Source organism: Dromiciops gliroides, chromosome 1 (genome assembly GCF_019393635.1).
Source record: "Dromiciops gliroides isolate mDroGli1 chromosome 1, mDroGli1.pri, whole genome shotgun sequence".
NCBI classification, from domain to species: domain Eukaryota; kingdom Metazoa; phylum Chordata; class Mammalia; order Microbiotheria; family Microbiotheriidae; genus Dromiciops; species Dromiciops gliroides.
This window is the reverse complement of record NC_057861.1, coordinates 626,319,934-626,464,112: the sequence shown is the minus strand read 5'-3', so window position 1 is coordinate 626,464,112 and position 144,179 is coordinate 626,319,934. Positions and strand designations below refer to the sequence as shown.

At 42.2% G+C, this 144,179-nt stretch overlaps 3 protein-coding genes and 1 non-coding gene across 9 annotated transcripts; 3 read left to right on the top strand and 1 right to left on the bottom strand.

Annotated features, from left to right (window-relative positions):
* Nucleotides 1–20,426: 20,426 nt before the first annotated feature.
* LOC122741600 (mesothelin-like protein) lies at nt 20,427–56,081 on the top strand. The gene is made up of 19 exons (XM_043985247.1): nt 20,427–20,463; nt 25,071–25,192; nt 25,825–26,031; nt 29,051–29,221; nt 30,165–30,299; nt 32,923–32,972; nt 34,425–34,545; nt 36,106–36,191; nt 37,168–37,297; nt 37,449–37,630; nt 38,110–38,200; nt 41,488–41,605; nt 42,799–42,989; nt 43,743–43,895; nt 46,026–46,159; nt 46,494–46,630; nt 48,735–48,829; nt 49,799–49,988; nt 55,969–56,081. Exons 1-19 carry the CDS (start codon nt 20,427–20,429, stop codon nt 56,079–56,081), a joined length of 2,463 nt encoding a protein of 820 aa, XP_043841182.1.
* An 11,316-nt stretch (nt 56,082–67,397) lies between these two features.
* CIAO3 (cytosolic iron-sulfur assembly component 3) lies at nt 67,398–97,969 on the top strand. The gene is made up of 11 exons (XM_044003150.1): nt 67,398–67,598; nt 70,264–70,359; nt 78,177–78,320; nt 78,784–78,916; nt 80,608–80,742; nt 81,275–81,393; nt 83,141–83,270; nt 84,660–84,732; nt 94,079–94,216; nt 96,102–96,259; nt 96,798–97,969. Exons 1-11 carry the CDS (start codon nt 67,533–67,535, stop codon nt 97,034–97,036), a joined length of 1,431 nt encoding a protein of 476 aa, XP_043859085.1. The 5' UTR covers nt 67,398–67,532; the 3' UTR covers nt 97,037–97,969.
* On the bottom strand, nt 91,114–133,025 carry HAGHL (hydroxyacylglutathione hydrolase like). 6 transcript variants are annotated; one of them, XM_044003181.1, is made up of 9 exons: nt 132,834–133,025; nt 124,773–124,897; nt 122,408–122,472; nt 112,966–113,083; nt 111,535–111,643; nt 111,138–111,241; nt 109,390–109,491; nt 106,844–106,923; nt 91,114–92,002 (listed from the first exon to the last, which is right to left on the bottom strand). In XM_044003181.1, the coding sequence occupies exons 2-9, from the start codon at nt 124,875–124,877 to the stop codon at nt 91,996–91,998; spliced, it is 690 nt and encodes a 229-aa protein (XP_043859116.1). In that variant the 5' UTR covers nt 124,878–124,897; nt 132,834–133,025; the 3' UTR covers nt 91,114–91,995. The 6 variants fall into 6 exon arrangements, with proteins under 6 accessions (XP_043859116.1, XP_043859110.1, XP_043859094.1 ...); XM_044003175.1 differs by lacking the exon at nt 91,114–92,002 and adding an exon at nt 92,120–92,299; XM_044003159.1 differs by lacking the exon at nt 91,114–92,002 and adding an exon at nt 98,927–99,502.
* Nucleotides 93,282–93,385, top strand: LOC122737658. Its single transcript, XR_006354467.1, has one exon. It is a non-coding gene; the product is annotated as a U6 spliceosomal RNA (small nuclear RNA).
* Nucleotides 133,026–144,179: the final 11,154 nt, after the last annotated feature.

The window sequence follows — 144,179 nt, the reverse complement described above, 5'->3', positions numbered from 1 at the left end:
GAAGGCACATATCCATCTTGTTGATTTTGTGAAATTAGGGGGATAATTAATGTGTTAGATGACAGTATTAGTAAAAATAAAGCATGAGGAAGACCTATTGATATAATGGTTGCCAGGGACCCTTGCCCAGATGCCTTTGTTCATATGTAGTCACTCATATATTTTTGGGACACATAGAAATGGATGCACTACTAACATCGCATGCACCTAGTCATTTATACAAACATGCTCATATACAATATGACAAACATTTGTATGTATTTGTTGTGTGTTCACCTATACACAACCACGTTCTAGCACCCTCACACTCGCAGGCATAAATCCATGAATGCTTGTTCTCAAGGGGTGACCCTCTTCTTGTCTATCCTGACAAATTCCCAACTTTCAGCTGGACTCCCTGGAGCTTGTCTCAGACAGTGTCCTAGCCCAGATCACCGTCCACAGTGGCATCATCTATAGTCCCTCTGAAGTTGGTTCTGTTCTTGAGGTCATCAGCACCCGGAAGGACCCATTGAGCCACCTCTCCTCCTACCTGGAAGACTTTAACACCTTCATTTTGAAGGTAAGCCCTGGGTTACCCTCAGCTGCAATCTTCCTTTCAGGGGACAAGTAAAGCTCCCACCTCTCCTTCCTGCCCTCCTGATTTCTTCTTCTTTCTTCCTTCTTCTTCCTTCTTCTTCCTCCTCCTTTGTCTTCCTTTGTCCTCCTTCTTCTTCTCCTTCTTCTCCTCCTCCTCCTCCTCCTCCTCCTTCTTCTTCTTCTTCTTCTTCTTCTTCTCCCCCTCCCTCCCCCTCCCTCCCCCTCCCTCCCCCTCCCTCCCCCTCCCTCCCCCTCCCTCCCCCTCCCTTGGGGTTAGTTATCAAGTGCCCATCTTCTCAAATCAGTCAGTCAGTCAACAAACATTTATTAAGTGCCTACTATGTACCAGGTCTTGTGTTGAGTACTGAGGATACAAAGAAAGGCAAAAGATAGTCCCTGTACCCCAGGAGTTCACATTCTAATGGGGGAAGACAAAGAAAAAAAACTGGAAAAGGAGATGGGGAAGGGTAACCCACATGGAAGCATGATGAAGTTCTAATGGGTGTAACAAAGTGGGAAATGAAGAGATGGCTGGCCTGGGAAACCCCCTTAAATGGAGGATCTGGGAGGAGCTCTCTCTCCACCCTCTACCCTTCACTCTCTCTGATCAGAGGGAGGGAGGGGCCCCCAGGGTAGAGGGTACTGATGAGCTGATGTGACCTTGCAGGAAGATGAGGTTTGGGGGAGAGGGATTCAACCCTCTGGGGGCTTTCATACAATGAACAAACTTTGATCTAAGCCCTCACCTTCTAACAGCCATTATCAAGTCATTAATGGTGGAGAATATATATTGATGTCCTACAAGAGATCAGGGCCTCCACAGAGCCTAGGTTCTTGGCACCTGCCCTGTTCTAGTCACTCCTCTTCCTGTCTTTTTCCTCCACCCCCTTCTTCATTCACTATCTACACCAGGGATTCTCAACCTGTTTTATGTCATAGACCCCTTTGGGAATCTGGTGAAACCTATGGACCCCTTCTCAGAGTAATGTTTTTAAATGCATAAAATGGAATACTCAGGATTGCAAAGGAAACCAATTCTATTGAAATGCAATTATCAAAATATTTTTTAAAATCCAAGTTCAGGGGCTGCTAGGTGGTGCAGTGGATAGAGCACCAGCCCTGGAGTCAGGAGTACCTGAGTTCAAATCCAGCCTCAGACACTTGACACTTACTAGCTGTGTGACCCTAGACAAGTCACTTAACCCCAATTGCCTCACCAAAAAAAAAACCCAAGTTCAGGTGAAGAACCCCAGGTCTACGCTGTGTCTAACAGAATGGGGTGAGAAAGGGAACCACATTCTGTTCTAATTAGTCCTTGTCAGTCCCTGCAGCCAGAGATCTACCACACCTGCTCTCTAACTAGCATTTCCCCTCTGCCAACTCTCCTAATTTGGCTTCCCCTTTCCCCTCTTGCCCTTGTGATGAGCATATCCCAGATCAGGAAAGTGGGTTTCCTAGGGTTTAATTAAAAGGGAAAAAAAGAAGATACTAACTCAGAAATAAGACTCCAGGGTAAGGCAATTAGAAGTATATATAAAAGAAAAACACATTACCCTAAACAGAATGCTCCCCAAACTTTCTAAGCTACTCTAGCCCATTACACTTTCCTGGCTTGGCCCTTAATGATTGCTATAAATGGAGCGTGTCATGTTCCCTTCTGGTTCCTCCACGCCCCCAAAATGAATAGTGACTTTCATCCTCAGAGGCCATGACCTGGTTGGTGATTCATCCATGAGTCTTCTGAAAAAAGTTCCATAGGGGAAAAATACTAAATTTGGAATAATCTAAGTTCAAATTTTACCTCTGATTAGCTACTATATGAACGGTGTCAATTCATTTAACCACTCTGAGACTCAGTTTCCTCTCCTATTAAACAGGGAGAATAATGCCTGTAGTATGTCTGCCAAAGGCTTGTTGTGAGGTACAAGTCTATACAGGCTTAGTGCACTAAGCCTTTTAGGACAACCTATATAAAGCATTTTGCAAACTTTAAAGCCTTATGCAAATTGGAGATATATTATTACTACCCCTGGACCAAAGGGGGTTGCCAAAGTCACATAGCCAATCAGTTGCAGAGACTGGATTCTTTTCTGTCTGTGCAGCTTCCCAGCTGTATGAATGAACCTGGGCTTCAAGGGTAGGAAAGATTTGAATGGGCAGAGAGTAAGGGAGAGTATTCTAGGAAGTGGAGAAAATAGCATGATCCAAGGTCCAGAAACAAGAAGGAACTCAGCATGGCTGCAAAGGTAAGCTGAGGCTAGAACATATGCAAGTAACCAGAATATGTCACAGAGCTTAGCCATTCTGCAATATATGTTCTTATCGCCTGGATAAGTGTATTTATACAAGACCGTTTAACCAATGCTCCCCAAAGCACAGCTATACCAACATCTGACCCAGCTAAAGTAAGCATGGGCTTTCTCTCTCTCTCTCTCTCTCTCTCTCTCTCTCTCTCTCTCTCTCTCTCTCTCCTTTCTGGATGCAATCCCAGAGCCCTGACTTGTTAGCTAACTCCAAAGTACGGAACGTCATGATGTTCAAGGCAGCAGATATGATCTTCCCAAAAGTCTCTACCATGTCCTCAGAAGAAGCCAACGCGTGGTTTGCCCGCCTGAAGGTCCTGCTCCCTGGAGTGAATGTCACCAGCCTAGAGATGTTGCCACTCTCTGTGACATGTTCACATTACCAGGCCTTGTAAGTACTTATACTGGCCCTTACAGCTGGGAATATTCATTGCTACTATGGAGATCCAGTGGATAGAGTGTCACACCTAGAGTCATTCTCCCCACTCCCTATGCCCTAAATCTTCTATTCAGGCTAAAAATAAAATACCTCAGTTCTTTCCATCAGTCCTTGTATGACATTGAGTCAGATCTCCACATTATCTTAATCCTAAAATGTGATACCCAGGGGTGGCTACAATACGTCAGGTGAAGAGGGAACTTCATTCCTTTCTTTTAGTTTTTTTTTTTAATTTTATTTATTTTATTCTGAACTTAAGAAATAAAAGAAGCATTTCCATAACATAGAATAGGAAAAAAATGATTGCATATGAAACTACAAATCTATTATGTACAACTTATTCCTTTTAAATATATAATTTGCCATTTCTCTCCTATTAAGGAAGCCTGAGATCATGAGATTTTTTGGGGGGGCCACATCACACTGTCTTATATCGATGGTTCATATTGAGCATCTGGTCAACTAAGACCTCTGAATATATGTGTTGATGACAATGAGCCTGAAGTAGTCATGGTAATAGTAATCATAGCTGCATTTATTTATATACATTTTAAGTTTGCTGTGGTTTCCTGTGGCAGCTACTGTACATGCCTAAGATTCCATCCCTGCTCTACAGGAATATCCAGGACGTTGCACTATTCACACACATACAAATAGCTTCACTCTATAGAATGGCTACCATCTAGTCAAAAGAACCATAAGATTTGGAGACAGAAGACTGGGGTTCATGTCCTGGCTCTACTACTTACTAACAATATGACTATAGTCAATCCGATTAACCTCCCGGGGCCCTAATTTCTTTGACCTGTAAAGTGAGGGGGCACTAAATTAGATGATCTCTTAAGTCCCTTCCTCTTATGAATCCTATGATTTAAGAAATGAGTATAAAGGGAATCTTACTTTCACACTGACTTTAATTATAAAATTTAAGGCATATTCCCACTGGGGAGAGAAAAATACCCCCTAAAACTGATTTGAAAACTTTTGACAAAGAAGTTAAGACAGTATCCCACACTGAGCACTATAAGATATCCATAAGCCAGGCCTGATAGTTTAATTTTATTTTTGTTTGTTTGTTTGTTTGGTTTTTTTTTTTAGTGAGGCAGTTGGGGTTAAGTGACTTGCCCAGAGTCACACAGCTAGTAAGTGTTAAGTGTCTGAGGCCGGATTTGAACTCAGGTACTCCTGACTCCAGGGCCGGTGCTCTATCCACTGCGCCATCTAGCTGCCCCTGTTTTATTTTATTTTATAATACTCTGAGAATTTTTTAGTTCTTTCCTCAGCTCTGCAGCCCCTCTCCCACTAATATTTTTTTCTTCTTTAATTATATATCATCAATTCCAAACAATTTCTCTCATTCCTAGAGATCCTCTAACTCAGAACTTCTAAGACAACGCCTTTCCTCCTTTTGTTGAGATCTTTGCAATGGTCAATAGAGCTGGGCTGCAATATCACTGTTAGCCAGTAGGTGCCACCATCCAACACACATTGACTACTCCTTGAAAAAATTCATCCTTTTGGGGCAGCTAGGTGGCACAGTGGATAGAGCACTGGTCCTGGATTCAGGAGGACCTGAGTTCAAATCCGACCTCAGACACTTAACACTTACTAGCTGTGTGACTCTGGGCAAGTCACTTAACCCCAATTGCCTCACACACACAAAGATTCTGGTGTCTGCTGAGGTAGAAATGAGCTGGGAGAATCTTATGAGAGGAAAACCTTGGTAAGGTGCTTAGATCTGACCAACGATCTGGTGGTTTGTTTTCTAGCATAAAAACCATTGGGGAAGTGTTCCAGGAATTGTCACCTCAGCAAAAACAAGCTGTATTTGGATTTCAGAAGAAGTACTTGGCTGCACAATTTGCTGATACAGGTAGGACCTAAAATCTCTAACCAATGACTCAGTGACTTATGCCCACAATGATGATGAAAGTAATAATAAACAATAGGGTTTTTTAAACAGAGCTTGTTTCAAAAGCTACATTCTCCAAAATGCTTTTAAGTTTATAGATTTTGACCATTTATAAAGTACTTTCTTTCTTCCCTTTTCCCTCTCTCCCTCCCCTTTCTCTACCATCTTTCTCTCTCCTCTTTCCCCCTCTTTTATTCTTAACTTCCCTCCCCTCATCCCTCTCCTTTTTCTCTCTTTTCCTTTTCTCTTCTCTTCTCTCTTTTTCTCTCCCTCCCCTTTTTTCCTTTTTTTTTTTTTTTAAAGATTGACCCTCCTTATCTCATCCAACCTCATAGGTCCAGTCCCACTATTAATTAGCATAGGAACTTTGACCTCCCTTTTTGACCTGGGCCAATTCACTTCTCCCTAGGCAACCTGATTGCTCACCACATTAATGCCAAACTTAGTGAGGACACTCTATCAGCATAGCCCACTGCAGTTCCAAGCAATCTACCAACCTCTGCCTCCCTGCTGGCTGAGATGATGCAGGGGGGGGGGGGTGTCAGCACACCCAGCATTTTATACATTTTCAAAGCACTTTCCCCCATACCATCTCATTGTACCTCTTGACACTCATTTTATAGATGATGCTAATGAGGTAACATCCTAGATCATACAGAGAGTTAGTGAAAAAGCTAAAACCAAAACCCAGGTTCTTCCCCAAAAAGGGAAACCAGCCAGCATTTCGGTAGGGTGTGCTAGGCGCGCTCACACGCACACACACACAAGTTGTTTGTACTGGAATCTCTTTAACTTCCCATCTCTGGTTTTACAGGCTCGGCATGTAACAGACAAGGGTCTGACACCAGGGACTGGTTAAAGATAAACCTGGGCCCGTTCTGCTCACAGGCCCTGCTCAGTGACCTGCAGGCTCTTTACCCAAACTTCGATGGAGTAAGTTTTTCCAGTCGCTGCCTCACCAACAACACCAGTCCCAGCACTTAGCATCAAGGGTTTCTGCTCCTGGCAGAGCCCAGAGAACCCCACCTCTCCCTTCTTCCTAGTATTACTCTTCCTCTCACCTCAGCAAGACTATCTCCAAACAGACCAGTCCTGAGGGCAAGAATCAGGCTGGACTAAGGTGGCAAAGGAAATAGGGGTTGCCCCATATAAAACAAGAGTTATTACTTTGCTTTGAGCCATCCAAAAAATTCTTCTTTGTCTCATTTCTGGGACAGTCTCTTGATTATGTGCTTATCTCCCAGTACTCTGAGCCTGGGACAGACTTCAGGACATGGTCTAATGGAGACCATTTTTCCACAGACCATCTCTAAGGCTTGAGGCATGTGCCCAAGCTATAGATCCTATCTGGGAATGCTTTCTGTCATTCCAGGATTAAATTCATGGTTTAATTTTCATAGAATATGTCAGACTTTGAGGACCTCTTTTAGCTAGCATGGACATCAGTTTCTCCATCTGTAAAATGAAAGTCTTAGACTAGAGGTACATTAAGGTACCTTTCACTTCTGACATTCTGCATTTCTCTGATTTTTCATTTTCAACTCGCTCATCTTTCAAACCTCCCAGCAGCATCTCCCTAAGTTTTAGTGAAATCAGTAGCAATGAATTTGGTTAGTCCAACATTGTGGTGAGACCAAATCACTTCAGTTGAAATGCCATTCAATTCAAAAAGTCTCTACAGAACCTTGCTTTGTACTCAACCTTGTGCTGGGTGTTTTTAGAGAGAGAAGGAGAAGTGATCTTGGTCCTAAATAACAAGGATTCTAATTGGGGAAGACTGAGACATTTCACTTCTGGGAATTGATTTTGTTGGTAGCTCAAATCTATTTTTCCTAACACTCCATGACTAAGGATAACCTTGAAATTGAGACCAACGATGGTAGGAAGGAGGCTGGGGGCCCCCCAGACAGGGCAGTATAGAATGTTATGTAGGGACCCTCCCTCATTAGGTGCCTGGATTTCTATGGGCAACAATGAGGATTTCAGAGGGAAAAGCTAAGATCAGTGGGCAGGAATTATAAGAAGATAGCTTTTGGTCCAATATGGAAAAGAACTCAGTAATTCAGGGATACCTCAGAAAATAGGGAACTGGTTGCCTTCAATCGGAAGCTGACTGGCTCCCTGTTGGAGGAAGCTATGGAGAAAATTCCTGTTCAGCTCTGAGTTGGACTAGGTGACGACCTCTAAGGTCCTTTCCAACTTGGAGATGCTAAGATTCTATGTCTATAGTTGAGTGTATATCATACATCTGGCCAACTGTGTGGCCTGAGTTACCTCCCAGATGTTCCTTGTACCACACAGAGCTGCCATCTACTCTGTAACTGTTTCTTTACTCGCCAATAAAGCTGCTTCCACAATCTGACTGGCTAAGTTTATAATGGTATTTATTTAAGGGATTGGGTGAGGTTTTTAGTTTTATTCAAATAAATACCAATAGCAGCCACCTAGGGCAACTTCTCAATGTTTCCAGTGAATTTCATCTGAGGGTGGAACCCCAGCCCCTAATTTTCCTCCATCTGTCCCCTCAGGAACCTTCCTGAGTCAAGTACAAATTTAGTTCCACCCTAGAGCCTCCTAAGCTGCTCTCCCAGGGCTCATAACCTCCCCAGAGGTTGTATCACTCCTAGAACCATTTGAACCATCATCACCAGCTTAACCAGACCACATGCTACTGGTTGAACTAAAATGACTTACAAGGTATCAGAGACTTGGGGGAGGTTTGGAGAAGAGAAAGTAGAATGGACCAGGAGATGCTGGGAGTCACTTGGGTAAGGGGAACAAGCTACACAAAGCTATGTAAAGTCAAACTATATTTTTGCAGTATTCTGAGAACCACATTAGGGGAGGAGCATTATTAACAAACTTGATTTTCTAGGGAAAAAAAGGTGATCAAAAGGGTGAAAGGACTCAAAACTATGCCATATGAGGATCAAAGAAATAGACTAAGGAGATTTAGTATGGAGAAAGGAAGCCTCATAGGGAAGGGGAAGGGGAAGTCAGTCATCAGATAGCTATATGGGAAGATAGTTATATGGAAGAAAAATTAGACTTATTATGCTCCATAGATAGTGCTGGTAAACATTTGGTAAATGCTGGGGTGCAGCTGGGTGGTGCAGTGGATAGAACAATGGGCTTGTAATCAGGAAGACTTGTCTTAGACACACTCCTTAGTTATGTGACCTTGGGCAAGCCACTTAACCCTGTTTGCCTCAGTTTCCTCATCTGTAAAATGAGCTGGAGAAGGAAATGGCAAAGCACTCCAGTGTCTTTGCCAAGAAAACTCCAAAACGGGGTTATGAAGGGTCAGACATGACTGAAATGACCAAACAACAACAATAAATGTTGGCAGAATTTTACTGAATTAGGGGTTATGGAGAAAAGTTAAAGAGGCAATTTTCCACTGTTTTGAAAAAAAATAATAGCTAAAAATGTATATGATGCTTCAAGGTTTGCAAGGCACAAACCTCTGTTAATTTCATTTGAGCCTCACAACAACCCAGTGAGGTAGGTGCTATTATCATTCCCATTATCCAGATGAGGGGACTGAGGCTGAGAGGTTAGGTGAGAATTTCCCAAAAGAGCTATCCAAAAGTAGAAGAATGTGGCTCACGAGGTATTGAGTTCACCACCACAGGAAGTATTCTGTAGAGGATCGATGACTATCTATGAGAGACACATTGTTGAGGGACTTCCTACATGGGGGTAGGGATAAAGGGTGAAAGGAAGGAAGGAGATTGAATTGGATGAACTCTATAGTCCCAGAGAGTCTATGATCTGTCCCTAAAATCCAGACTTTTCAGCATGGAAGGATAGGATGAAATGCAAAACAACTCTAGAATCTCACAAGGGAATTGGAGGGAGGTCTGAGGCAAGCCCTCTCTCTATCCACTATACCATACTGCTTCCCTGATTTAATACTGTCTTCTTTATAATCATGCCTTCTTGTTCACCAAGTCCCAGACACTAGACCCAGTGCCTCCCTTGAAGATGGAAGGAGATGATTCAGGTGAATCATGGGCTAGCCACACTGTTTCCCATAGAGGAAGTAAAGACCATGGCCTCCTTCCCCTGTTAGATGGCAGAGGTTGGAGATATTGACAGGGTCCAAAGGCATCTTAGGATCATAGATCTAGAACTGAAAGGCACCTCAGAGATATTCTGATCCAACTCCCTCACTTTGCAGATCAGAAAACTGAGGCCCAGAGAGTTGAAGTAACTAGCCCAATATCACACATCAGAAGTGGGATGGGGGGGGGGGCAGCAGCTATGTGGAGCACTGTCCCTGGATTCTGGAGGACCTGAGTTCAAATTTAGCCTCAGACACTTGACATTTACTACCTGTGTGACCCTGGGCAAGTCACTTAACCCTCATTGCCCACACACACACACAAAAAGTGGGATTAGGACCTAGATCCTTTTGTTCCAGAGCCAATGTTCTCTCCACTTACTACTTACCATGAAATCCCTCCACAAGCCATCCATAGCAGCTGACCAATTGAGAAATGTTTTGCGGTGTTTAAGATGCAGCCCTAATCTGTTAGGATAAATACCATGAGAACAACCATGCTCTCCTATAACCTGTCCTCATCAAGGCCCCTCATCAGAGATAGAACCCAGGGACAGAAATGCTGTCAGACTACCCTAGGAGCACTACTGTTTGCCATAGGAGGCAATGCCAAGATGGAAATTCAACAAACTCAAATCCAACAAATACTTACTAAGTACCTCCTATGATACTGGTCCCTGAGCTAGGTGCTGTGGAAACAAAGATGGAATAAAAAAATGATCCCTGCCTTCAAGGGACTTATAATCTAATAGAAAACATGACAATTTTACAGATGATCTGCCTTCCACATGGGGCAATAGTTTCTTTTCTTTTCTTTTTTGCAATAGTTTCTTAAAGACACAGAGAATAGGGGGTGGAGCCAAGATGATAGAGGAAAGACATTAAACACACAGAGCTCCTCACACACACACACACACACACACACACACACACACACAAAACAACACAGAGAATAGTCTTCCTTGAATTTGTTTGTGGTCAGGACCTGATTTCATTCACATAGTAAACTCCCTATGCTGATCAGCAACTATTATTCAATTTATAGTCTTAGAGAGTCACCTAAGATACTGAAAGGTTAAATAACTTGCCCAGGGTCAGAGTATGTGTCAGAGGTGGATCTAGAACCCAGGTCTTCCCAATTCTGAGGCAAGCCTTCTATCCACTACACTATACTGCTTCCCTGGTTTAATAACATCCCCTTTATAATCATTGGTAAAGAGTGAATGAAGGAGGGGGCAGCTAGGTGGCATAGTGGATAAAGCACCGGCCCTGAATTCAGGAGGACCTGAGTTCAAATCCAGTCTCAGTTCTTACTAGCTATGTGACCCTGGGCAAGTCACAACCCCCATTGCCCTGCCCCAAAAAAAAAAAAAGTGAATGAAGGAAAAGGGAACTATCAAGTAGAACTACCTGAAGGACCCAGTACCATAGCCTTTCACTTCCACCAATCAGTGGAAAGTATCCCATAATTTCTTGAGAATATATTAACTCTCTTAGGGCAACCTACCCTGGGCAGCAAGCATTGCCCTCTATCATCCTGATGATAGAGAATCCTGAGCCCAGAGAATAATACAGAGTAAGTATTATAGTGAGTATCATGTCAAAGGGCATGGGTTCAAATCTTAGTTCTATGTCCTTATCCATGATACTTAATTTCTCTTGGCTTCAATTTCTTTATATCTAAAATGAAGAGCTTGAACTAGTTGATCTCTGAGATTCTTTCTAATTCAGGTCAACAAACTCCATAAGTCACCCATGTATCAGATCAAAGTGAAAGGCAAAGTTTAGATAAGGCAAGGTCCCTAACCTCAAGGAGCTGCCAGTCTACTGAGAACATAACAATCTCTAATACACAATATTATGTAAGCATATTATACAGACAGATGAAAAACAAAGTGCTAATAAAAAGGGATCTTTTTGCAGATATTAGAGTAAGGTTCTAGCTGTTTGACCATGAATAAGTCACATCACTGTGCTTCTCTGGACCCTGTCTGGCAAGGATATGCTAGTAAATATTTAACAACCAACTTTCTGGGGGGAGAAGATGCATGCACAACACACACTCAAGGTTAATCGACATTATTAAGATTGTCTCCACTAGTTTTTGATGTCTAGATGACCAACCCCTGATTTTGTAGCATTTTCCAGTTTCCAAAGTGTAAACGCTTACACTGAAAATTTAAAAACTGGCTCTTGGGAACTGTTACCCAGCACATCTGGGCCAGAGAAAGCAGGTGTACTTTGTGACTTGCCTATAATTCGATCAAGGTCTTGGAGCAGAGATGGGAAATTGGATCGGCCTCTCCCCAGAGCCCTCCCTGCCTCTGGCTAATCCCTATGGTATGCCAGGCACATAGCAAGATAAAACCTGCAGAGGAAGCCAGGGAAGAGGCCAGTGTATGTTATCCAAGCTCTGCAGTTGACAGGACAACCTTTGCCAATACATCAGACAGGGTCCTAAGCAGGCTCCTCCTCTCTCAAGCAGCAATACTTCCCACTCTCCCTTTCGGAGCAACAAAAAATTCTCCTTGGCTGGCAGTCAAAGAGCCCAGCCAGGTTCTAGAACCACAGAACCACAGTGGGGAAACTGAGATCCATTGAGGGGAAGAGATTTGTCTAAGGTCAGATTAGAGGCACAGATCAAGACTAGACCCCCAGATCCCCTGACTCCAAAACTATGACCACCTAATGATGTGATTATAGCTTTAAAACTAGGTGTGAGGGGCAGCTAGGTGGCACAGTGGATAGAGCACTGGCCCTGGAGTCAGGAGTACCTGAGTTCTAATCCGGTCTCAGACACTTAACACTTACTAGCTGTGTGACCCTGGGCAAGTCACTTAACCCCAATTGCCTCACTAAAAAAAAAAAAAAACTAGGTGTGATATCCTATCAGAGGAGGTAAAAGTCATTAACCCATTACCAAGCTTTTCCTGCTTTCCATTGTGAACTTAGCCCTATGCTTAACCAAAAGGGATAAGAAATATAGAGATAGAGATAGAGAAATATAGGAACATAGAATATAGAAATATAGGATATAGAGATATAGGAAGCAACATGGTACTTAACCTGTCTTCTCTGGGACTAAGCAGCATGAATCTATTTCTTCTTTCATGTGGTATCCTTTCAAATATTTGAAGATTCAGACTGGGTTATACAGAATAGTTAGAGAATAAGACAAAGTAGCAAGAATAGGATAAAGTGCTACATTGTATGTTTTCAGCTAAGTGATCCAAGTGTTATAGAGATCACAGCAGAAGCAGCTAGGTGGTGCAGTGGATAGAGCACCGGCCCTGGAGTCAGGAGGACCTGAGTTCAAATGTGGCCTCAGACACTTAACACTTACTAACTGTGTGACCCTGGGCAAGTCACTTAACCCCAATTGCCTCACTAAAAATAAAAAATTAAAATAGAGAGATCAATACCAGACAGGGAAGGCTGCCTGAAGGAAGTGAGCCTGGAAGGATAGGAGAATTTAGATGGGATGAAGGGATTCTGCTCTCATGCTTGGATCTGTCCCCTTAGGTTCAAGGCCTGGATGTCAAGACTCCCAAGCAGATGGCATATCTGATTGTGACCTCAAACCTGAACAGTCTGGAGGGCTCCCATGATATCTTGGAAGTGCTAAGCAGAGATCTGTGCATAGATGTCTTTACCTTTATGACCCAGTTTAATGAGTATGCCCAGCAGGTGAGTGTCCACAGGATTCTTGGTGTTTACTCTGAAATTCATCTATGGACAGAGAGGCAGTATCTTCACCGTTATAGCAACTACAGCGATGCTGATGTTATTCTTAACTCCTAGTGTAAACTGGCTGCCCACTCTGTTCTTCAATGGCCTAGCCCAGCTGCACAAGGATCTGCTGTCTTGGAATCAAGGCCTCTCTGATCCTCTACCCCTCTCTTCATGACAAGGGCAGATTTCTTAAGGGCATTAGCACTTTATCAGAGAGTGGGGCTCCCATGGGCATCACTATTTACATGTCAGGCTGTGCAAATAACAATAGCAGAAGTTCGCATTTCTAGAGTGCTTTACTATTCACAAAGAACTTTCCATTGCTGTGGTATAGTATAGGATAATGGATTTGGACCTGGGCTCATATCCCATCTCTTTTACCTCTACCTTGGGAAAATCCTGCTCCCTCTCTGGGCCTGAGTTTACCCATCTATAAAAACAAAGAGATTGAACTAGATTGTATGGGTTCAAATCCTACCTCTGAAGCTTACTACCCATGAGATGTTGGGCAAGTTACCCTCCCTGGGCCTCAGTTTCCTCATATGTAAAATGGGGGGTTAAATTCAATGGCCTCTGAAGTCCTTTGCAGTTATCAATATATATATTCTTCTTTGATTGATAGGGAACCCCCCCCCTCCTCAGATTCCCATAGGGCCGTAAAGTTTATAAAGCACAACCATGAGAGATAGGAAGCACAAATATTGTCCCCATTATATTAACAAGAAAACTGAGGCCCAAAGTCACACTGCTAGGAAGTGGTAAAACTGAGACTCACATCCAGACTCCAAAGGCTTTTTTCTTTTTTTTTTTTTTTAGTGAGGCAATTGGGGTTAAGTGACTTGCCCAGGGTCACACAGCTAGTAAGTGTTAAGTGTCTGAGACCGGATTTGAACTCAGGTACTCCTGACTCCAGGGCCAGTGCTCTATCCACTGTGCCACCTAGCTGCCCCTGTCCAAAGGCTTTTTTCAAAGTGTACTGAATAAATTCCAACTCCAGTCTTGGATACATTGTGTTACCAGCCTTCTCATTGGTCTACAATTTTCTTCTGATGTCTCCTTTCCCCTAACAAAGGCCATCTTGCTCATCTTAATCTACCTATTATATGGAGCATCCCCTATCCACCGACATCCTTTCTTGGAAGGAAAAGACTTTTCAGTGATAATAGTTATAGGTTGTTATCATTGTTGGGAACTATGAGTTCATTTGTGTGGTAAAACTCCCTGTGTGGAAATTCCCTTCATCAATAGAAATTGGCAACTTGTCTATAAATTAAAGCAGGGGCACTTAACCTAGGGTCCATGAAGTTGGATGGGGAAAAATACATCTTTATTTTAACCAACCTTTTCCTGAAATTTAGTGTTTCCTTCAATTATTTAAAAAAGCATCATTCTGAGAAGACTTCAATAAGTCTTACCAGACTTAAAAAGGGGTCCATGAAACAAAAAGGATTAAGAATCCTCAACTTAGGGGCAGCTAGGTGGTGCAGTGGATAGAGCACTGGCCCTGGAGTAAGGAGGACCTGAGTTCAAAGCCTCAGACACTTAACACTTACTAGCTGTGTGACCTTGGGCAAGTCACTTAACCCCAATTGCCTCACCAAAAAAAAAAAAGACTCCTCAAGTTAGAGTCATCTGGACTTAGGGCAGTGAGAGGGCAAGGATTTTCTCTCATGATTCCCATTCACATTTATATAGTGTGTTAAGGTTTGCAATGTGTTTTCTTCACAGTAGCCCTATAAAGTATCCAGTGCAACTAATATTCCCACTTTACAGGCAAGAAAACTGAGGTCAAAGAGGTTAAATGACTTGCCCAAAATTATACAGATAGCATGTATTTGAAGTGGGACTAGACCCAGGTTTCTTTTCTTTCTTTTTTTTTTTAGACCTAGGTTTCTTGACTTTGGGTCCTTTATTCTTTCCACTATACCACCACTTCTCATAGCTGCATATTACTTTAAAGTTTACAAAGTACTCTGTAGCTATTATCTCACTTAATCCTCACAACAGGTTTAGGTAATACAATCTCATTATCCCCATTTTATTGTCATTCAGTCATTTCAGTTATGTCCAACTTTTCAGGACCCCATTTGGGGGTTTCTTGGCAAAGACAATGGAGTGGTTTGCCATTTCTTTTTCAGCTCATTTTATAGATGAAGAAACTGAGGCAAACCAGGTTAAGTGACTTGCCCAGGATCACATAGCTAGTAAATATCTGAAGCCAGATTTGAACTCAGAAAGATGATTCTTTCTGACTCCAGGCCTAACACTCTATCCACTGTGCCACCTAGCTGCCTATCTATATTTTGCAGATACAGAAATGGAAATGCATAGATTTAATTGACAGAGTTAGGATTTGAAAGGTGGTTTTCAGATGCCAAGGACAAGGCTCATTCCCATATCATTATAGTGCCTCCATCTTCTATTCTATTGAATAGTAACATATTCAAATAATTATGGTAGATTTTAGTTTACACTCAGATTAAAACAGATGGAATAAAGAGGGCAAGATTATCCTAATGGCTTGGGGAATAGAACAAGTTGATGAACTGAACCTTGAGACCAAACTCACTGAAGTTTTCCATTTTAAGATTAAATCGGGGCAGCTAGGTGGCACAGTGGATAGAGCACTGACCCTGGAGTCAGGAGGACCTGAGTTCAAATCCAGTCTCAGACACTTGACACTTACTAGCTGTGTGACCCTGGACAAGTCACTTAACCTTCATTACCCCAACCAAGAAAAATTTTTTTTAATTCAAGATTAAATCGTGGGCAGCCAGGTGGTACAGTGGATAAAGCACTGGCCCTTGAGTCAGGAGGACCTGAGTTCAAATTCGACCTCAAACACTTGACACTTACCAGCTGTGTGACCCTGGGCAAGTCACTTAACCCTCATTGCCCCGCAAAAAAAAAAAGGAAAAAAAAAGATTAAACCGTGTCTCTCAGAGAGGAACTAAGGCAATTAGGCCCCCAGGATCTAACAGAAATTGGGCATAGGAACATATACATCCAGTCAGAGCTGTAACTAGTCAAGATGATCAGGGCGTTGCTCTAGGTCACCAAAATTTAAAGCGGCCTTGACAGAACTTTAAGTTCTTTAGCAATTTAGGAATGACTGATCTTGGCTGATCTTAGTAAGAATTATTAGCTAAAATAGAAAGCTAACATATGATTGCTTCTTCCCTCCAGTAGTTAAAACCCAGGCAAGCTTCTTTCCAATCTTCCTCAACCTAAATCCTGGCCCCAGCAGTGGCTTCTCCAGCTGTGGTCTCTAGCACAAACGCCTCCTAAACCAAATTGAGACAACATTCTATGCTACTTGCCCTAGGCACAAAATTTTCTGTTTATGGCTCTGTATTTGTTCTCTTCCTCCCCCTTGAGGTTGGTTTCCTATATCCAGAGAACAGAAATAATAAAACTAATTGTGTTTTGTTGTACAAAATGGCAGGATCTTCATAAACCAGAAGCATGGAAAACAATCAAAATAAAGGAGGATGGGAAAGGGAAGGGAAGGGTTTTGTTAAATAAGACTAAGAATGATATACATTGGGGCAGCTAGGTGGTGCAGTGGATAAAGCACTGGCCTTGGATTCAGGAGCACCTGAGTTCAAATCCAGCCTCAGACACTTGACGTTAGCTGTGTGACCCTGGGCAAGTCACTTAACCCTCACTGCCCTGCAAAAAAAAAAAAAAGAATGATATACATTTCTCAAAATAATGTAATGGAGAAAGTACACATTGTACTGATTCAGCAAATTGCTTCTCCCACTTGGGACGTCCAATTACTCATCTATACAAATGAGAGTGTTGGCTTATGTATTCTGTAAGCCCTTCTGTGATTTCGTAAGAAAATCTGGAGGGAGATTGCTTTCCCAGTATTCTCTTAGTATTCTTCCTTGATATGGGCTTGAGGCACAGGAAGAGGTCTGAGTTAGTCTTAACAAGAACTTAATGTGCCTCATCTGGAATCAATTATTCCTAGTGGCCACTTCTCCCTCACAACTGGACCTACTCAGGGCCATCTCCCAATCCTGGCTTCCCTCTGAGACGGGCTAACAGGAATCTCTTCCAGGGGTCCTCACTCTCCTAGGAATATCAGAGCTCCTTTGTGCCAGTGTCAAAAGTTCTGATCCAGAGAGAGAAACACAAATTCATGCAAGAGTCAGTTGAAGTGATTTCTGAACATATAATTAAAGCAAAGGTGCTGCCAAGCTCCTACCTAGAACATACTGGGAAAAGGTAGGGAATGGTACTTTTTATCAGTGTTGAGCCTTTCCATAGTATGAATTTTTTTTTAATTATTAAATTAAGACCCTGTTATGTAGTACCAGCAAGCTAGGTGACTCAGCAGATGGAGCACTAGGCTTGGAATCAGGGAGACTCCTCTTCCTGAGTTCAAATCTGGCCTCAGACACTTACAAGCTGTATGATCCTGGACAAGTCACTTCATCTTGTTTGCCTCAGTTTCTGGTCTGTAAAAATGAGCTGGAGAAGGAAATGGCAAAACCACTCCAGTAGCTTTGCCAAGAAAACCCCAAATAGGGTCATGAAGAGTTGGACACAACTGAAACAAGTGAACAACAGCAATTATGTAGTGTATAGTAGGTGCTGCAGGAGATGGGAAGTTTAAAAATAGTATAGTAGGGGGAAGCTAGGTGGTGCAGTGGATAGAGCACCGGCCCTAGAGTCAGGAGGACCTGAGTTCAAATCCAGACTCAGACACTTACTAGCTGTGTGACCCTGGGCAAGTCACTTAACCCCAATTGCCTCACCAAAAAAAAAAAAATAGTGTAGTAGATAGAGTACTTGACCTGGAATCAGGAAGACTTGAATTCAAATCCAATCTCAGACATTTACCAGCTGTCTGACTCTGGACAAAGCACTTAACTTCTGCCTGCCTTGGTTTTCTCATCTGTAAAATAGTGCCTAACTCCCAGGTTTGTTGTGAGGGTTAAAATGAAATAATTATTGTAAAGTACTTAGTGAGCTTTAAAATGTTATATAAATGAAACTATTATTATGAAATAAGAGATAGTCTCTGTCCTCAAGGAGAAGCAGAATGATCTAGTAATATGGCCAGCTTTGAAGTCAGGAAGACCTGAAAGAAGGAAGGAAGGGAGGGAGGGAGGGAGGGAGGGAGGGGGAGAGGGAGAAAGGGGGGAGGAGAGAGGGAGGGGCAAGCCCAGCTTACCTGCTCCAGAAGAGAAAGGGGCAGCAGGGTTCTAGCAGCACTGTATTGGAGAGCTGCATTCAATCTACTCCCTGGCAGCACCCTTGATGACTACAAAGACTCAACTTCTGACTAAAAGGCAGGTTAGGAACCCCAAATAAACTCCCCTGACTTTCTCCATTGCACCATGGATTGGCTTGGCTCCACCCAGATCCCACCTTTGCACTCCTACCCATCCCTCTTCACCTTGCCCCCATCTTGTTCTGCAGGCTCACCTGAATGCCCTGCCCAATGCTACAGTTGGGGCCGCCATCCTGAGGGCTGTTCTGGACAGGCTGAGTCCCAGCTTGCACCTCTTCCCGGCCTCTGTGTGGGCAGAGTGGTTCCAGCACCAGCTCCCCCTGCTCCTCCCATTTGTGACAACAACCACCCTTGCCAGCCTCAGCACCAATGTCTCCTGTGACTCCTACCAGGCTGTGTGAGTGCCAGAACTCCCCTGCTGCCCAGCAGAGGGGTTCAGGGGAATATAGGGGTTTTCCAGAATGTCTAAGGGTATCTGCCCGTGATGATCACACTATTGGTCCCATGTTCCTATTGTGCTTTTGTGTATGTGTGAGGCAATTGGGGTTAAGTGACTTGCCCAGGGTCACATAGCTAGTGAGTGTCAAGTGTCTGAGGCCGGGTTTGAACTCAGGTCCTCCTGAATCCAGGGCCAGTGCTTTATCCACTGCACCACCTAGCTTCCCCCCTATTGTGCTTTAGAATTTATTAAGTACCTACCTCTCCCAGAGGTACTAAGGGCCCCATTTTATAGATGAAGAAACCAAGGCTTGGAGAAGTCATTTGACTTGCCCCAAGAGCAGAGATTCTCTCCTTTTTTGTTTTTGAATACCCAGTGCCTACCATAGTGCCCGGCACATAGTAGGTGCTTCATAAATGCTTGTTGATTGATTGCCCATGGGCACATGGCTAATAAGTATCAGAACCAGGTCTAACTTTAAGCCCAGTGTTTGCATACAATTGCACAAAATATCCAAGGGCTTTCTTTAATCTCAAAAGGAAAAAACTGGGGAGGACACGATAGAGGAGCCAGCAGACATTTTCTGTATTCAAATGTATCCTATTGCACACAGCAGACTTGGAGATCATCTTCTAGTCCAACCTTCCATTACTTTCTTTTCCCTGGACAGTGCTCACTGCCCTACTCAAATAGTCATTCCCACTGTGTGACCCTGGGCAAGTCACTTAACCCTCATTGCCCTGTAAAAAAATTGGCCATTCCCCACACTTACCTTGGGCAGCACTGACCTTCTATCCCTGGATACTGGCCTATCCAAATAGGCATTTCCTCCCCACCTTTCCTTGAGAAAGCTGTCTTTCCTGGCAACCACCCTGGATATTTAGTGCCTAGAAGCCCTCTGGGACCTGTAGGTAGGGTCAGGCAGCTTCCCAGAATCTTCAGATACAAGGGCAGAGAGAAACACCACCAGCACCCTGGACTTACAGCAAGGCCTCTTTAGCTGCCTGAGAGGCAGCCCAATATATCAGAAAGGGCCTGGCAGTAGGCAATGACCTGGTCAGCTGCTTATACAAATGAGATGTGAAGTGGTAAGCCTCAGTCTTGTCTATAAAGTAAAAACATTAGACTACTAGGTGAGCCCTTTAGTTCTATATCAGCCTAACATTCTAGTTTCTTGGTTCTTTTCCACCGATCCTCTACCATGTTTCTATGATTTTATAATGCTGCATAGGATGGACACCAGACCTATTGTTTCAATGGTATAAGGAAATTCTGGATGAGGAAATTCCCTCTACGAATGCGGAGTAGAGTCCTAGGGAGTTCCCTGAGGTGTTTGAGAAGGGAAGTGATTTCTCCTTCTTTAAGCCCTGTTCTCTTTTCACTGTGCTGCGGTGCCTCTTTGTCCGCAGAGTCCTGACAAAGTCCAGGAACATGGCGACATTTTCTTGAGCACCCAGATTAGTTGGATGCTCAGTGACCTGTAGTTTCATTGCAATCATGAAAAGACAGAGGGGAGAACCTGTTACTGAGATTTGAAGAACTCTTTGAAGATCCCACTGAGCTTCCAACACTTATTAAGTTTCCATTGTGTAAAACCCTGGGCAATGACACGCTTTTGTGTTCGTTTTTTTTTTCCAGAGTAAAGGGATTCAGTGCAGTTTACAAATCTCTCTCAGCCACAGCAAGAAGTGATGTCTACAATGAGTACATGAGGAAATACTTATTACGGCAAACTGGCTCAACAGGTGTGTCATTGTTTGATTCCTAGGAGCTTTGGGCTGTTTTCTGAGGTTGGTGGCCTGGGGAGGGGAAGAGGGATGCTTCTTACTGGCCCACCACTTTTGAGTAAGTAGTAACATACTCATCATAATTATCATCATTATTATCTGGAATTCAGATAGAAATGATCTTCAGACAATTTGCAACCCTACTATTAATCTTTATGGAGCAAGGGCAAAATGATAGCTTTTAAAAAAATGAATAAAAATATTGGCATGTCAGCTCATCTTCTACAGGCTTCCTGAAAAGCAGCTTTGGGACAACTTGAAGAACAGACAGGATGAAGGAGATTATACAGAGTGTTCTAAAAGTCTTAGTGCATTTTTAATCTCTTAAAGCTATTACAAAATACAACTTCACTAACACTTTTGGGCAACCTTATAGGTACTTCCTCCTTTTTTCACATACTTTTAATCTCTTCTACTAGGTGTCTATATTTTGAAAGATTTTTATTCCACATAGTTTAGATATGAATGTTGGGGGTTTTAAATTTTAAAATAGCATTTTATTCTAATTGGATTTGTGTGTGAGAGGGTGTAATTCTTTGGGGGGGGGGAGCAATGAGGGTTAAGTGACTTGCCCAGGGTCAGACAGCTAGTAAGTGTCAAGTGTCTGAGGCCGGATTTGAACTCAGGTACTCCTGACTCCAGGGCTGGTGCTCTATCCACTGCGCCATCTAGCTGCCCCAGTATAATTACTTTTAACAATATTCATCTGTAGGGGGCAGCTAGATGGCGCAGTGGATAGAGCACCAGCCCTGGAGTCAGGAGTACCTGAGTTCAAATCCGGCCTCAGACACTTGACACTTACTAGCTGTCTGACCCTGGGCAAGTCACTTAACCCCAATTGCCTCACTTAAAAAAAAAAGTAATTATACTTCAATATGTTAAAAGATTCATTATTTCATCAGTGTAGAGACTCTCTCTCTGCCAATCACCAAGACAGATAAAATCTTGTCTAGGCCTTGATACTTGAATTGCAGTGACCAAGAAAATAAAATTAATCAATCCCCTGGCAACCATTCTCCTGGGGATAAGCCTCACTCACCCTGCCTAGCTAAGCTGGTCCTCTGAGGACAGAGTCTGTAGTTAATCCCTTTCCAATATCATAGAACTATCTGGAGTTTACATTCCACCAGCATAGCCTCTGAGAATCCTGGATCTCTTTGATACCACAATGAGTTAACAAAGAAGGAATTCAGTGGAGGAATAATAACAAGTTACAACAACAATTGATACTTATGCAGCAATTTACCATCTAGAATTGGGAAGGGTTCGGAAAGTATCTCATTTGAAACACATAATATAGTATTTTACATATGGTAGGTAGTTAATGAATGAATGTTGAATGAACAGTACCATTAGGTATTAATGGATTATTATTCCCATTTAACACATGAGGAAAGTAGAGCTCAGACATGTGAAGTGATTTGTCTGAGTTCACACAATTAGTGGCAGAGCTAGGGCTAGAATCCTGGTCAATCAGCAAGCCTTTGATAAGTGCCTACTATGTGCCAGGCACAATGCTAAACACTGAGAATACAAAGGAAGGTAAAAGACAGTCCCTGCTCACAAGGAGGGAACAGAACTCTCAGTCACAATCTAATGGGGAAGACAACATGCAAACATCTATGTACAAACAAGGTATGAACAGCAGAAAGTAAATTGGAGATCGCCAATAGATAGAAGATGCTAGAATTGAGAGGGATCAAGAAAAGCTTCCTGTAGAAGGTGATATTTTTACTGGGACTTTAAGCAAGACAGGGGCAGCAGGAGATGGAAATGAGGATGGAAAACATTCAAGGCATGGGGGGACAGCTGGTGAAAATGCCAGAACTCAGGAGGTAGAATGTGTCTTGTGAGGAACAATCAGGAGGCCAGTGTCACTGGAATAAAGAGGACATGAATGGGGAGTAAGGTGTAAGACCAGAAAAGTAAAGGGGCCAGATTACGAAGGGGGGTTTTTTGTTGTTTGTTTGTTTGTTTGTTTGTTGTGGGCAATGGGGGTTAAGTGACTTGCCCAGGGTCACACAGCTAGTAAGTGTCAAGTGTCTGAGGCCGGATTTGAACCCAGGTACTCCTGAATCCAGGGCCGGTGTTCTATCCATTGCGCCACCTAGCTGCCCCCTATGAAGGGTTTTTGAAGGAAAACAGGATTTTATACTATCCAGGAGGTGGTAGAGAGCCACTGACATCTGTTGAATAGGAGGGTGACATGGTCAGACTTAGGAACTTCACTTTGACAGCTGTGTGGAGGATGGATTGAAGTGGAGAGATAGATACTTGAGGTAGGAAGAAAAATCAACAGCTATTGAGATAATACGGGAGAGAGGTGATGAAGACCTGGAATCCCCTCAGACATATTGGTTTATCTCCTCTGAACTTGTTTCACATTGTTGATGTCTTTCCTGAAATGTGATGCCCAGAACTGAATATAGTCCTCCATGTATGATCTGATGAGGGCTAGAGTACAGGGAAACTACTACCTCCCTGGCTCTGGACACCACATTTCTGGACACTATACAGACTAAGATCACATTCAGCTTTTGGTTGCTAACTTTTTTTCTAATCTTTGATACACTGTTGACGTATATTATGCTGGAAATCCAAAAAAACCTCCATATCTATATTACATGAAATTAAATAGATAGATTGACAGACAGACAGATGGATAGATAGATCATATATATATGTATATATTTCATACACATATAGATATATGTAGATATAGAGATAGGTATAGAGTAGATAGATGGATAGATAGATAGATAGACATAGGTATAGATATAGATATAGATATATCATATGATCTAGTAATACCTGGCCCAACCTGTACTTGTATGGTTATACCTGATTTTAAAACAAGTATAGGAATGTACATTTATCCCATTAAATGACATCTTATTAGATTTAACCCATCATTCTTTCATTCAATCAGCCATCCAATCAATAAGCATTTATCAAATGCCTAGTATATTATATACCAACCACCAGAAGTACAAAGGTAAAAATGAAATGATCCCTGCCCTCAAAGAGCTCACATGCTATCAGGGAAGACTCTGTGTGTGTGTGTGTGTGTGTGTGTGTGTGTGTGTGTGCAGAATAAATACAAAATCAATGCAAGATTGTTTCAAAAGGGACAATGCTAGCATTTAAGGGGATAAAGAAAGGCTTCATCTTGGATTGTCTTGAATCATTGTCCTGCTGAGAATAGTCAAGTCATTCACAGTTCTTCATCCAAAAATATTGCTGTCACTGTGTACAGTGTTCTTGGTTCTGCTCACTTCACAATATATCGTTACATACATGTCTTTTCCAGGTTTTTTTGAAGCATTTATTTTTTCAAATAATTTGTATAGTATTGGGATTAATTGTTCTTTAAAAGTTTGTCTTCTCCTTCAAAAATTTAGATGCTATACCATTTGGTGCATATATGTTAAGAACTGATATGGCTTCATTGTCCATGGTACCTTTCAGCAAAATATAGTTTCCTTCTTTATCTCTTTTAACTAGATCTATTTTTGCTTTTGCTTTGTCTGAAATCATAATTGCTACCCCTGCTTTCTTTGCTTCAGCTGAAGCATAATAGATTTTGTTCCAACTCTTTACATTTACTCCGTGTATCTCACTCTGTTTTAAATGTGTTTACATTTATAGTTATGATAGGTATGTATGTGTATGTTATATCTACATTTGATATATGTATAAAATATAATTCTATATCATAAATAAAATAAATTTGTTTAAAAAAGAAAGACTTCATGTAGGAGATGGATCTTGAGCCTAGAGCGTTAACAGAAATAAGGGATTCTACTTTGTGGAGGTCAAAGAAAGTACTTTCCAGGAATGGGAAACATCCATTGCAAAAGCTTTGAGATGAGAGATTCTGGTTTGTACATATCTTTTCAGATCTTGATTCTGGTTGTCCAGCATGTTAATGATCCCACCCAGTTTCATGTTAATCTTCTTGCTTGTGGTCAGTTGGTCATACCATCACAAGCTACACATCCCAACCCCTGCCTAAGCTCTAGCCACACTCCCTTGGTCATCTTAGTGGGGCCGGACAGTGGCAGACAGGAAGGAGACGGCCTATAGAGGCATGTGCCATCTCAAAAGCAGGACATGTGAAGTAAAGCCCTCCAAATGGGAAGTGGAGCTCCTTTCTGGGTTCTTGCAACTTTAAGTCATGACTTCTAGGAAAATCCCACTCCTTGGACACTGGTACAGAGATGTATCATTCGAGGTAATATGGGAAGCCTGTCAAACAGAAGTTTATAATGGGACTCTTCTGTGTACTCTGAAACGTACTTCAATTTAGTTAAGCAGATCTTCATAAATTCCCCTTATATGTCACACACACACACACACACACATACACACACACACACAAATATACACATGGGAAAGGCAGATGAAAATGGTTAAAGAAAAATCTGAGATCAAATGAATGAAAAATAATTTGGGCAGTTTGCAGAGAGGGCTTCACAAAGGAGAGGCTATTTCAAATGGATTTGAATGTATTTTCCTGAACTACATGTGAGGATACCAACCTTTGATTCTGAAATTCTGTAAAGGAGGACCAGCCTGCCCCGGGAATTCCGTAAGGTCAGATGACTGGCTGGTCAGGAATCTGGGCAAGTTTTCATCTGATGCTCCCTTCAGTGATCTGGACACATTCTACCCCAATATTACTTCAGTAAGTATCTAAAGCTCAGTCTGTTCAGTGCCCCAAACAGCTGTAATAATGACAGGGCATGCATCAACCTTGGGGTAATATGTCCAGAGGGGCACATTCCCCTGCCCAGTGAATATGTCAATATCTTTTTGAGCTCTAATGTTTGAGATTAGCCCCAATTCCCCTTGATCTACCAAAGCTTTAGCTTGCAGGCTGCTCCTTACTACTATTGGAAATGGGCCAAGAATTAAATGTAGCCAATCAATAAATTAAGCAACAAATAGCTACTATGTTCCAGACACTATGCTAGGTATTGGGGATGCAAAAAGACAAATGAAACAGTCTCTGTCCTCGATGCTTAGATTAGTCACCTTCACTTTGACAAAGGGAGGGGATGGGGGGGGGACCTAAGCACCAGTTCTCAGGGCTAATACATCTCTGACTTGGGTGAGCTACGGAGGAAAAGGCAAGAGACTGAAAATATTACTTCATGTATTAATATCCCCAGGATATTAAGGAAATGAGGGTCCTACCATAGAACTCTCTACAAATCCTAGCCTTTCAAAAAACTTCCTACTGTGCTGAGGAGAGAGCTTCATGAATCATGGGGCCTTCCAAGAACATTCACTTCCCTCTGCCTCTGTCTTCCTTAGGAGATTGAAGTCTTCACAGGCCACCTTTCAGAGGAAACCTTTCAGACACTAGGGGCCTTGGCTGTGGGGTTAACACCATCTGTGATCCTGAGTAAGGCAGATGGACAGATGCTGAACAGGACACTCCCAGTTCTGTCCACTATCAGAGGCTGGAGCCCTGCCCAGGCTTCTATCATTATGAAGAAACTTCTTCAAAATGGACTTCAGGTAAATAAAATTGAAAAATGATACCATCTTAAGAAATACTTTTAAAAGAAAGGACAGGGGGCAGCTAGATGGTGCAGTGGATAGAGCACCGGCCCTGGAGTCAGGAGTACCTGAGTTCAAATCCGGCCTCAGACACTTAACACTTACTAGCTGTGTGACCCTGGGCAAGTCACTTAACCCCAATTGCCTCACTAAAAAAAAAAAAAAAAAAAAAAGACTAAGGGTTGGAGACTCCAATGGGAGGAGCCAAACAAAGCCACACTGCCATCTCAATTTCTATCCTACTCCTTGCCTGTGCTTGCATGTGTCAGGTATCACCCAGGTAATTCCAAAAGAATCAAAGAAACTCTGAATTCGTGAACCTGGTTAATTGGGTGGATGATGGAAAGTTCACAGGAGTTTTGGAGATGGGCATATTTTGTTTTAGTGAGGCAATTGGGGTTAAGTGACTTGCCCAGGGTCACACAGCTAGTAAGTGTCAAGTGTCTGAACTCAGGTCCTCCTGATTCCAGGGCCAGTGCTCTATCCACTGCGCCACCTAGCTGCCCCTGGAGATGGGCATATTTAAGGGGGATTTGATTGAGGAATAAATCACAGCAGTTGTATTAATGTGATAGTAACTGAATTTCATTTAATTCAGACTAGTGTTGAGTTGGACACCTGGTTTGTCCCTTGAATAAACTCTGAGGATTCCCAATGTGGCATATGTACCATGGGTCACAGATATCGTCTTGGAGTCTCAGAAGTTCCATTTTTTCATAAATGGCCTTCTCAAAGTGGGAGTCAAAGGACATATGTTCAAACCCAGCTCTGCCATTTTACCACCTGTGTGATCTAGGACAAGTCACTTGAAGTAAAATGGGCTTCAGCTTCCTGATCTGCAAAATGAGGGAACAGAAGTAATAAAATGCAGTGCCCCCAAATAATAATAATAATAATAATAATAATAAAGGAAATAAAATACAGTAACCTATAATAATAATATCAGTAACAATAATAATAGCTAGTTTTTTTGTTTTGTTTTTTTAATGAGGCAATTGGGGTTAAGTGACTTGCCCAGGGTCACACAGCTAGTAAGTGTTAAGTGTCTAAGGTCAGATTTGAACTCGGGTCCTCCTGACTCCAGGGCCGGTGCTCTATCCACTGCACCACCTAGCCGCCCCTAATAATAGCTAGTTTTTATATAGCAAATATGGTATGTAAACTAAATACCATGTGCCAGGCACTGTGCTAAATGCTTTACAATAATTATTTCATTTGATCCTCACAAAAACCCTGGGAAGTAGGTGTTATTATTCCTATTTTATAGATGAAGAAACTGAAGCAAACAGAGGAGAAGTGATTTGCTTAGGGTTACCTAGCTAGGAAGTGTCAGAGGCTGAATTTGAACTCAGGTCTTCCTGACTCCAGGCCCAGTATGCTATCCAGTGCACCACCTAGCTGCCTCAGTAATATTTATAGTTCCTCTTTATATTCTTCAACCCTTAGTGTTAAACCCAGTAGCCTATATGATTTCTTCTCTCTCCTGTAAGACCCTGGCAAACTTTTTATTCAACAGGCATTTATTAAGCACCTACTATGTGACATCCACTAGGCACTGGAGATACAGTAACAAAAACAAAACCATCCCTGCCCTCAAAGAGCTTTTATTTTATTGGAACATGACTTGTTTATTTGGGTTCATTTACTAGGCAAACCTTTTTTTTTTTAACAACTATGCACAGATAACTTCTACTTAAGTCTGTGTCTGAGCTATACAAACTTCATATGAGGGTCCAAACTACTGAAGTTTTGCTGTAATAGGAATAATCAATTTATTTGCCTAATATCCTAGGGCAAGGGTTGTTAATCTTTTTCATGTCAATGAACCACATTAGCAGTCCAAAACCTATGGACCCTTTCTCAGAATAATATTTTTAGAGGAAGGTGGAACCAAGATTGTGGAGTAGAAGAAGCACTACGGCCAAGTTCTCTCACCATTCCCCTCCAAAGAACTTTTTATTATTTTTTTTGGGGGGGGGGGCTGGGCAATGGGGGTTAAGTGACTTGCCCAGGGTCACACAGCTGGTGTCAAGCATCTGAGGCCGGATTTGAACTCAGGTACTCCTGAATCCAGAGCCGGTGCTTCATCCACTGCGCCACCCAGCCGCCCCACCTCCAAAGAACTTTAAAATATCACCTCAAATTAAATTCTGGGGCAGCAGAGCCAACAAAAGGTTGGGGTTAGACATTTTTTCCAGGCCAAGTTGCAAAAACCCCTAAAACAAAAAGGTCATTGGACACAAGCCCAACAAGAATTCCTAAAGGAGTTAAAGAGATAAGTGCTGGAGGAAATGTTGGGGGAAAGATATTAGAGGAACACAAGAAAATTATGAAAAGAAAAATAACAGCTTGGTAAAAGATGCACAAAAAATATTGAAGAAAATATCACCTTAAATAAGAGCCACAAAAATTCACTGAAGAAAAGAACTCCTTTAAAATCAGAATAAGCCAAGGAGAAAAGAAGGTACAAAAATTCACTGAGGAAAAAAAAATCCTAAAAGGCAGAATTGTCCAAATGGAAAAAGAGGCACAAAAGCTCACTGAAGAAAATAATTCCTTAAAAATTAAAGTTGGGCAAATGGAACCTAATAACTCCAAGAGGCATCAAGAAACAATAAAACAAAGTAAAAAAGAGAATATGTTTAAGGCATAAAATAAAATATATAGGATATACAGGAAACTGCTTATATTGAAAGTTTCCAGGGGGCAGCTAGGTGGAGCAGTGCATAAAGCACCAGCCCTGGATTCAGAAGGACCTGAGTTCAAATCCAGCCTCAGACACTTGACACTTACTAGCTGTGTGACCCTGGGCAAGTCACTTAACCCCCATTGCCCTGCAAAAAAAAAAAAAAAAGAAAGTTATCAAATATATTTGTATGAACCTCAGTTTAAGAACCTTGGGGGTATTGATCCATAAAGTAGTAAAAATATTAATCTATAATATGGCATCTATGTACCCCTGACTTTCCATCTATAGCTCACACAAGCTAGAGATGTACTAGCCCTGGGAACCCTGGTGCCTGGACTCCCCTTGAGTGAAATGAGCCGGCTAAATGATGATGCCGTCCTTCAGCTTGCAGCAGATGAAAATTTCATCAACATTCTCCAAGAGGCCCCAGAGTTCCTACAACAGGCATTTGTACATAGGGTGAGTATGGGCTCCCTTAAACACACCTGGACACCATCACATACATCCCAGGCTCTGCCTGAGCACAAGTTGATGTTCACAGCTGCTCTTTCCCTGAAAGCACCAGTCCCACCCCAAGGATAGATTTCTGAATGTAGGGGATTTCCTGTCAGTCCAAATAATAGATGTGCTCTTTGGCTTCGTTAATAAAAGCCTGGTAACCATAGTGAAGGAGATGGTGCTTCTGCTGTACTCTGACTTGGCCAGATGATCTCTGGAGCACTGTGCCCAGCTCTGGGTTGTGTATTTTAGAGAAGACATTGTGCCACACAAGGATCTGTTCAAGGAAACTTTGGCTAGAAAAGAGAAGCCTGAAAGGAGGGAATTATTTCTGACTTTTAATGTCTGAAGGGATGTCATAGGGAGGCTAGACTTGTTCTGTGGGTCTCCACACAGCACCAGGACTAATGTGCAGACATCAGAAGAAGACATCAGATATTTTTGGGTTTTTCTCTCCTAAAATTCTAGCACAGTACTTGACATAACACTAGGCTCTTAGTAGAGGATACTGACTGACTGGAAGCTCCACATTTCTGCTGAGTTTTGGAGGAAGCAGGAAGCTGAAGAGAGACTAGATATGGAGCCAGTGAGTCAGACTCAGCTCTGGAAATTCACACGGGGTAGGAATCACAGCCTCTTAATTGTGATCACCATGTTGTTACCATGTTACAGGATACAGTAAGCTCCTTGAAGACAGGAATTGGTTCTTTTGGTTTTGCATCCCCATTGCCAAGCACAGCACCTGGCATGTGGTAGGTGCTTAATAGATATCTTTTAAATGATTCATTGTTATGTGGTCCCAGTGAATTCCAGATGGGGGAGAGTTCAGAAACTGCAGAAACCAATTGTTCTTCTAAGGAAATAGATGGATTTTCCTGAGAAAGTGTGGGGCTCTGTGTTTCAGATCTTACAAAGCAATGAAGGAAAGGTTTTTCCCAGAGTTCCAGCTGGTCTGGCCTCCCAGATACCCCTGTCTCAGCTGCTTTCTTCCCAGATGGACTTTGATGAGATCAACAAAATGCTGTGGACACCTGCCCAGGTAGTTTCCATCACTGTAACTATCCTATGAGAGGTAACAGTGGGAAGGAATTTGATCTTTGGTACAAAAGATCTGAGTTAGAATTCCAATTCTGCCACTAGCCATCTACATGACCCTGGGCAAATCACCCTGCCTCAGTTTCCTCATTTGTAAAATAAGCATAATGACACTCTCCCTGCCTTATGAGAAAAGCATGTTGTTGTAAAGCTTAAAGCATTATATGAGTACAAATTATTATTTATTATTGTTATTATTATTACATTACATCCACAAAGAGTATTTTGACTGTGACATGCCATAGAAACATCAACTATGCTATAATTTATGGAGATTGGTTGTCATGAGGGTGGAGACCTGGGAGATTTCCTTCAAAACAAGAGGAATAATGGCTAGTTTTCAAAAACCACTTTAAGGTTTACGAAGGTTTTATTTTTTTTCTCATTGGATTCTCAATGCAGCCCTGGGAAGAAATTTGAAAGACTCAAATGCTAAAACCTTCCCAGTGGGCTGGTACATTGTAATTTACAATCCAGAGTTGCCTTCAAGGGTCATTTCACATGCCACCTCCTACTGGAACCCCTTCCTCATCCCCTGGTTGTTAGTTCTTAGTGTCATCTCTTTTCTCAATAATTGTATGTAGGGGGCAGCTAGGTGGCACAGTGGATAGAGCACTGGCCCTGGATTCAGAAGGTTTTGAGTTCAAATCCGGCCTCAGACACTTGACACTTATTAGCTGTGTGACCCTGGGCAAGTCACTTAACCCTCATTGCCCCACAAAAAAAAGGAAAAAATAATTGTATGTATATGTATACACACATATATAATATATATATTATATGTGTGTCTACATATATATGTATGAATATATGTATATATATATATGTTCCAGTTAGTGGTCACATTATTTGAATCTTTCCATTGAGCTGAAACCAAAGACCATATTTTACATAATTACAACTTCAAATAGTAAACAATTCAACTATATGTGACCACTTCAGGGAAGTTCATTATTCACACTGAAACCTGTCTATCCCCACTAGAATGTAAACTCCCTGAAGGCATAAACTTTTCCATGTTTGTAGATCCTGTTAGCCCTTTGCATACAGTAGGTGCTTAATAAATGCGTATTGGGTTAAATTGGTGCAATGGGGGAAAAAGACAGATTTGGAGTAAGAGTACATGCATTTAAATCACAGGCTCTACTTTTTACTCCCCATGTTACCTTGGGCACATAACTTAATCACTCTGGATCTCAGTGTCCTCATCTGTAAAATGAGGAGGTTGGGCCTCTCTACCTTGCATTTCCTTTAATACAGACTGTCCCAAAAGTCACAGTGCAGTTTTAAGCTTTAATAATTACTAAAAGTTGCTATGATTAGTTTTAAACAAACTACACTAAGCTTTGGGGGACACCCTGTATTTCAAAGATCTGTTTACGTAAGTATAATACTCACTGCATGAGTATAATAGTCCCACACAGCAGTGGATAGAGTGCTAGGCCTAGAATCAGGAAGATTCATCTTCCTGGGTTCATATCCAGCCTCAGACACTAGCTGTGTGACCCTGAGCAAGTCACTCAACCCTGTTTACCTCAGTTTCTTTATCTATAAAGTGAGCTGGAGAAGGAAATAGCAAACCATTCCAGTATCTTTGCCAAGAAAATCCCAACTGGGGTCATGAAGACTCGGACACAACTGAAAAACTACTAAACAAACACAACCACCACCAACAAAGCAGATCACCACAACTCCCCATCTTAGTGGGTGATCTTCGGAAGTTGGGGTACCCCAAAACATTTATCACTTGGTAGCCAATCCTCAGATGATGTGCCTCTTAGCCCTTAGGATGACAAGCGCACAATCTGTTACTGAACCTGTACTCAAAGCCTTTTCAGATTGCTAGGAACTTACCACAGTTTGTGCTACTGTGTGCCCAAGGTCATCTTCATACTGTTCATTACAGAGCAGGCCCTCACTGGTAATGATAATCTCTAGCAGTATTTTGCAGCTAACAAAGTGCTTTCCTCACAGTGACCCTAAAATGTTTGCAGTGTGAAAACTATTATCCCCATTTTACAGGTGAGATAACTGATGTTCAGAGAGGGTAAGTGACTTGACCGCTTGAACTTGCATTTAGGTCTTCTGACTCCAAGGCCATGATGCCTCTTCTCACAGGCTACAAGATCGAGTTCACACTAACATACAATTTGTCCTCTTTCTTTTTTTTAATATAGTATTTTATTATTTTCCAGTTACATGTAGAGATAGTTTTCAACATTAGTTTCTATAAGATTTCTAGTTTCAAATCTTTCTCCCTCCCTCCCCCCTCTCCGAGACAGCAAGCAATCTGATGTAGGTTCTATATGTACAATCACATTAAACATGTTTCTGTATTAATCATGCTGTGAAAGAAGAATCAGAGCAAAAGGGAAAAACTTCATAAAAGGAAAACAAAAAAAGTAGAAATAGTATGGTTCATTCTGCATCTAGATTCCACAGTTCTTTTTTTATTGATTGGAAGAGCATTTTCCTTCATGAGTCCTTTGGAACTATCTTAGACCATCGTGTTGCTGAGAAGAATCAAGTCTATCACAGTTGAAATTTGTCCTCTTTCTTTCCCATAGGCCCAAGTGCTTTTCCAGGCTGTGCTCAAGTCTCCTCTGAAGTATTCACAGTAAGCTGACTAGTTCCCAGGCCCCACATTGGGGGGCTATCTCTGAACTTCTACTTACATGTGCTCCTCTTAACTGGCACTGGCACTGAGTCCCATCCCTGAACTGACAAAGAGAAGTTTGTAGTGCCCATAATCACTGGGCCCTTTAAGAGCCAGCTCAAAAGGTCATCTCTATTATGTCTTTCCCAATTTTCATCAGCCAGAAATATTCTCTTTCTTATATAATTTCATAGCATTATGAAGTTCTCTTCTGCACTTTTAAGCTAATTCGAATTACATTTATGTCTTATCTCCGCTATTAAACTACAGGTTCCTGAGTTCAAATCCAGCCTCAGCAATTTACTAGCACTTTGACCTTGGGTAGGTCACGTAATCTCTGTTTGCCTCAGTTTTCTCAACTGTTAAATGAGTATAATAACAGCCCCTATCTCCCAGGATTACTATGAAGATCAAACGAAATATTTGTAAAGTGCTTAGCACAGTGCTTGGCACATACGAGGTGCTTAATAAAATTATTGTTTCCTTCCTTCCTTGAAGATAAACAAAATTCTTGTTTAGTTTTTATCTCCCAGTGCCTGACTCGAAGATCTGCACAAAGTAGATGCTTAACAGATATATGTTGAGTGAGTGGATGACTGACTGTCTGGGACTCCAGGGACAGCTATAAAGCAGTGTGTGGCAGCTTTGTTTATGCCCAAACACTCCTCTCTCCTGTGACTATCTTTGGTCCTGAAGCCCAGAAGCTGGGAAATTCCAAGAAGACTTTGAGTTAGGATGTGCAGATTGGATAAAGAAGCCCCCTGCGATCACTGATAAGAGGACCAGAGGGCTCTTCCCTAGATTCACCATGAAAAGCCTTTGAAATTGGGACCAAAGAGAAGACGAAAAATAACAACAATAACGTCTCACGTTTCTTATGGCTTACCAAGCACTTTCCATACAAATGTCCTTTGAAAAAAAAAAGGGCAAAGATTATGACTTTCCTCTCATTTTACAGATGAGGTAACTGGGGCTCAGAGAGATGGAATAATTGACCAGAGTCACACAGGCTGACTAGTGATGTCAGAGTTGGAACTGAAACCCAGGTGTCCACTCCAAGGCCAGGGCTCTTTCTTCTATGACCACACTGCCTTCCATAAGAGTTTTCCCAAGCATTACCCTCTCATTCAAAATATACTCCTAAATTGGGCAGCTAGTTGGCACAGTGGATAGAGCGCTGGCCCTGGAGTCAGGAGTACCTGAGTTCAAATCCGGCCTCAGACACTTAACACTTACTAGGTGTGTGATCCTGGGCAAGTCACTTAACCCCAATTGACTCACTTAAAAAAAAAAAAAATATATATATATATATATATACATACATACATACTCCTAAATTTACTGAGCCATTACCCTCAAGTAGAAGGGCAGAGAATTCTGGGTCCTGTACAAATGGTACAATTTTTGTTTTAGGCTGTCCTCAAGTCTGCTACAGGGCTTCAGCTGTGGAGCAGCCAACTTCCTGAACCAGAGTCAATTTGCTGAGCTTATCAGGGTCTTGGCCAGTAAACATATCAGGATAGACAAAAGCCAGGTGAGTACTTGGGTTCAGGTATCTTCCCTCATCCCCAGTATACACACATAGACAGACAGACAGACACACACACACACACACACACACACTTCTTACCCAACTTTAGGCATCTAATTCCCTGGAACCCATCTCAAATAATAGTCAGCATGATGAAATTATGGATGGATCCTGATGGACATACTCTCTCTTTAATCATTTGTGGATGCTGGCCTCTAACCCCTCTCCTAACATCTTTTTTTTTTTTTTTTTGCGGGGGCAAGGGGGGTTAAGTGACTTGCCCAGGGTCACACAGCTAGTAAGTATCAAGTGTCTGAGGCCGGATTTGAACTCAGGTACTCCTGAATCCAGGGCCGGTGCTTTATCCACTGTGCTATCTAGCCGCCCCCTCCTAACAGCTTTTTGCAAATATTCTGAAAGTCCACTTAGTCATTGTACACAAGATTTGAGCGAGCTTAGAATCAGGGCTCAGGTTAGACTGACAGGCAGAAAAGAATAGGCTTTGTTTTCCATACATCAGGTGAGAAAGGAGGGAATTAAAGTCCTCTCGGGTCCCTTCCAGTTCTAATATCACACAATTTTATGATTCTGTAGTTCTCATATGAATGAATCACTGCAGATGTTTTAAAGTAGTTTGTCCTCTTACCATTTCTCATGTGACCAAATAAGAAAACCATTGCAAAGAGGTTTAATTTGGGAAATGACTCAAACTTTGCTGTCAGCTATGGAAAAAAACCTTCCATAAAAAGGCAAAAACCAAATAAATCAAAAACAAATACTGTGCAACTATAATGACCAAGCGTAGGAAGAGATAAGAGAATGTACCTCCCTCCCTTCTTTGCAGAGGTGGAGGACTATGCATATGGAACACTGAATATACTTTTTTTATATAATAAACCTTTCTGTTTAAAGTTTTGAGTTCCAAATTCTATCCCTCCCTCCCCTCCCTTCTCCCTAAGGCAATAAGCAGATATGTTATACGTGTGCAGTTATGTAAAACACTGCCATATTAGCCATTTTGTGTAAGAAAACTTGAATAAAAGAAAAAATGAGAGAAAGTGAAAATAGCATGCTTCAGTCTGTATTCAATCAATATCAGTTCTTCCTCTGGAGGTGCATAGTATGCTTCATCATTAGTCCTTTGGGATTGTCTTGAATCACTGTGTTGCTGAGAATCGGTAAATCATTCAGAGTTTTTCATAGAACAATACTGCTGTCACTGTGTACAACATTCTCCCGGTTCTGATCACTTCATTATGCATAAGTTCATATAAGTCTTTCCAGGACTTTCTGAAATCATCCTGCTTGTCATTTCTTATAGCACAATAATTAAATATACTCTTAGCCTTGGATGTTGTTTGTTAGCTTTTCTGAACTATTTTGTTTTCTCTTTTTCTTCTTTGTTATAAGGGATTGTGCTCTGGGTACACAAAGGAGGAATCTATTGGGAAATGAAGGAAACACATGCAAAAAAATTATATCAATATAATTTTAAAAGAAAAGCCTTCCAATTAGCTAGGATTAATTGCATGGTGCCATCGAATTCTCCAATTTTCTTTATAGCTCAGCTGTACAGCCAAGAGACTGAAAGGGTTCATCACACCATCAGATTTTGAAGAATATCCTGCTGATATCCTGCTTTATATGGGGTAAGAGTGTCTCCTACAAATCTTGCTCTTCTTCCTATATTGTTACCCCACTAGGGAAGCCAGAGCAGCTGAGCCCTCAGGCTGCCTGAAAAATAATTGGAATGGGACAAATGAGGCTCTAGGTGCCAACACCTTGTAGTCTTCCACCAGCCCAGGTCAGCATGAGGTACAACTGTCCTCCATGATTCCCCCCCCAGGATCTCTTTTCCCAAGGGGTCCTCTTGGAGATAGGCTACCCCTCCAGAGCCCCTTCACCCACAGTCAGGCTATCTTCTGCCCCACTATTATCCCCTACCACTCCCTCCCATCTGCTTGTCAGATGATCCCTTACACTGCTCTTACCCTGCCCTACTCCAAAGAAATTCACCCCAGGTATAAGAATTCCTAGTTTGTGGCTCTGGAGACTGACAAGCAGCAGCTAGGTGCAGTAGCCCTGAGGAATACATTGGCTGTAGTTACTTGCAGAGCAATAGATGAAATCAGAAAGAATCAGGACATCTGACCTGGTGTTTTAGGCATTCCCATAATACTGTGGTTTTAAAGTTCTTTGTCATAAAGGCAAATACCAGAGAGGAGAGACTTCTACATGATAAAGAAATATGGTTCTGGAGTTTGTTGCTCCTAACTGACTTTCCCTGGGTGTCTCTCCGTTCCCTGCTGCATTCTATGTTCTTCTGGAGAAGTCTTGTTTGCCAGATGGTGCTACTAGCAGCCAGAAATCTTGGACAGAGACCACCAAAGGGTCTGGGCAATGATGGCTCTGTGTCACTAGGTTGTTTAGAATTGTGGTCTCCACAACACCTTCTGAGCCCTTTCCTAGTTTCTTGGGCTTTCCTGTATTAGATGCTGTTAGATCCTGGCAGTTAGAAGCCACAGGACCCTGATGCATGCTGCCATTTGGCCCTATATATCACCCATCTTGAGACCTAGATTTCAACTCTTGGTTGAAATCCTTGTTATTTACTATCATTTCCAGGATGGAAAAAGATCTAGGCCCAGACAACTGTGAAAAATATTTTAGGCAAATGGGACGGGTTCATTTTGACATCTTGAAGAAGGAGGCTTCTAAATGGAAAACCCTCCTGGGCCAGGCTGAGCACTGCCTGGTAAGTGATTTTTTTGTCTCTGTCTAGAAATTTATAAAATCTGAGGTTCTAAAAAAAGACTTTGGGGGAAATGCCCTACAACCCCACCCCACCAACTGCATTTTTATCTATTCTGTGTTTCTGTTTGTCTCCATTCCCCATTCCCTTCCAGGGAATTTCAAATGCCTCTCTTTCCAAGAAAAACCTACAAATTTTGGGTACTTTGTCCTGTACCCTGAATGACTCACAAATTATAAAATCTGACCCTTACATTCTCCAAGTGCTGCAGCACTGTTCATCATTCACTGCATCTCAAGTCACAGCCATTCAGCATAGGATGGAAGACATCTTTGGGTATGTATGTACTTAGAAGAATCTGATCCTATTTCAATAACAGTAGCAGCAATGGCTATTCACATTTATTGACCAGTAGCATGGATATACCCTTGAGGAATACAAAGCAACAAATTTGACCCTCAAAAAGCACTAGACTTAGCCCTTCTTCAGGGGTTTGCTTGCCATTCCTATTCAACTAAAATAATTGTGCATTTACGAGAATAGATGGGTCCCACATTCACAGCCTATTCACAGAATGTGTAAGATACCTCAGAAAATATAACATGATATGTCAGAAGGACCTTGGAGTATTAAGGGGCCTTAGAAATCATTGGCTAAAAACTTTACCACCATTGTGCAGACAAGAAAATTGAGAATATGAGAGAAGTGAATAGCTTGAGGTCACACACAGAGCTAGTAGAAGATCCAAGACCAACACAAGAACTCTTTAAGCCAGTTGCTGTGATTTTATGTTCCTATTTCTCTTTCCCCCAAAGGTCCCCAACAACATGGACAGTTGGCACCCTGCAGGAGATGGGTAATCTTACCAGCACCTTAGACAGCAACATCCTTCAGAGAATCCCTGAGGTACCTTGCAATGGTCTTCAGAGAATGGTTCTCCTATGGGCTTTGCACCAAGGTGGGCTGGAGGAGAGATGTTGTCAGGATATGGGACTTCTGGCCAATGAAAGCCTCCAGGAACACTTCTTGCTCCCAAATCTGCCCTTCCATCAACCCTTTAATCTCTTTCATCGACTTCCCATGTGCTTCCTTTAGTTCCCACCTGGATTTCTCCCCCCACACTAAGGGAATTTACAGAACAAGATGAGATCTCTCCCTATCTCCTCTGCTATTTCTAGCAAACACAATCCTGTAGAGGTTGACAGCAGGGAATAGGCAGAGGGGTTGGATTGGGGCAGGAAATGCACACATGGGAAAATTAGAAGACGTCTTAAAAGGAGAGGGAATGACATACCATAGAATTTATATAGAAGTATATAATATATATATAACCTTTATTGGATTGCCTGCTGTCTAGGGGAGGGGGGAGGGGGGAGGGAGGAAGAAAAATTTGAAATTGGAAATCTTATATAAACAAATACTGAAAACTATCACTACATATAACTGGAAAATAATAAAATACTTTTATTTTTTAAAAAAGAAGTATATCTATAGAATTTACATAGAAGTGCTGATTTAGAATCAGAGCACTTGGGTTTGAATCTCAGCTCTGCCACTAAATAACTGTGTGATGTTGTGCAAGTTACAACCTCTCTGGACCTCAACTGTGTTACAAGTCTCTTTCCATCTCTGAATATCTATGATCCTCTGATCTTACAATGAAAGTTCTCTTTGGTGCTTAGTGATTCATCCAAGAGACTTGGCTTGATCTCTCTCAGCTCCTTATAACTAACTCATTTTTTTTGTTTTTGACTTAAAATCCAGTCACAATCTGTCCCTTTATCCCTCTTTTTGTTCCTGGATCCCCATGGATCACCTTCCCCTATTCTGCCCCACGTTTCTCCTACAATAAAACCTGTGAGGGAAAGATAATCAATAAGCATTTATTAAGCGCCTACTATGTGCCAGGCATTATGCTAAGTGCTAGGGATACAAAGATAAATGAAAAAATCTCTACTCGTGGGGGGTTTACATTCAAAGCTAACATAGATGTTAATGGTTGTTCTGGTGGCATCCAATTACATTCACTCAATAAACACCTGTTATGCACCTGCTCTGAACCCTGTAAAAGAGGCAGAGAGAAAGGAGGCTCAGTGACTGCCCTCAGGGAGCTCACAACCTAGAAGAAGAGAATAAGACAAAGAAACAGATATCTATAATAAATGGCAGAAGGGAATGAGGTCATTAAGAGAGATGTAGATAGGGGCAGCTAGGTGGCGCAGTGGATGGAGCACCAGCCCTGGAGTCAGGAGTACCTGAGTTCAAATCCGGCCTCAGACATTTGACACTTACTAGCTGTGTGACCCTGAGCAAGTCACTTAACCCCAACTGCCTCACCAAAAAAACAAAACAAAAAACAAAAACAAGAGAGATGTAGATAAACTGTTATGAAAAGGAAGACCTCACTTCTAGCTGGGGCAGAAGGCAGGAAAAAAGCTTTGTAGAGCAGGTGGCATTTGGACTGGGCCTTGGAAAATGGATCAGATTTGGAAATGTGGATCTGCAGAGAAGGACCTTCTGAGGAAAAGGAGCAGTTAAAGCAAAGGAATATTTGGGTAAGGAGCCCAACTAGTTGAGCATTGAGAATATAAGGAAGGCTAACAGAAGTGAAGCCTAGGTTGGTGACAGCTCATAGAAAGCCTAGAATATCAAACTAAGAGGGGCAGTTAGGTGGTGCAGTGGATACTCTATCCAGGGCACCAGCCCTGGAGTCAGGAGGACCTGAGTTCAAATCCGCCCTCAGACACTTGACACTTACTAGCTGTATGACCCTGAGCCAGTCACTTAACTCCAATTGCCTCACAAAAAAAAAAAAAAAAAAACGAAAAAAAACTACCTTAATCAAACAAAGGACTTTATTAGACTTTATCAGTATTGATAACTCAAAAGATATCCCAGACTTTATCTACCTTGAAAAAGAATTAAGAACTTAAAGGGATCTTTAAAAATCATCTAGTCTCACTCTATTTTACATATGGGGAAGCTGAGACCCAGAGAGGAAAATGATTAGCCCAAGGTCATATAGCAACAATGTAGCAGAACTGAGACTTGAACCCAGATCTCCAGACTCCAAAGCCAACACTCATTCCACTTTGCTATACTCATTAGGAAATCATCTCAAGTCATTTCCAGACAGAGATAAATACCCAACAGACTACCTCAGCATTTCCCCTCTATCTAGCAACAAGCACAAGCCTGATTGGAGGGGGAATCCAGGGGGTAATCATTGACAACAGGCAACTGCTTTGACAACAGGAAAAACTTCATCATCACAAAAAACATAGAATTTCCATTTTACTTATAGAATATCTCCATCTACCTGTGCATAGGGAGATTACATTGGGGCAGCTAGGTGGCACAGTGGATAAAGCACTGGCCCTGAATTCAGGAAGAACTGAGTTCAAATCTGACCTCAGACACTTGACACTTACTATGTGACCTTAGGCAAGTCACTTTACCCTCATTGCCCTGCAAAAAAAAAATAAATATATATATATATATAGGTCAATCATTATAAATTTTAATATTATTTAGTTTGTGGGTCCATGAGAGCTTGTATCAAGCAGGTTTGACTTGGGTGAAGGGTCAGGAAAAGGTCAATGAAGCTGGAAAGGGAGATGTGAAGGAAGTAGATAAACCCTCCAACTCCACACACAAAATTCCTGCTTCTCTGCATCTCTTCACAGGGCTAATTTGTACTTCTAATTTCCCTAATCAGTGCTTAATGTCAGGTGACTTGTGTTTCAATCCTGGCTCTTTCTCTTACTTTGGACAAGACAGTTTCCCTGTCTGTAAAATGGCTATAATCACCCCCTTACTATCTGTTTCAAGGAACTGTTGTGAAGATTAGGTGATTAGTAAAAAGCTTACTGTTAAAAACCAGTCTTGCCCCGGGGCAGCTGAGTAACACAGTGGACAGAGTCAGGCCCAAAGTCAGGAAGATTAATCTTCCTGAATTCAAATCCAGCCTCAGACACTTATTAGCTATGTGACCCTGGCCTTAACTCTGTTTGCTTCAGTTTCCTCATCTATAAAATGAGCTGGAGAAGGAAGTGAAAAACCACTCCAGTATCTTTGCCAAGAGAACCCCAAATAGGGTCATGAAGAGTTGGACATGGCTGAAAAATGACTAGGAAAAAAATTCTTGCCCCAAAGTGCCCACCTCTCCCTAAAGCCCTCCCTTTGTCCCACAGACCTTGAAGACACTGTTCTTTCCAAATTTCTTGAGTCGGCTAAAGATCTACAACAAAGAACAATTCATGTACAGTTTGAAACAACTCAGAGGACCCCAGAGGAACAAACGGGACACAAGTAGGTAGCCTACATGCTGAAATTCTGACCTCCCTGTCTCTCTCAATCTCTTCCTATTTATTCTACTTACAAGTTGTTGCTTCTCCAAATGTCACAGACATAGACTATCAAAATCAAAAAAGGCTTCAGAGATACCCTAGCCTAACCATCCCCATTTTGCAGATGAGGAAAACTCCATCCCAGAGAGAAGAAGCTTGTCCAAGGTCACCCAGCAAGCTATCAGCACAATCCCAGAGTCTAGATTTCCTAATTCTAGCATTTTTCTCTACTGTATCAAAAGATGGTATAATGTAAAACACCTGAGAGTCAACATCAGGGGACCTGGATTCAAATCCCAGCTATACTATTTATGATCTTTCTGTGTGACCTTGGCCAAGTCACTAGACCACAATTTCCTCATCTGTAAAGTTGAAGGAATTGAACCAGATGACTTGTAGGATCCCTTCTAGCTCTAAATCTTTGACTATAACCTTGATCCTCCCTCACTAAGACAACAGGGAACCAATTTTTCAGGAAGGTCTTTTAAGTTTCCCTCTTATTGCCTAAAAAAGATAAAATCACTCTTTTACCATGTCTCAGGAAGCATTTTGCATTTTTCCTTCATCTATCTGTTCCAAATGATCTTTTGTTTTTGCTTGGTTTTTGTTGGTTTTTTATTTTGTTGGGTTTTTGCGGGGCAATGAGGGTTAAGTGACTTGCCCAGGGTCACACAGCTAGTGTTAAGTGTCTAAGGCCACAGCTCATTCTTTATCCACTGTGCCACCTAGCTGCCCCTGTTCCAAATTATCTTTTAAAAGTGTTGACTAGGGGGCAGTTAGATGGCCCAGTAGATAAAGCACTGGCCCTGGATTCAGGAGCACCTGAGTTCAAATCCAGCCTCAGACACTTGACACTTACTCCCTGTGTGACCCTGGGCAAGTCATTTAAACCCCCTTGCCCCACAAAAAGGGGAGTCATTGGGTGAAAAGGAAAGGAAGGGGGGCAGCTAGATGGCGCAGTGGTTAAAGCGCTGGCCCTGGATTCAGGAGTACCTGAGTTCAAATCCAGCCTCAGACACTTAACACTTACTAGCTGTATGACCCTGGGCAAGTCACGTAAACCCCGTTGCCCCGCAAAAAAAAAAAAAAAAGGAAAGGAAGGCTTTGCATTTCTGGAAAGTCACCCCTGGCTGATTTTGCTTTGTACCTCAGCAGCCTGTCATGGAGTCCCACTAACAGCAGATAGAGTGAGGAAGGAGAAAGACATGGTAGCTGCCCTATACACTTCGAGTAGTGATCTGGAAACCTGCTTGCCAGACAGCGTCCTGAAAAACAACTTGGAGCTCTTTGGGAACATGGAGTTTGAGGATGCCCTGCTCCAGGTTCTGAAAATGAAACTGGATAAGGTAGAGTTGGACTGGTGATGGGAAAGGGAGGGGAAAGTCACGTGTAAGACATAGCTGAGCCCTCAACCTATGAGAGGTCAGCAGGCCTAACTGCCTAAGCAAAGGCATGCGGGTGCGAACTGGAATGTCACCCTGTTTATTTGATCCTAGTAAGGCAAAGCACAAATCCAAAAAGCTTCATATCCATGTCAAGCCCATTCATTTTCTCATATGAACAGGAGGTGATGTGCTATAGTGAATAGAGACCTGGATTCTGGTCCCAATTCTTCTGCTAATTTACTCCATGACTTGGCTGATCCTTTCTCTGTATCTGAGAGGCCTCCTCTATAAAACAAATTGAGTATATGCATCTAATGGGATACCATTATGCACAAGAAATGGCAAATGTGAAGAATATCGAAAAATACGGGAAAAGATAAGAAATGCTGCAGAACAAAGACAGCATGAGAACAATAATATATACACTGATTATATATAAAAAATAAAAACAGCAAAATTGGAACATGTAATGAAGAGTATAATGTAAAAAATAGTATATATAGCATAAAAGACATAACAATAGAATTGTTTTGTTAATATTAATATATACATTTAAAAAGCAAATTGTAAATAATCTAGTTTGTGGATCTATAAACAATCATTTAAACATTTTGTTTTGTGAAAGGTTATTGAATTTAGATTTTTTTTAAACTAAGTGGTCCCCAAGGCCATGTTTAGCTCTGACACACTGTGACATGTGATGTCTTCAAACAGATGTTGGGAGTGCTTCCTGAAGACTACCTCCCACTCCTGGGCAACATAGGCAAAACATACCAACCTGCAGAGATGGCCCAGTGGAACATCACTGCTAGCGACACTTTAGTTGGCCTCTTGAGAGGAACTTCTTGGTTAAATCATGATGAAAAGGTAAGGGGAGAGAAAGAGACACAGACACAGAGAGAGAAGCAGCATGGTATAGTGAAGAGAGCTGGCTTGAGAGACATGAAGTCCTGGGTTCAAGTCCTACTTCTGGCATATACTGCCTCAATGACCCTAGAGGCAAATCATTTAACCTATTGGAGCCCCCAGGATATTCTCTAAAATTATAAGTTACAGAGCAAGTGCTAAATTGCATTGACAGAGGAAGTTCTCTATACCGTTGAAATCATAGGTATAATACTTAAAAAAAAAAAAAGTAGGGGAAAAAACAGAAAAATTCTTCTCTTAGTTGGTCTACAAATCAACTTATATAGTTTCTGTTGTTCAGCCGTGTCTGACTCTTCGTGACCCCATGTGAGGTTTTCTTGGCAAAGATACTGGAGTGGTTTGCCATTTCCTTCTCCTGCTCATTTTACAGATGAGAAAATTGAGGCAAACAGGGTTAAGTGACTTGCCCGGGGTCACACAGCTAATAAGTGTCTGAGGACAGATTTGAACTCAGAAAGATGAGTCTCCCTGACTCCAGGCCCAGCACTCTATCTACTGTGCCACCTAACTGTCATATAAAATAGTAGTAATAGGGGCAGCTAGGTGGCGCAGTGGATAGAGCACCGGCCCTGGATTCAGGAGGACCTGAGTTCAAATCCAGCCTCAGTCACTTGACACATTACTAGCTGTGTGACTCTGGGCAAGTCACTTAACCCCAATTGCCTCACAAAAAACCCCACAAAAAATAAATAAACAAAAGAACAATTTGGAACTATGCCCAAAGGACTATAAAACAAAATAGTAGTAATAGCTAGCATTTATATGATGCTTTAAGGCATGTAAAGTACTTTACAAATATTATCTTATTTGATCCTTATAACAACCCTGGAAAAGAAGTGTTATTATTATCTCAATTTTACAGATGAAGAAATTGAGGCAGCCGTTAAGTGACTTGCCCAGGGTCACACAGTGAGTAAGTGTCTGAAGCCAGATTTGAACTCAGGAAAATGAGTCTTCCTGATTCCAAACCCAGTGCGCTATCTACTGTGCTACCTAACTGACTTCCTGATTTCAGGCCTAGTGCTCTCTCCACTGCCTCTAAAGCACAGAGTACTATGGGACATCTCAAAAGGAGAAGTATCCAAAACACTACAGTTCAAAAAGCTTCTCATTTACAAAGTACTAATACTACTTATTATAAAATACTATTAGTACAGGGCAGCTAGATGGCGCAGTGGCTCTGGAGTCAGGAGTACCTGAGTTCAAATCCTACCTCAGACACTTAACACGTACTAGCTGTGTGACCCTGGGCAAGTCACTTAACCCCAATTGCCTCGCTAAAAAAACAAAAACAAAAAAAAATACTATTAGTACTACAAAGTACACAGTTATAATTCCTTTTTAGAGGTTTTTTTTAGTTTACAGAATCCTCTATTACTTGAAAAGTGCTTTGTGATTTGCAGACCCTTTACAGTTTACAAATGTTTTCATATTTGTTTGCTTATCTGCGTCTCACAACAGCCCCATGAGTTCTTGATCCCATTTTTTTTATAAAGTATTTTATTTATTTTTTTTCCCGTTACATGTGATCCCATTTTTGAGAGAAGTAAACTGAGGCCCCGGGAGGGGCAATAAGTAGTCCATGGCCACACATGCCGTGCTAAGACTGGAACCCAAAGCCCGCAAGTACCAATCCAAGACCCATTCCACTATATTCCATTCACCAAAGAGAGAAGACTGAAGATATGGGAAGAATTCCTTTCTCATCCTTCCTCTCTTCCTTTCCTCCCTTTGGCATTTATGGAGCACTTACTAGGTGCCTAGGCCTGTGCTATGTTAGGCTGTGAAGGATACAAAAGAAGCCAGTCTTGCTTATAATCTGAATGTAGAGAGGAGACACTTCCAGGAAGCAATGAGAGAACAATAATGGGACATTGAACTACTCAGCCACGTTGCCTTTCCTTCTTCCTACAAAGACCATGCATTTTCAGCTCCAAAACAGCCACCTCACCCCCTCCCCCAACAGTCCTGAGTCCCTGCAGAGAAGGGAGAAGGGAGAAGGCATTGGATGTTAGCTGGGGAAGGGAAATCTGACATCTAAGAAAGTTACATAACATAATTCGTTCTCAGGTCAATGCAATGGTCAAGCAGTACCTTAAAGGGAACCGCACCGGGCTAGGAGGGATCGTCCTCACTGCCCTGGACCCTCACGTCTGCGCTTTGGATGACAATCTGCTGCAGCATCTCAGTCCCAAGGACATTCGGTATAATTCCAGTCATTTCTCCCTGTTGTAAATAGTAATCATAGCTCACGCTGATATAGTGCTTTAACATTTACAAAGCACTTTTAAAATAATCATTTATATAGCATTTGTGGTGTGCTAAACACTTTACAATTATTAGCTCATTTGATCCTCACAACAACCCTGGGAAGTAGGGGCCATTATTATCCTCATTTTACATATGAGGAAACTGAGGCCAACAGAGTTTAAGTGACTTGCCCAGAGTCACACAGCTAGAAAGCATCTGAGGCTGAATTGGAATTCAGGTATGTATTCCTGACTCCTGGAATGAGATGGGTGCTATTATTATCCACAGGGAGCTGACTACACCCTTGGATATTTCTCGGTGTTCTCAAAGAAAGAAGAACCTCATCTACCACCAGGTGAAAGCCACAGTCCAGGAGCACCAGAATACACAGAATGCTTATTATCAGATGCTGAAGTCCTTGCTTGGTGAGTTCAGATGCCAACAAGCCCACAAAGTAGATCTTGGTCTTCCAGCTCACAGGTCTTAGCTTTATAAAAACAAATAAGAAAACAAGGTCCTTTCCAGCTCTATGAGGGAAGTAGAACCAGTGCTTGTCAAAGGATGATTCGTCCCTATAAATCTCTCTCTCTCTCTCTCTCTCTCTCTCTCTCTCTCTCTCTCTCTCTCTCTCTCTCTCTCTCTCTCTCTCTCTCTCTCTCTCCCTCCCTCCCTTCCTCCCTCCCTCCCTCCCCCTGGTCTGTGAAGTCCAAAGGCTCCATTGAGAGAACTATAGTTGCTGCAGGAAGCACCAACACATTGTTCAGTGGGACATTTCAATTTGTGAGGGGCTGGAGTATAAACTATCAAGGTGTGAAGGACTGTTACGGGGTCCCCTGAAATTGTCATTTTTAGCCGCCATATTTCACAGGACCAATAGAAATAGACTGAATTTTTACATTCCTTGTGGAGAAAAGCCACCTATCAATGCAGATCAATAACTGTTGGCCAATTTATAATCTGAGAGTTGCCTGCAGCATTGAGAAGTTAAATAATAATAATGCGGGCAGCTAGGTGGCACAGTAGATAGAGCACCAGCCCTGGATTCAGGAGGACCTGAGTTCAAATCTGGCCTCAGACACTTGACACTTATTAGCTGTATGATCCTGGGCAAGTCACTTAACCCCAGTTGCCTCATCCAAAAAATAATATTAATAAAAATGATAAATAGCCAGTGTTTATGTAGCACTTTAATATTTGTAAAGCTCTTTACAAATATTAACTCATTTGTTCCTCACAACAACTCTGGGAAGCAGGTACTATTTTTTTTTGATGAGGCAATTGGGGTTAAGTGACTTGCCCAGGGTCACACAGCTAGTAAGTGTTAAGTGTCTGAGGTCAGATTTGAACTCAGGTCCTCCTGACTCCAGGGCCAGTGCTCTATCCACTGCACCACCTAGCTGCCCCTGGTAGCAGGTACTATTATTGTTCCCATTTACAGATGAGGAAATTGAGGCAGGAAGCTACATAGTACAGTGGATAGATTGCCAGGCCTGGGGTTACAAAGACTAACCTTCTGGAGTTCAAATCTGGCCTCAGACACTAACTGTGTGACCCTGGGAAGTCACTTAATCCTGTGTTTGCCTCAGTTTTCTTATCTGTAAAATAAGATGGAGAAGGAAATGGCAAATCATTCCAGTATCTCTGCCAAGAAAACCCCAAAATGGGGTCACAAAAGAGTCAGACACAACTAAACAACAACAACAAAAACTGAGGCAAACAGAGCTTTTGATAAGGGTCACACAGCTTGTAACTTCTGAGGCTGGATTTGAACTCAGGTCTTTCATTCTCCAGGCCCAGCATTCTATCCACCAGTCACCTAGCTGCCTCTAAGGTTAAGTGAACTTCCCAAGACCACACAGTCAGTATCTGTGAAAGGTTAGATGTGAACCCAGTCCTTCTTAACTTCAAGGCCAGCTCTTATTACCATATTGTCTCTCTGTAATGTTTTAGTGCAGAAAAAAAAAGTCTAGACAGACTTTTCCTAAAAATAGATTATCTAGCCCAACCCCATCATTTTACTAAAGAGACAACTTGTGCCCAGAGAGGGGAAGTCAAGACCAATGTCACCCCTACCTGTGGCCTTCTGAATTGAAGTCCAAAGCTTATTCTACTCTACTGTGCCTCTCTGGAAACTTTTGAACCCTCCCCCTAGGCCAACCAAGTTACTTTAACATTTCTCCAAACTATAGTGTCCTAAAAATTAAGTATTTCCTAACAACATCTCGGTTAAAATAATGTACAAAGATTATTATTTTGGACCATGATGGCTATAGTCCATGGTGGATTAGAGCACTGGGCCTGGGAAGAAATGGGAAGAAAGCCTTCCAGGCAGCAGAGGTCAGGGGAGAGCCTAAGCATAGGTTGTACAGGGGACAGTAAGGACATCTTCTTAGTTGGATCAGTGTATATACTGGGGAGGTCAAGTGTGCAAGGGACCCAGAAAACCAGGTAAAAATGGTTGGACTAAATTGAGTGCTAGTCTTGGCTAATGGCCCAAGTTGGGAATTCACCTCTGCTTCCTCTTGGTAGGAGGAGCCCCATCTGAAGATCTCATCCAATATGCAGCTGGCTCCCCCGTGATGGACTTGGACACCTTTACAGCCCTCAATCCCAAGGAGGTTAAGGTGGGAAATATTGGGGGGCCAAGCTTCCCCCTGGAACTGTCAGCTATTGTATCGTCCCATACTGATCATTCATGGGCTCACAGATATTGAACAAGCAATTGCCTCTTAAAAGCTCACTCCCTAAGTCTCCAAGATGAGCTGATGTACCCAAGGTACATCAAGATAACATAGCTAGGGGCAGGTAGGTGACGCAGTCGATAGAGCACTGGCCCTGGAGTCAGGAGTACCTGAGTTCAAATCCAGCCTCAGACACTTCACACTTACTAGTTGTGTGACCCTGGGCAAGTCACTTAACCCCAATTGCCTCACTAAAAAAATTTTTTTAATTTTTTAAAATAAAAAGATAACATAGCTACAGAGCAGTTAGGTGGTGCAGTGGATAAAACACCAGTCCTGGATTCAGGGGGACCTGAGTTCAGATCTGGCCTCAGACACTTGACACTTACTAGCTGTGTGACCTTGGGCAAGTCACTTAACCCTCATTGCCCCACAAAAAAAAAAAAAGAGAGATAACACATCTACAAAGGCAAAAACCAGGTTTGGGGGCTCAAAGGCCAGTGATCTTTCCATTAAACCAACACTTCCCTCCATGCCTCATAATGACACACAAAGAGTATAACTGACCTGCAGGAAACTCAAACGCATGGCCTTGGTTTTCTTAATACTGTGTCTTGGGGGCAGCTAGGTGGTGCAGTGGATAAAGCAGTGGCCCTGATTCAGGAGGACCTGAATTCAAATCTGGCCTTAGACACTTGACATTTATTAGCTGTGTGACCCTGGGCAAGTTACTTAACCCTCACTGCCCCGCCAAAAACAAAAAACCAAAAAAACACTGTGTGTTAATCCACTGAGCTGACCAGCCCTAAACCTTTGGTACCATCTTGTCAGTCAGTGTTACTCCTGAGATGAACATTGTAGGACCCAAGGCAACAGTCTAAGGTACTCTCTCTTTTCATTTTGGATCCACAGAAATTAAGCACTCAAAATCTGAAAGACTTACTTGATGTGAATCTCTCTGAACTGAACACTATCACTGAGCATCCTACAGTACAGGCTTGGGTGAAGGCTCATACCCAGTCAGAAGTAAATGCCATTGGGCTCAAGGTTACGGCTGGACATCCAGACCCAACACCTAATGGCTTCTTTGTTTTAACATCAGGTAAGTGACTTCCAGGGACATTGTCCTCATGACCAAAGCAGTGCACAGATAGTATTTAGTTTGACCTCACCAATTCAGATTAAGAAGAGGAAAGGTTTGTATCAATGAGTAATACGAGTCCTTCCCCAAACCCCAGAGTCTACTACTTCTCCCCTCCAAATGACCTTCTGTGTATATTTTGTGTGTATATATATATATATATATATATATATATTTGTGTACTTTTTGTCTCCTTGAGGACAGGCACCCAGAAGAGTGACTGGCATACAGTAGCTACTAGCTGCTTAGTAAATGTTTATAAATTGATAGATTAACAAGTCTGAAATAATAGACCATACCTAACATCATTAATGGGTTCCTTGGATTCATGATGTTAGGAGAAACAATGTTACAAAGGAACAGTTAAATTCCATAAGAAATGATTGTTATAGACATGAGATATTTTACCAAGCATTCAAAATTCAAACAATAAACACTAAAAGCAGGTCTTTACCTGAGATTATAATAGGGAATTGAAGTATTTGAGGCTGAATTGAATAAAGTAGAACCAGTCAGGGTGGGAACTATTAAATGAAGCTAAGTTGGTCTCCAGTGATTTGCCACAGTAAGGTTTCTCAAAGTTATAGTAAAATTTGAGATAAGGTTAATTACACTGTTATTGTGAAATGATTTTGATCAGGGTGATATGGGGTAGGACTTACCTGCATTGTTGTGTTAGGTTGTTTTTTGGTCATGTACAACTCTTCATGACCCCATTTGGGGTTTTCTTTGCAAAGATAATGGAGTGGGGGCAGCTAGGTGGCGCAGTGGATAAAGCACCAGCCCTGGATTCAGGAGGACCTGAGTTCAAATCCGGCCTCAGACACTTGATACTCACTAGCTGTGTGACCCTGAGCAAGTCACTTAACCCTCATTGCCCCGCAAAAAAAAAAAAAAAAAGAAGAAGAAGAAGGCGATAATGAAAGATAATGGAGTGGTTTGCCATTTCCTTCTCTAGTTCATTTTACAGATGAGGAAACTGAGGTAAACAGGGTTAAGTGACTTGCCCAGGGTCACATAGATAGTTTTTGAAGCCAGATTTGAACTCAGGAAGATAAGTCTTCCTCTATTCACTGCACCACCTAGCTGTCCCTAAAGGGCGTGCCTGCATGGGGCATGTTTAAAAAAAACCTAGAGATCTTTAAATGAACCCATAAAAATGCTCTGTAATTGGTGCCTCCATCGGTTGCTAATATGAAGATGGATACTCCTAAATTGCTTAAAAGTTGATTCTCTTCTAAGTAAGTACATGGCTCTATGCAATAATTTACATCATCATTTATGAAATCCTATCTTCATAGTTAATATGAAATTAAACATCAACCAGCTCCTGGCCAAATAAGGTTCTATGATAACCTATGTGGCATAGTAGAAAGGTCACTGAATTGGAAAAAGACAGGTTTGAGTTCAGTGCTTGCTAGCTATGTGACCTTGGGGAAATCACTTTATCTCATTTAGCCTCAGTTTCTTTGTTTGGAAAATGGGCGTAGCAACACTTACCTTACCAACTTTGCTGAGCCATTATGAGCAATATATTCATACATCAAGTACCTGAATGGGTGAAATCCATTAATACAGATTGCAATCTGGTTAAAATTTATAGTCGTAGAGTATTGTCTGAAGGAGTGATCACACAGCTAGTAATTGCCAGAGGTAGGATTTGATCCTGGGTATTTCTGGCTAAAGGGTCCATCCATTATGCCATACTCCTTCTGTGTAGTGAGGAAAGAGTTGGAAAAACATAGTGCTGTGGTGTTCAACCTTGTCAAATGATGCTCACACATCTTATCTCATATATCCACATCAACCCTGGGGGTTAGATATCATGGGTCTCAATATCAAGAAACTGAGGTAGAGAGAAACAGTGATTTGCCCAGGGTCACAAAGCTAAGGTGGTATAGTGTATAGAGCACTGTCTCTGGAGTCAGTAAGACTTGAGTTCAAATTGAGCCTCAGACACTTACTAGCTGTGTCACCCTGGGCAAGTCACTTAACCCTGTTTACCTCAGTTTCCTCATCTGTAAAATGAGCTGGAGTAGGAAATGGCAAACCACTCCAGTATCTTTGCCAAGAAAACCTCGGATGGAATCACAGAGAATCAGACACAATTGAAAACAACTGAACAACAATAACAAAGCTAAGAAAGGGTAGAGCTGGGACTAGAAGCCAGATCTCCTGACTTCTAGCCCAGTGTTCTCCTCCATAGACTCCTTTGCTTCACAAAAAAACAGAACACATTGAAATTTTATCTATATGGGGTCCAATGCTAATTCAAGTGAACAAACATACACTGAGAAGCTACCTCTTCTTAGAATCATAAATCTAGAGTTGGAAGAATTTTTTCAATTTATCTTGTATATATCTTTGGGTTTTGTTTTGTTTTGTTTTTTGTTTTTTGTTTTTTAGGCAACGGGGGTTAAGTGACTTGCCCACGGTCACACAGCTAGTAAATGTCAAGTGTCTGAGGCCGGATTTGAACTCAGGTCCTCCTGAGTCCAGGGCCGGTGCTTTAACCACTGCGCCATCTAGCTGCCCCTATATCTTGATTATACATAGTTGTCTCCCCCATTAGACTGTGAACTCTTTGAGAACAAAGACTGCCATTTGCTCCCCTGTTTTTTGTATCCCCAGTGTTTAACACAGTGCCTGGCACATAGTAGGCCCTTAATGAATGTATATTGACTGAATGGAAGGAACCCCAAAGACCACTGAGTACACCGCCCCCCACCCCATTTCATAACCCATTTTATAGAAAGGAAAAGTGAAGCTAATTGAGGTTAAATGTCTTGCCCAAAGTCACATAAGTAGTAAATATCATAGGCAAGATTTGAACCTAGGTCCTCAGACTCAAGAGCCCATACTTTTATCACTATGCCAAGCTGCCTCTGTGAAAGGCCTATAAACCATCCTGGGATGTGGGTAGATGATTAGACCTGGAGTCAGGAAAATCTGGGTTCAAATTTCAGTTTAGGCATTTACTAGCTGTGTGACCCTGGGCAAGTCTCCATTTCTCTCAGCTAAAGTTTTTTCTTCTGTAAAATGGGAATAATCATCTCTGTAGCCCTTAGTTCATAAGATTGTTCTGAGGCTCAAGTGAGATAATCTGTATAAAATGGATAGACTTAGAGCTGTGATAGCACAGATCCAGGGACCCCTAGATGAGAAAACTTCCTCTACCAATGCAGGAGTTTTAGAGAACTGTGAGAAGGCGACTTAGTACTCAGGATCACACAGCCAGTATATGCCAGGGGTGCAGCTGAACCCAGGTTTTCTGACTCTAAGGCCAGCTCTCTATCTACTATCCTCATATAAAACATGATATGGGGCAGCTAGGTGGTACAGTGGATAGAGCACCGGCCCTGGAGTCAGGAGGACCTGAGTTCAAATCCAACCTCAGACACTTAACACTTACTAGCTGTGTGACCCTGGACAAGTCACTTAACCCCAATTGCCTCACCAAAAAAAAAAGAAAGAAAACATGATATAATGTAAAAAATGTTGTATAAACATTGGTGATTATTATCTCAAAGATAAGTAAAATATGAAACTTGTCCTCAGATAGCTGCAAATCTAATGGGAAGAAGGGGGAAAGTTGGGACAGTATAAGCTTCTATTCACAAAGTATTTATAAAACATCAACTACATGTAGTGGAGAATGCTAGATTTAGAGTCAGAAGGTCTACCCTCAAATCCAGGCTATGCCACTTATTATCTGTATGACTTTGGGTTAGTCACTTAACCTCTCTGCAAATCAGTTTCCTCATGTGTAAAATGAAGTCAAACTATTTGCTCTCAAAGGTTCTTTCCATCTACAAATCTATGATATATGAGGCACTGTGCTACATGCTGGGGAAGCAAAGAAAGAAACAAATCAATTCTTCCTTCAAAGGAATTTGCATTCTACTGGAAAGATATAACCATACATAGATAAGCAATTGCAAATTTGGGGGTGTTTGTTGTTGTTGTTTACAAAGTATATTACGAGGGGCAGCTAGGTGGTGCAGTGGATAGAGCACCGGCCCTGGAGTCAGAAGTACCTGAGTTCAAATCCAGCCTCAGACACTTAACACTTACTAGCTGTGTGACCCTGGGCAAGTCACTTAACCCCAATTGCCTCACTAAAAAAAACAAAAACAAAAACAAACATAAACACAAAGTATATTACAAGTAATTGCAAAATCATTTGGAGGGGCTAAATTTCAGAAAGGAATAATGTACACAATAATAGCTATGTAGGGCTTTAAGGTTTGCAATGATTTACATAATTTATTCCATTTGATCGTTATAACAACCCCACAAGATACATTATTACCCCCATTTTATAGATGAGGAAACTGACACTCAGCAATTTAAGTGACTTGACCAGGGTCACACAGATAAGTGTCTGTAGTAGGTTATTTTTTGTTTTGTTTTGTTTTTTGGTGAGGCAATTGGGATTAAGTGACTTGCCTAGGGTCACACAGCTAGTAAGTGTTAAGTGTCTGAGGTCGGATTTGAACTCAGGTCCTCCTGACTCCAGGGCTGATGCTCTATCCACTGCACCACCTAGCTGCCCCCTGTAGTAGTTTTTGAACCTAGGTCTTCCTAACTCCAAGTCTAGCACTCTATTCACTGTGGTACAATTTGTCTCCAACACATATACACACATATATATATGTATGTATGTATGTGTATATTCCCATATATATACTTATATATATTTACTCCAACATAACTACATGTTTTATATATACTTCTATATATACACACACTCCTATATATATGTTTACTCCAACAAAACTATATATAACTATATACATTTACTCCCATATATATTCCTATATGTATATTTACTCATTATATAAAATATGTTTACTCCAACATAACTATACATATGTGTTTATATATATATGCCATTCCACATTTTTATACACTCACATATATTTACTCATATATATATATATATACATATATTTACTCTAACATGATTATATACAACTATTATCTATTTCTTCATATATACACTACTACATATTTACTCATATGTATATACATATATTTATTCCAACATAATACATATATATATGTGTGTGTACATATATACATATAAAGATATATATCAATAGATGTGATATAAAATAAAATGATTAGTACTTTAAAAGGGTATGAAGTACAAAGTTCAGAGATGGGACATCAGAGAGCTCTAGGGAAAAAAATGTCAGGAATAACTAGTCTTAATGGTTAAGTAGCCATTCACTTTCACTCTCTATGGAAGGAAGGGAACCCTTTAGAAATACAAATTTAAGCCAATGGATTGAGCATTAACCTGGATTCAGTCCATCAATCAGTAAATATTTATCAAGTGCCTACTATATGCCAGGAATTGTGCTAAGTACTGGGGATACAAAGAAAGGAAAAAGATTACTCTTCTATGCTTATTTTATATGCTAGAGCAGAGAGTTCCAACCATGGCATGGTAGATCCACTCCAGTGCTTCTTAGCCTTCCCCCTTAGCTCCAACATCCTCCCTCCTTCCCAAATCGACCCTGGATTTATTTTGTATACTCTGTTTATACTTATTTGTGGGCATGTTTTCTCTCCTAACAGAATGTGAGCTCCTTAAGAATATAGACTGTTTCTTTTTGTCTTTATTTTTGTCTCCAGAATCTAGCAGTACCTGACACATCATAGGTTCTTAATAAAGGATTGTTGATTGATTCCAAGGCTACCATGCTCCATTCAAAGGAGCAGAGCTAGCTAGAGCTGAACCAAAGCATTCAATGAGGATGTTGTTTTATTGATTTGCTTCCTAGACTTACATCCAACTTTTCCTCCCAAGGAGAAAATTAGTGTTGTTATAAAGAAAGAACCAGATGGCAAAGCTCCTCTTTTTTTCTGTGAAGTGCCTGCTCCCCTACAGCTGTGCCCTACTGATCCAACTCTTTTCTTTATTCTATTTCAGCACCACCCGTTTCTAGAGCAGAAGGAGTCCTTATGAAAGAACACACTCTCCAGATTTCTTACACTATCTTCCTCGCCCTCTGGGGAGTAATGATTTCCTTAGGGACTTCATAACTTTCTGAGAATATATGACAGCACTGTCTCATTTGTCACACCAACATAAAAGAGAAATTGCAATCTACCCAATGCACAAGTGATTTGCCACCTCTTTGTCTCTTGAATGCAGGGTATAAGGATACATTGTGCAAGGATGGACTCCTTAGTTTTTAATTGCAGCAGCTTTCTCTGCCTCACATGGGTATTGTAAGATTTGCTTCATGTTGACAAATATAGACCACCTCACCAGAAACGAACCATATATTTGACATATTTCCAGTGTTGTTTTTATTGTCCTTTAGTTATTCTGTATGGTCACATTGTGGTATATGGGAAAGTGTGCTGAAATGGGAGTTGGAACACCTGCATTCCAATCTTGACTCTGCCATTAACTGTCATCTTTATGGAGGAAGTGACTGGTCAATTCTTTCAATTTCTACTTTACCCTCTGGTTCTAAACTATCTGAGCAGTTTTCTTTTATGATTTCTTGAAATATGATGTGAGGGAAAATCAATCCTCTTCTCAATAATACTCAGGAACTCAGCAGCGATGTGACAAAGGCTCTTTTATTTCCTTCTCGAGAGAAGGAGGAACCCTAGTGTGCAGATGGTGGGTGCAAAGAAAGGGTGCTTACAGGCCCTGTTTTAAACCCTAGTCCCTAACTCGAATGGACCCTCTCCTTTTTCATCATTGGTCCGATTACTCAAGGGTTACAATCTACACACAAAAACTAGCTAATCAGATCACAGTATTCCCATCCCTCTTCCTTATATAGGCATAACTCAGGAGTGGACCTTATTCTTCCTTATATGGACACAACTCAGGACCTTATTGAGACCAGGGCTCCTTGAACCATGTGATTTTGTTAGCCAGAGCGGGAGGAGGGGATCTGAGACCTTTGTCCTAAAAACAGATCAGGAGGAGTATGATTGACTGTTATATTCTCACTGAGAGGAGACAACTACCCATTTTCTCACATATGACATCTAGGCTCTTTTTTGTTGTTCATAGCTTTCAGGTAGCCCGATGATTCTTAAATTCTCTCTCCTCAATCTGTTTTCCAGATTGTTGTTGTTTTTTTCTCTAAGACATCATTTTACATTTTCTTTTATTTTTTCAAACTTTTGACTTTGTTTTATTATTTCCTGAGGTCTTGTAGAATCATTAGTTCCCATTTCACCAATTCTAGTTTTCAAGGAGTTTTCTTCAGTACCTCTTTTTCCAAGCTGATAGTTCTTTTTTCATATCTTTCTTCCATAGCTCTCATTTTCATCTTTAGTTCATTTTTTAACTCTTGTTTTAACTCTCTTCTAATGTACAAGCTGCATTTTTCTTTAAAGTTTGGCTTGGGGGCAGCTAGGTGGCACAGTGGATAAAGCACCAGTCCTGGATTCAGGAAGACCTGAGTTCAAATCCAGCCTCAGACACTTGACACTTACTAGCTGTGTGACCCTGGGCAAGCCACTTAACCCCCATTGCCCCACAAAAAACAATAATAATAATAATAATAATAATAATAAAGTTTGGCTTGTAGATGTTTTGAGTCACTCTATTCTTCTGTGCTTGTGTATTGAGTTTCCCTGTCACCATAGTAGCTCTTTATGGCCAGGTTCCTTTTTTGTTTGCTCATTCTTCCAGACTGCTTCTTGACTTTCTACTTTATGTCAGTGCCAGTCTCTATGTACTTCTGGGGGTAGAGAGATTGGGATAGTCATGTGAGGCAGTGAGTATCTAGTATAAGCTTCTGTCCTTTCACAGCTTGGGGGGCAGGGGTGAGGGGAGGAGTGTGAAAGCTTTTAGTGTTCCCAAAGTAGTGTGATCCAAGGAAAGCTCTGTTTACTGTCTTCTTTGTCCAATATTTGCCAGTTCCTGACCCAGGTTTGGGGTCTATTGACTTGTACATAGTTGAGAATTTCAGTACCTGGATTCAGTCATTATTAGCCCACTTTGAGACTGAACTGCAGGCTTCCATGCTAGACTAAAGACTAGAGCTGATAGAGCTGAGCTCCTGGCATGAGACACACAGCTCTGATCTGGAATTTGTTTTTGTTGTTGTTGTTGTTGTTGTTGTTGTTGTTGTTGTTGTTGTTTTGGTGAGGCAATTGGGGTTAAGTGACTTGCCCTGGGTCACACAGCTAGTAAGTGTTAAGTGTCTGAGGTTGGATTTGAACTCAGGTACTCCTGACTCCAGGACTGGTGCTCTATCCACTGCACCACCTAGCTGCCCCAAGGCTCACTTTGTAGTTATTGTTCTCCACCCTGGATCTGTAACATGAAACCAAGTAATGGACAACAGAACTGCCAGATGGAACCTGTTCTTGCAACTAGGACTAGTTCAAGGGTGCCCTGGGACTTCCTATCTGAGCCACATCTCTGCCTTCTTTCAGTTCCTATGTGTTGAAATGCTCTATACTCTACATATATACGCCCTGGCCAGACCCCACTCACTACCAGTGTATGCAAACCTCTCTGTCACCCTAAGCCATAATGAGCTAGGAAAAAAATGACTCATTGTGACTTTTTCTTGGCTTTCCCAATTTGAATCCAGACTGGCTCATTTTCTAGATCATTGTAAAGAAGGCGTCATAATGATCTAGGCTTAATTGCTTCCTATCATTCTTCCATTTTGACCCAAAATCTAACTGTGTAGCCTTGAACAAGTTGTTTCTCTTCTGTGTTTAGTTTCTTCATCTATAAAACAAGGTACTGGTACCATATAAATGTAAAGTCATCTACCTAGGTTCGGAATATCTACTGCATAAATACAGGGTGAGGGAAATATGGTTCCAAAGCAGTTCATGTGAATGAGACCTGGGCTTTTAGTAGATTACAAACTCTGTATGAAGCAGCAGTACAATATAGCATCCCTGTCAGCCCTGACCAAGATTTCATGGCACAGAGTCCCATATTTTGATTGATCCAGTTCTATGATTACGAATGGTCTAAAAGCTGAGCTAGTAGACAAAGGATACATATTCTTTGACCAACTGGATGCCATCCTGGCTTTCAGTTTATTTGGTTCTGGTCTTAAGAGGAAGGACAGTACATCTTCCAGAAAAAGCAGCCCCACCCCTCCCAACTATAATCTACATGAGTGGCCCAAGATGATTAAGGAACAAAACTGGAATTAGTGGAAACTACAAGATGTATTTCAGCTCAATATAATGACACTTTTCCTAACAATTACAGCTGTCTTCCACTAGAATCTTTGGAGAGGGGGAGGGTGGAGCAATGAGGGTTAAGTGACTTGCCCAGGGTCACACAGCTAGTAAGTGTCAAGTGTCTGAGGCTGGATTTGAACTCAGGTACTCCTGAATCCAGGGCCAGTGCTTTATCTACTTCGCCACCTAGCTGCCCCCCTTCCACTAGAATCTTACTCAAAAACATGTTATCCCCATGCCTGGAATGCTCTCCCTCCTCATCTCCACCTACTGGCTTCCCTGGTTTCCTTTAAGTGTCAGCTAAAATCCCATCTTCTACAGGAAGTCTTTCCCAACACTTTTTAATTCTAGTGCCTTCCCTCTCTTAATCGTTTCCTATTTATCCTGTATATAGCTTGTTTGTTCATATTTGTTTGCTTATTGTCTTCCCCATTAGATTGTGAGCTCCTTGAGGGCAGAGACTATCTTTTGCCTCTTTTTGCATCCCCATTACTAAGCACAGTGCCTGGCACATAATAGGCACTTAATAAATGTTTGTTGACTGACTGAAACAGGTGCAAGATCCTATCACAGTGATCTACATAGCATGCCTTAAAATTCAGAAACAATCTCGGGAGAGTTAAGAGGACTTAGGCTAGGGGCAGACTTATTGATAGCCATCAACCATCAAAGAGTGATCAGTGAACCTTTGTTTAAAAAGATGCATGACATTTTTGTTCTTTCTTCTGACTCCTATCTTACAGTGACAGCTAGCTTCTATATGCATACCTTATTCTTAAAAAAAACTTCTAAAAAAAGCTTCTATATTACACTATATAGAAATATCTTGTATTAAGTTAGATACCCTGTATGTGTTTAGCCTGTAAAACAACATTGTTTCTCTTTGTGTGACATTGTCCCCTATAAGAAAATCTTTAGATGCATGGCTTATGCATTGCCTTCTTTAAGCCTACTGTAAGAGTCTGGAATAAGTCAAATCATCCCATTTGACTCTGGTGCCTTGACTAGAGGTAAACAGTTTTTTGACTGAATCAACAATCAGAATGAAGTATGAATACAACCTGTACTCTGCCTTGAATCTATCAAAGCCATTATGTGAGAGACTGGGTCATTCCCTAAGCACTTTGTATAAAAGAAAGAAACTATATAGAAATTGAAGAAGAGAAAGTCTGAGGATATGGATTCTAGATTGGAACAAGCAGAGAGCAAATGGAGGACTGACCTATGGCAGAGAAGAGTCCTTGGCTCTATAGGCATTGTAGAAAGGAGGATCCAGGCTAAAAGAGAGTCTAAGAAAAGGTCAACTCTTTCCCCAGCCTCTTACCCTGATAATCTGGTGTTTAATTGCCTAAATATTTCTAGTAAACTGATTTCTGCCTCCACCACTGTGATGAAATAATGGGACTTAGCAGATACTCAAAGACCCACCTGGAGATTAATCTAGACTGATTGAATCAAGTGAGAGTAATTGACTGCTGATTAGTTAACTGGATTGTAATCACACCTTGCTAGCCCTTAAGAAGGTATTGTTCTCAGAAACTAGACTGTGAACTCAACTTGAGAACACCTTCAAAGCCAATGGATTTGGAGGACAACAACCAATCACCTTGAAGCAGTGTGTAAGAACTGCCTCTGTTCCAGACCTATAAAAAGCTTCCACAATCAGCTTGCTGAGGAGTTCCTGATTAAAGCAGGCTCGTGGAGGAGGACTTGAGGAAGAACCCAACCAGGCTGGAACTCTAGGCTAGGTAGGACTTCTTTTTCTTAACTTTCTGAACTCCTTGTAAATATCTGTATGCTTTAATAAATGTTTAATGACCAAAGACTGGTACTGAAGCTTTTTGATTTAAGGCGATCACACAATATAGATTTTAAACATCACACCACCAAGAAGGTAAGGGTTAACTAGAGATAGAATTAAGTGCAAGCTTAGGCAGATAACTCAACCTCTGCCTAAATTTTTCTGAATTGGAGACTCAGAGCAATTGTGACAACTCATGTAAGGACACAAGCTTTTCAGGGGAGCAGACTATCCTGCCAGCTATGCCACTTGTAAGGCCAAATGTAAGGGGGCTGATTTGTTCTGCCCTGATAAACCAATCATAGGGATGCAGATCCTCCAAGAGAATACTGAGAAGGGGGGGCTGGGGGTGGGAAGGGGCATATGCCAGCTTGGTTATATACACGAATAAATTTATTAGGATTTGTTGGGTTAATTGGATTATTTAGGGGAGTTTACTCATGAGACCCAGTCCTTGGTAGCAAGAGGACAGAATATGTACTGGACCCCTACACCAACCCTGAACCAGGTCAAATATTATATAGAGGGGCAGCTAGGTGGTACAGTGGATAGAGCACTGGCCCTGGAGTCAGGAGTACCTGAGTTCAAATCTGGCCTCAGACACTTAACACTTACTAGCTATGTGACCCTGGGCAAGTCACTTAACCCCCATTGCCTCACTAAAAAAAAAAAATTATTTAAATCTTACAGTGAGTGTGCCAAATAGTTCCTTTCCTCAAACTCTGAAAAAAAACAACACACCACCTGGTTTCATAGACACATTCATTCAAACTCTTGAGTGTATGCTACCATGTGTGATGCACAATAATATCTAACTAATTAGCCAATAAATCCAAGAATACTGGGATTAAAAGGGCCCCTCCTCATAAAGGTATTTAGGAATGCCAGACTGGGTCAGACCTGTGCCCACTGTGCCAGTCTGCCCAGTTACAATTTCATAGCTAGTCTAGAGGTACAGAGAGTAACCATACAAGGCACTCATGTTTATAGGATTAGGTAAGGTTTACAGTAAGTACACCCAAGATCAAGAGAAAATTAATCAGCTATACAGATAATTTATGTGGAAATGCATCCTGAATTCCAACTTGAGATGCCAGAAATGCAGCCCTTCCCTACTCACCTCCTAACAGCAAGAATAAGGGGAAGACCTTGGGCAAGTCACTTAACCCTCATTGCCCCACAAATTCTTTTTTTAAAAAGAGTCAGGGGAAGAAGATTGAGGAACTTGGTAAGAAAAACTTACTGATTGTTTCTTTGCATGAGAGAAAGTATCTCTCTTAATCAAGTCTTTCCCCAAGTGATTGGGGAACTAGTCAGAGATAGAGCTTATGCCCATAGTTGATCAGAAGCACATGGGTTATTCATAAATCAAGTGTTTGTAAGTCAGGGACAGCCTATCTCACAAGGTTAGCATGAGATACAGTATTTCCTTCTACTTCTTGGAAGATGGCTCCCTTAAATTTCAAGGCAATAGAGGGTGTCCTATCTCTAGTATGGTAGTATTTGCAAGGACCACCTAGGTCCAAGTTCAACACCAGGTTGAAGCTGCTGAGAGGTCAAGAATCAGTGTGATTTTTGTGTGAGAGCTCACAAGGTTAACCCTGCTCTGCCCCCCCACACACTGTTTTCATGGACTTTGCACAGAGGACTCCCCTCCCATTCTACCATTCCCTGCATCTGGAAACAGACAAGCTTCTGAGAGACTGGGAGTTCCTGGTGTAATGAGGCTAACTTGAAACTGCAGGGTGGGGCACTCCTGCACTCTAACCCTTTTCCTGGCACTGATGCTGCAGACTAAGTTGGGCAGAACAAAGGAAGTGCTGGGATTAATCCTGGAGATCTGTAATAATCACGTCAGGAGCACCGACCCTGGATTCAGGAGTACATGAGTTCAAATCCGGCCTCAGACACTTGACACTTACTAGCTGTGTGACCCTGGGCAAGTCACTTAACCCCCACTGCCTGCAAAAACAAACAAACAAACAAAAATAGTCACGGCAGGGATTGAAAGGTGAAAATCTGAGGCAAGTGTGGAACCAGCAGGATGAGACAAGGTGGGACCAGACAGGAAAGGATTGGTAGGACTGGACGCTGCAGTGGAACTCCCCAACTCCAGTGCAATGAGTTGGAAAGCAGTTCCAAACCCTAGTGCTTCCCTCCTGCTTTTGTAATGTTCTTGCCAAGTCAACTGAACCCACAGTATCTTCCTTGATCCTCCTCCCCAAACCTTAAGCAGTAATGGGGATTAACAAAAGGATCAGAGGGAAGTCTATAGCTGATTTATAATTATCTTACTTTGACCCAATAAATTACTTAGCCCTTTAAAAGCTAAGACTATATCTCTGAATGGGTTTAGTAAACAGGAGGTTTCCCTAATGCTTAGAAAAGAGACGAGAGATTTTCCGATTTTACTTATTTTTTTAGCATATTCCAGTTCATACTCCTAGACAGACCTACACAGAACCCCATTGCCAGCCACCATGCTCTAGAAGCCTAGGAGAGCTCAGACAGTGAGAGTAGTCTAAGACCTTGCAGTCAAGTGCCCTCTGGTGATCAGTAAGGATTCTGCAGCTGTTGGCAAAGTCCATACCCATGCAATGCACACCTACTGACATTACCGCTGTGCTAGTAGTCTAAGGATAGTGCCACCTGGTGGCTATGGAGGCTACATTTCCTAACTAGTTGCTCAATCAATGACGGGGGGGGGGGGGGGGGGGGGGGGGTTCGGGGGCCGGGGCCGGGGCCGGGGGCCGGGGGCGCGGCTAGGTGGCACAGTAGATAAAGCACCGGCCCTGGATTCAGGAGTACCTGAGTTCAAATCCGGCCTCAGACACTTGACATTTACTAGCTGTGTGACCCTGGGCAAGTCACTTAACCCCCATTGCCCTGCCAAAAAAAAAAAAAAGAAGAAGGGGAGGGGGGGGGAAGCATGGTTGTAGAGGCAGGATCAGGTCACTTATAACAAATAGCCAGGGCCTGAGAAGAAGGGTGGGTAGAAACAAGAGACATAGTTGAGATCTAGAAATATGGGTCAGCATGCAAGAGCATCAGGATCCAAAGGGCAAAACAGAGAAGCATAGTCTAAGGGCAGAAAAGAGTCCAAGGAACTGGGTCTCCAGACGGATCTATGCCCCCAAAACAGCTCACTTCCCAAGTTGCCTTGCTAGGCACCAAATCCATAATGCTATTATTTTGAACCCCAATAAGATTTCATCTCCTGTCTCCATGCCTTTGAAAGTTCCCTCTTCTCTCTTCTACCCCTTGGAATCCCTTTCTCCCTTCAAGGTTCATCTCAAGCACCACCTAGGACTTTCTTGATCTGCCCCCCCAAAATTTCTTTGTATTTATTTTGTATGTATCTTGTATTTTCATAACTATGCCTGCAATGAATGTAAGCTCTTTGAGAGCAGCAATTCCCTTATTTTTATATCCCTGATGCCTAGAACATAATACACCATTAATAAATGCTTAAGTTGAATCAAAAGTCAGCTGTGGGGCAGCTAGGTAGCGCAGTGGATAAAACACCAGCCCTGAATTCAGAAGGACCTGAGTTCAAATTCGACCTCAGACACTTGACACTTACAAGCTGTGTGACCCTGGGCAAGTCACTTAACCCTCATTGCCCTGCAAAACAAAAACCAAAAAAACAAAACAAAAAGTCAGCTGTGGACAGGTCCCTGACCCCTTTGGTATTTCCCTTGTTGGAAACACCTAAGTTTATCCAGATGTGATGTCAGCAGCAAAAAAGAGGTAGTAGAAGACAGCAGCACTCCAGGTGAGGAGTCAGCACCTGGAAGAGGGGCAGAGCAGTCCAGCACTAAAGATGACTCATTGACTTTTCCTTTTCATACAGAAAAAGTCCTGGTTTTGATTTTTAAAAGTCAGTAAAGTTTCTATTTTCTAGTTCCTAGGGATTGCAGGGCAGTGATTGGCAAGATGAGATGGCAAGTAAAAGAAAGGGAAGTCTGTTGTCCCAGGAACTGAAGTGTAACAACAGGAAGAAAAAAAGTTCTACTTGAACTACAAAAAGCTACTTTAAAGCTGAGGTGCACATTATTGTAATTCTGGAAACCGCAAGACATATCCCTAGAAGTTTAGGGAATAAGGTAAAACAATGATGAGCCAGCAGCTTGCATAATAAAATAGTTCCTACCTTCAGCAGGAACTGAACTCCTAACAGTTATTTTCCCTCTAACTTGGTCATAGGCAAGGGGGATGGATAACTTTAAGGCATCTTCTTTTGGTGAAGCTTTTGTCTTAAGTAAATTACAACTTTCTTGATACCTTTTTAGCAAACAATGCCGATTCATTCATTAGGATAACAGTCACAATTTTGAGTCCTAAATAATTTGATGAATCATATACATTATGAAAAAGGATATGGAATTTTAAACCAGACAATATACACAGTATATATTGTGGAAGTCACAGTTTAGTTGACGCCAACACAATGACTTAGAAATAGGCAACTTGTGAACAACCAATTTGTCACCAGTCATCTGAGGACCTTCCTTCAATTCTTCTGCAGGTGTAGGACACACACACTAGCAAGAGCTAATGATTCCCACTCTAATTTGAATTGCATAAGGAACAGCTCCTCATTTTAAAGCCTATTAAATTTTGCTCCAGAGCTCATTAAGCCTTGATTGCCTGAAAAGATGCCATCTGACATCATAGACAAGACATCTCGCCCACTGAAGCCCAGTTCTGAGATCTGTTGAGAACATGTGCTGAAAAGGATGTGGGTCACAGAGTCTTCCAGTGTCAGGTCCAAGGCTGCTGCCCCAAAGGACATGGGGTGATCCTGCAGCTGACCTCCAAGTCTTGGGGTGAGCTTGTGATTCTGTTGCTGTGACCTGAGCAGAGCCTTCCAGTGCTCTGACCCATGATCAAGTTGCCTCTACCTCCCCATTAGCAAAAATCCTAGCCCATCTATAGCCTATAATGGGCAGAGATTTTTCTAAAGCAAGTCTGACCATGTATGTAACTCACCTATTCAATATATTTCAGTAACTCCATTACCCCTAGGATCAAAGAAAAACTCCTCTATTAGAGTCCTTATACAACAGGGTCCCATCCTTTCTTTCTACCCATTATGATCCTTTAGGCACAGTAAAGCCCAAACCTACCTGCCTACCACTTCCCCTCTCCATGTGCCTTTTTCCCTCTCTCTTTTAAGAACTCAGTATCTAAGGGGCAGCTAGGTGGTACAGTGGATAGAGCACCAGCCCTGGAGTCAGGAGGACCTGAGTTCAAATCTGGCCTCAGACACTTAACACTTACTAGCTGTGTGACCCTGGGCAAGTCACTTAACCCCAATTTCCTCACTAAAAAAAAAAAAAAAGAACTCAGTATCTAGGGGCAGTTAGGTAGCACAGTGGATAGAGTGCCGGCCCTGGATTTAGGAGGACCTGAGTTCAAATCTAACCTCAGACACTTGACACTACCTGTGTGACCCTGGGCAAGTCATTTAACCCCAATTGCCTCACACACACACAAAAAAGAACTCAATATATAGCTTCTGTCAAGCACCACCTTCAACACCAGGGTTTCCTCACCCTGTTTGTGTCTTGGACCCCTGCGACAGTCAGTGAAGTCTACTGACCCCTTCTCAGAATAATATTCTTAATTAAATAAGGTAACATACTCGGGATTCCAAAGAAAATCAATTATATTGAAATACAGCTATTAGAATATTTACAGAACAAGTTCAAGGACTCCCCAGCTTGAAAATCCCAAGACTTTCTTTATTCCCCAGATGTTGGCTTCTCTCCTCACCCTCACTCCCCAATATTGTTGGTGTTGCGTCGTGCCTGACTCCTCGGGTTTGCAAAGATCATAGTGTGGTTTGCTATCGCCTTCTCCAGGTCATTTGACAAATGAGGAAACGGAGGCAAACAGAATCGAGTGACTTGCCCGGGGTCACACAGCTACTAAGTGTCTGAGGCCACATTGAACTCAGGTTCTGCTGACTCCAAGCCCGGTGCTGTACCCACCGAGCCACTATTCATTCTGTATATAGCACCTCGTCTCCCCTCCCAGGACTGTAAGTAAGCCTTTCTAGAGCGGGGGCCATTTCACTTTTCTATTTGTATACCCAGCGTCGTCTGCCCCCATAAGCGCTTAATAAATGGCTAGTGGTGGTTTGATCTCTGATTCATATTCTCTCTCTCTCTCTCTCTCTCTCTCTCTCTCTCTCTCTCTCCCCCGCCAGGGGGCAGCAGGCGCCCACTACCACTGTCACTGTCATGCTACCCCATCGCCAGCGCCAGCCGCTCCTAGAAAACCGTGGCGAAGGAGGGGCGGGGCAAGAAAAGCTCCCGAGGCACAGGCACTGCGCACGCGCACGGTCTCCCGCGAAAGGCGGGGGAGAGAGCTAGGTGGGTGGAGGGAGCCGGGCGTGCGTGAGTTGCTCTTGACGGCAGTGTGGCGGAAATGAACCTCCCTGCAAACCCTTTGACGACAGTCCCGTTTGAGCCGGAGCGCCACCCAACCGTGTGGTCGTCATGGCGTCGCCCTTCAGCGGGGCATTGCAGCTAACGGACCTAGATGACTTCATTGGGCCGTCTCAGGTGGGCCAAGAGATCTAGAGGATTGAGCCTCGCAGGCGGGAAGCCTGGTGGCCGATGGGCGAGAGGGTCGGTCGGAAGGGGACGGGGGCGCCCGAGATGGGACTGAAGGCCGTTGGTGACGTCATGGGGGCCCGGGCAATTTCGAACACGCCCAGTAGGCTCGGGGGAGGGGCTTATCTGCATAATATACCAGATGAACTATGCGTTGCGAAGTCTTTCTTCGGCGTTCTCCCCATTTCACTGATGGGAAAACTAAGGTTCAGCAATGGGAAACAGCTTTCCCAAGGTCTCAGCGAGCCGTACTCCCGACTGCCTAAGCCAGGGCTCGTTTCCTGCCCCCTGTAGGGGTTGAGGAGTGGGAAGAAGGCAAGGTTTAGCCGCACTGTACAGTGCAGCGCTACCCCGGGTATCGCTGGCGGTGGAGAGGTGCCTTAGCCCGCACACCACCCGCTTCCCCCGGGGGGTCATGCGGCCTTCTCCGGAAGGAGCCTGGCAGAAGTTGCGGAGGCCTCCGGGCCTGGAGCCTGGACAATTAACAGTGACTCAGCTGTTTGAAACCGGGCGAGTGTCCGGGATTCGGCCCAGAGGGCAGTTGCCTTCTGTTGTTGTTGAGTTCAGTGGTCCCCGGTGGTGCATGGAGCACCTCTGGTTGGCGGGACTGGGAGGCACCTGTAGTCGTAATTAAGCTTTGCCAGGCCTTTTATATAGAACCCGGGCAAGGCCTGCTCTCTGTTGAAAAGCCGGAATCCCTGATGATGGGGCAAAGAGAGAAAAGCACTTTGCAAAATGTATAAGCACAGTTATAAGTGCGAGTTGTTATTACGACTAATATGGACTATGCCTGTGGGCAAGGTCACACAATTAGTATGTAACAGTACCCGGACTCCAGCACAGGACTGATGCCAAATTCCAGGCATTTTTTTTTCCAGAAATCTTGTTTTGATTGCTATGTTGTATTTTTACATCACTGGTGTTTCCAAATGCACCTTCCCTATCTCCTCTATCTCCTACCCATTGAGCTATCCTTTGTATTTTACAAAAGAGGGAAATAAAAGCAATTAGGCAAAATCAATCAAAACATTAATGGTGTAGGACAGTATATAATGTGTCCCTTACCTCTGTAGAGAGAGGAGGGTGTATTTTTCCAAGTCCAAACTTGGTCATTATAATTACACAACATTCAGTTTTTATTTTTTTATGCCTTTCATTGTTTTAGCCACTATAAATATGTGCATATACACACTTGTGTGTACATGTGTGTACATATACATGGGTGTACATACATATACACACTTATTGGTCCTGTGTTTTTTACTCTCCCATCAGTGCATGTGGCTTCCCATGCTTCTGTGAATCTCATATTCATCTTTTTTATGAATCATTAATATTTTTGTTATATAATATACACCACACTTTGTTTAGCCGGTCCCCAATTATTGAACATGTACTTTGTTTCCAGTTTTCATCCCCACAAAAAGATCTGCGCAGTATACATTTGGGGCTACCTGGGACCTCTCTTTCTGTCTTTAACCTCGTTGGTTAAAGCCCTTGTTCCAGGCTCTTTGTGCTTGTTTCTGTCCCTGAGGGGTTTTATCTGAGAGAAGTAACAGGATGCCTGGAAGGAATTCTGTTAATCTAAGCTAAGGAGGATTTCTTACTGTTCCAGTAGCTGTGGGGAGTCTAGGAAGAAGGAACAGAAAATGGGAAAATCTTGCACTGTATATGGGGGGGAGAAGGAGAGGAATGACCCCAGATCTTGAAATGCAAAACATTTCTCCCAGACCTCCTTCTCAGTAGCCAAAGCAGCATTTTGTCATCCTGAATTTAGTGACCACACCTCCTGTTTGCTGTTTCTAAAAAGGAAAGTCAGGACCTTTAGAGGGCCTGTTATAGAGACTTGCTAGGCAGACATTGGCTAGTTCAGAGGGAGCTTTCATGGGCTTCTTTTATGATCAGCTGAATAACCTTGGGTTCCCGAACAATGTTAGAAAACTGTTCTCAGTGTGAAAACAAGGTAAGCAGCTCTTGTACTGAGGATTTCTGCTGGCAGAAAACCAGCCTGAGCAATTAGCTCATCCTTGCTATTTCAGGACTGGTTGGGAAGAGGAGGCGAAGGGCTGGAGAGGTGAGATACAAAGTGAAAAAGTGAATGCAAGTATTTGGTGATGTCTGTTTGTAAGTGAATTATAAGGTTTTCTGTAAAGTTATGTGAGACCTCTTCAAGTCTGCAGATGCCTCATCAGACAAGAGTTATTGCAGCATAGTGAGAAGAATTCAGGCTTTGAGTCCTGGTCCTGACATATACTGATCTTGGGCCAATGACTTTATTTGTAAAATGGAAATATGATATTTGTATGCCTTCCTCATGGGGCTCCTGTGGGGAAAGAACTTTTAAATCATAAAGCACTCTGTAATTGCAAGCTGCTGTGATGGTCACGTATATTCACAGTGAATAATAGAGGATTGGGCAGTTCTGCCATTCACTTGCTGGGTGACCTTGGCTGAGTCCCTTCTTCTCGCTGGGCCTCAGTTTACTCTTCAGGAAACTGAGAGGGTTGGATCAGATGGACCCTAGGGTCCCTTCCAATTCTATATACATACATCTCTGATATTGTGATTTTCTCACTTTTGTACCATTTGGGTTTTGTGTGTTTTTCTGGCCTAGGATTGCATAAAGCCTATGAAAGTTGAAAAGAAACTTGGAAAAGGCACAGCCAAGATTCAGATTGAAGATGATGGGACTTATTTCCAAGTTAATCAAGTAAGAATTTGGGGGGATTTTCTCACCATTCCTCACCATAAAATTGCAGCTAACATCTTGAGACCCACTTTTCTGTTCTTCCAGTTTGCTTTCCAGCTCTGAATGCGCAGTTACACACAAGTAATTTCTATTTGATATCAATCCCTGGATCTTACAAAGCACATCTCTTACAATCAAGAGAGGATGGAGGAGTCCATTCAGATTGAACAATGAATGTGATTTGTTCAGCAAATGATATCTATTTAAGAAAGATATGGCCAGTGACTGGTCTCTTTCTCTTTAGTCTGTTCTCATTTTTTTAGTGAGATTTTCAAGTTAAAACTACTTATCCTGAGTGAACATCTGTTGCATAATTAGCTGATGATATAATCAAAATCAAACTCTTTGTATTCAGATCGAGCTACTTCACTGAACTCTTACCTGGTTATAATTTGAATTGAATTTATATAACTCAAGTAGATCTACAGTAATCTCCTGCTTGGCAGGAACTGAAAGCCTGTCTGAGGATGAAACTTGAGTGTAATTTAGTGGGGAAAGGCAGTGGCTTGGCAGTGAGGAAACTGGCTGTGGCTGTATGACCATCTGAATCACCTGACCTCTCCATAGTTGAAGAGCCCATGTTGATGGAGGGCTGTGTGCAAAGCATTATACCAGGGAGCCCTTATCAGATTGGTCACACCCTCGGCTCTGGTGGGCACATGCCCACCTGCTCCTCTTCCTGGCCCTGAATTTAGAATTCCCATCTGCTGGGATATAGCTTCTTTCCTACCTATCTCCCTCCACACTCATCCTTATCTGTCTCAGCTCTGTCTTGCCACCACCTCCATCACCCTTTACCCTCCCATTCCATTGTGACTTCTGCATTCCTTACTCTGTTGCCAGCAGACTTCCCTTTGTCCTAGATCTTTCCACTTCACATTCTTTCCACCTTCTGACACAAACAGAAACTTGTCTCTTTACAAAAGCCCCTAGATTGTATTGACTGACCAATCCCTGGCCACCCTTTCCAGTACTCACACATGCTGAGCAGGAAGAGGAAGCATGTTTTTTCCATTTCTGGACTTTCCTTGTGCCATCATCACCTAACAACTTCTCTTCCTTTGAGGTTCACTCCATCCAGGTGTGTGCTGGTAAATGTTTAATAAAGGGCTCTCTGGAGGAAAATATACACATGACGCATTTTTCATTTTAATCTGCATTATCATCTTTTTCTCTATCACTTTGTCACGTCTAGACAATATACAAAGTGATAGGTCAAGCTCTGATTTGTAGCAACTGAAGTATAAAAGCTCATGCTGAGATTTGAATCATCAGCTCTCACAAAGCCAGTTCAAAGCTAGCCCTGGCACACCCCTGACCACCCATGTCTGTCACCTAGTCCAGTGATTTCTTGAAGTCATCTACTTACTCTCTCTCTTTTCATAAGGGGTTCGGCACCTGTCTCACAGTCATCCTTTTAGTCACAGCCTCTGTTCTCAGACTTGGGGAATTTGATGTGTATGTCGAGGTCCCCTCTAAAACTATGAAGGACGGCCTGGTCAGTGGCAGAACTGACACTATAATGCAAGTCTCCTGACTCCTGAGCCAAATGGCCTTTTCACTGACCCACATTCAGTATCACAGAATTGGGGGTGCTAGACCTGGCCCATAAAGGATGATGGAGAATTCAGCCAACTTGTGGGTGGGGATGAGAGCAAGGGACCTGAGGCAGTGGAGTAGAGCAGGGTCTTCTAGGTATAAGGGAAAATGAGCAAATTCACAAAGTTAGGGCAAATGTGGGAGATGGCAAGTAGTCTAGCTGAGCTGGAGGGTCAAGTAGGTGAAGGGGAATAGCATAAGACAAGGCTAGAAAAGAAGGATCATCATTCTGGAAATCAAGTTAGGAATATGCTCACAAAGCTATTAAACTGTGCCTACCCCTTGACTCAACAATACCACTCCTAGGCTTATACCCCAGAGAGATCAAAGAAAAATGAAAGGACCCACATGTACAAAAACATTTATAGCAGCTCTTTTTGTGGTGGCAAAGAATTGGAAATTGAGGGAATGCCTATCAATTAGGGAATGGCTGAATAAAGTGGTATGTGAAAGCGATGGGATACTATTGTGCTGAAAGGGACAATTTCAGAAAAACCTGAAAAGACTGAACTGATTCAAAGTGAAGTGAACTGAACCAAGAGAAACTTTTATACACTAAAAGCAATATTTTAAAGATCATTTAAAAAATTTTTTTGATAAAAAAATAAATATGAGCTGGGACAGCTAGGTGGCGCAGTGGATAGAGCACCAGCCCTGGAGTCAGGAGTACCTGAGTTCAGATCTGACCTCAGACACTTAACACTTAACTAGCTGTGTGACCCTGGACAAGTCACTTAACCCCAAATGCCTCACCCCCCCAAAAAAAAATTATATATATATATAAATGGGGAAAAAAAAAGTAGGGCTGTACCACATTATGGAGGGCTTTCCATACCATCCTAAAGAAATTAAATTTTATTTGGTAGGGGTCAAGATGCCAATGAAGAGTTTTGATAGCTTCCTTCTGCATAAAGAAGATAAAGCTAGCAGCAGTGTGATGGGTGGATTTGGAAGGAATATAGTAATGAAGAACCTGTATTAAAGTAGTGGCATTTAAATAGAGAGCAGGTAGCAAGTGTGAGAGTCATTTCTGGGGTGATAAGGCTATGAGAGAGAAGGGAAAAGTCAAAAGTACCAAGTTTTCAAACACAGGAGACTAGTAGTATCACTGACTACTATAACGAAGTCAAGAAAATGAGTAAGGTTGGGACAAAATAATAAGCTGAGTTGTGACTATCTTGAGGTGGGATGTCCATCTGGGTAAAGGTAGTAACCCGGGTAATTGGAAATGTTGGTCTGGAACTTTTAAGATAGGACTGGCTGAGGATAAAGATTTGGGAGTCACCTGCACAAATGAGATTTTTGAAACCATAGGAGTAAAGGAGATTGATTGCCAAGTGTAGAAAAGAGAAGTCCCTAGCACACAGAACCTTAGGAAATACTTACCTGAAGGAGTCAGGAAGACAAGGGGCAAGTGAAGGAGACAAAGGATGGTTAAATATTCTACAGGCAAAGGGGGAAGAGGAAGGCATTATGGGCAGAGAGACCGATGGCAGAGGGAGGAGAGTTCATTGTTTGTTTTCTACCTTGGCTGGAGCTTAGAGTACATGGGAGAGTACAGTAAGATAAGGCTGGAAATGTTGGGTGGGGGAGAGTTGAAGAGGGCCTTGGATGCCAGACAGAAGAGTTTGAACTTTAATTGGGAAAGCCGTAAAGGTCCACTGAAAATTTTTGTGCAGAGGAATGTTCTGGGCAGATCTCTGTATAAGAAGGATTGTTCTTGACTTCCTTGACACTGCTCTCTCTTGCTTCTCCTAGACTTTGATGATACTGCTCTCTCTTGCTTCTGCCTGTCTGATCATTCCTGTTCTGTCCCATCTGCTGAATCATCATCCTTCTGCCAGTTTAGTGTGGGTGTTTCCCAAGGCTCTGTTATAGCCCCACTTCTCTCTATATATACACACCTTTATCCTTGTTGATCTTCAACTCCTATGAGTTACAGTAGGATGTAAACTCCTTGAGGTCAGAGATTGATTCACTCTTGTCCTTGTGACCTCAGTGCTTGATACATGGTAGGTGCTTAATAAAAAACTTTGAATCAATTGAATTGGTTCAGAGGATCAGCTTTATGCAGTTCTTTGCCTTTGCATAGGCTATCCTCCATGCCTTCCTTCAAAGTTCAGCTCAATCTACTACAAGAATCCTGTCTTAACTCCCCCCAGTTCCTTCCCAAAATTCCTTTGCCTATATTCTGTGTATATTTGCTACAGACATGTTGTTTCTGTTAAGAAAAGAATTTAAAAGGAATGTTGGTTTTAAAATCCCAGTATGCATGGGAATGTATTGGCAGGAGAACAGGGGTTCCAGAGGACCATGAAATCACTGGGTTGAAATATGACTGGAGAAGATTAGAAGTGATTTTTTTTGGTAGCAGTTCTCAAATATTTTGGTCCCGTACCCCAAAGAGCTTTGTTTCTGTGGGTTATATCTATTAATATTTACTGTATTCAAAATTAGAACATCTTGGTATTATTATGAAAATAGTTTTGGGGGCAGCTAGGTGGCACAGTGGATAGAGCACCAGCCCTGGAGTCAGGAGGACCTGAGTTCAAATCCGGCCTCAGACACTTAACACTTACTGGCTGTGTGACCCTGGGCAAGTCACTTAACCCCAATTGCCTCACCAAAAAAATAAATAAATAAAATGGGGTTAAAGACCTGTTATTTTTCATCTAGCAAGAAGTAAGGCAACTTTTACCAAAAGTGGGGCTTGGAAGTCCAGAATTTAACACTGGGATAATGTGTTTATTTAAAAAGAAGCACTTTTAAGTTTCTCTTCTGTAAAGCTTAAAGAGAAAGGTCTAGATTCCTCATTTCCAAATAGCTAGAAGGGCGGCTATTATGAAAACTCTCAGCTCTGCCACAATATTGACCCCTAGCAGACCTAGATATCCTTGTCTGTCAGATCTGTAGCCCTGAGCCAATAAAGCCTTTCACAAAGATGCTGTACTGTTTACAAAGACAGGTATACCAGAGGTTCCTCTATTAGTCAGAAAGGCCAGATGGTGCATTAGACAGACTGAATCAAAATACTTGGGTTGGAATCCCAGCCCACTCGCTTAAGGCAACTGTTATCTCTCTGAGCCTCAGTTTCCTCATCTGTAAAAATAAGCATCATAATACACTCCCTGCCCCACAGGATGATTGGAAGGAAAGTGCTTTATAGATACCACAGAGAGCTCAGGAAATGAGTTGGTCCTTGCTTTTCTATCTCTGCCATTCTTAGCCTCTTTCTCGATTCAGCTCTTTTCCCTATCCCTCTTCCCAGTTGTGGATTACAAAAGGTAAAGTAATTCAAGTAGCAAGAGCACTGGACTGGGAGTCAGAGCTAAGTTGGAGTCTAAAGGGGCCTGCCTCTGTCTCCACCTCTGTAAAATGGAGATGATGCCCCCTGTCTTGCCTGCCTCAGAGTTTGGGGATCAGATGCAATGATAACAGTTAAAGTACTTGGTAACCTTAAGGGCCATGGAATGTCATTGTTGTTCCCTTGACCCTTTCCTTTGCCATTTTCTCATTTCTGACTTTCCCTGGACCATTCTTTCCCCCTTCTCGTCTTCACAGAAACCAAGCATAAGCATACCTTTCTTTTTTTGTTTTGGGTTTGGGTTTGGGTTTTTTTGTAGGGAAATGAGGGTTAAGTGACTTGCCCAGGGTCACACAGCTAGTAAGTATCAAGTGTCTGAGGTCAGATTTAAACTCAGGTCCTCCTGAATTCAGGGCTGGTGCTTTATCCACTGCACCACCTAGCTGCCCCCTATAAACATAGCTTTCTGACTTGTTCTCACTCTCACCAAGCCTGTTGGAAAATTGATCCCTGCCTAGTATTTTTTCCTCCTTTAGACCTATGATTAAATAGTACAAGGAACTCTTGGGGAGGAAACTCTCTCTGCCAGTGCAGGTATCATCTACTTTGCCATTTCTAGTCTTTGAGAGTCACCTAGGCCACTAAGAGGTTGATCCATAGCAGTCAGAGTTGAGTTGGAGCCCTAAAGAACCCTTGCCCAAGGCCATAAGGCCTATAAGTATCAAAGGTGAGATTTGAACCCAAGCCTTCCTAACTCCTAGGCCAGCTTTCTGGCTATAGCATCACACTGCCCAGTGTGAAATAAACTTAAACTGGAGGATATATCTGCTCTTCCCCTCTGTTGATTTCACAGCGGCTTTTTTTTTTCCCTTCATCCTTTGAGTTCACTGTTTCATTTAATCCAAGAGCAGCTGCAGGAAATCTGAATTTTGTCTTTTTCCGGTTTTTCCAAATGAGTTTTTATGAAGTGTTAGAACTTGAAATTTAGGAATATTGAATGTACTGTTTTCCATAAACATTCAGCTTCTGAATATAAGTAGACCCCATCTAAAGTCATTCATTGGTTCCTGGGAAAAACATGCTTATAGTGTGTAGGTAGTTGGTTCCACAGGAAGTGTTAGAAATGGCAGGGTAATCTGACAGACATTCAGGGAAGTCACACCAGTATGCGGAAAAGCTGGCTTAAAGACTGCTTGTGCTCTGCTCTGTATCCTTGGTGTCTACCCCAAAAAGATCTGCTTTGTATGTATTTGCATGTCTCTACATATGTAGGCTTTGTCTCCCTAGTTATCATGTGAGCTCGAGGGCTAGGACTGGCTCCTTTGTCTTTGCATTCCCAGCACCTAGCAGGGTGCCAGGCATGTGTCATAGTCAGTTAAGGGCTTAACAATTAATTGATCAGGCAAATAAGAGTGATATTTAACATCACAGTGGGGTTTGGTAAGCTGTAGTGAGCTAGTAATAACACCTTTCTGCAGTTTGTTATCGTTTACAAAGTACTTCCCTCCTAGCAGCTTGGTGAGGTAGGTAGTGCATACATTAGGGAACTCAGAGGGCTGGGTTGAAGTATACACAGTCTCACCACCAGGCCTCAAACTCAAGCCCAGGTCCTCAGACTCAAACATCTAAGACTTTTGCCCCTCCCTCATTCAATTACAAAATGGCATCAGTCCAAAAACCATTACAGGTCTACCCATGTGCTTTATAAACACTGTCGTGTTCCCCTGTTAGAATGCAAGCTTCTAGACAGCCAGGACCGTCTTGTTTGCTCATACCTATGTCCTCGGTGCTTAGCACAGTACCTGGTACATGCTGACCCTGGCATTCAGATCCAGATACTAGAGATGGATAGGCAACTTAGAGAATGAAGTGCCTCACTTGGAATTGGGAAGACTGGAGTTCAAATCCTGTCTTAGAGGAGTATTAACTGTGTGACCCTGGAAAAGTCACTTAACCTCTCTCATCCTATTTCATAGCACCTACTTCACAGGTGTTCTTAGGCTCAGATGAGATAATATGTAAAGCACTTTGCAAATCATAAAGCACTATATAAATGCCATCATTATTTTTATAAAGAATTTTCTATTTTTTTTATAATAAACATTTTTATTTAACATTTTGAGTTCCAGATGAGGTGATAAGCAATCAGATATAGATTATACATGTGCAATTATGTAAAACATTACCATATTAGTCATTTTGTGTAAGAAAACTTGAATAAAAAAATGAAAGAAAGTGAAAAATAGCATGCTTCAAGCTGTGTTCCATCAATATCAGTTCTTTCTTTGGAGGTGGATAGTATGCTTCATCATTAGTCCTTTGGGATTTTCTTGGATCATTGTATTGCTGAGAATAGCTAAGTCATTCACAGTTCTTCATTGAACAATATTGCTGTCTCTGTGCACCATGTTCTCCTGGTTCTGCTCACTTCACTATTTGTCAGTTCATATAAGTCTTTCCAGGCCTTTCTAAAATCATCCTGCTTGTCATTTCTTATAGCACAATAATATTCCATTACAATCATATACCACAGCTTGTTCAGACTTTCCCTAATTGATGGGCATTCCCTTGATTTCCCATTCTTAGTTACAACAAAAAGAGCTGCTATAAATATTTTTGTACAAGTATATCTTTTTCTCTTTGGGGGGAGATGTCTTTGGGATATAAACCTAGCAGTGATATTGCTGGATCAAAGGGTATGCACAATTCTCTAGCCCTTTGGGCATATTTGAATTATCTATTTCTAACACATAAGATTACAACATAAAGACTTTCTTAACTTTTTACAGGTGATTATTTTTATGTCAACTTTACACTGAAATAATTATGTCACTTGTCAGTTGTTTATGAAGTGTTTTCATTTGATTTTCCCTAGGAAGGAGGCTCTCAGAAACTTGAAAAAGCTAAAATCTCTCTGAATGACTGCTTAGCCTGCAGTGGCTGCATTACTTCAGCCGAAAGTGTCTTAATCACCCAGCAGAGCCATGAAGAGCTATACAAGGTTTTAAATTGGAACAAAGTATGTGGTAGCAAATTTCTGAAAAATATATATATATGTATGTATGTATATATATTCATCAGATGCCATGGTGTCAGATTCAGAAGTGTAGTTTACCTGCTGACAGTGTGTTTTAAACATTCCACACATTTTCCATAAGAAACCGAAGATCAAAACAGTCTTCAGGAGCTGCCTTCCTTTTTAACATTTCCTAAGTGGAATCTTCATGAATTTTCTAATGTGAAGTAATTTATTCTGCAGCCCTAAAATAGTGCTCACATCTAAATTCACAAAAGCCACTGTAGCATATTATTTGTAACTTCTTTTGATATAATCAGCTAAAGTGAATGAATTTGATGTCCCATTTATTTGTTTGAACTGATGAAAATCTGACCCAGAGCCAAGGACATGTGTGTGCTCCTTCAGCACAGTCTCTCTCTTCTCTTCTGAAACAATGGTTAATTTCCCACTTTTTGTTTTCCAGACCGCAGAGCCAAGCCAGCAAAAGCTAGTTGTCATTTCAGTTTCACCACAGTCGAGAGCATCGTTAGCAGCAAGATTTCAACTGACTCCTCTAGATACCGCCAAGAAATTAACTGCTTTCTTTAAAAATAGAGGTGGGAAAGGGGCCCCTTGTTCCAGTTGCCCTTGGATAATGAGGGGGTGTCCTCAACCTATCAAGGTGGGAAGTAAAGTGCTTTCATGTCTCTTAGTCACTGACATTTTGCTTGACTGAAATCTTAAGTCTTTTTGGGGGGGGGGGACCTTTAGCCATTTATACTATATTTGACTTCAGGTTGTTGTTTCAGTTTTGAAGATCAAGGATGGCACATTTTAAGGCAAAACACTTTAAAATTCTGACTTTAGTCCCTCCAAAGTTTAGAATTAATTTATTTTTCCTGTTGATAATATTTCACATTTGCCTAGCACTTTCTGATTTGTAAAGCACTTTACTCTCATCTCAGAAGTGTAGGTACCATCACAGTATTACTCCCATTTTTCAAATGAGGAAACCAAAGTTTAGAGATGAAGAGATTTGCCCCCTATAACCCAGCTTCAGCCTCAGTGTCAAGTCCAGGACTGGGGCCCATACCCTCTGACTGTAATGCTCTTTTAATTACATCATTCAGGCACTTCTTCAGTATTTAAGAGAGCTGGCTTCAGTGATGTGCAGACTCATTCCAGTAAGGTAGACCACACCACTCTAGACCTTATTAAACCACCTTCAGGAGTTACTGTACAAATAGTCATCATCTTCATCTTTATCAGCCTCTGGTGGAAGGTGAGGCCAGACCTCAGGCCACAGGCACAATTGGTCACTGGGTCCACTCTCAGCACCTTTCCAGCTTGCTGGTGCAGGCCCTGGCCTGGAGCACCCTGGTCATCATCGTACCCAGGAGGCATGAGGAGGATGTCAGCAATCACCCTGAGGACATTGTTTTTTGACACCTGGGCTAGAGAAAGGAGATTAGGTTCAGCACCATTTGGCTATTCCATAAACTTTACTAACAGTCACATTTTTATAGTGTTGAAAGTGCCTTCCTTACAATGTAGCCCCATGAGGTAGATGGTACAGTCATTACTCTCACCATTTTACAGATGAGGAAAGTGAGAATGAGTTTAAGTAACTTGCCCACAATTAGTCACTCTGGTAAGTCTCTGGCAGGGATTGAACCCAGGTCTTTTAAGTCTCTGCTCTCTCCCCTGTGCTATGCTGGGGAGTAAAAAGCACTGCCTTTCCTATACAGTGACAATCCTCTGTCAGCAGACTGCATAGACCATGTTGGGCTACAGATCCTAGAATCATGGAATTAGGTTTAGAAGATGACCTACCTCAGGGGTCATCTAATCCAAGTCCTCCCTATACTAGGAATTCCTTTCTTCTCCTAATGAATGGTGATCCAGCCTCCACCTAACACCTAAAAACCTTTGTCGAAGGGAACAGTGCTTCTTATAAAAATGCTTCATACACAGACACAATGGGTAGTCTTTGGGGCATTTTTGCAGATAATATTCTTTCTCTGGCCAATATAGAAACAGCTGAGCAATAGCATTACCAGGATTTGAGATCACTCTTATTTTTGTAGCATAATCAGCAGTATCATTTCCTACTTAGACAAAGTCAGTTCAGGGTCCAGATTCAGCCTCAATTCTTGCTTGTCGAATTTACTAAAACTGAGGCAAATGGCTCATTTTGATATTCAGTCAAGCAATGTACTGTCCAAGTACAAAGTAATTAAGCAGAATCGTGATTGAGGGGTTTTTAAAGCTTTCTTCCTTGTTTCTAAATGAGATGCTTATTTTCCAGGAGTGCACTATGTGTTTGACACAACTTTCTCAAGAAATTTTAGCCTCTTGGAAAGCCAGCGAGAGTTTGTACAGCGATTTCAAAGATGCACAGAATCCAAACAAGCCTTGCCCATGTTGGCCTCTGCCTGCCCAGGTATGCCTATAGCACACGGGTTTTTATGGACCTCCAAATATTAAAATAAAGCCTGACAGGTCATGAATCACTCAGAATTAGCAGAGGGACAGTCATTCTTGGGAGGAGAAGGGGTAGGAAATACAGTGACATAAAAGAGCTGGTTCGTAGCATCAACATAAAATGTACTCTTTCAAAACCCACAGGAATTGATTCTAGAAGCCAGGAAGTTTTCTTGCTTCTTGCAATTGATTTTCTGGTCTTTCAGTTCTCATGAAACCAGAGTTGCTTTGATCATCTGAACTACTATTAATAAAGATAATAGTGATTAAAAATAGGAAAGTTCTCTAATGTCATCATATACATGTTTTTTTTCCCATCAAGACTTTCTTTAGCAGCTAATCCTCCCCCAAATGTCAAGTCATTTGCAAACCTGCTTCAGAGAAAGTTGGCAGCAAAACTACCTGGAATCTTCACCTTGTTTAGGGAGTGGGTGGCTAAGCTTTTTGAAGTTATCAGATCTGTGCACTAACTATTTCATGGTGGTTTTCAGGTTGGATCTGTTATGCTGAGAAAACCCACGGAAGTTTTATTATTCCTTACATTAGCACAGCTAAATCTCCCCAACAGGTCATGGGCAGCCTGATCAAGGATCACTTTGCACAGCAGCAGGTAATGCTTCTCTTGTCCATATGAAGCTGGCAATGCTGACAGAGCTCTAGCTCAGATCCACTCACTACTTGGTCACTCTTTAGGAATAATAAGACAGGCTAGAGTGTAGTCTGGTCGGCAGACTAAACCAAGCTTAGAGAGACTTTGTGCCAGAGGGTTGACCACCATGCAGATAATTTTTGGTTGCAGCATCTCATGAAGACCATCTACTAGGGTATAATGGGGATACAGTCCCCACCGGTGGAAGGAATGCGCATTGACAAAGCCCCAGTTCTTCTGAAGGATACTTCAGTGGGTCTGTGATACTGTCGATGGGGGTCCTCTCTCCCGTGGTACAGATCAAAACTGATCATCCGGTTTAACTTCTTCTCATTCTGTCTAACTCTTGTCCATGTCACCCCATTATTCTTCAGCTCACAGATTTCTTCCAAGTCTCTTCACATTATTACTTTTCTCTATCAAACCTGTACTTAATAATCTGTAACTACTGAGAACTGGTGTCCATTGAGCAATCAAAGTTAATCTAATAAAGAGCCTTGTTTCCAAAACATAGGTTGCACTTACAGACATAGAGGCACCCATGATGCCCTCGTGCTCCCTAAAGAAAGCGGTATGAAGCTAGGGGGGGAAAGCCAGTATGGCAAATGGGGAAAAAACCAAAACACTGGATTAAGAGGCAGCAGATTTGAGCTTGAATCCCAACTCTGCCATTCCACTTACTAGCCTTGTGACTGTACAAGTCACTTCACCAATTGACCCTCATCCATAAAATGGGAGGGTTGATCACTGACGTCCCTTCCAGCTCTAAGCAATCTATGATCCTATAGAAAAGGGGTGGAGGCAGCTAGGTGGCACAGTGGATAAAGCACTGGCCCTGGATTCAGGGGGACCTGAGTTCAAATCTGGCCTCAGACATTTGACGCTTGCTGTGTGACCCTGGGCAAGTCACTTAACCCTCATTGCCCCACCAAAAAAAAAAAAAAAAAGGAAAGAAAGAAGATGGGCATTTATTCTACTTGGAATGCACTAAATAAATACTTTGCAGTGTACTTTATAAAGCCTTTGGGGATAGATGAACATTCCATGTAATTCAACTTATTTTACCTAAAGACTATTTTGTTTTTCCTTAAAATGTGAATGGATTTTTCTCTCCAAGCTTATTAATTTTTCCGGTGCAATTTTTCTTTTTCTACTTGACCTCTGTAAATCCTCCTTAGATATATAGATGTCCTATGGGGTTTTTTCCCCTCTTATTTAAAATTGATTTTGTTAGGGAACATGTGAAAGCACTACAAACTCCATGAGTTACTATCTGTGAATGATTTAATATCTGTGAATGGTTTCATTTTCTTCTACTAAATTTAACTCGACATCTGCATGCATTAAAAAAAAAAACACTGACAGAGACAAAAAAATATTTGGCAAAGCTCTCTTTCAAATGGCCTTGATGATCAGTTATTTCCTGGCCCTCCAAGAAGTTGGTGGATATATTGTGTTTTTGTGTCCCTGATGACATGTGCCTAATCCCCCTCGTTCAAAATATTTGAGAAGTAATATCATATATTCATAAGAATGGTAGGCTAGGACTCAGACAACATGGCCTTTAGTCCCAGCTTTGCCACTGGAAGGCGCCCTATAGACCATAAAGCACCATAGGACTGTAAATTGTTGTTGTTTAGTAGTGAGATTATTTTTATGAATAGTAATCAGTGCAGCAATTCCATGTTTTCCATATTTTTTAATGTAGCATTTAACCCCTGACAAGATCTACCATGTAACAGTGATGCCCTGCTATGACAAAAAGTTAGAAGCATCAAGACCAGACTTTTTCAACCAAGAGTACCAAACTAGAGACGTAGACTGTGTAATTACTACAGGTATGGGTAACATTATTATAATATACTCAGCACTTCTCTGAGACCTAATATTTTCATAGGACTTTACAGTTGTTTCATATCAGTCACTAAACTAACAGCATCTCTTAGGTGCCTGGTCTTTCTCAACACCTCTTTCCCATGACATATAGGAAATCAATGCTATTATATTACTTTTGAGTGAACTCTTGCTATAACTTGGTTTTCCCATTAATTCCTTATTGGTGTCATATTCACATGGAATGTGAAATACCACCATTGGCCCTTTTCCCTTAGAGTTGAACTCTGAACTTTCAAGACTTCCAGGTTTCTCAAAAACTTAGCAACTGAATGCTCTGAGTGTAACTGGGCTCCTTTGTTCCCTCTTGGAGCTGGGAAAGCCCTGGTTCTTGCCTCACCACAGAACCAGAGTAGTGTTCACAGCATCCCCATTTCCAGGAGAGTTGATAACAGAAAAGGATTCTTTTACAATACGAACAGTAGTCAGCAGTGCTGTGCCATGTGACAAACAGCCAGCACCATACTGAGAACATACTGGAACATCCCCCTCCCAACTCAACCCTTGTAGACGCTTAGTAAGGTGGCACGTCCATTTCTGGACTGCAGGAAAATGGGAAGAAGTTGGAGAGAATTCCCAAAAGATCAGGAAATAGAACTTTTATGGGGAGTTAAATAAAGGCAGAAAACTTAATCAGTCTTCATTATCCAGCCATCTGCTCAACAAGCATGTATTAAGTACACACTATGTGCCAGGCCCGGAGCTGGGGAGACAAATACAAAAATAAAAACGGCCCCAGCCTGCGAGGAGTTTCTATTCCGATTGGTCCTCCTAGAGTGGTCGTTCCTGATCAGCTGTTCTCAGTTGCCATTGAGAACAAAACAGGAAGAAACTGACCTGTACTGCACCTAAAAGGATTTATAAGCATAGGCCTAAACCTATAGTTTTTTCTATGATAATGATGGGGGTTGGGGGTACCAGTGGTGGTGATAATAATGGCTTCCATTTGTTAATAAAGCATTGAGTTACATGGGGAAACTGGATTTCTTCTGGAAGACTTCAAAGTTGGATAGTGTCCCATCTGACCAGTTTAGCTGGGAAAGGACTTAATGACTCCTTAGGGTCCCAGCTCTGGATTCTTGTAGGAACTAGTATAAGAACATATAGACATCTTTCCTGAGCTGGCATATTATTACTCAGCCTAGGCTTTTTGGTCCTTTTAATTATGTCAGGCTTGTCCAATGTGCCTGTGTCCCCCCCGCCCCCATTCTCTCAAACCCTAACAGTTGTTTGCTTTTTAATGTCTTTTGTGAAATTTATTTCAACTAGATGACTCAGAATCTTTATTGAAATGCCAAGAAAAAAAAAGAATCTATGGTGTGGTTCTGTTCTAGGGGAAATATTAAGGCTGCTGGAACAAGAGGGAGTCTCTTTGTCAGATGTGGAGCCAGCCCCTCTGGATGCTGAGTAAGCACAAATATTTTTGTTGCCCCTTTGCTAAAGTGTCTTCATTACATCTGCTGGAGGGGCCCAGACCAAACATCAGAAACATCACTGAGTGCTCTTACCATCAAGATGCTGGGCTCTCGGAGGTGTCATGGCACATGTTAGAAACAAGGAACTTTATTTTGGAATTCATCTAGGGTAGTTAATTGTCTAAAGCTGAGGGAATCAAAAGCTGAAGTCAGCTTTAGCAATGGCCATTCTTTGACCTGTGCGTGGCTTCCTAGAATGCTAGCGTTAGAAAGGTCCTTAGGGTAATATAAAGTCCAGCCCCTTTATTTGACAGAGAAGGAAAGAAAATGACTTACTCAAGGTCACCCAACTAGTTAGTGCCAAACCCAGGACCAGAACCCACTTCTTGTGATTCCTGGGCCAGTTTTCCTTGCATTATATGGTGCCTCCTGACAGACCAATAGGTATTTGCTGACATAAAATCTAAGTCCCTTTCAAACAGGGCTTGTTTCATTCTTTGTACTTATAGCCCTTGCACTTAGCACAGGGCCCAGCATATAGCAGACACTCAGTAAATGCTGTTTGATTAATTCATCTCCTGTTCTGGGGATGCAAAATAGAGTCCCCAGTCTATTACTCTGGCTTCTGTGCCTTTTCTGTCTTTTATTTCTATACAATTTCTATGCAGCATCATTTGTTTTCCTCAGTCTCTCTATATTAGGTAAATTTAATTGTGACCCCAGGTCCATTAACTGATGAGAGAAAAGTTACAGGAAATGTGAGTCTACTTTTAAATGTCCCTTTTTTATCCAGATGCTTAATTTTCTGGAACAGACTATGCAGTGATAAATAACACAATCCTTTTCCCCTCCCTGGCCCATTCTGTTTAGTCAGCCATTTCCTGAGTGTATCAGAATCCTAAATACACTGATAAAGCCATCTGGGGTCATTTCAGCCTGCCCCTTTTGTGTGTATCATTTGTTTTCAATTTAATAAAAGCAGGAGCTCTCAAATGTGAAAAACAGATGAGCAGTGATTCAAATGCTTAAAGTGAAAAGCAGCACCATTGGCTGGACGCCATCCGTACAAATAGAGATGGGGCTCAAAAGACTTTGAATAACTTCTAAATTACATGTTTTGCTGCTCTAAATTAGTATCAGCTGTAAATGTACCACATTTGACTAAGCCCATTTCTTTTTAAATGCACAGAATATGGCTTTGTAGCCTTGCCTCCTATTTAATCAGTGATACTAGATAGCTTGGGACCACAGACAAGTCCATGTGTGTCCATGTGTGTTCAGATGCAGCATAGCAGAGCTGCCTAGTAAGGAAAGGCTTAGACTCGGGTCCCAGAAACCTGAATTCTCTTCCTGCCTCTGCCACCGAATCTTTGATCTTCAGAGAACTTCAGTCTCCTCTCCTTGGGCCTCAGTTTCCCCATGTGTATGAAGAGGCAGGTTTTGCTTGATGACCTGAAAGGTTTCCTTATGTTCCCTCTCTGACCTAATAAGCTTAGGGCTGATAAAGTAGACTTATATTTAGCTGCACTACCCAGAATTAATTTTGGGTTTGTTGGGTTTGTTTTACAAATGTGGATTCCTTTTTAAGGAGAAAGAAAAGTAGCACAAGATAACCTGTTTTGAAACATATCCTTGGGATAGGCAAGAGATGACATTTTAGCCTGAATCACTTAAAATTCACGCCTGGTTTTATCTTTTAAAACTTTGTCAACGTGAAGTGGGAACAGGGCTTTGCCTTAGTATTTAAGGGAAATAACCAGCCTGGATATTTTAATAGCCAAAAAAATCTACAAACTATTAATGGGAGAGCCTAATTACATTTTTCCTTTTCTTTTTTGGGGGGAAAAAGAGGGTCCTTGTGCCTCATGGTCCCTTATTTTTCATTGTTTTAGAGGAATTGTGGAATTAAGAGTCCAGAAAACCTGGGTTCAGGTCTCTTTTCTTATATCTATTAGCATCATGCCCTTAAGCAAGTCACTTTACCAATGGATCAATGGATCTTGGTTTCCTCATGTGTAAAGTTGGGAATATTGCTGCTTTTGCTGCATTTCCCACAGGATTATTGTGAGGATCAAATGATATAAGTAAAGTACTGTTTAACCTATGAAGTGCTGTATAAATGTTAAGTAATAATAGCTATATCCCAAGGTGGTGGTGAGGAAAGCATTCTGTAATTCTAATGATACACTATAGAAATGTGAGCTTCTGTTATTATAACATAGGTAGTAGCAATGCCTCATTGTGGTGTGGGGGTGACCCTGAATTTTCAAAGGCTATAGCAGCAGAGTGCTGGAGAGGCTTCAAATACATTTCCAACAGCAGACAGTTCCCACTTCTGAGGACCAGGTTCATCACCAGTAGACTGGCCACTTGGTGATGGTCTCTGTCTATTGCAACACAGAAAACAAAGGAAAAAGCAAAACAGCCACTTATCCGAGGACAGCTCTCTCACTACTCTCTTCTACTTCTACAAAGACAGTAGCTCAGTGTGAGAAAGGAGAGCAGGGGGTGCTAAGAATCACACATATGTTTGAATATGACATTCATGATCAGTGACCAACAAGTGAACCTCCTACTATAAGAACGGAATCTTAGCAATCTGAATATGGTTCCCAGTATAAATGAAATAAGAAAACAAAAGGAAGTGGTAGCTAAAGAGATACATGGCTCACAAGTTTTCTTTCAAGATTCAAATAAAGAGAAATATTTCAAGAATATTGGATCATTTCATATTATGGTCCTCATGATAAGTATTTGCAAAAAGAGTACCATAAAAATCACTGCAACCTGTGGGCCAGCGTCTGTCATGTGTCAAGTTAGAGAAATTCTACAAAGAATTTGATAAAACCTTCCAAGTTAACTCTGTATTAAGTTGATTACTACATGTCACACAGCCAGTGGCAAAAGTAGAACCCGATCCAATTGATTCTTGGTGATTTCAGTGCAAAGGTGAGCATAGGTGAGAATGGCCAAAAACGTGTTGGAAAATATAGATCAAGAGTAGAAATAAGGGACATCTAAGTGGCACAAGTGGATAGAGCACCGGCCCAGGAGTCAGGAGGACCTGAGTTCAAATCCGACATCAGACACTTGACACTTACTAGCTGTGTGACCCTGGGCAAGTCATTTAACCCCAGTTGCCTCACCAAAAAAAATATAAAAGAGTAGAAACAAACACCTATATCATGGGTACTTTCTTAAAGAATGGACTAAGAAGATATTAGATATGGTGAGCACCAAATTACATCACAAAAATATGAAACCAGTTATACTTTGATGTATAGGAATAACTCAGTACTGATGTGGAAGTCATTCCTAAATCAACTGTAAATGATGAATCAGTTTATTTATGATATTAGTCTGATATAGTCAGACCAGTATGTTAGAATAAAGTTTAAAAAATGTAAGAGCTGGACCAAAAATGGACCAAGGATGTACAGAGGAGGCCCACAGTGGAGGTGAGGCAATTTTGAGGACATTAGGATTGATTCTCAAATTATGAAAAGGTGGAAGATTTGGAGCATGAAAGGATTTGGGGAATGAAAAGGGGCAACCAAAAGATTATCAATAATTACTAATCCAGGGGCAGCTAGGTGGCACAATGGATAAAGCACCGCCTTGGATTCAGGAAGATCTGAGTTCGAATCCAGCCTCAGACACTTGACACTTACTAGCTGTGTGACCCTGGGCAAGTCACTTAACCCTCATTACCCCACAAAAAAATAATAATAATAATTACTAATCCAGATGCTGACTTTACTTTCCCAGGTCAATAGTTTTTTGAGAATAATCTCCATATGCATTGAGGGCATGCATCCTTGATGAAGGGTTGAGGAGGGAATCAAAAAGCTTTCACAATATTTTCACAACACAAGCCACATATATAGTGATAGACTTGAATGAAAGTTTAGAGAATATAAGATCTCACAGTATTTATTGTTGACTTCTAAAAAAAATTGATTTGGTAGAACAAAACACCACCTTGAAGGTTTTCCTCCAAAAAGATTCCCTGAAGGATGTAACAACAGATAACTTTGCCCAGCCGTTATGTATATAAAACAAAGCATAAAATACAGTGATAGGCTTGCCAACTATATTTGATTCTGTCATTTAGGGATTCTAGTCTGGAGTCCAAATGAGAATTCCCTATATAGATGGTGAGGTCCTCCAGATAAATCTGTCAGCAGATAATATTGTGCATTTTCATTAAGCCCCATATATTACACAGCCTTTTAAATGAGATTCATGGGGGCAGCTAGGTGGTGCAGTGGATAAAGCACCGCCCCTGGATTCAGGAGTACCTGAGTTCAAATTCGGCCTCAGACGCTTGACACTTACTAGCTGTGTGACCCTGGGCAAGCCCCATTGCCCCGCAAAAAAAAAAAAAAAAAGAAAAAGAGAGATCCATGATCATTCAAAAGCATTCTATCTATGTCTCTCAGATTTCAGCCTGAATGGAGAGTGATCAAACTGCACATAGAAGCAAACTTGCCCTTCTCAGTCCCTGCTGGGCAGAGCATACCCCCAACACGCATAGATGGGTTTGTGTTCCTGAAACTTGTATCCTTGCCCACACTGTAATCAGGGCAGCAGGATGAAGCTGAATAGGGGAGGGAAAGATGGATGGAGGTATAGAACCTGTGTCTGTTCGGTGGATTTTTAGGGACATGAGAGAGAGGGGAGCAAGGGGAGGACTGAAGCTGACCCTGTGGCTCCACTGAAGTAGGGAATTTGTAGTGTGGAAATTCCCCTACCTAGCCTACTTTGAATGTGTGATGTGGGGAGGGTCGCCCAACCATCAAGTGCCAAGGACAAGGTTTGACCCTGCACTTTGTGGATGCCAGGCTCCCTCCCCCTCCACCCTGCTTTCATTGATTAAATAAAACATTAAGGATTTCCTTTTAAAAAAAAAAAGCATTCTACCTAATCACACAGAAAAATACAAGTAGGTAAAGAATGTCTGTTGACCAAACTTTGATTTGCAGATAAAGCTGATTCATCAATACATGTGCTTTGAACAGATGCTGCAGATAGAGAAGGAAAAAGGATTGGGTTGCCTTTAAGAAATTAATTGAAAAAAGAAAAAGAAAAAAAATTAATTGTTCAGTGCTCCTAATGACTCCAACATGAAACAGAGGCTCATCCTTTTAACATGAATATTCTTCAGGTGATGCCATATGGCTGTAAGTTGTAAAACACAGTATCTCCAGAGAATTAAAGTTGAGGGTCATCCAAAGGGCAGTGAGGGGGTGGGGAGGCATGGTAAATATAAATAGGATACAATACATTAAAAATGAAGGATTTGGAAGGCAGCTAGGTAGTGTTGTAGATAAAGCACTGGCCCTGGATTCAGGAGGACCTGAGTTCAAGTCCAACCTCAGACACTTGATACTTACTAGCTGTGTGACCCTGGGCAAGTCACTTAACCCTCATTGCCCTGCAAAAAAAAAAAAAAAAAGGAAAGAAAATGAAGGATTTGGGGGGCAGCTAGGTGGCACAGTGGCTAAAGCACAGGCCCAGGATTCAGGAGGATCTGAGTTCAAATCCAACCTCAGACACTTGACACTACTAGCTCTGTGACCTTGGGCAAGTCATTTAACCCCACAAAAAAAACAAACAAAACTGAAGGATTTGAGGGAAGAAGTATAAAGGATATTATGTTATGAGAAAGGAAAAGATTGACCAGTCACAAAGAAAGAGCAAGGGGAAAAAAATTTTTTAATTTAAAAAAAAAAATAACAAAAACAAAGAAAGAGCAAGGGATGAACAGCCTATACACTCCATTGGTATCCATGCAATGTTAGGAAATCTAGAGGAAGGCCTTCATCAGGGTAGGTGGATCTCAGGATTACACAATGAATTTGTGATGTTTAAAAATCTAGGGCAGCTAGATGGCACAGTGGATAGAGCACCAGCCCTGGAGTCAGGAGTACCTGAGTTCAAATCCAGCCTCAGACACTTAACACTAGCTGTGTGACCCTGGGCAAGTCACTTAACCCCAATTGCCTCACTAAAAAAAAAAAATCTAAATGTGATATCTAAAAAATCTAATGTGTGATTGCCTTAAATTAGAAGCTTTAGCGCCAGTCTTTGGGCATTAAGCATTTATTAAAGCATTCCAAGTATTCACGTGGAGTTCAGAAAGTTAAGAAAAGGCCTAGACTTCCAGCCTGGTTGGGTTCTTCCTCAAGTCTTCCCCCAGGAGCCTGTTTCAATCACAAACTTCCCCTCAAACTGAGTGTGAAAGCTTTTTATAGGTCCAGAGCAGAGGCGGTCCTTACACACTGCTTCAAGTTGATTGGTTGAGAGTGGTCTCCTGTTGATGTTGCAGTCCACAGCCTCTGAGAACACACCCTACTCAGGGCTGGCCAGGTGTGGTCCTGATTTAATCATCCTTAACTAGGTTCTCAGTCTCACCCAATTTAATCAATTCCAAATCAGTCTTCAGGTGGGGCTCCTGGGCTTTGCCAAGTCCCATTATTTTATCATAGATTTAAGGGATCACATAGATAAGCAGGCATGAATGGGCTGCCATCTGCACCATTGCATTGAGCATCCAGATGAGAACACAGACCCACTGAAATAATGGTTAATATCAAACTACAAATAACCCCCAAATAAATCAACCAACAAGCATTTCTTCAGCTCTGAGCACAGTAAGTTCCAGGTATATCAGTTGTATTTGACTTTGGAGCCCAGTCAAACATACAGATATTGACACACATCCTGTTCCAAGGCCAGCTCTCACCTAGCTCAGCCAAAGATCTCCTGGGCCAGAGGCACCAATGTGGACAATGGAGCGACACTTGTGACACAATTGTGGTTTCAGCATTGGTGACCTCTTTTGCTACAAGTTGGTGACAGGCCACTTTCTGCCTCCAAATCTTTTGGCAGTGAACATATAAGGTTGGCTCAGGTAAAGTGGCTCTGATAAAGTCACACCGGCTTGATTTCACTTTAAGTCAGTGACCATTCTTCTTTGACTTTGGCCTTTTAACTTTCTGTAGCTCTGAGACACATCCTGTAGCTCAGCTGAAGCACAAATACAAACAGCCCAAGGACTGCTTTTCCTTGCAGGGAAGAGGACAGGGCCCTTCACTTTGGTGGGGGTATTTGGCTGCTGGGGTCAGAGCCACTGGGCTTGGCCTATCGTTGAGGCTGCTTTGGTTCCCTGATGAGGTCGCTACAGGTAGCTCTCCTAGTAGCGACCAGCAGGACATGATGCTGAACACACTGAAGCATTTACTAATGAATCTCAGTTCCTGTAAACAAGAGCGAGAGAGTTAAAAATAGAAGCTTTGAAGCCGATTCCCAGGCAAAACATTGCCCTTGGTAGTTCTTCCTAAATGAAGATGTTAATCTGCAGAAGACCACATCTTTTGCTTCTGGCATAGAAACTTCAGTGCTGACCAAGGAGAAGGGCAGCCTTGGTTTCTGCACAGCTGTTCCAACAGTGACAGCTTTCTAATTAACCTCCTGTACAAATCCATCGTCGTATTCCACATTGAATTTGTTGTTTCCGCTGAGTAGGCCTGAGACCTAAATAGAGGCTCGTATACCTGTAAACAAATGAATGAAATGAAATTCTATCCATGTGGCTGTGGAACATGGAATTCTCTTGGCATGTCTTTAGCAAGAATTTGTTCTTAATTTGCTCTAAAGTTTCTGTAGAACTGATTTAAGGACCAGGAACAAGTTACAGGTGAGGTCAAGGCTTTGTTCCTTCTTAAAATAATCTCATGAGAGGCAGCATAGAATTAGTAGATAGTAGGGAAAGAGATAAAGCCAGAAGACATGAGTCTCAGCACTGACGCCAGCTGTGGAACTGTGGGAAAATCACCTAGCCTCCCTGAGCCTCAATTACTTCATCTGTCAAGTGGAGATAATTCTTGCACTACCTACTTTAGGACTGGTATGAGGACAGTGCTTCACAAGCCTTATAAATTGATATAAAGCTTTGTACTATACCCCAATGGCAGCTGCTGTCAAGTAATGAATTTGCACATGGGATGACTACTCAAAGCACTTTTTTGGTTTTGTAAATAAGCACCAAAACTATCAGAATACAACCACTTTTCACCAGCTTGCATTCTCCTAAAGATGCTCATGGGATTAATAAAATCAGTGATGTCTGAATTCATTTCTTCCTGCCTGATATAGTGAGCCACTATTTTAAAATACATTTTACTGGTATCTTTTACTTTTACATCATCCTCATTCCTGAATATGCCCTTAGCCTGCCAGCCATCCCTTGTGACAAAGAATAAAAATAGAAAAAAAAAACAGTTCAGCACATCTAACCAGCACTTCAGTCATGTCTAACAGTATATGCAGTATTCCACACCCATTATCCCTGACCTGTGGAAAGAAGGGAGAGATTAATATTCTCAACTCTCTTCTGGGACCAGCCTTAACTTCATCTTCACAAGCATTTAAATCCTAATATTAGATGCACCTTGGTCATTACCAGGGAGTCAGAAAAGAAAACATTTTGTTTGGCACCTGTAGCACATACTTGTTGGATCAAGTTTTTTATCTCATGTACTTGCTTCAGCAGCACATATACTAAAATTGAAACAATACGGAGATTAGCATGGTCCCCGCTCAAGGATGACACACAAATTCGTGAAGTTTTTTATCTCATTCCAGAGGAGAGTGGGACAGAGTACATAGAACCCTATCCATGCAGGATTTGATATGGAAATGGGCCTATTGATTTTGTACCCCAAGCACAGAAGTACCATGTGCAGTAAGCCTGGCCCCATAGGCCTCAGTGGGCTGCTGAAGTTGAATGGCCTGAATGTAACATGATGAACCAAGGGAAAGCCTCACTTCATTTCTTGCACCAGTGCACATATGCCTATCTCCCTGCATAATGTGATAAAAGGGTAATGATCCGACTGAGCCATTCCCAGATTGTAGTATTAAAGTGCAGTGTCTTTGTTCCCCCAGTACATTAGACACAAAAAGGCTTTTGTGCTTCCAGTGTGTCCTATAATGAATTTCCCCAGAAACGTGCTGTTGCCATTTATGAATGTCCTTTATGCTACATGTTCACTGTTACTAGGGCAAAAATTCCATTGTCAGCAAATGAGCCCATGGTTAGGAATTCCATAAGCACTGCACCTGTGTGCCACAGAGATTCTTCTGCAGGGATATAATGCTGCTGTCAGACTCCTGGGAGCTGCTGATTTCCACAGGACCCACCCTGGAAGGAGCAGCAGGGTGATGGAGAAAAACCTTTTCCTTGTTATCAGTCAATGGATTCTCTGCCCAAATACCCATCCATCCATCCATCTCGTCGAGCTGGTCATTCTCTCTCCTGTCCTCTCCCCCAGGTTTAGCTGTGTTTCTGGAGAGGAGCTCCTCGGCCACCACGGAGGTGGGTCTGGTGGTTATTTAGAGCACATATTCCGATACGCTGCCCAAGAACTCTTTGGAATCCAGGTGGATGAAATCACCTACAAACCTCTGAAGTAAGGCCTTTCGACTACTGTGTTCATGCCACATAACTGAATGTGTTAAATAGCCGGCAACAATTAGTCAGTAAATAAGCATTCATTCAGCACCTCCTACATGGCAAGGGTTGTGCTAGGGGCTGGGAATACAAACACAAACTACCTGTCCTCGAGGAGCTGAAGCTGTAGGAGACATATACAGCTTACACACACGCACAAGTGAATGCAAACTAGATATGAGATAATTTAGTGGGCAATTGTGGGAAGCAGGGAGAAATCAGGGAAGGCCTTATGGAGGAGGTGGCATTTTAACCGAGCTTTGAAGGAAACTAGAGATTCTGAGAGGTGGAATTGAGGAAATTCACTCCAGACATGGAAGACAGCCTTACAAAGGTGGGAGGGCATGTGCTATATGTGAGAAACAGCCAATTCTGAGACCAGTTTGACTGACCAAAAATAGCATAGGAAAGTCATGTGTAATAAGCAGGAAAGATAGGCTGGAACCAGGTTGTGAATGGTTTTACGTGACTAATGGAGGAGTTTGCTTTTGATTCTAGAGGTAAAAGGTAACCACTGGAGTTGATTGAATAATGGGGCTGAGAGGGTTCTCATAATCTGGCCTGCAGTATAAGCTTGGCAGCTCTATAGAGGATGGATTAGAGCAGGGAGGGAAGAGGTCATGAAGGGTGAACTAGAGTGCAGCGGGTGGGGTGAAAGATGCTGTGGAGGTAGAACTTCCAAGATTCGACAACTGATTGGATTTTTAGGATGGACGAGAGTAAAGAATCAGATGACTCCAAGGTAGTGACTCTGGATGACTGGAAGAGTGATAGGACTCTCAACAGATAGGGAAATTCAAAAGATGGATGGGATTAGGAGAAAAGATTTTGAGTTGTTTTAGACATGTTCAGTTTAAGAAGCCTGGTGGACATTCATTTTGAAATGCCCGACAGTTGGTGATGAGTACTGAAGTTCAGGAAAGAGAGCAGGGCTGGATATATAGATTTGGGAGTCATCTGCTTAGAGAGAAGTCATCAAGAGAGTGTAAATATAAAGAGAAAAGAGGACAGAATGAAGGATGCCCACAAGTAGGGAGACAGTGTGTAAGGCGAATGACAATCCAGCAAGAGAGACTGATGTGTGGTCAGACGAGTAAAAAAAGAGAGCAGTGTCTCAGAAACACAGAAAGGTCCCAGAAAGGGTGGTCAGCAGTGTTAAATACTGCAGAAAAGGATAAGGATTGAAAAGAGGCTATCAAATGTGTCAGTTAAGAGATCATTGATAACTGGAGAGAGCAGTTCCAATTCTGTGCTGAGGCCAGAAGCCAATTTGCAAAGGACCAAGACCTGAGTAGGATGAAATGAAGTAGAGACAATAAATATAGGCTGCTTTCCCCAGGAGTTTGATGATAGTTTGAAAAGATAGCAGCCAAAATTGGCATCCTCCTCTGACTGTTCACTTAAATCAGCCTGTGTGGCATGCCCCTCTCCTTTCCTTTTCTTCAGGGTTTGCTTTGTAACTTTGCAATTTGTCACAGCTTGCTGCCAAGAGAAGAGATGAGGACTCTTGATAATTACTTTGTTACCTTCTTTAGTACAAAGCAGGGCCAATTCTTCTATATCAGCCAGCTCTTCTCTGTTGTCGTGCCTTCCTGGGTCCAATTTTCTACTTGGTCTAATTCTAATCATTCCACATCTGCTAAGGGCATAGAGCATAAATGTTATAGGATACAATCCCAGACCTTGGGAGTTTGTACCTTTTTGAAAAGCTACAGGTTGCCTCATTTCCTTATAAATCTGCCAAGTCCCTATGCCCCAACTGTGCAGAAGATGGAATGTTCTGTGTGTAAACATAATTAATCACAAAGTTTCTTACATTCTTACATTTTCTCCTCTCATCTCAGAAACAAAGATTTCCAAGAAGTGACACTAGAAAGAGATGGTACAGTTCTACTTCACTTTGCGTTGGCATATGGATTTAGAAACATTCAGAACTTAGTGCAGAAACTCAAGAGAGGAAAGTCTCCATATCATTACGTGGAAGTCATGGCTTGTCCATCAGGTAAAAGATTAAGTTTTACCTCTAACTGGCTAGCATAGCAATTGTACCGGCTCTTCAAAACCTAATGATTTCTTATACAAACGTATAAATTTGCAGAAATTAACTTTGAGGAAGGTAGTAGGGAATAGTGGAATCTGACTTTAGTTGGTAGGACTGTGCCTTTCACAATGACCAGTAGGGGGCAGCAGCAAAGTACTGCTGATCCAGTACTGCTTACCAGAGTGTTGACCAAACCAATGGTGTTTATCCTGACCCTTCCAGAGCCCCAAAAGAACAGAGTTGAGGCCTTTTCTTCATGCTCTGTTCTTTTGGGGAAAGAATAAGGTGAGGGAGTATTAGCTAGTCTAAATCAGTCCCTGATAATTTTGAGACTTTATTTCACCTTCTTTTTCCCCATATCATCTTTATTTTACCCTGTAGTATCAAGCCCATACCTTTGTAGTTCTGAATAACTTTTCAGTTGCTATAATTGCTTCTTCTAGTGTCTTTAGAGTTGAACATCTCACTCCAAATTCATGAGCTTTTCTTTTGTATTTAGGTTGTTTAAATGGTGGTGGTCAGATCAAAGCAGAAGCTGTATCCAGTAAGGACCTTCTCCAACAAGTTGAAAAGCTGTATGAGATGGTTAGGACTGTAATGCCTGAGACAAGTTCAGAAATTAAGGAATTATATCAACAGTGGCTTAAAGGGGAAGACTCCAAAGAAGCTAGGAAAACATTGCATACACAGTATCATGCTATAGAGAAGATGAGCACTGGATTTAACATTAAGTGGTAGAGAGGCAGCGTGTCCAGCATGCAATTTCTGCTGAATGGATAATAACACTGTGAAAATCAAAGGCTGCTGAAGTTAACTGAGTTCAGCCCCACCAGAAGAAATTCCAATAAAGCCATCACTCCAACGGCTCACTAAGAAAAACAAACTGCAAGACTATTCCTGGATCAAGTATTAGAGCTATATTGGGGCAAAGGGGCTATCAGATAGAAATAGAAACCAAGTTAAAAGATGGGTTTCTGGTTGGATGGGACAGAAGGCATTTTTACATTATATTTTATCTGCCCTAGAGTTTTAACCAAGGAGATTAAAAACTCTAGACTCTCTCCCCTCTCTGGTCTCACCACCACCACCACCACCACCACCACCACCACCACCACCCCACCCCCTCCACATACACCACCACCCCAACACCCATTCAATCTAGTCTTCATATAAGTGATTTTGTAAACACTTCCATGTATTATGTGACTTGAGTTTCTGTCACCAGGATCTAAGAACCCTTGATCTCTTTAGGTGTTTGTCTCTATTATTTTTACACAGGTGTTATGAAATTTTTCAATAATTCAATGGTGCTAGTATCATTTTTTAAAATTAGATCACTAGCTGATTGCCCCCAGATATTAAGATTTTGCAAAGCAAAATGTGAGTCTTAAGTCATCCCCTGAAGATACTTGTGGATTGGGGAAAATGAAAGTACCAGTTGCAACTGAGATTGTCTTGACAAGAATCTAGCCCTAATTCCTTGGTGTTATCAGTCATGTTACAGAATTTTGGATTAAAGTCATTTTCTTAGTCAAATGATAAAACTGCAAACCACCTGGGATGAGAACAAATGGCATCTTCAGGTACTTAGGTTCAATGTGTCAAGCATCTAACCCACTCAGATGCCTTAAGAATTCATCTGTGTGCTGCTGTCTCAGGTAAAGCATAGTATTTATTTTTTACAATGCTTCAATGATGCCTATAGTCATTAGAATCTCTTTTCCTTGTTATGTAATTATGTTCTAAAATCTGTGTCTTGATTTAATGAGCAATATTAAAACTCAGCCCCTGGCATTTTTCCATTTCCTTGTTGTGAGCCTCTTGTTTCATTGTCAAGGTTCTGACTATAACATGGATGAGGTGAAGGCCTCTAAACTGGGGCTTCTGTACAGCAGGTCAGGCTGAACCATGACTCAATTACTGTACAGTTTTGTGGGTTTTTTTAGCTATGAGAAAGCCACTCAACACTTCTAAAGGATAAGTTCCTCCCTCTGACATTTTCTTCAAATTAAAAAAAGCTTTTTCTAAGCTTTATTTGAAAAAAAACCCACCATTCCTAAAAATAAATAGGTTCTGCACAGTAACAAGAAAATGGTTGTGAGCTCTCACAGTGCTATTAAGCAGCTTTTTAAAATCAACTTGGCTTCTAGATTCCATTTTCCAAAATGGGTTTTATTTCCACAGACTTGCTTTACATATGCAGGTGTAATCATGATATATAAGGAAAGGTTATAGCCCGTGATATAAGACTAGATTTTAATGCCTCTTAGAAGAAAATATGGCTGAAGCTGAGTGTGATGGTACACACCTGTGGTCCCTGAGGCTGGAGAAACTGAGACTGGGGCAACATTTGAGTTGAGAAGTTCTGAGCTTCAGTGGGGCTAAAGCCAACCAATCAGGTGCATTCGGTCTGGCACCAGTTGGGTGAACTCCCAGGAGAAAAGGGCCACCAGGATGCCAAAGAAGGGGCAAACCAGCCCAGGTTGGAAAAAACAGCAGGTTAAACCGTCCATACCCCCTCAGTATTGGAATTGGACCCATGAGTGGACCCAAGAAAGAAAGAAGGGGAGAGAGAGGAAGAAAGAAGAGTGATAAATTAACAATAGGACAATAAACTTAGGGCTAGCGGAGATTTCAGAGAACATTTTAATTCAATCCCCTAATTTTACAGATGAAACTGAAAGCAGAATGACTTGCCCAATGTCAAACAGCCAGTAGGGGATGGAGCTAGGCCTCAAACCCAGGTCTTCTGATTCTAACTACAGGGTTCTCTCCCCTTTGAAATAATGCCACATCAGATTAAAATCACAGATAAACCACAGGAAGAAATGACTTAAGATTCCAAATCCATCTCCCAAGAAAATTGAAGATTCATCCCCAAAATCTTATCAGCAGTAGGCTAAAGTAAGGCCAGGAGAAGCTCTCCAAAGGATTAATTTAAAATAGGCAACATACTATTCTAGGATCCCTTCCCAGCTATAATGTTGCCAAATGTCAGGTGAGGCGGTTCCAACTTGAAAGTGCTGGTTTTCCTGACTTTATTTCTTTTGCACTAAAGAGCCCAAGAGGCCCCACTCTAGTGCAAGGACTGCTCGAGGGTCCAGTGGTTCTGCAGGTTTTTTGAAGTTGTCGTTTTCCGTGTGTAGAACTTTCATGACCTCCACTGGATCCTTTTTCCCAGTGTATTTCTGGACAGATTCTTCTCTACAATTAAAAGGTAGCTTTAATTCAGTAAGAATGTTAGATATATAAAATAATCCCATTGGAGTTCTGAAAGTGTTATGGTAGCAAACAAGACTGTGCACCCTGAAACACAATCCATATTCCTAGCATCTCTGAGAGAAATACAGATAATTAAGTAAACCAGGATTACTCACAAGGATCAGGGTGAGCAGCAGTATAGAAAGGCAGGATTTAACTCTGAGACTAGGAATTCACTAGTTTCTTCCATTGCTTGAGGTCATAGCCCTTGTTGGAATCACAAATTATCTAACCACTAATCAGCAGCCAGGCCCAATGTAACACTGGCTATCTGAGCCTCACAAATCTTAAACCTAGGATCTGTTTTACCCTAATCTAAATCTAAAATGGATATCACTCTTTAAATTTCATCTTACCAAATTCAGTTCTAGTCTATGGGTCAGCAAACTATAGCCACTCACCAAATCCAGCCCTGAGCCAAGGAGGGTTTAAAAATTTTAAATACATTAAAACCACAGACAAAAACCATTCACAGCTCATACAAAAACTGATAGTGGGCCACTATTTGCTGACCTCCATTCTAGCTGATCAAATGTTTTTGGAGCCTGATTCTGTCATCTAACCTGTTAACTATCCACCTGTTTTATGTCTTCTGCAAAATTCATGCATGCTGCCTCTACCATTATCTAAGTTGGTGATATAAATGTTAAGCAGTACAGGGCCAAAGACAGATTCCCTGGGGCACTTCACCAGACACCTCCCTCTCTGTTGATGTTGGAAATTAATGGCTACTTTTTTAATGGCTCCTTTTTGGACCCAATCATTCAACTGGTTCTGAAATCACCAAACCTACATGCCTCTCTTAACCATAAGAATAGCATGCGATTCTATCAAATATCTTCCTGAAATTCAAGCAAACTGACTAGTCCAGTAGACAAGGGTATAAGGACATTACTTCCCCTTACCTACAAGTCTAATCAAAGAAAATGATGTTTGATATGTTCTTGAAGTCATGCTGGTTTATTATCATGGCTTTCTTTTCTAGATGTTCACTCAATGTCTCTTTTCAAAATATGTTCTAGAATTTTGCCAGGAATTGAAATCAAACTCTTTTGCCTAATTTGTTGACTCTTTTCTTCTTCATTTCAAAATCCATCCTCTTCCATTCACCACAGTTTTACAGAGATCACTGGCAGTGGAACAGCAATTACATCCAAAAGTTCTTTTACAGTACCCTGGTATTCATCTGGTCCCGGGGATTTGAACTCATCAAAAGCAGCTAGGTGCTCTTTCACTATCTCCTTATCTTGAGTTTCAACTCCCTATGAGCCATTTTTGTTTTGTCCTTTCCAGGCCAAAGATATTCCTCTTGGAAGAAAATTAAAAGTTGTGTAGCTCCGTGTTGTCTTCCATCATCATTGCTATTTATCCATCATCCCATCCACCCTGGCAGCAGCAGGCTTATTCCTTCTTTGATCCTCTTGTTTTCTTCAATATAGGTTTTTAAAAAAACTCGCCCCATTTTGTTCTCATTAGTTTTCCTCACCAACCTCTCCACCCGTTCCAAGCTTTAACATGACTGATACTATTCTCATAGAACAGTGCCACACTTTCATATTCATCTTCTGTCTAGGTATCCACAGTGGTCTCTTTGGACAACTGTACCCTCTATTCCTCAATAGAATTACTTCCAGGGGGCAGCTAGGTGGCACAGTGGATAAAGCATGGGCCTTAGATTCACAAGGACCCGAGTTCAAATCCAGCCTCAGACACTTGACATGTAGGAGCTGTGTGACCCTGGGCAAGTCACTTAACCCCCACTGCCCCACAAAAAAAAAAAAAAAATTTTTTAACTGAATTGCTTCCACTTCCATTTTAAGAATTTCATTCTGGAGCCATCCCTCTTAGCCTGACTTACCATGTAGAATTTTAGTGCATGAAATCCCACCTATCCTTTCTCTGCATCCTTTGAAATCTGAACTCCCAAACTTTAAGATACATCACACTCTGTCCAATTTACCCTCCTAAGATTAAGTGATCACTTTCCCACCTCCCCCCACCCAATAAGTTTCTCATTATTTCTATTCAGTGGCCAGTTGTTCCTTGTTGGTGAAAATCAGGTCCAGAAAAGAAGTTACCATTGTTTCTGCCAACCTTTGAAGAATGGAATTATCATTAAGGAACATCAAAAGATTATTAGTTGCTCTCCCAGCAGAACTGAAGTGTCCTGTTGCTTCTATATCATGCCTGTGTGCCAAGCATATAACCAGTTTCCTGAACTCATCTATTTCCTCTTTCTGTCCAGGTGGTCTACAGTCCACCACCCATGACAATATTGTTCATATTTCTGTTCTTTCCCTAAATGTGCTCCTTGCCAATTCTCCTGATTCTGATGCCTGGATTTCCTCAGAGGAACATATCTTCCTTAGGTACATCACTACTCTGCTCCTCCTTTTGCCTATCCTATTTCTTTTGGATAAAGGACAGCTTTCCAGAACCATATTCTGTTGGTGAGTTCCGTCCCACCAAATTCCAGTGATACATACAAAGACAAATTTAACTCTTTACCTTGTTTGTTACCCTTGTCCTGTGCATTTGTGTATCAGTATTTGATGCCATGAGTGTAATTTTATTTTTATTGTAAAATCCTAAGTAACCTCCACTGCTACTTTTCATTCGCTGGAGTTACTCTCCATGGTATCTAGCTTGGTGAATATACACATACAGTTCACTTTTTTTTGTTTTGGGGTTTTTTTTTGTGGGACAATGAAGGTTAAGTGACTTGCCCAGGGTCACACAGCTAGTGTCAAGTGTCTGAGGTCGGATATGAACTCAAGTTCTCCGGACTCCAGGGCCAGTGCTCTATCCACTGTGCCACCTAGCTGCCCCCTACAGTTCACTTTTGATTAGATTTGTAATACTACAAACAAATACATTTTTCCAGTTTTTTTTAGGTACACTCCATCCCTGGCCAACAGGATGTCACCTCTACATTTTAAGCTGCATTCCAGAAATCTAAATCCCCTCCTCAGACATCTCTTAACCAGCCTTTTGCTTCCCAAATCTGCCTTTCTCTTCTGAAGCCCCTGCCTTTAGTCAGCAGCATGGAAAAAAATACCTCCAAGCCCTCAAGTTTTCAGTTTCTTAACCAAGATTGCATAATCCTTAACAATGCTTTCTCAATTCCTTTTGGCAATATCACTTTTGCCCTGTCATTCATAAGAAGCAGGCAGTAATCAGGCTTGACAAGTCTTCAGAGGTTCTTGGTCACATCCTAGAACACATGCCTCAGGAAGACAGAAGACTTCTGTATTATTATTGTCAGGAAGACAACTGAGTGGCCTCGTCAGCATCTCTTCTTCCTCTGACCCTTACTGGATTGTCTTTCACCTAATGGTACCTATGGAAACACATCATGATTCCATGAATGACAAGCAGCTGCTTCCTCCTCAGAGGAGAACCTCTTTGGGAAGAATCCCATACCTAACATCAGTATAAGAAGACTGAAATAGCTCCAAAACTTATCATTCCTGCCTTGGAAACTGCTAGGCCTGTAAAAACTCAGCTTGGTCCCCACTTCCAGTGCTTCTTCCCCTCCTTCCTAATCTCTTCTCTTTGCAATAAGTAGTAGAGCACTCCTCTAAAGTCAGATGCTGATAAAAACACAAAGGAAAGTGGGCACAAGGGCCTGAATAGGAGGGATGTGACTGCGTAGTACTTCACAGACAAAAAAAACCTGGTGCAGTGGGGAGGGGAGGGATGATGCACCTTACCGTGGTGAACAACAGAACAAATGTGATCTTTAACTTCATTAAGAAAAGCCTAGTGTCCTGTTGTCTACCAGGTCACGCTCTACAAGGACTACTATGTCCATTTTTTGGGGGGGGGCAATGAGGATTAAGTGACTTGCCCAGGGTCACACAGCTAGTAAGTGTCAAGTGTCTGAGGTCACATTTGAACTCAGGTCCTCCTGAATCCAAGGCCAATGCTTTATCCACTATGCCACCTAACAGCCTACTATGTCCATTTTTGAACACCGTATCTTTGCAAGGAAACAGACAAACTGAAGTACATCTTGAAGAAGAAACTGGCTGCTGGAGTGGAAATGATGGGAACCTTGGGGTGAAACGACCACACTACCTTAGAATTTGTAATAATTAATAATAACAATAGCTAGTATTTATATACTGCCATGTAGGTTTACAAAGGTCTTTAAAATATTATCTCACATCATCCTCACAACAGCCCTGCAAGGGAAGTGCTACTATTATCTTCATTTTATAGATCAGGAAACAGAGACAGACAGAAGTGAAGTGACTTGCCCAGGATCACACAGCTAGTGTCTGAGACTGGATTTGAACTCAGGTTTTCCTGACACCAGCACTGGACCTACCTAGCTGCCCATGTTAAAGAATAAAGCTGAGCATCTAATTTTGGGAGTGCAGATATCAAAGAGTTCTAGAAATGACAGAATGCCACAGACTAATATGCTGCAAAGGAATGCAGTCCTGGAGGAACTGGAAGCTCTTGAGAATGAAATTCTGCTGAAAAAGAGAAGCAATTTCAATGAGGAGGGAAAAGGGTAGTGGTCTAAAAGGACTGATGTAACCGACTAGCTTCATAATTTTTTAAAAAACACATAGAGGGGGGGCAGCTAGGTGGCACAGTGGATAAAGCACCGGCCCTGGATTCAGGAGGACCTGAGTTCAAAGTCAGCCTCAGACTTACTAGCTGTGTGACCCTGGGCAGGTCACTTAACCCCCATTGCCCGGAAAAAAAAAAAAACCAACACAAAGGGGCAGCTAGGTGGCACAGTGGATAAAGCACTGGCCTTGGATTCAGGAGGACCTGAGTTCAAATCCGACCTCAGACACTTGACACTTACTAGCTGTGTGACACTGGGCAAGTCACATAACCCCAACTGCCTCACCAAAATAAAAACAAATAAACAAATAAAAACCACATAGAAACTATGAAAGCATGGTCAACTAATAGAAGATAAAACAGAAGTGTGGCATAGTGGATAGAGCACCGGCCCTGGAGTCAGGAGGACCTGAGTTCAAATCCGGCCTCAGACACTTAACACTTACTAGCTGTGTGACCCTGGGCAAGTCACTTAACCCCAATTGCCTCACTAAAAAAACAAAAAACAAAACAAAAATATATTTTTTTTGGTGAGGCAATTGGGGTTAAGTGACTTGCCCAGGGTCACACAGCTAGTAAGTGTTAAGTGTCTGAGGCCGGATTTGAACTCAGGTCCTCCTGACTCCACGGCCGGTGCTCTATCCACTGCGCCACCTAGCTGACCCTTCAACTCAATCTTAAGAGAGTTTTCCTGGGTAAGTGATTTGCCCAAGGTCACACAGCCAGTATGTGTCAGAGTTGGGGCTTGAACCCTCATCTCACTTCCAAGACTAGCCTTCTTTTCACAACAATGCCTCTATACAACCTTAGGCTTCATTAAAAGATACATAGTAGGGGCAGCTAGGTGGCGCAATGGATAGAGCACCAGCCCTGGATTCAGGAGGACCTGAGTTCAAATCCAGCCTCAGACACTTGACACTAGCTGTGTGACCCTGGGCAAATCACTTAACCCCAATTGTCTCAAAAAAAAAAAAAAAGATACACAATGCCCAGGAAAGGGGAAGAAATAGTCCTGCTCTATCCTGCCCTCACTGGACAACATTTGGGATATGGTATTCAGTTCTTGGCATTACATTTTAGGAAGGATATAGATGAACTGGAAAGTGTCCAGGGGTATGCCCAACACGGTGACATGCCATGTGAGGACTGATTGAAAAATCTGTGGATGTTTACCCTGGGGAAGAGCTGGCCGGAAAGATAAAAAAAAAGAAGTAACAAGGACATAGACTTCCTAACAATTATTCTTCAGAAAATAGACAGGTGGATGGGAGTTATCATGAGGAGTTGAGTTTTACTAGAAGCATTCAAGTAAAGACTAAATGACCACTTATGGATGCTGTAGACTGAACTGGTACTTTGGGTTAGAAGTTGACCTAAGGGGGCAGCTAGGTGGCGCAGTGGATAGAGCACTGGCCCTGGATTCAGGAGGACCTGAGTTCAAATCCAGCCTCAGACACTTAACACTTACTAGCTGTGTGACCCTGGGCAAGTCACTTAACCCCAATTGCCTCACCAAAAAAAAAAAAAAAAAAAAGAAGTTGACCTAGGGGGGCAGCTAGGTGGCACAGTGGATAAAGCACTGGGCCTGGATTCAGGAGGACCTGAGTTCAAATCCAGCCTCAGACACTTGACACTTACTAGCTGTGTGACCCTGGGCAAGGCACTTAACCTTCATCACAAAAAAAAGAAGAAGAAGAAGTTGACCTAGAAAGCTCTAAAGGCCCTTCCATCTATGATGTAGAGAGCAAGGAAAAGGCCAAGAAGGGAAGAAGAGTATGGGCTCTGCTGAGTTTTCACAGACCTAATAGTTTCCTCAAAACACACCTCTCTCTGCTCTTTCTCATTTTACAATTCTGTAATTATTATCTTTCAGAGTTTAATGAACCCATTCATGACCAGTTCAGTTACCCAGGGAAAAGTCCACACATGTGGTAGAGCAGACCTTCAAGCAGCCCTTTATACCTAGAAATGGGTGAGCCCAACTGTCTCCAATACCAAGGACACTCCACTTGGTGCAACAAATGGTCCCATAAAGATGTCACTAAGTGGCCAAATTAGTGCCAAGGGAGGACTAAAGCCCTGAGGAAAAAGAGAGCCGAGCCACTTGCCACATGGCTCTCCTACTTGGAAGTCTTCTCATTCTAAGCATGCTATCTGTTCCAGGGTGGATTTTCTCACTCAACTACTATGCTGACATTCCTTGGCCCACAACAACCATGATGAAAACCCCTGAAACAAAAAATGTCATCATTGTCCCATGGGAGCTACACAGTTCTTAAACTAAAGACACAAGTTTGGGGTTTTTTTGGGTTTTTGTGGGACAATGGGGGTTAAGTGACTTGCCCAGGGTCACACAGCTAGTAAGTGTTAAGTGTCTGAGGCCAGATTTAAACTCAGGTCCTCCTGACTCCAGAGCCGGTGCTTTATCCACTGCGCCACCTAGCTGCCCCGACACAAGTATTTTTAAAAACAGGCTTTTAATGAAGATACCTGGTATTGGATTCTCAAATTCCAGCAGCCTCTGGACACCTAAGAGATGGGATGAAGGTAAAGCACCTTCCTACAACAGAAAGGCTCAGCTTGGGGGAGGGAAGTGGGACAATGGAAGAGGTCAGGATAGAGGACATGGGCATGTACACACATGGAATATGTTCCATATTACAGAGCTGAAACAAACCCAAGCAGCAGAAAGATACTTACTCTACTCTCAGGAAGGGGTTATAGTGAAACTCCTCTCCTAGGGTCGAAGGCACTGTGGGTATGTCGTCATCATCTCTAGCCTGAAACAATAACAGGTTCAGTGATGACTTTTCCCACGTGCCATATCACATTGAAGTTGTCATTTTAAAAAGCTAAAGCAAATTGCAGGCACAACACCAGTCACTGTAGACACTTTGTAAAGAATGCTCAGCTCGGGGCAGCTAGGTGGCGCAGTGGATAGAGCACCAGCCCTGGAGTCAGGAGGACCTGAGTTCAAATCCGGCCTCAGACACTTAACACTTACTAGCTGTGTGACCCTGGGCAACCCCAATTGCCTCACTAAAATTTTTTTTTTAAATGCTCAGCTCATCCTGCTAGTTTTCTGGCTTTCCTGCTAGCAGCTCCCTAGCAGCTTTGAGGAGAGCTGGAAATCCCAGCAACCTAAGCCTGGCCTCCAGTCCCTTCACAACACAACAGGCCCATGTCCAAGAGGAGAGGCTAGAAGGAATTAATGGCCATACTACCCCAGCCTTGATAGTGCCTGAAGGAAAGGACAATGAAAATGGCTAATGGGTCTAAGAAAGGCCTGGAAACATCCCTCACATCTAAGCAGCAGCAGATGAGGCTTATGAAACACCACTACTGTACCATAAACCCAATGTGATATAACAGAAATGTGCTAGGGGCTAAGTATGATATGAGGGCTAGTGTAGCTGCCCTCTAAGTGGATGAGCCAGCTCAACACACTAGCATTAGGGGGGAAAGCAAAAAGAATTGGCAGGGACCAGAGGATAGAAGAAGCAAAAGCCAACAGGGTAGAAGAAACTGAGATAAAGGAGCTGGGAATGATTTGAGGTCAAAAGTTCTAATGGGAAAAGACAAAGTAATCATCAAAAACACTGAAGGTACCAGCCCTGGAGTCAGGAGGACCCGAGTTCAAATCCAGCCTCAGATACCTAACACTTACTAGCTGTGTGACCCTAGGCAAGTCACTTAACCCCAACTGCCTCACCCCCCCCAAAAAAAAAAAAAACACTGAAGGAATGGGAGAAGTGAGAAAGAGCATAGGCCAGAGGTATCCTAGTAGTTGTGAATAATTATGAAATGTCGGGGTATACATATAAGCTGACATAAAACTTGTTAGTAATTAGCAAGATTTGAAAATTCTCTTTGCCAAAGCCCCTTATTAGGGCATGAAGGTGACCACAGGTTCTAAAAGGAGAGATGGAGATCAAGAAGTGGCTATAAGTGGGGCTCGCTGGGCAACTATGTCTACTATCCAAGGACCAAGCTATGGAGCCAAGTGCAAAGAGGCTCACCAGCAAGTGATTACTTTCTTCTACCACAACAACTCATTAAACTGCCTACTAAAGTCCCTAATGGAAGAGGGATTATAAAAAGCTCTTGTTGGTGCTCCCTCCCCTCTCCTCAGGGAGACAATATACAATGTATAAAGAGAGCATTTCTGTGTGGCACCAGGAAGGACTCTGCTTGGAATGTAAATTAGATTCTGTTGACTACCACAAGGAGGAAAACTTCAGCCACCAAAGCCATGACTTTGAAAGGGGCTTAAAATGGTGTTGGAGGTAATGGAGAACATCTATTGTGTCAGGTCATACAAAGGGAGAGACAGTCAGGACTATATGCCCTATTCCCTTGCCTTTCAAATGTCTAACAGTCATTAACATCCCTACTGTGTGCCAGCAGGCTCAGTGTACTAAGGAGGAGAAGAGGAAGGTATCCTCCACAGAAACTCCAGGTGAGAGAAAGCTGGTCCTAGTGAGCTGAGGAAACTCATTTCAATCTGGGTCATCATCTCCTGGCACTAAATGTCCATTAGTAATTACACAGAGAAGTTGGAGTGCCAGCCAAGCCGAGAAGGATGAGTTTGATTGAAAGCAAGAGCCCAAATGAATAGACTGACTAGGTCCTGGCAGTTTCTTTGCATGACCTTTCCTAGGTTTACATCCGGGTTCCTGATAGCACAGACCCAATAAAGCCCCTTCCTGTGAAGCATCAGGTTGCCAAGGGCCCCTGTCGCTGAAATGGAGCCAAACATTGCACTCAACACAGGAAGACAGGGAGGAACAACGACAAAACAATCCTTTATCCAGGTGTTCCTGAGATAGCTGTTGTTTTGCTTTATTTTTACAAAGTGAAAACGAGAGAGCTGAGATATACTGTTATTTGTTTCCCAGTGTCCCATGAAATAAAGACCTAAGGGAATTTGTCACTACCATCTCTGGGAAGCACTTCTAAAGTGTTTTTGCAAATAGCTTACATCTTTTAACTTGAGATTTCCAAAATCTAATTGACCAGCATGCCTCCTTTTTTAGGTATTTTGGTAAGTTTGGATAATAAAATGGGGTTGCTAGTTCTGACTTGTAAACACCAGAGGGGTACATTATATATAAAAAAAAATTTCTTTCCCTATTGCATTTTCTAAGTCCTCAGCTTCAAAGGGGGCTTACCCAATACTTTCACTTACTTCCTCCCAACAAAAGCCTTGATGCCCCATTTGTCTTCCCAAATTCTGTAATACTTACTCTGGCCCAAGCCAACTTTGTTTTCACGGTTTCATTATCAGGCTCCACCTTCAAAGCAAACTTGAGGTTCCTGACAGTATACTCATGCCCACAGAAGACTTTCTGCAAAGGGAAAGGAAAAGATGCTTGGAGTGCCACAGTGCCAACAGAAAGATGTTCCAAACCACTCCAGGAGTATGTTGAGCTGGGTCATCCATGCAGATAGACTGGGATTCCCCAAACCTTTTGTTGAACAACAACTATGAGTTTTCATCCCCACCAAATCTCTCCCCAGAATTGCTGCCATTGAACTTATCTGTTTCTCCTCCTTCCTGTTCCTCAGCTGGCTCTCTAGAACTGATGCCAGTTGTAGGAATATAGCGGGAAGAGAGAAAAGCCAAGGGCCTGGATAAATCACACACAGGATCAAAGTGGCAATATAGACTAAAACCCAAAACAAAAGTATTCCAGTCTTTAACCTTGTAGGTCTAGGGAACATTTTTGCCCTGTCTAAATCAATTGGCTTATTCCTGTTACAGATACCGAGCCCCTAACGGTGATCACAGATTGACCTCCAATCCTGGTCCCAGACTGAGCCCTAATCCTAGTCACAGACTGAATTCTGATTCTAATCTTTATCTCAACCTTAACCTTGCCAGTTATTCCCACCCCCACACCCAAAAAAGATTATTTTGTCTACAAGAGGAAACAGGTGAGAAAATATGGCTAGCTCAAGATAACCCATCTCCACTGCTGGAGACATGCTTCTGAGAACACATCCTACTAAGGAATTCAAAGAATGGTCCGGGGGAGGGCAGGGGGTGGGGGTGGGGGGGCCCAGCTAGGTGGTGCAGTGGATAAAGCACTGGCCCTGGAGTCGGGAGTACCTGAGTTCAAGTCCAGCCTCAGACACTTGACACTTACTAGCTGTGTGACCCTGGGCAAGTCACTTAACCCTCATTGCCCCGCCCCCCCCAAAAAATGGTTCAAAATATTTATAACATAAGGCAAAAGTTGTATGGGATATATATGAATATAACCAGCTGTTTGGTCTCCCAAGAAGGCTCCAACTTTGAGAAAGTAAGCAGAAAGGATTAAGTACATCACCAATCTTTGGCTAAGAAGTAGCATGCCTAGGTACAACCCAAGGCAGAAGAATGGATGTCAACCATTTACTTTGATTATGGGGAACAAGTGGGTTTTATACAGTCCCAGCAAGGTTTCAGACCTGGACGGGAAGGTCCCATACTGAAGCTATTTCATTCTCTTCATTCTTAATCTATGTAATGCATCCCCTGACACTCAGGGGCAAAGCACCCAGCTTCCAACTGTAGGCAGGCATTGAGTTGGCTAATCGAGCTAGATTCTCAGCTCTGTTTGCCTGCCACACCTGACAAACTTAAGTCATTTTCCCTTACTGACAAACCAGATGAATGCTATCACCCCACTAGATGAACTGACCCCTACAGATTTAGATTCTTGGCTCTCCTACCCCCTTACTTTCCCTGAGTGCCATAATGCAGGGTCCTTGGGACTAGTACTACAGTTCTATTCGTATCTTATCTCAGAGGCCTAGAAGCATCAGGTCCCAGTCAGGTTGTCATTAAGTAGGGTCAGAGGAACCAAGGAGAAAGACATCAGATAGCTCATCCCTAGCTCTATCTAAAGCCTCCCAAGGTGGAAGATTTAGGCTCTGGAGGAAAAAAATGTGGTAAGATGGTAAGAAGACAAGATGAGGGAATGGAAGCAAGCTAAGAGTGGATGCTCACAGTTTCCTTGGGCAGAGTCCCCAGTGTTTCATTGAGGCTCCGGTACATTTGTTCCGCTGTCCCCTCCAGGAGTCGACCACAACCACCGATGAACAAGGCATCGCCTGTTCAGGGAAGGAGGTTTGAAGTTCTTTCTAGGTGCCAGGGGAAAGGGACATCATGGAGAGTGACACAACACATAGGAAAGAGACACACAGCCACACACAAACCCAGATGGTAGGAGGTGGACAAAACTGTCATGCTATGTCTGCTGGAATGGTCCCATTGGGACAAGATACCCACATACATCAGGAAATGATGCCAACTACAATCCCAGGAGAAAACCAAAGTATTACCTCCCATTACTGCTCACCCTGGTTCCTAAGCCTGTGCAACACAAAGAAGCACCTCCAGGTACCTGAGAACACAGCTGGAGCATCTGGACAGTTGTCTTCCCACATGAAGTAACACATGTGGCCCAAGGTGTGGCCAGGTGTGAGCAAGCACCGCACACAGATGGCTCCAAACTGTAGAGGAAAGGGAAGGGCCAGGAAATTGCCTGGAGCCTTACTAGTTTTCCCTCCCCTTACCCTGTTACCCCCCACCCCAACCCCTGACCCAAGCTGTGTTTCCACATTGCCTGAGATAGTATCTGTAACCCCTATCCCACACCCTTCTTCCAGGTATGGTATCTCTCTCACTTTCATGGTAGGAGGCCAATGGGCAAGGACCAAATCCCAACACAGACCTAGGGCAGGGGAAAAGGGAAGACACTCAGCAGATAGGAATTAAGACTGAAACAAAAGTGTGTGACATCTGCACGCCTCACCTAGGATCACTGGCAGGTTTCTGAAGACAAACAGACTTGCTGGTATCATTCCCCCTAATTTCCAGAACCCATTCCACATAAAAGGGTAAACCATAAAGCCTTTGGTCTGGCTGGTCTTAAAACCCAGAATGTCAGAGTAGGGAGGTACTATAGGGATAATCTGGTCCAACTCCTTTGCTTTAATAAAGATAATGAGGCCCTTGTAGGTGTGAGTTATTCAAGATCACACCTCAAGTTAGTAGCAGATCTGAGACCCAGTACTATTCCCACTGTACCACACTGCCTCCAAATGAAATATTTATTTACAAGACCAAAGAGAGCTAGCTTTATCCTTGAAAACCCCCTTTCTATCCTGAGATCTGAGTCCCTCTTTAACAATGAGACTTCGCCAACTCATTACAAGGCTCAGTGATGCCCCTCCTGGCCACAGCTTAACTATCCAGGTCTGTCACTTGGCCTGGCCATCCCTAGCTGTCTCTTATTGCCACGTGGTTCTCCACAAAGGACAGAGAGAAGCACAGAAGAATAGAGAATCCACATGGTTTACCTAAGGTTACACAAGAAAATGTGAATAGCACCACGAGTTTCTGGCATCCAATCTAACCTTGGACAACTTGGTTATACCCTGATAGGCATCATGCCCTTGTTTTCCATGAGTAAATCCTATCTCCTCAAACAGACTGTGCTTCCCTTAACTGTGAAACTACAATGTTTGGATGTTTCTCACTAGGCATAGAATCTGGATCTCCCTCCTCTTTCTCCTTCTCATGTCTCTCTCACTCAATGTAGTGAAACTCAGAAATGGTGGTGGCTAAGGGGCTCAGCAGTGGCTGGCTTGTCCCTGCCTCTAGCCCATCAGCCTAATTAACCCTGAAAGTTCCCAGAGCTGAGCAACAGGGGGAAAGGGAAGGTGGCACACTTGAGGCACAGGACATCGGAGAGGAGGAAAGGATAGCCAAGGAGGGGGAAACAAAAGGAAATAGCTGACTCTGCCCTGCCCCCCCTGGGCAGTCACAGTACCTTGAGTTCCTGGTTGTGAGTCAACTTGTGTGTCAAGGCACCAATGCGCTCATCAGCACCATACACCCGAAGCCCTGGACACAGCTGCACCAGCTCCTCATTGCCCCTGGAATGATCCCTGCATGAACAGGAAGGTTTCAAGGACTCCCGATAAGCCATAATTCTTTGCATCCCATTTTCCCTTCCCCCTAACTCCAAAAACCCAAGTGAGAGCCTTGGTCCTAAAGATCGGAATGAGAAACAACGGGTAGAAGTGACTATCATTAGAGGTGTCCACCAGAAGAATGAACAGCTTCTGGAGAGAGTGGCTTCCCTATCACTGAAGATGTTTCTTTCTTTTTTCTTTTCTTTTCTTTTCTTTCCTTTTTTTTTTTTTTTTGCGGGGTAATGACGGTTAAGTGACTTGCCCAGGGTCACACAGCTACGGTTTTTTTTGTTTTGTTTTGTTTTGTTTTACTGCAGATCTTTCAGAGAGATACTGAATGACCACTTATCAGAAATGAAAGGGGGGGCAGCTAGATGGCATAGTGGATAAAGCACCAGCCCTGGATTCAGGAGGACCTGAGTTCAAATCTGACCTCAGACACTTGACACCTACTAGCTGTGTGACCCTGGACAAGTGACTTAACTCCCATTGCCCTGCCAAAAAATAAAAAAGAAAAAGAAATGAAAGAGTTACTTGTACAGGTTCTACTAGAGGGCCTTGAAGGGTTCCTTCCAACTATTATGAAATAATGCAATTATGAGAGACTATGACGCTGTGAGACAACAGATTTCCCCTCCCCTCTTACTGCCCTGTCCTTGTTCCTTGGGTCTGCTTCAGGGCCCCTAGAGAAATGTTCCCAGGGTGCCATCACATGCATGTAAAGGATCCCATCCTAGATCTTGGGTTCATTGACCAGCCACAAAGCTGCCTAGTGTATTAGTTCCTCCATTTGCCACTAAGTAGGGGACCCTGTGGCTTTGACCTCAAGGTCTTCACCTTTCACCACTTTCTACACTGATCCCTCACCTCACTTATGCTAGGAGGCATACTGGCCTTCCTCTGAATCCCATGAATTCAGAGATATACCTCAACCTGATCCATAATTGCTAATCCTCTATCTGCCACTGCTGCCACCATCACCTTCTGATGTTGGTCCTAGCACCCACTTTCTTATCTACACCCATCAATGCACATTCCACACCATAAGAACAGGTTTCTAAGGGGGGTGGGGAGGTTGTATGGTTTGGTTTTTAACAAAGGAAAAGGGATAATTGTTCAATTACATTGAAATAGTGTTATTTGATTCAACAAAATTCTTTCTTCATAACACTCCTGTGGATAGGTCACACTATTAGCCCTATTTGACATATGGGGAAACTGAAATCAGAAATGTAAAATTGGGGCAGCTAGGTGGCGCAGTGGATAAAGCACTGGCTCTGGATTCAGGAGGACCTCAGTTCAAATCCAGCCTCAGACACTTGACACTCACTAGCTGTGTGACCCTGAGCAAGTCACTTAACCCCCACTGCCCCGCAAAAAAAAAAAAAAAGAAATGTAAAATTACTTAGATGAAGACCCCTTAGTGGTCATCTAATCCAAACTCTTCATTTTATAGATGAGGAAACAAAGCCTCAATGAAGTAAAGTGACTTAACCAAGGACATCAATAGTAAGTGGAAGAACTGGGGTTGAACCAAACTCACTCCAAATCTTAAGTTCTTTCCACTCTACTGTACTGGGCTATTGCACTAGGTCACACAGCTAATATGTTTGAAAGTTGTATCAAACTGCATCTTCTGATCATTTATCTATACATGGAAATCTACCATCTCTTTAATTGTATGTATGTATGTGTTATATACATATATATTTACATTTCTATTTTTTAATTTTTTATTTCCATATTCCCTCCCTCCCACCCCTCCTCCATCCATTTAGAAGGCAAGCAATATATCAATTATACATGTGAAGTCGTGCAAAACATCTACACATTAGCCATCTTGCAAAAAACAAAAAACAATTTTAAAAAATAAAAAGCAAAAAACAAAAAATTTCAAAGTATGCTTCAGGGGGCAGCTAGGTGGCGCAGCAGATAGAGCACCAGCCCTGGAGTCAGGAGTACCTGAGTTCAAATCCGACCTCAGACATTTGACACTTACTAGTTGTGTGACCCTGGGCAAGTCAATTAACCCCAATTGCCTCACCAAAAAAAAAAAAAAAGAAAAAGAAAAAGTATGCTTCAATCTGTACTCAGAGATCATCAGCTCATTCTCTCTGGAAGCAGATCACATTTTTCATCATGAGTCCTTTGGAACTGTCTTGGATTATTGTATTGATCAGAGTAGTCAAGTCTTTCACATTTGAACATTGTTACAATATTGCTGTTACTGTGTACAATGTTTTACTGGTTCTGCTAACTTCATTTTGAATCAGCTTGTGTAAATCTTTCTAGGTTTTTCTGAAAGCATAAAGGGTGTGTCTAAATCATGTACCTATTTTGACTTATCTTGGTATACTGTGTGAGATGCTGGTCTATGCCTAGTTTCTGCCAAACTATTCTCCAATTTTCCCAGGAATTTTTGTCAAATGGTGAGTTCTTGCCCAAAAGCTTGGATCTCTGTGTTTGTAAAACACTAAATTAGTATGGTTATTTATTAATGTATAATGTATACCCATTCTATTCCACTGACCCACCACTCTATTTCTTCTTTATCTTTAAGCAAGTGGAGTTAAGTGACTTGCCCAGGGTCACATGGCCAGAAAGTGTCTGAGAGTGGATAAATCACCTGCCCTGGATTCAGGAGGACCTGAGTTCAAATCCAGCATCAGACACTTGATGCTTACTAGCTGTGTGACCCTGGGCAAGTCACTTAACCCTCACTGCCCTGCACCCCCCCCCAAAAAAAGTTTCTGGGGATAGATTTGACTTCAGGTCTAACTCCAGGGCTAGTACTCTCTCCACTGCACCATCTAGTCACCATACCCCTGCCCCCCACTCTATTTCTTAGTCAGTACCAGATTGTTTTGTTGACTGTCATTTTTTAATATGGTTTGAAACCTAGTACTGCTAGGCTACCTTCTTCACATATTTTTATTGATTCCTTTGATATTGACCTTTTGCTCTTCTAGATGAATTCTGTTATATTTTTTCCAGCTCTATAAAATAATTCCATGGTATTTTGTAATAGTGCTCAATAAGTAAATTAATTTAGGAAGAACTGTCATTTTTATTATATTGGTTTAGCCCACTCATGAGCAATAAATATTTCTCCAATAGTTTAGATCTGTATTTGTGTGAAAAGTGTTCTGTAATTGTGTTCATATAGTCCCAGAGTTGGCAGATAGACTCCCACATATTTTAAAATACCTAAAATTATTTTAAATGGAATTCCTCTTTCCATCTCTTCCTGCTGGATTTTGTTAGTAATATGTAGAAATACTAATGACTTATGTGGGTTTATTTTATATATCCTGCATTTTTTTTAAGTTGTGAATTGCTTGAACTAGTTTTTTAGTTGATTCTCTAGGGTTCTCTAAGTATACCATCATAACATCTACAAAGAGTGAAATCTTTATTTTCTCACTGCCTATTTTTATTCCTTTAATTTCTTTTTCATCTTATTGCTATAGCTAACATTTCTAATACAATGTTGAATAATAGTGGTTATGATGAACATTCTTGTTTCATCCCTGAACTTACTGAAAAGGCTTCTAGCTAATCCTCATTATAGATAATGCTTGCTTTTGAATTTAGATAGATAGTACCTGTCATTTTGAGGAAGGTTCCATATATTCCTATGCTTTCTAGTGTTTTTTTAGAAAGAATGAGCGTTATATTTTGTCAAAAGTTTTTTCTGCATCTGTTGAGATAATCATATGATTTTTGTTGGTTTTTTTACTGATACAATAACACCTTAGCTTTCTAACCAAATCTTTAAGTAAAAGTCTCTCAGACCCAGACTGGCCCATTCTGATTCTCTCTAAGCTAGGTGTACCCAACACCAACATTGCTGACAGTCACAGATGAGAATTTTATTCATTCCTCAAAAGATACTCAGACAGATGATTTGGGATTTGGCTATTTGGGAGCTCTTTTGCAGTTCTGTAATCCCAGGATCATTCTCAGACAATCCAGAAGCCTTCTGATTACCATGGCAGCCAGGTTTTGGTGTTCCCAAGACACTTGGCTAAGTAGAGTTCTCTTTCCTTGACCACCAATCAATCGAGGAAAATTAAATAGCAGAAAGGTAGATAGGATCTTCCCATAACCTCAAAATAATTCAAGCTGGCACACAGGTTACAACTATAGATGTCCTACCTATCCCTAAGACTCTAATTTCCTTGAACCTGTCCTCACTTTACTCAGGGAAGCAAGGGTGTCTTCAATTGACACCACAGCATAAAAGAGGGCTGAATACTGTCCTTTGGGCTTTAATACGGATTCATGGTCAAGGTTTCCCAAGAGTGAAAGATGCACAGGGTCTCATCACATTCCTATCCTAAGGCCTATATCCCTGGCCTTACTTGAAGACTCCCTCTCCATGAGGAGATTCCACTATCTCTAAAGGAGATCCATTCCATTTTCTTTCTTATATTGAGTTAAAATCTCCCTCTCCATAACTTCCTCTCATTGTTCCTAGTCTGTCCTCTGAAGGCACATGGAATAATTCTAATTCCTCTTCAAGAGATCCTCATTAAGCCACCTTGAGTCCATTCTTCATTCTCTTCAAGATGAGGACCCCAGATTTCTTGGTATCAGAGAGGTGGCTTGGCCATCTGTTGGGGTGTTAGAAATGGGATCCCTGATATGTGCTGGCGGAGCCAAGATGGCGGAGGAAAGGCAGTGAGCTCCCAAACTCATGACACGATTGCTCCAAAAAACATCCAAATAACACCATAAGAAAATGCCCAAAGCAGCAAAACTCACAGAAAAATGTGCTGAAATCATCTTCTAACCAAGAACAGCTTGGAAGGTCAGAAGGAGGGAGCTGCTGTGCTAATACAGGAGTCAAGCCCAACCCCACAGTCACCCTGACACAGATCCAGTCCCAGGAAGGCCTCACCAGAGAAGGAGACCCCCAGAGTCTCTGAATCAGCTGAAGCACCAGTGTCGTCTGGAACTAAACTCACAGTCTGGTGAGAGGGCTGAGCCCTGGGCAGCGGGGAGACTACAGGGGTCTATGCTGGTGCTAAGGCATTTTATACCCCTGCTGAAAACCAGAAGGTAGGCTTGAGTAGCAGTGGCCCAGGTAGGGGAGGGGTACAGGCTTGTCGGAGCTGACAACCACAACACACAAAGCTGGTTGATATTAGCAAGTTGGTCTGGGGTCATCTAAGGACCAGGGAACAGGCCAGGCGAGTGAAGAACCTGATTCTCCTCAAATCATACCACCTGGGACTTTTTAAGCTTGGGATACTGCAGCCTGGAAACAGTGCCCCACTTTAAGGAGCTAAAAGTCTAGTAAAAGAAAGGCAAGATGAGCCGACAGAGAAAGGTGAGGACCATAGAAAGTTTCTTCAGTAACAAGGAAGACCAAGGGGCACCCTCAGAGGAAGATATCAACATCAGGGCCCCTATATCTAAAGCTTCCAAGAAAAATATGAGGTGCTCAAAAAAGACTTTGAAGATAAAGTTAGAGAGGTAGAGGAAAAAATGGAAAGAGAAATGAGGGTGATGCAGGAAAGACATGAGAAAAAAGTCAACAGCTTGAAAAGTCAAATTGGCCAAATGGAAAAGGAGGTACAAAAGCTCTCTGATGAAAATAATTGCCTAAGAATGAGGATTGAACAAATGGAAGCCAGTGACTTTATGAGAAACCAAGACACAATAAAGCAAATTCAAATGAATAAAAAAATAGAGGGCAATGTAAAATATCTTCTGGGGAAAACTGCTGACCTGGAAAATAGGTCCAGGAGAGATAATTTGAAAATTATTGGTCTACCTGAAAACCATAATCAAGGAAAGAGCTTAGACACCATCTTCCAAGATATTCTCAGGGAAAACTGCCCTGAAATACTAGAAGAAGAAGCTAAAATAGAAACTGAAAGAATCTACCGATCACTTCCAGAAAGAGATCCCAAAAGGAAAACTACTAGGAATATTATAGCCAAATTCCAACGCTCTCAGGTCAAGAAGTAAATATTGCAAGCTGCCAAAAAGAAAGAATTCAAGTATTATGAAGCCCCAGTCAGGATAGCACAAGATCTAGCAGCTTCTACATTAAAGGACCGGAGGGCATGGAATATGATATTCCAAAGGGCAAAGGAAATGGGATTACAACCAAGAATCACCTACTCAGCAAAACTCAGTATGATCTTTCACCAGAAAAAATGGGACTTTAATGAAAAAGAAGACTTTCAGATATTTGTGATGAAAAGACCTGAACTGAATGGCAAATTTGACTTTCAAATACAAGACCCTAGAGAACCATAAAAAATTGGAGCTTGGGGACATACCTGGGGTCCTACAGTGGGCGACTGTCTTGTGTCTGAGGCTGGTTTTTGGCTGGGACTCCCCTGGGTCCAGGGGTGATGCTTTGTCCACTGTGTCACCTAGCTAGGTGATGACATCTTTAGGGTTAAATTGAGGGGTGAAGGGAATTCACTGGGGGAGGGGGAAGGGCAGAAGTGAAATCCTACATGAAAGAAACAGGAAAAGGCTTATGGAGCGGGGGAAGAGATGGGAGAGGAACAGGGCAGTAAATGAATTTTACACTCATCAGAAAAGTCTCAAAGACCTTAAACTGATCAGAGCTGCCTCAAGGAGGGACTAACACATACACACCCAACTGGGTGTAGTAATCTGTTTAATCTGGGCAGTAAATGAGCCTAATACTCATCAGAATTGGCTCAAAAACCTCAATCTCATTAGAACTGGTGCAAGGAGGGAATAATGTACACACTCAATTGGGTGGAGTAATCTCTCTAACTCTGCAGGAAAATAGGAGGGGAAGGGGATAAAGAGAGAGGGGCAAAAGAAGGAAGGGCAGAGTGGGGGAGGGGAAAGACAGAAGCAAATCCCTTTTGAAGAGGCATAGGATGAAAGAAGATGGATAATAGAATAAATATCATGGGAAAGGGAATAGGATGGAAGGGAAACAGTTAACAATTGTAATCATGAAAAAGAGAAAAGGGGGAAAATTGTACAAAAAAAAAGAAAAGAAAAGAAAAGAAATGGGATTCCTGCTTAGACAGGGACCTCTCTGAGGTCTCTTCCAGCTTGGAGGTTCTAGGGTCCTATGGCAACTTAATTCTTCCCCTGAGCAAGAATGAGAAAATATAAATGACAATAATAAAGCCAGGGGCAGCTAGGTGGTGCAGTGGATAGAGCACTGGCCCTGGATTCAGGAGAACCTGAGTTCAAATCCGGCCTCAGACACTTAACACTAGCTGTGGGACCCTGGGCAAATCACTTAACCCCAATTACCTCACCAAAAAAAACCAAAAACAAAAATAACCCAAACCAATAATAAAGCCAGAAAGGATCTAAAATCAAATGGAAATGGGTAAGACAATTACAAGGTCTAGAACTGGGAGTGGGGGGGGGGTGGAGTTGGGACAAAATATGGATGGGAAAAGTATGAGGGGGGAAATGACATCATGGAAATTCCTGAGACTCAGTGAGATTGGTATCCTATCTAGAGTACATTTGTGTTTGGATAACCTTTATTTAAAAGGCACAGACAATCAAAAAAGACAGCAAAGAAAAGAAAAAAGAAATACTTTTTAAAAAAGAAATACTTAAAAGAGGAAATCCAGTAATAAGAGGAGAGAATAAGATAGATGTCATTCAGGTGAGATTAAATGAGACAAAACAGAAGCAACAGAGTCAAAGGTATATACATATTATAGACTACTTGGACAAAGGGAGGAAGAAGAGCTTTACATACAGACCTTGGTATCCATAATAAAGCTAATGGGGAACACTTCAATTATCTTGATATTTTCTAGTTCTCTCTCTTTCTCTCTCTTACCCTCCTTTTTTCTCTTTCCTTTCTTCCCTCTCTCCATCATCAAACTTCTTGAAAAAGTAGTCTATACTTTATGCTTACAGTCCTTTCCAACTGTGAGATTTTGTGATGAGGGCTCTGAATTATTGGTATATTTCCATTCTCCATTATCTGGGCCTTTTCTTTCTGGACAACAAACCAAGTCAAAGCTCATCATTCAAACCCCTAAAATTAGAAACCTGAAATACTTAAAATCCTAGAAACATGGCTCACAAAAGTACACTCTGGGTTTTGTGTCTAGGAAACAGTTATGTAACAAGGTATGGGTCCACTGGAATCAGTATTTTTTCACAAACTCACTTCATCTCATTCCTGAGCCCAAACTTTGATCTTGGATTATACTGGATTATAGGCAGAGCAGTATAGCCAAGTGCAGCATTTCCTTCCAGATATGGTGCTTTTGTAACTAATAATAATACCAACTGACATTTATATAGCCCTTTAAGATTCACAGAACACTATTCTCACAACAATCCTGTGGGGTTGATCATGCAAACGTTATTATCCCATTGTACTGATGGGGCAACTGAGGCTTACAGTGGGGAGATAACCTACCCTATGGTACTATCACACCGCCTAGCACTTAGCACAGTGCCTGGCACAAAGTAGGCACTTAATAAATGTTTATTGATAGTAAGTAATAGGGTTGGGACTCAAACCTAGGTCCCCTTTCTCCAAGTCCAGGGCACTTTCAACTTCACCCCACAGCTTATTCTCTATTTCCCATTGCTTGCCCCCTTTTCCCCAAACTAGTAGGTTTTGACTTTCAAATATAAAATCAAGGGGCAGCTAGGTGGCGCAGTGGATAGAGCGCTGGGCCTGGAGTCAGGAGTACCTGAGTTCAAATCCGGCCTCAGACACTTAACACTTACTAGCTGTGTGACCCTGGGCAAGTCACTTAACCCCAATTGCCTCACCCAAAAAAATATATATATATAAAATCAGTACAGGGTACAGCACAGTAATGATTGCTATTGAGGTGCTGAATTCCCCCCAAAAAGTACATCAGACCCCAAACAGCTGCAATCCACATCTGCCTTCATCAAAAAGAGTAGTGTCAAGTACCTCTCTGAAAGATACAAAGAGGTACAGAAAGGAAGGAAACAAGCATTTATTAGGGACCTACTATGTGTCAGGCACATGCTAAACACTTTTACAAATGTTATCTTATTTGATCTTCACAACAACTCTGGGAGGTAGGTTTTATTATTATTATTCCTATTTTATAGTTGAGGAAACTGAGGCAAATAAAGGTTAAGTAATTTGCCCAGGTCACACGGCTAGTAAGTGTCCAAGGTCAGATTTGAACTCAGACCTTCCTGACTCCAGGCCCAACACTCTATTCACTGTTCCACCTACTTGCCTCTAATAGGCCTAGTCTTGTTGAAAGGGCTAGGACCAGAAGGTACAGGTAAGGAACCATCTTTAGACAAAGAGAAATTACTTACCAGTGATGATGAGTGGTCAAGATGGTAGTCAGCTTCACTTCCTCCTTCTTGACAATTTCCAGCAACTGAAAAAGAATTGGGGTGTTCCTGAGAAAGAACCAGCTTCCTCCTGAACTCAAGGACCATATTAATCAAGAGATTAGGTTATAGAGGGACACAATTATGCATAATTAATTCAGCCTACTCTGAGCCATACAGAGCGAAGGGCTGACCCTAAAGCAGGGCAGTCTATAGATCTTATCCTCATAAGGGCAGGTTAGTGGACAACAGCTGGTGAAGTGATGCTAAGGAATTTCCCAGACCCCTTCTCCCACAGAGAAACCCTGACAAAGAATCTTTTGGCACCTGGGGAAAATGAGAACTAGAACTAGAACCAGCACTGACACATTCTTGTTAGCAGAGACTACCAGCCCATCAGCCTAAATGGCCTTTGCCACCATGAAGTATGTCTTCCCAAGAATCGCAACCACCATCACAGAAAATCCAAACTGAAATGAACCTTGGGGATTAATTAATCTAATTCCCTTATTTTACAGAGGAGGAAACTGAGGCCCAAAGGGATTAAATGACCTCTGATGGTCACATGACTAGTAAGGAGCAGAGCCAGGACTCGAAAGGAGATAGATCTCTTGCTCTTTCCACTACTTAGTGACTTCTTAGTGGCTCAAGAAGTCCACTGATTCCACCCTCTGTGCCTCTGCACATCATATCAGTTTAGGTTCAGGCAGAACAAGGTCTCAGGCTTCTTAATGAAGCAGCAAAGACCAATTAGGGCCTAAAACTAGATGGAGAATTACAGCAGGCACTATCCCAAGTGAATCTAGTCAGAAGAGGAGGAGGGTTGCTGAGCCAACAATATGCACTCCTTGGAGAAAGCACAGCCCATTCCCCGGATAATCTTGAAGCTTCTGTTTCATTTAAGGGAAGTGGCTGAAGGAAAGAGACTGCCTTTGAATTTTTGTCAGGACTTTATTACCTAAAATCAAAAATAGTTTATCCCAGAAGTTACCTAAACCTATCTAATCCTTGCATAGTTAGGTCAATATATCTCTCCCTCTTCCTCTCTCCCTCTCTCTCTCTCTCTCTCTCTCTCTCTTTCTCTCTCTCTCTCCCCCCCCTTCCTTCCCCGGGCCCCACCCACCCCGCCCCCCACCTGTCCACTCGGCACAAGCATGGCTGGAGTTGGATCTTGGGAGGATCAAAAGGCAAGATATCATAATGCAGAATAATGAGTCCCTCCCTGAGGCAGGCTGGGGACAAAGGTATATAAGATTATGAACCTGAGAGGGAAGGAGAGAAGGGGCTGGAATAATAGAGGGTTTTGATCGGATGCTTAGGCAATGTTAGGCAGGACTGCCCATAAGTGGGCATCGTGCCAACAAAAGCTTCTAGGCCTGCATGGGGATTGCTCTAATTATGTTTTAAAGTAGCGTGAGGCGGTGACCTTGGGCGGCAGGCACAGGGCTAGTGCTCTCAGCCTCCTTCCCAGGAATTAAGACTCAGGTCCAGAATGACCCAAGTTCAAGCTGAGCCCCATTTGCAAGTGTTCTTGTGCTTCTGCTCTTGCTGTCAGCTGACACCTCTCTGCACTTGTTTCTCTTTAATGTTGTTTTGTAAGAATCCCTGCCTTTTATCATTGTTTCTCAAGGCCCTCTCCTTGACACATAAACACTGGGTCAGTAGCCCTCAGGAACTACAGGATACAGCATAAAAAAGAGGAAGGGCAATGCTCAGGCACTGTCCCAAGTGAGTCTAGTCAGAAGAGGACAGTTACCAGGCAGGCAGACGACAATGAATGCCTCCTTGGCATAATGTCCCTGGACAATCTCGAATCTCCAAAGAAACACATCAAGAAATTGCATTCCGTGGGGGCAGCTAGGTGGCACAGTGGATAAAGCACTGGCCTTTGATTCAGGAGGACCTGAGTTCAAATCCAGCCTCAGACACTTGACATTAGCTGTGTGACCCTGAGCAAGTCACTTAACCCTCATTGCCCTAAAAAAAATTAAATTAAATTTTAAAATAACAAGAAATTGCATTCCACCAAGGCCAGTTTGGTGACCAAAGCCCAGTCACTCAAAACTGGGAATTCTTCAGTTCTGCAACAACCCAGTCTCTTGAGAATAGCTGGCTCTGGCCCGTGCTACCGTAAGAGGTGACTGAGGCCCACAAAGGGAAAATTCCCAGGGGCAGCTAGGTGGCGAAGTGGATAAATCACTGGCCCTGGATTCAGGAGTACCTGAGTTCAAATCCGGCCTCAAACACTTGACACTTACTAGCTGTGTGACCCTGGGCAAGTCACTTAACCCCTATTGCCCTGCAAAAAATAAAAAAAAAAAGGGAAAATTCCCAGACCCCTACTTACCCTTTTGGGAACCGTTGCATCTACTACAATGGCTTCTCTGGTATTCTCTTCAATGACCAAATACATGTAGTTGTCTTCCAGGACTGAGATAACCTTGACCCTCATGGTCCATTCAGTTTCAAGCTCTACATGAAAGTTAGGGAAAATCAAACTTTTCAATCCGTCAGTTAATAATAATTTCCTGAGTATCTACTACAGGAAGACTATGTGTGAGCAATCCTAAGAAGAGGAGAAAAAGATGGATGAGAGACCTCCCCGTCCTCAGGGAACTTATATTTGTATAATGAGAATAAAATATCTACAAGGAGGTGGCATGGTGAATCCTGGACCTGAAGTCCAGAAAACCTAAGTTCAAATCCAGCCTCAGATACTTACTAACATGGTCAAATCATTTAATTTCTGTTTACCTTAGTTTCTTCATCTGTAAATTGGGGGTAATAATGGAACCTACCTTACAAAGTTGTTGTAAGAATCAAAATGAGGTAATATTTGTAAAAATACTTAGCACACAGTGCCTGACACATAGTAGGCACTTCATAAATGCTTGTTGCCTTCCCCTCCCCCAAAATCCATCATGCCTCCTCCAAACTTCCCTATTTTTGTGGAGGACACCACCATCCCTCCTGTAACCCAGGTTCTCAATCTTGGAGTCAGCCTTAACTCTTCCCTCTCCCTAACCCCACCATATCCAAGTGTTGTCAGTTCTACCTCCCCCTCTTGCATCTATCTCTTTCTCCCTCTAGTCACATTACTTTAGATCCTCTTTCCTAGGCTACTGCAATAGTCTCCTAACTAATCCTGCTTGCATTTTCTCCAACTTGTCCTCCACACAGCTGCAAAATTATCTTCTGAAAACACTGACTCTGTCACTTCCTGTATTCAGGAATCTTCAAAGACTTTCCATTGCTTTCTATGATAACAATTCCTTGGCTTGGTATTTAAAGCCCTTCAGAGTACGACCGCAAACCTCCCTTTGCAGAACTATTTCATATAACCCCCTTTCATACTCCACCAAACAAGACCTACTTGGCATTCCTCCCTCCTCACTTCTGTTTCCTTCAAGGCTCAAACCCACAACACATCCTACCAGAAGGCTTTCCTGATCCCCCTGGCTTTTAGTGTTCCCTCTCTCTTCAGATTACCTTGTACCAAACATCCCTACAGAAATGCTGTTATCTACCTAAAATGCAAGCTCCTGGAGAGAAGAGGATTTTTCATTGTCTCTGTATGCCCCAGAGAAGAGCACAGGGTTTAAATGATGCCATTTGCTGAGTTTCCTCTAATCCCTTATTCATCTCACATCACTCAGATGTCTTCTGCTACTATCTCCTACTTCACTCCAGCCTCACATGAAGAGTTTCCCCTTCTCCTTGCCAAGACAAACCCCTCTAAATGCACAAGCGATGCCATTACATTCTGTCTTTTCCAGAAGACTGCCCCTTCTATCATGCCTGCCCTCTCATGAATTTTTAATCTCCCTGTGTCATTTGAAATATTGGGGGGAAGCCTGTCCCTGCTCTAAGTAATTGGGGAACTTAGCTAGGGTTTCTAATATATTGCTACTTTTAAATTAGAGGCTATTACACCAGTTTTGGCATTAAGCATTCATTAATCATATTAAATGTTAGTAAAGGGGCAGCTAGGTGGCGCAGTAGATAAAGCACCAGCCCTGGATTCAGGAGGACCTGAGTTCAAATCTGCCCTCAGACACTTGACACTTACTAGCTGTGTGACCCTGGGCAAGTCACTTAACCCCAATTGCCTCACCAAAAAAAAAGTTAGTAAAAAGAGAGAAAAATTAAAAATAAAAATAAAACAAAAAAAGAGAGAGCGCAGGGGGCAGCTAGGTGGTACAGTGGATAAAGTACCAGCCCTGGATTCAGGAGGACCTGAGTTCAAATCTGCCCTCAGACACTTGACACTTACTAGCTGTGTGACCCCGGGAAAGTCACTTAACCCTCATTGCCCCACCAAAAAAAAAAAGAGAGAGAGAGCGCGCACTCAAATGGCTCTGAATTAGAGTTCAGACGCCGCACATTGCCTAGATAGACAGGAGACTGAGGGGGCATGTGAAGCTGCCTCCTCCAGTGTCCCAGCCCAAAAGAGAACTTGTGAGAGTGTAAGCCCCTTTTGGACCAGATAAGAGGTGGCCCCTACACACTATTCAAAGCTAACTGGCTAGCATCATTCAAATCCATTGGTTTACGAGACCTGAAGGTGGTCCATATCAAAATGCCTGTATGTGCAGAGGTCAGTGTCAGTGCTGAACTCAAAGTTATGTGAAAGACAGACCCTCTGAGGGTAGAGGTTTTCAGATAGGTGTGGTTTCTATTGTCTACTAAGAATCTGATTTCCATTTCTAAGGATTCTGGGCTGGCTCTAAGAAACCAGCCAGAATTTCTGAGTGGGAGAGGGTTTCTGGGTCCCCCCAAAAGCCCCATTATTAATAATTATTTTCTCACACTCCCTACCAATTGTTTCCTTATTGCTTAGAAACATGCCTATGTCTCCCCAGCCTCAAAAAATCCCTCATTTGACCCCTCCACCCCTTCTAGCTCTCACCCATATCTCTCTTCCCTTGTGTTACTAAATTCTCACCCTCCATAACCAATCTTTTGCCACGGCCTCTCAACTTCACCTTCCTAACATCTCTTGTATATACATTCTTGTCTCCTGCGATTCAGCCACACAGACCCCTCATTAGCCCACAACTGGACACTGCAATAGCTTGCTGTCGGTCTCCTTACAAGAAGTCTGTTCCACTCCAGTCCTCTCTTTGCCCAGCTGTCAAACTGATCTTCCCTAAACAACAGGTTTGACCATGCCACCCTAAACCCTCCTCACTGAATAAACTCCAGAGGCTCACGTTTACCTCTAGGGTCAAATATAAAATCTGTTTGTAAGTCAAAGACCTGGCTCCCTCCTACCCCTCCCACATGTTCCGTAATCCAATGACATTCACCTCACTGCTGTTCCTCACACAAGACACTCCATCTCCTGACTCCATTCACCTTCACTGGCTGTCCATCATGCCTAGAATTCTCTCCTTCTTCACTTCCATCTCCAAGCTTCTCTGTCTTCCTTCAAGACCCCACTAACATCTTTCTTTCTACAAGAAGCCTTTCTAGATCCCTTTTAATAGTAGTGCCTTCCTCTTGTTGACTATCTCCAATTTATCCTGAATATATCTCATCTGTACATGATTGTGTTCGTGTTGTCTCTCCTGTACTGTGAGCTCTGAGGGCAAGCCATTTTTGCCCTTCTTCATATCCCCAGTGTCTAGCAGCTAGTAGGTCCTTAATCAATTTTCATTCACTGACTGTATAGCAACCACTTAATAAGTGCTTCCCAAATTGAACGAACTGACTTCTAGCTTAAGGGACCAGGGAAGGAGATAGCACCTGAGTTGGGCCTTGAAGAATAGGTAAGTTATTAATAGGCAGAGATAAGAGCAGGGCATTCTGGGTATAAGGGATGGTATAAACAAAGACATTAAGGCATAATGAGAGCTTTCTTCAAAACTCAATTCATACTGCATAGGGTTTTCCTGATTGCAACCCCAGCTGCAAGCACCTCCCCCATGAAATTACCTTGTACTTACTTTATATATGCATTTTTTTCAACAAACATTTATTTTATTTTTTCCAGTTATATGTAAGAGTAGTTTTCAACATTCATTTTCATAAGATTTAGAGTTCCAAATTTTTCTCCCTCCCTCCCTTTCCTCCCCACTCCACAAGACAGCAACCAATCTGACATAGGTTATATATGTACAATCCACAAGTGCTCTTTTTATCAGTTCTTTCTGTGGGAGTGGATAGTATGCTTCATCATTAGTCCCTTGGGATTGTCTTGGTTCATTGTATTGCTGAGAGTAGTTAAGTCATTCACAATTGCTCACTGAACAATTCTGCTGTCACTATGCACAATGTCCTCCCAGTTCTGCTCATTTCACTATACATCAGTTCATATGAGTCTTTCCAGGTTTTTCTGGGATTTGTCATTTCCTATAGCACAATACCATTAAAATACAATCATATACCACCACAGCTTCTTCAGTCATTCCTCAATTGATGGACATTCCCTTGATTCCCAATTCTTAGCCACCACAAAGAGTCGCTATAAATATTTTTGTACAATTTTCCCCTTTTTCTCTTTTTCATGATTTCAGTTGTTAACTGTTTCCCTCCATCCTATTCCCTTCCCCATAATATTTACTCTATTATCTATCTTCTTTCTCCCTATCCCTCTTCAAAATGGATTTGCTTCTATCTGTCCCCTCCTTCAATCTGTCCTCCCTTCTTTTGCCCCTCTCTCTTTTATCCCCTTCCCCTCCTATTTTCCTGCAGGGTTAGATTGCCCCACCCAATTGAGTGTGTATGTTATTCCTTCCTTGAGCCAATTCTGATGAGATTAAGGTCTTTGAGCCAATTCTGATGAGTATTAGGCTCATTTACTGCCCAGATTAAATAGATTACTCCACCCAGTTGGGGGGAGGGGTGTTAATCCGTCCTTAAGGCAACTCTGATGAGATTAAGGTCGTTGATCCTATTCTGATGAGTGCAAAATTCATTCACTGCACTGCTCTTTCCCCATCTCTTCCCCCACTCCACAAGCCCGTTCCTGTTTCTTTCATGTGGGATTTAACCCCATGCTACCTCTGCCCTTCCCCTTCCCCCAGTGCATTCCTCTTACCCCTCAATTTTACCCTAAAGATGTCATCATGGGGCAGCTAGGTGACACAGTGGAAAAAGCATCCACCCTGGACCCAGGGGGACCGCAGCCAAAAATCAGCCTCACACACACACAAGACCCCAGGTATGTCCCTCAACTCCAATTTTTTATGGTTCTCTAGGGTCTTGTATTTGAAAGCCAAATTTGCCATTCAGTTAAGGTCTTTTCATCACCAATACCTGAAAGTCCTCTTTTTCATTGAAGTTCCATTTTCTCCTCTGAGATTATACTCAGTTTTGCTGGATACATAATACTTGGTTGTAATCCCAATTCCTTTGCCCTCTGGAATATCATATTCCATGCCCTCCTGTCTTTTAATGTAGAAGCTGCTAGATCTTGTGCTATCCTGACTGGGGCTCCACAGTACCTAAATGCTTTCTTTTCGGCAGCTTGCAATATTTTCTCCTTGACCTGGGAGCTCTGAAATTTGGCTATAATATTCCTGGGAGTTTTCCTTTTGGAATCTCTTTCAGGAGGTAATCAGTGGATTCTTTCCATTTCTATTTTACCTTGTGCTTCTAGAATATCAGGGCAGTTTTCCCTGACAATTTCTTGGAAGATAATGTCTAAGCTCTTTCCTTGATCATGGTTTTCAAGTAGACCAATAATTTTCAAATGATCTCTCCTGGCTCTATTTTCCAGGTCAGCTGTTTTTCCAAGGAGATATTTCACCAAACCACCAAAAAGAAAAGAAAGAAACAAACATCTAAAGGATCAGTGTAGCTGGAAAGATATATTAGACCTAGCTTGTGAAGAACCCCAAATAGCAAGCTAAAAAGTATAGACTTTATTGTAGGCCCTGAATAGCCACTGAAGTTTTTGACTAGGACAGTGATGTTACTATATCTCTGCTCTACAAAGATGACTCTAGAGCAGGAATGATTAACTTCCAGTCCACTGACCCCTTAGAAATTCATGGATAGAGTTCAGAGGGTCTGTGAACTTGGATGGGTAAAAAAATTATATTTTTATTTCCACCAGCCTCTAATTGGAATTTAGAATTTCTTTCCATTATGAATTTTTTAAAAACACATTAATCTGAAAAGGGGTGCATAGGCTTCACCAAGACACCAAAGAGGTACATGACACAAAAGAAGGTTAAAACCCCCAATATAGAGTAAGCATATTGTGAGAAAATAATGGGATTTGGCAGGTGCCCAGGGGCCCCACCTGAAGAATGATTTGGAATTGATTGAATTGGGTGAGACTGAGAGACTGAGAACCTAGTTAAGGATGATTAAATCAGGACCACACCTGGCCAGCCCTGAGTAGGGTGTTGTTCTCAGAGGCTGTGGACTATGACATCAACAGGAGACCACCCTCAACCAATCAGCTTGAAGGACCTTCCCTTCTGGGGTGGAAGACAGGAAGTAGGAAGGTGAGGCTGGCTCCCTGGGTCTAGCCTTTTCATTCCAGGACTCCGAGTTGGTAGCAGAGAGAGAAGGAGATAGGCTTTTCTTGCTTTACTGTACTCCATGTGTTCTCTTTACTCTTTAATAGATACTTAATGCCAAAAACTGGTGCTGACATTTCTAGCTTATAAGTAAACCTTAGCTAGTTCTCCCCCAACACTGGGGGGAGAAACAAGGCGACCAGACATTAGATTTTAAATGCCACAATATGCAGAATGGTTCAGAGGGAGAGAATGGAAGCTTTGCAATAATCCAGGAAGGAGAGGTAATAGCCTCTACCTCCTCCATCATTTTTGTCTTCATCATCATCAATGAAAAACATTTCAATTGTCCATCAGAAATGGGTTAAACAGTAAACATTGTGTGATGATCAACTGTGATAGACTTGGCTCTTCTCAGCAATATAATGATCCAAGATAATTTCAAAAGACTCATTTTGAAAAATTTTCTCCACATGCAGAAAAAAAGAACTATGGAATCAGGATGTAGATTGAACCATACTGTTTTTACTTTTTTTTGTTGTTTTTTTTCTTTTTTTAGGTCTTTATCTTTTGCTCTGATTCTTCTTTCACAACGTGACTAATGAAGAAATAAGTTTAATGTGATTGTACATATATAACCTATATCAGACTGCTTTCTGTGCTGGAGAGGGTGGAGGGAAGGGAGGGAAGGAGAAAAATTTGGAACTAGAAATCTTTTTTTTTTTTTTTGGCAGGGCAATGGGGGTTAAGTGACTTGCCCAGGGTCACACAGCTAGTAAGTGTCAAGGGTCTGAGGCCAGATTTGAACTCAGGTACTCCTGAATCCAGGGCCGGTGCTTTATCCACTGCGCCACCTAGCCACCCCTAGAAATCTTATAAAAACAAATGTTGAAAAGTCTTTACATGTAACTGGAAAATAATAAAATACTTTTATGATTAAAAAAAAGAAATGGGTTAAATGTATTCATGAGGTAGTGAGTACAAGTGAATAGCTAGAAAGCTTCAAGTTTTATCATATGGCCTAAAGTCAACATCATTGATCTTCAGATGTATCTAAGACAGCTTCTTGGGATTTCATGTAGAATATAAAAAACTATCTCAATGACAAAACAGGTTTGGGAGAATGAGTGGCTGTCCATGACATAATTTATCAGATGACTAAGTAGTAGTGAAGGTCAGATAAGATAGTGAGGAAGATGAGCACCCTTTCGTCTGAGTTCATAAATAGATTCCCTTCTCCCTAGGATACCTAAGCAAGACCTGTAAGAGTAATGCCCAGGCTTAGAGCAGTAGATGAGCAATTTTAACTCATTTAGGGAATTTGTCCCAAAGTCAAATGCAGTTCTCATACAAGGATCTAAGCAAAGGTGCAGTCACTTCTCTCTGGGCCTCGATTTCTGCAACTGCACTAGCTAATCTCTGAGGTCATTTCCAGTTACATCATCCTATATTCTAAAATTGGGGGGGGGGGCGTATAGTGGCATCTGCAGATTGAGGGGCCAGGGTCGAAAAATGCAAAAATTAAATGTTCTCACTTCCAAATACTACCCCTCCAAATATAGACACTGATCACACGCGCGCGCGCGCGCACACACACACACGGCTATGCCCTCCGTCCAACTTAATCCATCTCCTGACACTTACCCCAAACTTCTCATCACCCTCCTCCTTACACCCCCAAACTTCAGCCCATCTGTCTCAGGTCTTCTTACAAATGCTCCCAAAGGGCCTAGCTGCGCCCCTCTTCTCCACCCCCCCCATTTCCCTTTCTCCTACCCCTCCAACTTCCTCCCATTGCCCCGCCCAACAACACCCCAGCTTCCGCCCCCGCCCATTTCCCCCCTCCACTTCCGCCCACGTCGGCCCCTCCCCTACGGCCGCTACCCCCTCCCTTTCAGGGGAGAAAGTCCCCACCCAGGATCCGGGCTCCTCACCAGCGGGTTGATCCTGGCCTGACCAGTCCAGACAGCGGCAACTGCGTGGGGTTGGGGGAGAGCGCTTGAGTCTAGGAGCTGGGGGCGGAGCCCGAAGGCTGAACCAGGGGCTCCTCCTGGGCCGGCCTAGGCTGACACTAACCCCTGAAGCAACCCCGCCCACCAGGGGCGCACGCCGCCAACGGCTGTCAAGCAAACGCCCCTCTCCCTCTAGGCTCCGCCCCCTCCGCCTCTTCTCTTTTCCCCAGCCCCCTCCCCCCAGCGCCTGCTCCGCCCGCTGCTTCCCGCTGCTTCCCCCTCCTTCCCCCTCCCACCCCCTTTCCTAAAAGCATCAGAGAAAAGCGTCCTCCTTAACCTCCTTACTGTCGTCCTCTACCCTAGCCAGGCCACTGCCTTCCTGAGGACGGAGCTAGCTCCCTTCCACTCCAAAGCTAGCCCCTCAGCCCGAAGCTGCCTACTTTCCCCTGCCTCAGTTGTCAGTCCTCGTCTCTGAGGTTGCCCTGCCCCAGTTTCCACGGCCCCAGAGATACAGCCCTCCCCGCACCAAGCCCCATCCGCAAACACACACTGACTATACCCTGGCTCTTATTCCAGTCTTCCAGTTCCCCTTTCCATTTTTTCCTGCCTTTCAGTCCCTAAGGATCCTCCTCTTCCCTCCTTCCCTTGGGTCTTCCCAGGCTACTGCCCTTATTCCCATCCTTCCATTCCTTCCATACATTCCTTGAGCAAACACTGATCAAACACCTACAGTATGCAGTGTGCTGTGTTCCAGCCCAGCTGCCTTTTCACCCCTCCAGCCAGCCTTCTAGAAAGTGAGTCCCCTTCAGTCCCTGTCACCCAGATCCATCACTCCTGCCCTCCTGCCGTGCCCAGAGCCGCACTGTCACTTCCCAGACACTTCTCCTTCCAACTTTCTCACACAGAGGTGGTTCTGCCTCAGTTCACAGATAGTAAAGAATGGTATATTAATGAGATCATTGGGAATTAAAGTAGAGATGTGAGTTCTACTTCCTGCTCTACCATTTTACTTGTGCCAATCCACCCACCAACCTCAGGAAGGGCATTCTGAGTGATAGGTTCATATAGCCATCCCTCAGTTCAGAAAAGTAGCCAGTGGCATCCCATGGATCATTGTCTATCAAGGTCTATAAGCATGCAGGCCTGGTTGCTCAAAACCCATCAGAGAACTATGCCTGGCCCTGACTTTGCTGAAAACTTCCAGGGGAATGCTCTTTGAACACTAGTTTTCCAAATTGGACTCAATAAAATCCCATTCTTAGGGCATTTTATAGATACACAGTAAGTGGCAAAAGATAATAGAACCTGGACACATTAGCTAGACATATACATGGGGGGGGGGCAATGAGGGTTAAGTGACTTGGCCAGGGTCACACAGCTAGTAACTGTCAAGTGTCTGAGGCTGGATTTGAACTCAGGTCCTCCTGAATCCAGGACTGGTACTTTATCCACTGTGCCATCTAGCTTCCCCGACATATAAATTTATTGAAGAGAAGGACTGTGTTTTCTTCTTTCTAGCTTTGTACACTCTAGGTATTTAATAAATGTTTATTCTATTGAATAGAATGTTACAGCTGTAAAGAACCTTAGCCACACCATGGAAAAAAAAAAGTTCATCTTGGGTTTCAGGAGACCTATGCTCCTGTCTTAGGTTTTCTAACTCCACTAAAGCCTCCATATTGGCAAGGAAATGATATACTTGGGTTCTCTAAGACTATGCCAGCAGAGACCAAATTCTGACAGGTTCTACCCTGATAAAAAAAAATGTTAACTATGGACCTAAGGCAGGACTATATCTGCTTCCTAAGGGCCAGTTAAATACAGGAAGGCTCATCACCAGTCAGTTGACCACTTGGTGATGAATTCTTTTGGCCATGGCAATAGATAAAACAAATATATAAATGGCCCTTATATAGTCCTATATGATCTGCTTAGAACTTCTGCAGTGATAATGGCAGAGTGATAGAAAAGGGGGAAGTTAAAGGTCCTAAGTTAAATCATGCTGTTTTTAGGCTGTGAACATCAAATGTGAGATAACTAAATCAGAAGACAAAAGGAAGCTGCCACTAAATGGAAGGGTGGCTCACAGTTTCTTCTCTGGGGCACAAATAAAGGAATGGGCAGAGTTTTGTTTTTTTTAATAGTTTGCCTAGAGAGAAGAAGAAACATCATTTCATGGGACATTTGCTCATCTTGTATAGCAGTACTCAAGATAAACATTTTAAATAAGACAGCCATGAAGATAATTGCAACTTAGATACCAACATCTGTTCAAGCAATGAGAAGAAATTCTACAAAACACTTGTTAAAATCAGGATGCTCCAAATTAAATCAATATGTATTTTAATAGTAACCTATAAAGGTGGGCATGGGAAAGGATAACAAAGAATTGTAAAACATGGTATAAGAATAAGAAATGAGAAGCACATAAGACTTATAGACTATATGGAAATGTCAAACCCATAGATAATTAACATATCTTTAAAAAGAAGTATCACATAAAAAATAATAAAAAGAAATTAATCATATTTTAACAGACAAGAAATAACTGGGTACTGATGTGGGAGTCATTTCCAAATTAGCTGTCAGTGTATAGTTACCAAATTATTAAAGCAAAGATCAAAATTAGAACAAAGAACAAAAAAGAACAGTTAGTGTATGCAATTGAGGCAATCTCAATTTGACCTATTTAAAGAAGCTGTTGATACCCAAAAAAACAAATAAGAAAATAGATTTTTTTTTTAAAGACCATCACATGGGGCAGCTAGGTGGCGCAGTGGATAGAGCACTGACCCTGGAGTCAGGAGTACCTGAGTTCAAATCCAGCCTCAGACACTTAACACGTACTAGCTGTGTGACCCTGGGCAAGTCACTTAACCCCAATTGCCTCACTAAAAAAAATCACAATTTCTTAAGAAAATTTTACCAATGTAACCTAATTGACATAAGGAGGAACTCAAAAGAGTCTAGAAACTGCCTTAACCAGCAAATACTGTATCTCCTTGCCAAGTGATATGGTCCCCAGAACAACACTTGTTTAGAATATAAACGTCTATTAAATCCTATAGAGGAAGATGGTGGCAAATTACAAAGGTACATAAAACAATGCGTAGCTATGGAGGGAAGCAAATGTTTACAGAGGCTTAAATAAGCCTCTGAAAGCTTTTAACCTGAAAGCATTTAAGTATGAAATTAGAAAGAAAAACAACAAACATGAAAAATGGAAAGGGTCCGTCAAGATTACTAAAACAGTGACAATGTTTTCTTCTGGTCTTCTCCAACAGATTCCTCCACTATCATTTCCCCCCTCACTCTAATCCTAAATCTCTCCCTATATCTACTACTTCCTTCCCTACCTACAAACATACTCAAGTCTCCCTATCCTAAAAAAAAAAAAATCCTCACTAGGTCCAACCATCCCTGCTAGTTAGTATTAGAGACATAAAGAGATATTTAGATGGCTGAATAGGAAGGAAGGAAAGAAGGAAAGAAGGAAGGAAGGAAGGAAGGAAGGAAGGAAGGAAGGAAGGAAGGAAGGAAGGAAGGAAGGAAGGAAGGAAGGAAGGAAGGAAGGAAGGAAGGAAGGAAGGAAGGAAGGAAGGAAAGGAACTCTCAAAGTTAACATATAATCTAATTGTCAAATCCATTGGCTTTTTCTCAGTTGTCATCCTTTCTGATCTCTCTCTTTAGCATATGTTACTGGTGACCACCCTCTTTCTGACGGTTTCCAGGACACTGTTCTTTTGGTTCTCCACCATGTCTACTTTAGCAGTTCACCATAATATTACAATCAAACGTGAGTATAGCCCAAGGCTCTGTCCTGTACCCTTTCCTCTTTTCTCTCACAAGGTAAATTCATTAGCTGCTGTGAGAGAATGTTAATCTCTTTGAAGATGACATCCAAATCTATTTTTACAACCCTAGTCTCTAACCTGAGTTCCAGCCTTACATCACTACCTGCCTATTGGATATTTCAAACTGCTTGTCCCATAGAAATCTCAAACTCAACATGTACAAACCAAAATTCATTATCTTTCTTCACAAACTCTTTTAAAACTTCCCTATTTCGGTCAAGGGCAGCACCTTCCTTTTAAAATCCCAGATTTAGGGGCAGCTAGGTGGAGCAATGGATAGGACACCGGCCCTGGATTCAGGAGGACCTGAGTTCAAATCCGGCCTCAGACACTTTACACACTTATGAGCTATGTGACCCTGGGCAAGTCACTTAACCCCAATTGCCTCACCAAAAAAAAAACAAACACCAAAAAAAATAAAATAAAATCCCAGATTTACAGCCTTGTCATCCTTGATTCCTCAGTTTCACCCCACGCATTTGATCAATTCACAAATCTTTCATTTTTATTTCCACAACAACTCTAAATATGTCCCCTTCTCCCCACTCACACAGCTACCACCCTAATTCAGGAATTCATCGCCTTTTTCTTCTATTGCAATAGCCTTCTAATTGGTCTCCCGGCCTTCAGTCTTGCCCCCATCCCAATCTATCCAGCTACCAAGGTGATTTTCCCAAAGCTCAGGTTTAACCAGTGGCTTCCAATTAACCTCTACTGCTCCAATTAATTCCCTATTACCTCTAGAATTATATATTAAACTGCTAAGTTTTACATTTAAAACTCTTCGCCACCCTGTTCCAATTCACCATCTAGCTTTATTACATATCACTCCCCTCCTTACCCTCTTATGATCTGTCCAGACTGGCCATGTTGTTACTCAAACAAAACACTCCCGCATCTATACCTTTTACACTGACTATGCCATAAGTCTGGAATGGTGTCTTTCCTCACCTGTCTCCTTGGGTCTCTAGTTCCTTCAAAAACAGCTCAAACTTTACCTTCAGCATGATACCTTTCCTGGTTCCCTTAGCAACTAGTCCCTTTTCCTATTCTGCATATGCCTGTGTTTGTGCTTATCCCTTCTGATAAAAATAAAAAGTTCCTTGAGGGCAGGAACAATCTGTATCCTCTGTGCTAAGCACAATGCCTGCCATGTAGTAAATAAATGTTTGGTAATTGATTGATTGGCAGTGAAACCACATGTTTGGATCACAATATTACAGTCCCAGATATTAAAGGTAGCATTGTATAGTAGAAAGAGAACCAGTGTCTGAAGTTAGAGGAGACTGGTGCTCAGAACTCAACTCTGACATTTACTTGGGCAAGTCACTCAACCTCTCTGAGCCTCAGTTTCCTAATCTGTAAAATGAGAATAATACTTGAAGTATTTATTTCAGAGGGTTGTCGAGAGGGTCAAACAAGAGTTTTTAAATGCTTTGCAAACCTTAAAATGCTATACAGGATTTCCCAAAAGTCTTAGTACCAAAGTCTTTAAGCTACAGCCTTAAACTACACTAAGACCTTTGGGACACCCTGTATTAATGTCATTATATGCCAGGTGACAAAGTTGAAAAAGCACACAAAAGAAAACAAAAAGGGCAAGAGCAGCTGGGCAAGACCAGATATAACAGAAATAAGAAAATGTATGCTGGGGGCAGCTAGGTGGCGCAGTGGATAGAGCACCAGCCCTGGATTCAGGAGGACCTGAGTTCAAATCCAGCCTCAGACACTTAACACGTACTAGCTGTGTGACCCTGGGCAAGTCACTTAACCCCAATTACCTCACTAAAAAAAAAAAAGAAAAGAAAAGAAAAATAAGAAAATGTATTGACAGAGATTACTTTGTTCAATGACCCTCTTTATTCATATCAAGTAAAGCGCAAAGGTGGCAGCTAGGTGGCAGTGGATAAAGCACCGGCCCTGGATTCAGGACTACCTGAGTTCAAATCCAGATTCAGACACTTGACACTTGTGACTCTGGGTAAGTCACTTAACCCTCATTGCCTGGAGAAAAAAAAATCAAGTAAAGCACAAAACAAGGAGACATATGTCTGTCAAAGCTACTTGCCATCCTCATGGAGGGTGTCCAGTGCAGAATCTAAATGAAAGGTGAGGACCTCCAGATAACCATGTTTGTTGATGACTGAGCTGACTGCATCAAGCCCTGCTGTGCTTGAGTCTCCTAAATGAGATCTATAATCACACAAAAGAATTTAACACAACTAGCCACACAGGAAAAACCAAGATCAAAAATGTCAATTATCGCCTCTTTGGTGAAGGTACCATCACCTCAGCCGTTTGGAGTCGGCACTTCCTGCCTCTCCCCCTTCTGACTCACTGCTGTTCGTTCTCACCAAGGAATAAGTCGATCAGGAAGCTGCTCCACTGTCCTGGCATTCAAGGACACTGGCAAGACAATTGTGGAGCCTGAAGTGGCCACTCACTGGATCCAGATCACCCTCACCAGCCACAAAGTAAAGTCACTCGAGAAAGTGTGTGCTGACCTGAATCAGAGGAGCCAAAGAAAAGAACATGAAAGTGAAGGGACCCGTTCTAATGCCCACCAAGACACTTTGAATTACAGCTAGAAAAACTCCTTGCAGCGAAGGTTCTAAGACTTGGGATCAGATCCAGATGAGACTCCACAAATATCTTACTGATTTGCACAGTCCTTCTGAAACTGTGAAGCAGATCACGTCTATCAGCATTGAACCAGGTGTAGAAGTTGAAGTCACCATTGCAGATGCCTAATCAATCATCTTGTAAAGAATTAATCGTTATTTGAGATTTTTATGCCTTGGTGAGCACTGGCCTAGGGCTCCGCAAACCGCACGGTGCTCCACCCACTGGTTGTAGCCATTGCCAGGGCTCTGGCACCTCCCGTCATCACCACTCGCCGACGCCTACATGGGCCAGGCAAAATTATAATGATTGGAAGCCTAGTGAGGGCAGTCATGTGACTGTCAGAGCAGCCATCCCATTGGCTGGGACCGTGTGGGGTGTTTCTAGGTTTGGGGGAGGAGAATTGGGCATTCTAGGTGGAAGCTGGAAAGCGACAAGCATTCTGCTGCGTATTTTCAGCTGATTCCTGGGCGGTGGTATTTTTCGGGTATTATAATTTCCCTTTCCCCATTTTTATTTCATTTCCCTTGATCCTACTGATCCTGTTTGTGTTTTTTTTTAAGTTCGTTCTTGTTAAAATAAATCTTGTTCTGTTTTGAGGGAGGCTACCGGTTTCCTTCCTTGCCCCAATATTGCGGCGAGCCGCTTAGCTAGCACTCCCCAATTAAAAATTGGTCCCCACAATCTCTTTTAATAAATTGATTGCAACTATTTTAAAAAATGTCAATTATATACCAATCAGATTGGTAAATGATGGAGGCGCTGTGAAAAGACAAGAGCATGGATGCATTTTTGGTGGAGCTATAAATTAGCCTAAATGTTCCAGAAAACAATTTGGAAATACATGAGAAAAGTCACTAAACTACACATACCCTTTGACCCAGCAATACCACTGCAAGGCAAAGGTCAAAGACAGATAAGAATCTCCATATGTGGGACAAATACAAAAATATAGCAACACTTTTTTTAATGACAGCAAGGAACTAGAAGCAAAGTAGATACCTGTTAACTCTGGAACGGTCGAACAAATTGTCATATGAATGAAATGGGTTGAATATTATTATTATTATTATAAGAAACAAGAAAATGAAAAATTCAGGGAAACTTAGAAAGTCTCATACATACAAACTGAGGCTTGGGAAAGTAAGTAGAACAATTTGTATAATGAGAACAATAACGTAAAGAAAAGGAACACCGGAAGACATCAAAACTCTGATAAATATAGTGTCCGACCACAACTGCAAACACCTAACAGTGAAACAGGCCTTCTACTTCTGTTGAAGAGGTAGCAAAGTAAAGGTGTGAAATGTGGTATATAAAGTCAGCCATGGCCCAAATGTGTAGGTGCATTTTGTTCAACTCTATCTTGTTACAATTGAGGACTGTATTGTTGGGAGGAGCGGGGTAGATGGGGAGTCATTGTGAAGTAACCATGCTATAAAAAGAAAAAAATAGCATCAATAAAACATCTAAGTGCCTATTGTCCTATGAAGTTACATTACACTTCACAGAGCTAGTCCAGAAATACATTCATCTTGGAAAGACATAAGCAGAAAAGCAATGAACTGGGCTAAGAATCAAATAGGAAGAGGAGAGTTGGCTGGATTACCTTTGAGAAACTGTTTAATGCTTTTAACAACACTCCAGCCAAAAACAAAAAACAAAAACAAGAAACCAACAGAAACATTTAAAAATTTAAAACTCAAACTAAGGGGGCAGGTAGGTGGTGCAGTGGATAGAGCACTGGTCTTGGATTCAGGAGAATCTGAGTTCAAATCTGGCCTCAGACACTTGACACTTACTAGCTGTGTGACCCTGGGCAAGTCACTTAACCCTCATTGCCCTGTAAAAAAAAAACAAATAAATAAATAACTCAAACTAATGCATGTATTTAATGTCTTCTCTGAAACCAAGACCCATCAATATTTTTCCAATAATGCTGTATGGTTGTCATGGAATTCCACAGTCTCCAAAGAATTAAATATATGGGTTACCCAAAGGGCAATACAGAAACATGTAGTGGGCATGAGTGGGCTGCAACATATGACCAAGGAAGGATGACAAGGAAAAGAAGAAAGGATGTCATCAGAGAGCTCTAGGCCCAGAAAAGAGAGTGAGCTGGTCATGTGACAAGAGCAGAGGATAAGCAGTAGAATAGTCTACATACATGGTCCAAACTGTCAAGAGGTCTGGAGAAAAGCCCTCAGAATGTTAAGTGAAACCCCTATAGAGGATTTATAGTCAACTAACATTGATTAGGCACCTACTATGTGCCTAATTGTGCTAAGTGCTGGGGATATTAAAGAAAAGCAAAACAGTCCCTGCCTTCTGGGAGCTCAGTCTTTTTTTTTTTTGGTGGGGCAATTAAGGTTAAGTGACTTGCCCAGGGTCACACAGCTAGTAAGTGTTAAGTGTCTGAGGCCAGATTTGAACTCAGGCCCTCCTGACTCCAGGGCTGATGCTCTATCCACTGTGCCACCTAGCTGCCCCAACTCACAGTCTTAATGGAGAAGTCAACATGCAAATAACTATTATACAAACAAGATATATACAGGATAAACTGGAGATAATCAACAGAGTGAAGGTCTGCATTAAGGCAAACAGGGAAAGACTTCTTGTAGAAGGTAGGATTTTAGCTGGTTCTTGAAGGAAGTCAAAGAAAAGGCAAAGATAATAGGTTACATTGTGAATCACTGCATTGATGAGCTCATGAATGTATGAAATGATCAAAGTATCCATCTTTAGTGCCCACCACAGTGTCTCACACTTTGTAGGCACTTAATCACTATTTATAGTATAGAATAGAACATCTGTATGAGAAAGAGTCTTTTTTTTTTTTTGTAGGGCAATGAGGGTTAAGTGACTTGCCCAGGGTCACACAGCTAGTAAGTGTCAAGTATCTGAGGTCATATTTGAACTCAGGTCCTCCTGAATCCAGGGCAGGTGCTTTACCAACTGCGCCACCTAGCTGCCCGAGAAAGAGTCTTATTATTATGCAAAGGACAGAGACAAGAATCTCCATATGTGGAGTCTCTAGTTTCCAAGTCCTTATTTTGCCATAACCACTGGGTGACCTTAGAAAAATCACTTTTTTTTTCTGAGCCTCAATTTCCCTGTCTATCCAAATAGGGGATTTGGGTGAGCTATTGATGTTCTATGGTTTACTCTTTCCCTTTTTTTTTTTTTTTTGGGGGGGGGGTGAGGCAATTCTGGTTAAGTGACTTGCCCAGGGTCACACAACTGGAAAGTGTTAAGTGTCTGAGGCCGGATTTGAACTCAGGTCCTCCTGACTCCAGGGCCAGTGCTCTATCCACTGCGCCACCTAGCTGCCCCATCCCTTACTTTTTTATAAAAGAGGAAACTGAGGCTCAGAGACACTGTGACTTGCCTATAGTTCACATACACATGGGTTGTATACAAGATATATTGACACAGTCCTCCTTTAGGCATCTTCTGGCATATTGGTAACATGACACCCATGGGGAGCTTCATCGAGTGGCAAACAAAGATGCAGGCAACAGTTTCCCCTAGCAACTGGGAGGTGTTGGTAGTAACCCTAGGCCTAAGTGGGGAGGTGGCTTCCCTTCCGCACACTTCCTCTGTTCCTCTAGGCCATGCTCTACTCATCTAGAGTTTTCCCTATTGCGTACCACAGAGAACCAAAAGGGCAAGGACTATCAAGTGGGCACAGCCACCACAACAACTAGCAGGCAAGCAAGTAAGTCCCTGCCCATCCCTGGGGGTGGGAGCCCCTCACCCAGACCCACCACCCTTTCCTTCCTTTCAAGTCTTCTCTCTCAAACTACCCCTGGAAGTTGAGGAAGGACAGGAGTGTTTCTGCTACAATTCACAGCTGTAGGGGAGTATGATGTAATGGAGCACTGGACTTGCAACCACAAGCCCTGCATTGCAATCCCCCTTGCTGTGTGACTATTGGAGTCACAACCTCTTCGGGGTTTCATTTCCAGATCTACAAAATGAGGGAGGGACTTATGGATTTGATGATCTCTAAGTTCCCCTCTAGTTCTAATCCTCTGAGATTCTGAATCAGGAGCCCAGAGACATTGAGGGACAGGGCTGCAAAGTAGAACTGTGTGTCCATCATCATCTGACTAGATGATTGATTGAGGGAGAGGGGCATAAAGCCATCAGAGCTGAGATTGTATAAACAGACTCAGAAAGTGTGGGGAAGAGGCTTGGGGGAAATCTCTGATTTTCCAGGCTGGGTATGGTCTATTCCTTCAGGGTCTTTGTTCCACAGGAATCCCTGCTTGCTATGTGGCCCCTTTCTAGGGTGATTTGAGGAAGGCCAGGAGAGAAGGAAGTGTCTAGTCAGCTCCTCTATGACCAGCTCTAGGAAATGGTTGAGGAGAGAATAGTGCTATGACTCAAATAAGGTTTGGGAATAATCCTTGTTTTTCAGTTCTCCAGACCTTTCTCCTGCACCTGTAATGGTGGGTTGGAGGATGTTCATTGGTATTTACCAAGTTCTAGCATCTAATGTCCTTGGGAAGGGAAGGGAATTGGAAGAGGGTGGGGTTGCTAGGAAAAGGAATGAAACCATTTGGGGAACAATAGTTAAGCAGAGATGACACAAATGGATAAATGCCCTAGCTCTTTTCTTATGTTTCTAGAATTATAGAACATCAGAGGTCAGCATTGGAAGGTACCTTAGAAACTTTCTTGTTCAACTTTTTTTCAAAAAAGAAAATGGATCCAGTGAAGGAGAAGGGACTTTCCCAGGGTCCCGCAGCTGGGACTAAATGCAACTAATTCCCAGGGCATGGTTTTTTCCTCTCTAAGACCTAAGCAAACTGGTGTCAAACACATACGGTAAAGGGGGGCCCTAAAT

Bases quoted from the DNA above. Each gene is read 5' to 3' on its own strand.
- HAGHL (XM_044003159.1), bottom strand. From the start codon at position 124,877: ATGAGGGTCAAGGTTATCTCAGTCCTGGAAGACAACTACATGTATTTG. The intron at 109,492-111,137 runs GTGAGCATCCAC...TTCCCTTTGCAG, and splicing joins GGACTCTGCCCAAGGAAACT to AAAGTCTTCTGTGGGCATGA. The intron at 99,503-106,843 runs GTAAGTATCTTT...TTTTAATTGTAG, and splicing joins AACCCCTTCCTGAGAGTAGA to AGAAGAATCTGTCCAGAAAT.
- LOC122741600 (XM_043985247.1), top strand. From the start codon at position 20,427: ATGAGGAAATACTTATTACGGCAAACTGGCTCAACAG. The intron at 41,606-42,798 runs GTAGGTAGCCTA...GTACCTCAGCAG, and splicing joins GAGGAACAAACGGGACACAA to CCTGTCATGGAGTCCCACTA. The intron at 46,631-48,734 runs GTGAGTTCAGAT...TCCTCTTGGTAG, and splicing joins GATGCTGAAGTCCTTGCTTG to GAGGAGCCCCATCTGAAGAT.
- CIAO3 (XM_044003150.1), top strand. From the start codon at position 67,533: ATGGCGTCGCCCTTCAGCGGGGCATTGCAGCTAACGGACCTAGATGAC. The intron at 70,360-78,176 runs GTAAGAATTTGG...GATTTTCCCTAG, and splicing joins CTTATTTCCAAGTTAATCAA to GAAGGAGGCTCTCAGAAACT. The intron at 80,743-81,274 runs GTATGCCTATAG...GGTGGTTTTCAG, and splicing joins GTTGGCCTCTGCCTGCCCAG to GTTGGATCTGTTATGCTGAG.